Source organism: Anoplopoma fimbria, chromosome 21 (assembly GCF_027596085.1).
Source record: "Anoplopoma fimbria isolate UVic2021 breed Golden Eagle Sablefish chromosome 21, Afim_UVic_2022, whole genome shotgun sequence".
Classification (NCBI taxonomy): domain Eukaryota; kingdom Metazoa; phylum Chordata; class Actinopteri; order Perciformes; family Anoplopomatidae; genus Anoplopoma; species Anoplopoma fimbria.
This window is the reverse complement of record NC_072469.1, coordinates 16789244-16933422: the sequence shown is the minus strand read 5'-3', so window position 1 is coordinate 16933422 and position 144179 is coordinate 16789244. Positions and strand designations below refer to the sequence as shown.

The window sequence follows — 144179 nt, the reverse complement described above, 5'->3', positions numbered from 1 at the left end:
CTCATGCCATTAGATGGATAATTGTGAATGGCAGTCAGTCGTTCTTATTTGTTCTGTAATCTGTATCCTTTCTAGTGAATTAATAGAATATTAATAATTATTATTCATATTTGATCTATTCCTCAGTTGTCTTGAACCAATGACATCCCCACATAAAGTTTCAAAACTAAATCATAATGTTAGTTATCGTTCCTGATTTTGCAGTTGTTTGTAACAGAGTTGTATCTCAGCTGATTGATTCAGTCTTTGGATCTATGTATGCTGATATGGGTCTATTGCTTTTTGTGGTTTTGGTCGTTGGATCCTTTGTTTCCCTTGAGTGCATTGACTACAGGATTTAATGCATTTTGCTGCATTTCATTACAGTCTGATCTCACAGGATGCATACAGGATGTCAAACAAGATTAGTTTTTAGCACAACACGCAGCAAGAATTTCAACATCTGCAATGTTGATGGCCAATTTGAACCGAATGAGAAGTCTGAGTAATCAGTTTCAACAATTAGCTATGAGAATCTGTTCCATTTAAAGTCCTCACAATGAAAATCACATGTTATACGTAACTTAAATTTTTGCAAACAGTGTTTAAACAGTTAAAGTACTGAATGTCTCTAATGTCGCAGAAAGCTGGAAACATTATTCAAGATTTGTCACAGAAACACAACAAAGTTAGGGAGAAAAGGGAAACTGATGAGGCAAATTTGGCTTGATTTATATACTCGCTCCAGTAATGACAACATTACCACACCACCCTCTGTATAACTAATGCTGTCCACATTGGGCTAAAGAAAACAACAGCCACCTAAAGCTACAAAGGACACACACAGAGGGCCAATTTGGGTCTCAGCAGTAGGAGCAGGGCCTTGTGCAACTCTGTCAGATATTTAATATATTTAATGTTTCCAAAGCCGTTCTGGGAGAGGCCATGTGGAATTCATTCATTACTCAGTTTTTATTGTTGCTCTCAAAATAAACCTCATTATCAGAGTGTAGCAGGTTTTCCTCACAAAGGTTGCCATATTTATGTCATATTAGCTCTTAAATGACTGCAAAAATGTAAATAAATCCAAATATACAGTGAAAGGATTTAGGAGCAAATCTGGCACTGGGAACCTTTGATGAATGACTCATGAGACACCAGTGGCAGCAAAATCTGGCAGTGCTTGTGCAGTTGTGATACCTGGCTCCATCTTGAACATAGAGGTTTTCCCTTGCTGTCTTAAAAATGTGAGTTACCTGCTGGTCACAATGGCATTTAAAATAAAAATCTGCCTGTTTTTTTGCATTGAAGTGCCGTTGACCAACAGGAAGCAGTCTTGACCATACTGACCTTTTATGGAAACGGAGAGCCAAAGAGTCCAAAATGAATATTGTTGCTTATGAACTGTGTTGCTCTATTCAACTTTATATATCTCCTCTGTCAGAGTATAAACTGCAATCAAGAAAGAGTATTGGGTTGCAGACAGTTACCAGACAGGAGTCCATGGTGCAAAAATGCCTTTTGAATAAACTGTGTAAACTTACTGTCCGTTAGCTCTGTGAACCTTTTTTTCCCCTCTGGAATAAGACTCTTTAGGAAATTATGTTCAGTCCTACAAAATGAGAAAAATGGCCTGGTAAAAATAAAATGAAAAAAAAAGCCTAAAGAAATGTTGACAGTTAGTGCTAGCTCGTTTCTGTCTGGCCAGCATGTTAACAATTAGTTTGTGGTTAACTTTACCAGCTAGCCCTTATGATACAGGTAGTCACTACATTACAAAGCTTTTAGAAACACTCATTTTGCAAAGAGTCTGTTTTTTAGCAGTCAAGTTTGCAGCATCATTCTCAGTTGGCAAAGTAAACATGGGTAGTGTAATGGTGCTTAATTGCCCCATTTAAGACACAGTACTGTAACATTCAGTTTGCTGTTTTAGTTCACTTTCCCAAAAGCAACAGTGTTAAGGGGAAGACCAGCACTCAGACAGTGAACCAGGGCCAGTGACATGTTGTCCTCTGTCCTCTTTCCACACAGATTCCCATCACCCTTGGAAAACCATCAGATAACAACCACAGTGGTTATTAACCTCTGCCACAAACTGTAGGCCAACATGTTGGCAGCCGCTGTAAAGAGCCGTCGTGTCTTTGATGAGGTTTTAAGGTCCCTGGTTTCCCCGCACAGAGAAAAACACTGAATCTTTGGACAGCTACATCATAGTGCAACAGTCTGCAGTTAATCGTCTTTCAGTGTGTTTGTTATCCTGCGAAATATTACATTTTGTGTACTATACTCCTTCCATGAGCAGTCATTAGTCAAGGATAAAAGAAACACTGCAGACAAAGGGAATTAATTGGAGAAACGTATTATCATTGTAATTGCTATTTTCCCGTTTTTAATTGTTTACCAAGTAGCCACTGGAGACACTGCTTTTTGTAGCATGTTTAGGGGTTGAAACTCAAAATAAGTTCTGCAAGCGTATTACAATTATTCATGCGCTCCTTTTGATACAATGCATGGGTCTGACAGTAAATAAGCTGTTCTGACTCTCTCTGTTTCAGTAAGATAATTAAAAAAACATGTCAGATGGCTGTGTAGTAACAATGTTTTGAGGTCAGTTGTTGACTTTATGCTGAGTCACTTTGGATTATATTCAAAGTTGAAAAGAAACTCTTATTTTCTCTTATATTTTGCTTCCAATATGAGATTTTCAATTTTTTTTCTTTTTACTGTAGCTTCATTGCTGTTTAAATGTCTATTCTTCACCGTACTCTTATAATTAAAAAGAGCAGATTACCTCCCATTACCCTGAGCCAACCCCCAAACCCCAAATCCATTAAGTTTTGCCATCTTTCCACCCAAAAGCAGGAAGGCAGTGAAGCATTTGACTTCTGTCTGGTGGCAGCCGCTGCACCATTTAATGGCAGAATTGGTTTGGTTTGGATGAACAAGGCGGATTGTCTATCCAGCCATATGGTTTTATTTTTCAGCTGAGCCAGTGGCCTGAAGGCTGAACTAGTTTCTCTGTTGTTATTATCATTATTTTCAGCAACAGTAAATCTGCTCTCAGTTCTGAATTTAGAAGTAGGCACAACAGAGCCCAGAAGATGCACTTGACCCTCTCGCCATCTGCTTTTGTCCAAGTTAGTTTTATATTCTGAGGTGTAAATCAGTCAAGTGCTTAAGCACATATATGGGTTAAGAGGCAGCAACGTCTGCATTGGATTTATCCAGAGAGAATCACTAAAAAAGATCAAATTCAATAATAAAGGGTCAGGGTTTTTAGTCTCCATTGATACAAATTTCAAAGCCAGCAATGGGCTTGTACTGAACCCAAAACATTGCTGGTTCAACTAAAAAAACAGACACATAAACATATCCCTGCTGCCTTAGAAACATAAATTAATTCAAATCATAAATCAAAATACAAGGTCAAGGAGAAGTTAAAGGAAAATGACAACTAGAAACTGATAATATAAAAGAGTTCATTCCACCTAAATGCTCTGTGGTATTTTATATTGTTTAACATAGGCTTGGGCAGTATCTATTTTTTCATACCTTCCCGACATTTAACTGGGGTATTCGGCATATGACAATATTTGTGTACCTTAAAGGTCAGCCAGCCTTAAGCCTTAAGTTGTTTGCACTAGTTAAAGTACTATAATGACATAGTCAACTTTGATTCAAAGGTCTATACTGTCACAATAAATTATGAATCTCCCTTCCCTTGCTTCTGAAACTAATAACAACACAGGGATGACAATAAATATCAATAGGCTGACATCTCATTCCGTTTTCCATCACCTATAGGCCTTCAGCAGTACAGAAGTGACATATACAAAAGCAAAGTATCCACATCAATCTCGCACACACACACAGATGCTGCTCAACACTCTCCACCTGCCTCGCCATGTCTGCCAAATTAATCTGAGTGAGGAGATGAGTTTGGGATGAATTCATCTCTACTGGATGAGAGAGCAGCTTCCATATGTTGGGCCTGCTGGGAACCTGAGAGCCGTATCCTTATTTCCCCTGAGGCGGCAGTCGGTGGATCCCAGACAGAGGCATGGCGGCACTAAATGGAGTCGAGATAGGGGAGCGTTATCTGTGGAGTCTGCTTAGAGCACACACACACACGCACGCACGCACGCACGCACGCACACACGCACGCACGCACAGCCAAGCAGAGGTTCATATCCTTAATGTGACCTATTTCTCCTTATGTTACCCAGTGTTATGATAGATTCTTATCTTTTGTCTGTGAGACAGTGGGGCATCTGAGGTGAACTACACATGTTGGAGATGTTGTCTTGGATTTTATTCAACAAAGAAGAAGAAAAAGGTATCACACAATAGCCGAGCAGTCTTATAGAAATGTGAAAAAAAGATTTAATACATTTGACTTTTTCATCATGAAGTGAAATAGCCCAACACAGCAACACCAATCTCTACCACATTTCAACATTACAAGTTTCACAAAGGCATTGCAGAGCGCTGCTTTATTTTGTGCAAGCATTCAGGTTACTGGGTCCACAACTTTTTTACCAGTTAATCACTTGAAAAGAACTCTGAATTTGATCACAATTAGGCAACTTTACCTTTGGTAAAACAAAAACAAATAGAAAAACAATTTCATCGAATTTGCATTAGTTGATTTAACCCAGCAGACATGAGCTGCAGAGTCAGGTGATGGTTTCATGACTTCAATCCACCCCTTTCATTTTATACATTGTAATCTGATGCATTTTTAGAACAAAAAGTGCAGCTTTAAAGCCATAATTTACAGTATTGGTCCTTGAGCGCAGCACTGGCACACTGATAGTAGCACACTCACAGCAGATGAGAGACAAAGAGCAGGAAAAACAGTAAAAGCACTCAGAAATGTTCCAACCCTTTGGGGGTCAAATATCTCAGCTTGGTATCATAGACACTAAAGGATGCCTCGGTATCAGACGCAAAGGGGGAAGTTACAGAAGCGGTATTTGACATGGGAATGACAACAGGTTGCACACCCTGCATGCTGTTATTGACTTGGGGTTACAAACCTGATAGGGACCCAAAGGTTCTTGGCTGTTGCCCTGAAACAGCCTAAACAGTAAAATAAGAAGAAATGAGAAAATACAGGCAGACGTCGTGGACTCTGCAGATACGGACATCGCCACACACGTCTTGTGGGTCGTAGGTGATGATTGAGAGAGGTTTCTTTTGGATGAGTATATACATTGTTTTTTAGGAAAGTGCTGCATATTATACCTTTCACAACAACTTGCCAGCCAATCAAAGGCAATTGACCCTTCGCTAAGCCTCGCCCCCCATTGCGGCTCCATCAAGCTGTCGGAGCTACCATGCAGCCCACTAACGGCACTCTCTGTATGAATATTATCTAATTTCTGGAAAAAAAAAAATGAAAAAGCATTTTCAAAGAGAGGCAGACAGAAGGGTCTAGAATGTGAGTTTGAGGAATATATCCAGGTTGTCAAACTGATTTTGCAGTGAAACAGGTTAACAAGATAATAGATAGAAGCTAACACCTCCAGATCACAGTGTAAAAGTGAAACACCACATCAGGAGACAATGAAATTAAGCGTTATGTGCTAGCATACTCTGCTAATGTTAGCTCCCTGGGTTTTTACATGGAAACATTAAGTTTTACCAGCGTAGGGACAGTTGGTGGCCATAATGTAAAGGATTTTACTCATTGCCCTCCACAGTCAGTCTGTAATTGAATGCTACATAATGTATAGTATGTGCAAAATGAGAATTGAGTATAGAATGAGTATGGTCCCTAAAAGTTGTGGACATGAATCAAGCCATGAGTTGTTTAAGGGAAATACATTCATCATCCACCACCTCCACCACATACGTAATGTGTTGTGTTAGGAAAACCTAATTCTTTAACTTTACAAAAATAAAACATGATAGTATCTAAAAACATGGTGTTCATTTCATGAACTTTCAGGAGATCCGGCTCAAAGGTTCAAATCTGTTGTTCTTAATCTTTTTGCGACCTGACCACTGATGTCATTTGTTATGTTAAGAATCTGAGGAACATTACAAATTGGTTTGTCAGTGTAACGAAACAGACAAGTGTTTTAGCCATTGCAATTTTCAGCCTCAGCAAACGTAAGAAACAAAGCAGCAATACCGGCTCTCATCTATTATATTCAACAACACAGACATGTCTGGTTATTCTCAACTTCTTTTGTTATGCTACAGCTGTAAAACAGCACAGGACCATATGGAAGATATCACACATCCTAAACCAGATCTGAGTTTCTCAGAATTATTTCCAAGCATAATTTCCTTTTGCTCCTCATGCAAGATGTATTACATCCAATAGTGTCTTTGATCAAACAATCCTCTTTTAATTATCTAACTCTGATTTATTCAAATTTCCTGGATCATTTTACAGTTTTGCAGCCTGAAACAAATTCTCATCCTTGAACCTAATCTCAAGGACACACATGTCCATATATGACTTTAACTTAACTATGACATTCATAACTCACACTTGCCAAGTTGTGATGGGGAAAAACAATACATTCAGATATACATCTGAGCACAGACTAAACACAAGCGAACGATTTATCATGTAAATATTATGGCACAGCTGCGAAATCTCATAAAAAAAGCTGATTCCAATGTGAACAACTGGGAAGTTGTGTCATAAGGCCACATAAATCAACCCTAGAAAGTTACCCTGCACAGTGTAACTCCACATGTATATCAGATATAACTAAGATTACTGATACCCGTCTAAAAGACAGGATATTAGCTGTATGAGTTTTGTGCCAAACAAAGCAAAAGCCGAAAAACAAATAAATCAAACTGGATTATTTGTTCTGTCCTCTCTGTTACAGAAATCCAAGTTCTATTTGGGTGCCTTCAATCTGTAGGACGGAAAACGAAAACACAAGCACAGAGACGCAGATATGGACAGACATTGGGTATAGGCGCGGACACGCTCACACAGACACACAGAGGCCGGAGTATGATGAATGATGTTTGGGCTCGGGAGGTTGCACTTCATTAGGGAGCAGGACAAACTTTGTGCCAAGCTCAGATTCTGTTTATCCTTTCTGGTCTCCAACCAGCCAGCGGAGACAGTGGGAAAGAAAGCTCAGTGTCAATAGCTGGGGGGTGGGGGGGGCGGGGCATAACACATCTGTGACTTGACCAGACGCTCTCTTTACCCTTGTCTTTACTGTGTTGCATGTTGTCCACATGGGTCCCTGAAAGTTAGCCGGTCAGCACTGAGATGATGGATTACCTACCAGGACTGGAAGTCAAGCCGGGTCTCATGTTTCCACCCATGTCCTATGTTTATTATTGGGCACTGTGTGGAGTCATCTGTCAGCAGACCTGCTTCAGGCTATGTGTTACAGATACAGTGAGCCTGCCCTGGCAGTGTTTGATTAATCGGCAACATCGGGGATCATGTTGATTATTAACGCATAATGTATTACTATTAGACTGTGTGTGGAGCTGATGTAGCACAAGTTAGCAGGTGGCTAACATAATTATGAGAACTTGCTCACATCATGGAGAATGGAATGGATAGCCAGCTTTTCTCCATCTTTTGTACTATCTACTTTTATGTGACCTTCTTCTGCCGGGATAAACTGCTTTCCCATATTTTTGACAGATTTTGGGCATATTTCAGTGTTGTAATATGTGTTTTGAAAGAACTCAGCTAACAAGCTTGCGAGCTTGTTTGCCCAGAGAGCTTTAATCTCCCTCTTCACCAACTAGCCCTCCAAGTATTCACTATATCACCAAGTTTCTAGAACCAGATATTTCGCAAAGTTAATTAGTTTAATTGAGCCACTATGTGCCGGCATAGAAATTAGTTAATTAGTTAATTAATGACAGATGTGTTGAGAGATCAGCATCCGCCGTCATCCCAGGTCTGGGAAAGCCCTTCTTTGATAATTTACCAGTGGCATCGATGTCTTTACATAATGATATACTCACATTCCTAAGAAAAACATCGGTCTCATAGTGAAGAACTAATGTTTATTAAATCAAATTGGTTTATCTGAGGGTAAAGCTAAGGTAACATTATTATGCCCCAGCGCTGGTCATAGCTGTGACCAGTGACATTAAGTTTAGGAGTCATCCGTCCGCCCTATTCTAGTGAACGAAATGTTTTAGAAACGTATGAGGGAACTTTTTTCAACTTTGGAACACAAATGTCGACTTGGTTTCAAGGATAAAGTTATGACATTTTGGACCTTCATGGATGTTAACTGCAAATTGACTAATTGGCGGGGGCATACAAACCGCAAGGCAGTAATTCTAGTTTTAATCAAACTATTAACATGGAACTAGAACTCTGCGTTCTTGAAGGCCTTTTGTTGCCCAATTAGCAGTAGCAACATGAGGGGATATGACCTCAGTGTTCTACATTTGTGCCTTTCTTTTGGATGGATATATTTCAGTAAAGGAAATAGACCTCTCTGCTTGGTTAGCAACAAAGTACTTTGGCAGCACAATATACCTCTGCTTCCCCTGCAGCAGCCACAAACACAAATCAGGTGTTGAGTGAAACTGATTATTTGAGGCAACGTTGCTGTGGAGCACAGTATCATTCAGAGAACAACAACGGCATGCAAAGTGGAGCAGCTTGTTCCCCTGACAGTGAATTGAAAAGTGAAACATGTGGCCTTTTGTTTGGTTTTCCTCAAACACAGGACGCGGTGGAATAGAAATCTAACAGGGAAATAAAGCTGACATAGTCTCTCTTGTTCTTCGTTGTCAACTGGTACAAAGCATCAACGAGTTAGTAAAAAGCGTGATCATGTGAATGTCAGTAAACACACCACAGGATTTCCAGGTGGTGACGTTTTCAGTAACCTCTCACTAACTTTTGGAGTTGCCAAAGGCTGTGCTGCAAATGTTTTATATGGATGTATATTTGTGCTCATACACCTTTGTGTGCGTGCTGCCTTTGTGTGAAGTGTACTTTCCATTTTAAACGATGACTGCAGACATATTGGCCTTGGAGGCAGAGCAGCGATCACGCTCTAGCACCTTGTCCGGATGTGAGGTCATAGGAAATGTGTGTTATATTTAAAGACCTGTCAGCCGGTTTTCCTGGTGACACCTCCTGCGGCAATAGTGTCACCGCACCTAATGAGTCCTTTGGCCTCCTGGGAGGCTTTCACAGGGTTTAGTCCAAATAGCGGAAATGACTTGGCTCTGGCCCTCCTAGTAGGCAGACTCAGCAAACCTTTCAAAAAGCTGAGGACAGAAAATGTGAATTTTCTCATGTTGGAATAATGGTTTCTGTAATAGTTTCATGACTTTGTCAATGTCATGAAACAAGTTTTTCAGACTCCTGACTAGACCTGCAATATGATTTAACAAGCCTTTCAAAACTTGTTCTCTGCAAATTTCAAGTTTTTGGCCTGAACTCTAGGAACAGTCCTACCAGATAGCACCCCCTTTTATTAAGACAACGCTTAAGCATCCACATAACCCCTTGGTATGTGCAGATTTCTAATAGTGCCTATAGGGTAGGCAATGTTGGTTGGTCAGTTGGTCAGTATGCATATTGGCTCACATTTTACATTTAATGTTTACCCATCCTAAAGCATATCTTTACACTTCAGCTCCATTTCTTTTCTGTTTAACATACATAACTGCAGTGATTGTGTATTGGACTCTGAGCACAGCCAGAACACTGAATGCATCATTTTTAGACACAGACGAAACACTGAAGCTGCTTCTTTGCTAATGTGCTGCTAACTATTGCTCACACTACTACACATGTGTAGAAATGGTGTTAGTCTTGTTTGATAGCAGATTCATGCTGCAAGCACCACCTACAACCTCATCCTCTGATATACTATGGACTGACTAAAAGTAATTTTCCTGATTCAGAAACAGCTCATTATGCATTTTTCTACTCAAGGATCCCTCCTAAAAACATACAATTCAGACGGTTGGCACGTTCAGATACTGAGGTTCTTGCTTTGCTGCTGTCAATTGAAGCTTGATTGGTTCCCAAAGCCCAAATGTGGACCAGGAAAATGTTTGATCATCATTTTGAGGCGTTAAAAGTGAGCGGATTCAATGATCAATGTTACACTGAATGTCCACCCTGCAATCAGTATTTTGGCAACAGAACATACTGATACATTTGCATACTTGTGGCCCAAAGATTAGCTTTCATGAGCCCTGCCTTTCTCTGACTTGTTTCAAAAATATGATTTTTTTTCTCTGGCTTGATGGTCTTTGCTACTGCAGTTTTTCCCTGAACACTGTAGTGTCAGGATGATCGTTGCTGGATAAAGCTGTTTATTCACATAAAGGAGGAAGTATACCTAACAAAAGATGCTATGACAGAAAGATTGTTTTACCAATAAAAAGCAAATAGACGTGGAAAGATTTTTTCTTTTTCCTTTCAACTGCTATTTTTGTGCACTAATGTCATCAGGACAAGCTCTTTCACATTTATGAGTGAAAAAAAGAGATTGTCATTAAGATTAATTCATTTTATTAGACAAGTCACAGAAACCGCAGCGACAGCAGAGACTCATATCTCCAAATGCATAACTTACTTCAGTGACGCCGCTAATGTCGGACTTTCATCCGTCTCAACTGATAGAATATTTCCCCACCTCACTGCGACATAAAAGTAACCACTGGAGCAGTAATTACCTGATGCAATCTGAATTTGCCGATATCTTCATCACGTCCCCACACGGTGGATACCAACGCAGACGCAAGTCTGTTTTTCTTTCAGTCAGATGAGAGGTATGGTGTATAAAGGGGAGCGCTCAGATATGATCGAATGAAAAACAGCACAGGTCATTTGCCGTGATGGACTCAGTCTCTGATCTCCTTTTTAAGAATTAATTTACTCAGACCGAGAGTTCGTTTCAGTTCAGGATGACCAGAACTGTTGTTTTCTTTCTGCTGGGAATATGAGAAAGACCAGATTCTTGAGGAGGGTTGGTCAAGGTCTCGATACATAGTAATATTTAAAGTCTCTGTTATTCTGTGCTCGCACTGGAAATCTAGTAATGTCCTTTGTGACTGATAGTCTGATATGACTGTTTAAATAGGAAAAGCAAATGTAACGTCATTTCATTTTCTCCTTTGTGCTGTCTGTCACATTTGTGACAGAATTTGTGTCTGTAGAGAAACTGACTTAACTTAATGATTAACCCATTCAAATAAACCACAGCAGGAAATGGCAGAAAACCTTTCAGTAAATATTATTTGTGATTGAGCTGGTGTCGACAGAGAAAAACAACTTGAGATCGGTCTAACGTCATCATGCTATCTTCTAAAGGCATACAAAAAGCTGAGTGCAGACATGTAGTTTCTCTGATGGTCTAACCTTCAGAGCATTGATGGATGGTTTCAGTCTGGATAATATACTGTATGGTGAGTGTTGTTGTCAGAAGTGGGATCTGCTAGAATGAAGTCATCCTGTAAACAGAATATTAGAGTTTGGCAGGGAAATTGAATTTGAATATTGCAACATCTGGCTTCCTCCTAACTCAAAGGCAGAATGTGTGTGTGCTACAAAAGAGGGGTGAAGCTTTGGTCCATGGCTTAAAATCTTCTTTTCCTATAATAAAATTCATATAAAGCCCTTTACCCAGAACTTTTAATATGAAATACAGTGTGTAAAACTTTACAGTGTGTAAAACCCATATATTGAGCAGCCTATTTTCAGTTTAATTAAGGATGATTACTGTAAAGATTTACCTCCAAATTTCCGCCGACAAAGAATCATGTCTTGTTTTCACTCATGGAAAGCTGACAGAACAGACTTTCCAAGATTTTAACCCCAAACTGGTAACCCTGACTGATGTGAGAATCGGGCCTAATTTCTGCCGGAGATCAGATGTCATTTGACATTAGGTTAGGCGTTCCTAGGACCAGTATTCCAAGGAACGCTGGCTTTCTGTTCAATCAACACTTGTGAGAGCGGCCAACTTGTTTTAATATAACTTTACCGAGCTCGTAAAATGACAAATTAAAGTGAAGGAGAGAAGAAGAAGCTCAGTAAAGTGCGTATGAGTTAACAAAACATATAAGATTGGTAAAATCTTACTTCTGAGTGTAGATTAGATGAGAGTTTAGATGTTAGCACATATTAAGCAATAATATGCATGTTATTAAAATATATAACATGCATATTAACACAACCTTTATCTCAAGAATTGAAGTTATTGGAATGTGAACATATGAGCTTTAAGATGAGACAAATTAAGATCTACAATAATATCTTCCCACAAGTTTATCCAACTCTGCCAAGGGTCTCTGTAAAAAAAAAAAAAGAACAAAGACTACATCGCAAGAAGAAGACTCATTATCAACAACAGGAGAGTGGACATAAATCAATCCAGTGCTATTACTTGATCTATCTCATGGGCACGTAGTTCGGATCAAAATTATAGGAAACAGATAACCAATCATAGAGTTAGAGACAGACGGACACCCTGACTGATTTGGCTGCGGAAACAAATCAAGGGATCGATGTGCATTATGTTTATGAATACAAACCGCTGCACTCTGGCAGGCCAGTCAGGCGGCTTTGGATTGAAAGCAGAGACTGCATGCTGCGCACTCATTATCTGCCTTATAAGACACATGCTCACGCACAAATAAAGAGGCAGACACGCACGCACACACAAATCAGTAGACTGACAGATGAGTAGACAGTGTGGGCGCACTTGAACACACAATTCAATAAAGTGGGAATTGGAGCAGGAGCGTTTGTATTGGGTTCATTAGATCCTACCTCAGGCCAGAGTTTCTAAAAATAAACAGTTATAAAATAAGGTTTTCAATTAGTCATCAAGACATGTTTTCAAATTCATCTTCTACCTTACTGTTTGCAAATGACTGATTTTTGGATGAGGAACCACACTCTCATTTCAGCCAGAAATAATAAACACATTTTGTCTATTAAAAAAGGCATGAAAAAAAAATATTTTACAATTGTAATAAAATACTCAATCAAACATAAGAGCCACTGTGTGCAGCATCAACTGAAAAGCAAACATAGAGAAACAGAGTAGAAATTAGCACCTAAGAGACAAGGTAGGTTACAAATGTAAGCCAGGTCACCAGTGTTTAGGAGGTAGATTTCACTTTTTGCGAGCCGAGTGAAAAATTAGGATATTAGAAGCAAGCTGATTGTCATTTCGCTCTGCATTTGCCTTTATCTACCCCGATCCCCATTCGTACACACCCTTTCCCACATCCACATCCCTGCATGTAACTTATTCCATTGACAGGCACCATGCACACACACACAAACACCCAAAATAAACCAAGCAATCTATGTTTGGGCTTTCAATGATGCAAGTGCTGATGTCCCAAAATTACAGCCCAGATTACTGAACAGCAGCAAATAGCTGTAATTTATAGGACAGATTCACCCATTCCCCCTAAATCCTATATTAGCTCTTTCTTTCAGTTCTTGGATTTACCAAAAATAGATATTAGGGCCCATTCCCAGTGTATGGGTCATGTAAGGTAGAGCCACATTGGTTCAGCTCTTATGCTGAATATGACGCATGAAGCCATTGATCATTCAACTGGCTCTTGTTAAAAAGCATGTGCAGATGTTCTTCTGGAAAGCTGTAAGTAATTATTACATTGACAGAAAGTTCATAATATATCATCTTTTTTAGACCACTACATCAAATAAGATTTCAAATCTTTTTTGGCAAAATGGATATTACATCATGCTGCTTTCTGGGTGATTATGCAGGTAATTCCCTTTAGATTCTCTAAAGATGAAGACGTTTGTATATGGAGCAGATATTTTGGATCATAATAGAGACTTTTGTCTGAAAAATGATGAAATTGATCAAAAGAGCACGTGGGATATCAGATCAAACTAAAAAAGAATGCCAAAGGGTAATGCCTCTTTCACAACGATAAAAAAACCTTTTTAACTTAAGGTGTCAGAGTGCTAACAGCCTTATAGTTTTATTAATGTCTTGTTAATTCACATCATTTAAAATCAGGCGACAACCAACAGACCTTAAGAGTAAAGCTAATGCAGAAGTGTCTTAAACTCGCATTATTTCTAATAGCTAACAGGAGGCGACTGCCCTGGTAGAAAAGTGAGATTGGATATGGAGTCTATGAAAAAATGGCCCTACTTCTCACTTGATTTATTATATTAGTAAACATTGTGAACATGAGTTTATGGTCTCAATCGTCAAAAAATTGTCAAAGGTCTTTAGAGGGCGTGGCTATCTTGTAATTGAAAGGGGCATACCTTTTAGGTAATGCTACAAGCTAAAATAGTCAACACTGCAACATGGATCAAGCAATAAGCTGTTGCTAACCACACTGCGAAATAAAGATAACATTTTGAATTTTTGACAGTTTGCACTGACTTGTGTGGTTGAAATTATTTTACTGGGACGGGTGAAAAAAATGGCCAAAACAAAACAACAACTAAAACTTTCTATATATATATGCCTACGTATGAGCGTACTCATTTATATGAGCTATTGCTGTAAATTATTTGATGAAGTTATTGCACATTGTCTTAATAAAAAGAAAAATAATTGAAGTCTGATTGTTTTCATCTCATCTCTCATTAGACAATGATAGCAAAGTTAAGTGCAATCTAAATGAATCATGATAGTCAGGACAGCCTTAGTTCCTGACTTGATAGAGGGACAGGGGCTTTATTGCACTGTATGCATGTTTGATTACTTTGGGGGCCTAAAAACGTTTTTCAGACTGCTGGGTAAAGTCCTCGTCCATCGTTCAAAGCTTGCCTGCATGCTTGGCCATTGTCTGTCTTGGCTTCACGTCTTCCATCCTGTCCTGACTGTTTACCTATCTGTCTGTCCGACATCATTACACACAAGCTGTGCAAGCATGACAACGTGCAGTCGTGGGATTCTAAAGGGATTGCGCTGAAGCGGTAAGCATCCGTAATGAATTTCCCTCTCTAAGTCAGGATTTGAGTTATGGCCATGATGGAGCACAGCACACACCGGTGTAATCGTCTTGGGAAGCTGGCAGAATCCAAACACACGTCTTAACATGACACAACACAAACAGAGAGAGGGAGAGTGGAAAGTGAGAAGGCGAGACCCGTGGTGAGAGAGAGAGGGAGAGAGAGAGAGAGAGAGAGAGTAGTCTGGTAGAAAACAAAGAGAAACCACTGGAGCTACTGGCAGGGAATTAGTAAGCTCTGCTGAGTATCAAAGCAAGTCAGCTCCTTAGTCTGCATCGTGATCCAGGTCTCACACGTTCACACATGTTCACAAAGCAGCTGGAAAATGTTTAGCACCTTTGTAAATACCCACTACTTTACTCAAATCTGTAAAGTGATGTTCTCCTGGTATGAGGAAATGACACTGTGATCATTTTCGATATTGTTTTATCCCCAAGCCCTAGAACACACTAGTCTGTCTTTGGACACACTTTCCAAAGTATGAATTTAAGTTTTTTGTGAAGACTGCTCTTGTTGAGGCATGCTGAAATAATTTTGGTAAATCAAGTGGTTCACAACAGAACAGTGGCTTTGTCTGCTAATGTAGCGCCACAATGTGGTAGACATTTGCATTATTTGTCTTGGCATCTGTGGGAAGGATTGTTAGTAAATTTGATGCAGAGATTCACGTCCCACTCCGGATGATTTGTAATACATTTGATGATCCTCTAAAATTCATCTATCACCATTATCAGCTCCAAATTTGAATTTGTCCAATATCTTGGTTTACGACCAAATACCTGCATCAGTTGTGTCTTTATACTTGGCTTGGTGCTAATTGCTAACATGCTAAACTGATGGTGAACATTGTAAACAGTACACCTGCTTAACATTAGCATGTTAGCATTGTGACTGTGGGAATGTTAGCTTGCTGATCTTAGCATATAGAGTGTCATTCACAGAGCCGCTACCGTGGCCATAGACTCTTTTTCTTGCATTTCCATGAATGACATTATTGAGAATATTGTTATGTAAAAGACTGTCACAAGATCAGGCGCAGTACAAATAATACCAAAATCAGTAGTGATGGACATGTCCTGTGTCTGCGTTTAAGAATTGAACCATTTTTTGCTTTTTTTCATTCTTTCTCTACCTACATTACTGACCCTCAAGAGCCTTTCGACTTCATGCCCACACTGAACGTTTCTGTAGAAATCCCTCTCCAAAGACTTCCTCTCAGTCATTATTTATAACGGCCATTCAGATTTCTACAGAAGCCAATCCAAGTGGACCTTTCCTGTTGACTCTACTTCAGCTGGAGACACTTGAGCACCATCATGCTAATGATCAGTCAAAGATGTTAAAGGCTGTGTTGTGTGTAACTCTCTGGCCATTTACTCTTCCTCTTTTCTGTCTCACTCCAGAACAACAGCTTTGTCCCTCTTTCTTTTTGTGACTGATGTTGATCATGAGATCAAGAAAAATGACCCACAGGACCGACAACATGCAAAACTGGTGAATTTGAAAGTGATGATGTATATTGTTTAAACTGAAAAAGTTATTTGCAAACCAGTCTCATTATATGGCGCTGATTGAGGGCCTGTGTTGAAGGGCACTATTAAAACATTTATAGTTTTAAGCAAGCATTACTCAGACAGGAAGAAATGTTTATTTGTGGGTTACTTCTTTCAGCCGTGGATTAATACACATTAGCTACTCTACTAAGTATTTTCAGCAGCAGGAAGATGTATTTGGGATTAAGTTAAAAACTACAGTGCCAGGGTTAATGGTGATAAAGGAACATGTCACCCAAACAACAGTGTGGCTAATAGGAGCTCCATGGCAAGAGGAATATGCTACTTTACTGTATACCAGGCTTTGGCTACACCGATAATACTGTAGTATCAATTCACTGTTGGTGTTTGTCTTTGCATGGGATGAGTGATAAATAAAGCTTGTGATGATGTAATGTTTCTTATCTTTGCAGTTCTTTTAGTGAACGGATAGCAGACGCACCATGTAACCAAAGCATACATGCCCAATAGGGATTTCAGCTGGCATCTACAATAACTTTTCCCCAATCAATTCTGAAAAGGTTCTGCAGAAACAATGCTTAAGACAGCTCCCACCAACAGTTTCAGAGAACACTACTTTTTATTTTCAGAGCGATTCAGCATAATTGGCACTGACATCCACTGATTACCAATTGTTCACTAAACCATATTCAGCTTTAATTAATCTGGCCAACAAATACATTGCAATGTAATTGGTTGCCAGAGAGGTGCATTCATCCTCTGTGACCTGAGAGAAGCCAATGTGATACGCAGTAAATGGTAGCTTTACTTTTTTTGCCATGAGGAAAACAGAGCCCCAACAAAAAAAATGGGCAGTAGCCACATGCTACTATTGTTCTTTGTAATCAGTGCAGTGTTGTAGATAATTAGGAATAAATTAATTGTTAATTGTTCAACATTTCAATTGTATCATTATTTAAATTGCTATATACTGTACAACCAGTTGGTACACCCAACAATCAAACATGACATCCATCAACTTTTGTATGCCCTTTTTGCAGCTATGGCACTGTTTTTCATATAGATGATGACAGATCCCTGCTGCACAGAACGCCTGCACACAAAACTGTATCAAAGCAGACATCCTGCTCCCACTGAGCCCCACATGTACAAACATGTCTCCTTTGACTCCTCATTTAATCCAGTCAGCAGTGTTGTTCTTTATGATGTTGCTGAACACCTGCATGTCACTCTGGATCAACAACTGTCAATAGTTTGTGCTCATATGCTCACTCAAAAACAGTCAAACACCCACCTAAACCCAAAGGACAATAAAATAAGCTCTTGGGCTTTATTTCGTTTAATCCTTTTGACAAATATTGTGCAAAAACTTGACACCTGCTATGGGGGCTATGCATATATTATTCATTTTAGGTCATGTATTGTTTTTTGATATATTATCACTATTTAAATCATCCATGTATGAAAAACAACAGAAACAACATTTTCAGACTTAAGAAAACATGGGAAAAGAATTCTACATCGTTTATCCTTTTTGGGGAAAATCCTTCAAGGCCTTTATCCAATCCAAACACCAGGGTTGCACTAAAATTTTTAGGGCCAATTTGTCCATCAGGACTGGATGTCAAGATTTGTCAAGTGCATCTGGGGCAGTGTGGTTATCATGACTCAGAGCTATACAACTATAAAGAGTTTAACTCAAATGATGGTGTTATGGCAAAGATAACTGGATAGTGTTGGCAATAATGAAGTTAAAACAGTCACCAGAAACACACAGAGAAAGCTCCTCCCTCAGCGTTGTCTTGGCAGTATTGATACATATTTAAAAAAACTTTGCAAAGACAGTGATGATAATATTAGGCAGCATTGGGATATCATTTAAATTCTACTACCGTACTGCAATCTCTCTCAACAATTAATTTATCCTAATAATCTCGCCCCTGAACTATTGTTTGATTGTGTTATGATGTGGGAGTTGTTGATCCAGCATACAGATGCAGAGTGTTGTTTTCTAATCTTTACCCCACTGCCTGTCTCGCTCCATTCTTGTTGGAATGAGGCACATATCATATTAAAGAAATAACTCTATTATATATATCCTATTATGTTTTTCTGTCCATCAAATGTCCCCTCTCTATTTTCAGGTCTTGTAGTGTTGAAGTTAAAATATAAGCTTTAAATATTGACCATCCTCTTATGTCATCAGTACACCCGCACCTTCCACTGTTACATTACATTACCACTCGTTACATTGACTCTCTGCATGAAAACATCTGCCAAGCACCCACAAAATGTAAATGTGAAGAAGTCTAGAGGCAGCAAAGCTCAATTATACAGAGCATCACTGACACAGTCACATTTCAATCCAGGCTAAACAGTTCAGGACAGTGCTCCTCCTAATCCTCTGTTTGTTCTCTCGCTCCTACATTTTCATCCATTTGAATCACTCAGACTTATTATGATATATATTATAATATATTTCCCTGTGACATGCCTCAACACCTCTGTGAGAAAAGAGAGGAGGCTGTCGGAGCAGTGCGACAGTCTTCTGGATCAACTACTTAATTTGGTTATTCAATGCATTTTTTTAGGCATTACTTGTTTATTGCAATTCCAATGACCTACATTTTAATTTCATGCTTAATTTTCAATTAACTGTTTCCTGTTCACTAAGACATACTTCCCACCTATGTTCACATTAAACTCTATGATGTGTCAGTAATTTAGGATGGGACTCATGAAGCTTGTAATTTAAGCTAACAGAAGCATGTTGTGGCATCACAAGTGAAATAAATTTAGTTGCCACACTTTGCACCTGTTTCTGTGATTGCTTTTGGAACTAGTGTCTCTTCAGTTAAATCTTTTTTTCCATCCCTGCCACCCATCTGCTCTGTCCTGGTTCTGTTTTTCCAGTCCACATCCTGTACGAGCTAATGAGCCTGAGACACAGACTCCCATCATCTGTTCCAATCTGCTTCAGCTGTGTGCTGGAAGAGAAAAAATAAAACATCTATACCACTGTAGACCCAAGGAGGATAACATAACTTCCTGGGGATGATATCAAGGTGTGAAGTGTGTTTATGGATCAAAGAAAAAACATTTGGTAGAGCCAGACTACTTCTTTTGGTGTTTGTGGAGCAGTTGATATGTCAGCAGATATATCAGACAATGCTAGGGAGCAGTGGTGGGATGGATCATTCCCAGACTTCCATCAGGAAAATGGTCAGTGACAGATGAAAAGAGCCAAAAGTGCTTGATTACCAAACCAAACTGAAATTGAACCCAAATAGTGTCTGTATTGATGTGTATTGTTTCTTTTTGTGTTTTCTAGAGATAGTAACGTAACAAAATAGCTGCCAGAAGTTTAGATTAGCTTGTACACTGTTTCCATTGACCATTTTTTCAGGCTCTCAGTTGATAACAACATAAAATCAAAAAAGATGGAGTGAAGAAGCTCAAGAAAGAAACATTATGTGTCCTTTGGAGGAGTGCTGTGTGCTGCGGTGGGTGTTAAGAGTTGGAGTGATTCACCCATGCTTGTTTGAGGAGAGAGTATATCCATGCTGATGGCTTTTTTTGAAAACCTTATCTCTTCTTGGCCTGGGGTGTCACAAACAGGAAGTATCAGTCTGGCCTGCAGGTTGGATGTGCATCTGTGTGTGTGTGTGTGTGTGTGTGTGTGTGTGTGTGTGTGTGTGTGTGTGTGTGTGTGTGTGTGTGTGTGTGTGTGTGTGTGTGTGTGTGTGTGTGTGTGTGTGTGTGTGTGGACGAGTTGGAGAGTGTGATGAACTGAGGGAAGTTTCACAGTGAGGGCAGCTTGTGTGAGTGTGACCCAGCAGATTGAGATGAGATCATGGCCCACCCAACACCTGTGTTCATGTGTGTGTGTCTGTGTGTTCTTACAGGGCTGAATAAGCCAGATGCTCCTGTCCACCCTCACAGTAAACTACATTTATTTGCTCAGGAATATTGTAGTGTCCTTACGAGTCTTAGTGGTTCTTGGTATGCATTTGAAAAAAAGGCGAGTTGAGTTTTCACTTTATAAGTTTATTAGCCTTCCTGCGTCTCAGAGAGGATAAGGTACAAAAAGAACGGTGGCCTCAAGGAGTTGGGAGCAAGGAAATGCTCTTTCATTTACTTTTATTACAAATTTAACTTTTAAATAACACCCTGGCATCGTTCGCTTCCACTCAAGATTCAAAAGTGAGATGGAGGAAAAGTTGATTGTCACGGTCGACAGTGTTCCAGTTCACTCGATTATGATTTGAACAGGCTAAAAGAAAAGCAGGAAGCATGGAAACACATCACTCAGGAAGTAAACTACTTCGTTGCGTGCCAGTATCGTGGAGAAAAAAACTGCTAAATGGGAGTTGAGTATTTAAATGACATGCTCAACGCGAAAAACACCTGCAAGCTTAAGCTTAAAGGCAAGAGGCAGCCCGCCAATTTGAATCCACATATTAGAGCGAGGCTTTAATGTACCTGTATTTCAAAAACCTTTCATATAGATTTTTAGAGCATTTATAGATGTTCTCATGTTCCTATGTCTGCTCTGTTCTTTCAGTTATAATTCTCCCAATTTAAAATCTGTATAGCTCACCTACATGGGTCTCAGTGGGCTCATGTTTTAATGTAATATGGAGCCAGGGATTTCTGATGTGCCAAAGATGTTTTTTGATTTAATGTGGATTGGCACATCTTGATAATTTGTTTAACTTAATAAGGTCAGCATCAGCTGCCACATCAATCCAACAGATTGGCGCATGTTAATGCGAATAACATTCTGAAATGATACTTAATGAAGGCTAAATTAAAACTACTACATCTCTACATATGTTGGCGCCTTTTTCACATTATTCTGTATTAATAGAAGAATCCCTGTCTTCTTCTACATCTCACATCTCTTTAGGTAGGAGATGATGAGACTGAGACCCGATTGAGCTGTAATAACAAAAAGAACTCCTCAGAATACTCACCATTAAGGTGATTGTTAAAAAAACCAAAACACACCACTGAAACGGTTCAAAGTGACTCAGCTAACGCTCACTTTCTTCATTTAATTGGATTGAAATATCCATACAGTTTCTATGTGACAACAGCACAGACAGCGTGGTGGGGTAGCATCATGGCTGTTTATTAATCAGCTGAAGTTGAAGGCTTAAACGTGATGAATGCTTTGGGACCCACAAACTGGCGTCTGTGATTGACACCAGGCTAATGGGGTGACGCTAACTCCAATGTTTTAACTGGATTGTGGAGACAGCTGAAATTATGACCGTGAACATGTGCACAAGTTTAAACATTCGTCTGTCGCAGTGTGTTGGCATGTTGTATGTTTAAGTAGATTTCATATTCTCACTGCCCAAAAACAAACCCTTTGGGCTCATTGATTGTCTGGTTACCAAGCAGAGAAGGCTAATAAGGGGCAAATCATCTTCTCTAATAGCCCAGTAATAGGCGGCTATTACGCTGTTTGAGCCCTTCATTGGCAGTAATGAGGCCAGTGGAGCTATAATCGGTCCATAATGCAGTACGAAGCTCTGGCACATATAGCAACAGTGGAAAAAGACTGAGGCGGGAGAGAAGAAAAAGACAGCTGAGAAACCTCAGACGCGGCCTGATGCCAACAACGCAAGCTTTGGGAGGAAATGAATTCATTCCCAGAGGATGTATCACGTAACGTCAGTGTACACACACTGCTGCTCAACCACTGATAGCTCAGTGGGAACGATACCCAACGCTACTTAGCCACACAGTACGCACTGATTGTAAGCTTGACCACCTGCGTTTGGCAAAGCGTCAGAGTCATGCCATAACGCTGAGCCGTCCCACGCAATTAGAAGACATTGTAACAGGACGGCAAGCTTAAGCCAGGACTGAGTCTTCACAGGATTAAGGCAGGAGGTATGGCAAATCGATCAGGACATTCCCTATACAGAGCTTTGAATGGCTCGCCACGTTTTACATTTCATCAATCAGGCTGGGTGGATAAAAACGCCTGAATGTTCAGTAACTTGGATTCTCTGTGTAGAAATACAACAAAACTGACCTCTATGTGTGTGTCTTTGTGTGTGTGCGTGTAGCCCACTGGACTATTATGACTGTCTGGACATGAGACACAATATTCCGATAGTGTGTCCAGTGAATATTCCACGGTGTCTTATTCCAGGACGGTCCGCTCCAGTTTGAAAGTGTGGGAAAGCAAAGCTGCTGTCCGGATCAGGCCAGGCCAGCCAAAGGGCTTGTGAGTTTGTTTGCATGTGTGTGTAAATGTGTGTGTGTGTGTGTGTGTGTGTGTGTGTGTGTGTGTGTGTGTGTGTGTGTGTGTGTGTGTGTGTGTGTGTGTGTGTGTGTGTGTGTCAGTTGCAGCTGCAGCATCACAGTCAGTCAGTCTAACATATCCAGTGATGAGCTCATTGTTGACTTTTAAAGGCTTTGGTCCTACTGACCTCGCAGTATGAAAAGATATCTGATTCCAGTTTCACAAGCTCTCATAAAGCATTGATACCTCATTAAAAAGCCACTCAAACACTCCTCTGCTGTGGGAAAACTAAAAACATGGCACCTGCTTGATTACTAAAGGCTGGTTGAGACAAGACATGTTACCCAGCTGATTCAGGGTGGACAGACATCTTGACACAGTATGTAATAGGATTTTAGAATATTACCCTTTGGCAAGAGTATGAACTATGAATATATATATGAGGGAGACAGCGTGTACGATCGGATTGTTTCACAAGTAGCCAGTTTACAAGCTAATTTATAAAACAATAAAAAGCTGAATCATCGTCAGATAATAGCAGGTGGGTGCAGATTGCATTTCGGTCCATATGTTTCCCCTATTTTGCTCTCCAAACGGACTGTTTACCTGCACTCAACCATGTTATCTACAGATTCTTTGTGTGCATGCAGAATCTGTCTACAGAGATTAGCGGACTATTGGCGGTCACTCCAAGATAAGCCAACTAGTTTTCGCCTGAAATGTGCTGTCAAATCTTAAAACTTTTCTCCTCACTGCTGCTGTCAGTTGTCAATTCAGTACAAACCGATGCAATCCTCCTCCATCCTATTACTCTCTAGTCATCATATCAAGTGTCCAGTTCTTCCTTCTCCACCACCACCAGTGTCAAGACACGGAGAAATATTCCTGAACTAACCACGGCATCAGTACCCCCTTTAAACATAGTACGTCACAATAGGTGGTCTGGCCAAAGATTGGTCACCATTCATCTTATTGTGCACCACGTAATTATGAACTGCTCAATCCAAATGAAGTCTCTCCTGATTTAAATGTTTAAAATCCACATTTTGAAACAAAATATAACATAAATGCCTAAAAACATGGATTTTTTTGTATTATTTAATAGAACTATGGATCAAAAACACTGTAAGAAAGACCGTCACCCCTGAAACTCATGACTGTAAAAAGGTGCCTTATTCTGCAAGTCTCATGTGATCCCAAGCAGGCAACCATTGTGGCTACAATTTTGTGTGCCTGGATTGTTGCATTCTAATGAGAGATAATGATAAAGACAGAGATGGCTTCATTTGGTGTGTGAGCTACTATGAGAATGTATATGTGTGTCTGGGAAGAAACCATGTGCATCCTGCTGTCAGTCACCTGTCGGGCGTAGGCGCTGATAAGACGCAATCAATCCACCTTCCCTTTGTCTGCCTGGTTAGCTTTTATCACTCCACTCTATCCATCCATCTCTCTGCATCTCCCTCTGTTTCATCCTTTCTTTCTTCATTCCTCTGTTTCAGAGAGAGGAATTTCATTTCATTTCTTTACACACTTTTTCCCTTCTGCCTCTTTTACCTTCATTTTTTCCCCATTACTCCCATCTCTAATCTCCTCTTTACAAACTAAAAGCAATGGAGTTGAATCAAGAGACCTGTCAGGTGTGAATATCCATGATGAAGGGAATATGAAATCTGACAAACCCTCTGACTGACACTCCACTGAATGTTTGAGTTTGAGAAACAGCTTTCATGTCTGGTTCATGGTGTCGGCAGCAAACATGCTTTTTGTTTTCAGTGACTAAATTGAAGTTACAAGGCATGATTCAATAAAAAAAGGCTTGAAGCAACTAAAAAAAAAAGGGTTCAGAAATGACCATAATTTCAATGAGCTGGTGAAAAAGTACCACTGATGACCAGTCAAACATTTGTATCCCTTAACAAGTGCCATTGTAACTCGACTAAAACAAGACAACTTAAATTCCATTGAGGCTACAGAGCACACAAGAAGAGTTAGTATTGGGGCTGTATTATATTTCCATAAATTATTCCATCATATGTGAAGTATTCTTCTTAGGACAGAGCGCTAAAAATAAACCAGAAGGTTAGTTATGGTTTATAATAAAATACTATTTATTATCAGTTGGGTCCTTGCGGGGTCGGGTCCTCAATGATGGATTACATATGTATACTACGACACTTCTTATTGGCCATCTCACTTCTGTGCGCTTGTTTATGAGCATGCACCCCTGAAATTTCCGTCCAATGAGCCGACTAACTTCTGTTTTGTCTAATGCTAACTATAAGGGTCTCTTCAAGCCTTTTCAAATTTTATCAAACCAAATTCATCAAATTCTGATAGAGAAACGTCACTTGTAGGGGTTGTGAAGCTCATAACAAGTTATCCCCTGTTTTATAGCTGCAACAATGAGACTGAGATGGGTATGGCGTGCCCTACGACACATTGGCTATTTGTCTAGTGTTTTTGTAGGTAAAGGAGAACAGATTCAGAAGTAACTATTTAATATAAATCTCATGAATTTATAATTTTAGCTGAACATTTTCAAGAACGTTTCAGTGCCTAGCCCTAGTTAGTAACACATTTTTACCCAGATAAATAATAAGATCATTTACTAACAGTTGCACCCAAATACAGCTGCAAAAGTATTTGCAACAAATTTGAAGTTGCCAGGCAACCAATAAAATGTTGTGAACCAATGAGACATTTGGGAGAATTTACAGATTTACAAATAAAATTATAGTCAGGGTGGGACATTTTATAAGCATTTCTGATTGTCCTCTGGTCAGCCCACACTGGATGATTGCCATGTTGGCTGAGCCGAGCCAGTACAAATAAAATTAAGTTTTTATCATTGTAAATGGAAACTATTTCCAATGGTGTGTGTCACTCCCCAAAGACCTCATTCAATTTAAGAGGATGTTTTGATTAGTCCATCATTCAATGGATGATTTATACTTGTGTGTTTTTTAACATCTCATTACCAGGTCCTTTGGGTCGGATTGTAGAGCCCTACCTAACTATTTAGAAACACATAAAGTCCCAAATTTGGCAAGAACTGTCAAGCAACAGCGAGGAGGAAAAACAAGAAGAGTGAGTCATAATGCAGCTACTTTCTGGCTGAATGTCGGGTTTATGACATCGAACGCATCAGTCATTTCAAGTTTGATTTCAGCGCATTCCCATTCAGCTTGTTATTCTTTTCCAGGCAATTAATAATCCAGCCTTCACCAAGATAAAACCAGACATCAAGACATGGCGGACGCTTATATCTCAGAGAAAACAATCATGAGTCTTTCTCTAAAAGGACAAATACACAAAAGCAAAATAAATCACATTTCTGATATTGAACATTTCACTTTAACTTTCATTGTCCAAACTGCATAATGTATTGACATAAAACTCCTCACATATTCAATCCTTATTCTCTGTCTGCAAACCGCTGGCACTTTAATACAATGCAGGGGGACTTTTTTATTCCTTCAGAATGGTTCTTGCGTCAGACTTTTTCCCCCCAAGCATTAATTGCCGACAATGTACAAGTGATTATTAGGTCTAACAAAGGAAAGGCAATTTTGTGAATGTGAGCAAGGGAGAATGGCTCACATCAAAGCAGAGTCTATCATGAGATGACAAATGAAAATCTACTAAGCGTGGTCAGCTCTGCTTTGACAGTGTTTTGATAATGACATATTGATTCATGAATCGAGCCTGGTTTTGAACAATGTCTTCAATGGTCAATCTATTACAAGTATTTTCATTTGTGAGCTTCAGCATGTCTCAGTGGGTCATGTTATTTTCACCAAAGGTGGATACTATTCATCAAAAAGGTAAGGTAGTAAGTAAGGTAATGACATTTTATGCTGGTAAAAACGTCATCATGTCATGTATTCAAAATGATGACCATGTACATTTAACCATGGTGTGAAGATAAATGGAAAAATAGAGTTGATCAGGCACTGCACAATGATCAAAGTTGATGGCTTTAAGTTCAAACTTTGCCCCAAAGTAAGAGCGATTGTCCAATCATAACATAAATTGGAAAGAAGATACAGCAGGTTTGCAAGGTTTTATATTTCTCCATATGTTGGTGGTTCTCATGGGGCTTTTTTTCTTGCTTTGTAGGTATGTAAGCTTAGCATCGAAACAGGTTATGTTAGAATTAAAGAATGAGTCAGACCTTACATTTGTCTTATCATAGAAAATGAAAGAAAATTTGCTCCACTCTGACAAAATCAACGGTCACTGGCTAGAGGCCCCCTTTAATCTCTGTCTGAAATCATGGACCCTTAGTTTAAAGGAATTCAATCTGCACTTTTTTCAAACACTTCTCTCAATATATACCCTTCACACATTTGAGGGCGTGAAATCTGTATAAAAAGTAGTTTGAACCCGGACATACTTTCTCTGACACAAATCTGTTTTCTTTCAATAATTCCATTTTGTCTGTTAAAGCTTTTTCTCTGCCACATGAAAAAACATTCAGTGTTGTGCCCATAAAACCCTCTTTTGACTCGGAACTAAAATCAGCAGCAGCTGAGGCTGCTTCACTCAACAGGCAACAGTTGTAAAACCAGTTTAAAGTGCAATGAAATGAACCGAAACCGCGTTTGAAACTCAGTACTGTGAAACCTAAAGCAAAATGTGCAAACCCACAAAGGCAGCCAGAAGCAGTGTTGGCTCAATGTTGCTTTATTGCAGTTGTTAGTTAGCACTTAGTGGAACTGGATCTTGTTTGACCTTTAGTACCCTACACAGTGGTTCATTCAGAGGTTCTTAAAACATTTTAGTTTAATCAAAATCCTATTTCAAGTGGGCACACTTATGTCATATTGGCAGATGATAACAGCATAAAAGAGCAATAAACACATTTAGAGGGCTGTTTGGCACCAGAGCAATACAATAAGATGCATTGACGTAGGTGTTGAGGGAGACGGAGAAAGTAATTCACCAATAGAATTTTTTTTATTTCAACTCTACATATGAGCAGTTCAATCTGACCAATGGATCATGTGGCCCTCATCAATTATAGGCTAAGTGTGTTACTGATTTAGCTCAGTGGTTTCCAAAGAACCATAGCCCATAATTTAATCAGCAAATGCAATCATAGCTTATAGAACAATGACTCCCCAATGGAGAAATGACCTTCCTAGCTCAATCTTTACCCTCAGAGGCAGCCAGTCCTTTTGTGAACGGAAAACTCTTTAGAAAAGCTTCAGATCCCTCTGCCCATTACGTCTTATAAAGCCCAAGTCTCATCTCACGCCTCACCTGATTTTGGTTTAATCTTATTTCATGGTCATAGTTTTATGATGAAGATACAATTTACAATTTTTATCAGAGAAAAGTTGGTTGTGTCTATTGTTAAAAGAAAATCCGAATTGGCAGATCATCCAAGAATATTTCCATCTGTGCAGCTCTATTGGTTGGTCCTCCACCCGTTAGACCAATCAACCCTGAGAGACCCAACCAGCAGCTTTTGCCCCCGACAACATAGCTCCCAAGATCCTGTTTCTTTATAATATAAGAAATTTTGTTGACTAACCAAATAAGTGATTAATCAAAAAATAATAATCAACTGCTAGATTAATTATGAAACTAATTGTTAGATCAATCCCAAATTAATCTAACATTCTAATAGAGAGACTTTAGGAGATTGATTGAAAAGAGAGAGAGGACTGCAGGAAAGGGGAACGATTGCTTTCCGTGCCTTCATTTGTTGGATGTTGCTGCTTCAGTAGAGACGAGTTGTTTCAGAGGCTAAATGGCTGACAGCTTTTTGCAAGTAGTGGAATTCTCTATGGTGCTTCTCAACTCCTGTCATTCCTCTCCCATTTACCTCCCAAGGGTCCTCTTCGTTCCTTTACTCCTTTCCTCCTTCCCTCCTTTCCTGTCTCCCCTTTTCCACTTCCCTTCCTCTATCTTTCTTTCCTTCTCTGTATTTTTCGTCCATTCCCTTCTTCACCACACGGAGTGGGGGTTTCCAAATATCCTTAATTTGGCCGTCGCTACGTGGAGAACGAGCCCTTCGGCTGAGGAGCAGAGTGAATTATAGATGGATGGACGGAGACTGAATAATTAAAAGAAACGGAGGCAGATGGGACTGCTTTGGGGTAGTCAGACAGCTCCCTTGATATTCATGTTCAATCATCTTATAGAAAATGTGGTTCAGAGTGGTCGGATGGTATATGTGTGTGTGTGTGTTTACCTACATACATATGCATAAGTGTGTGCGCTCAAACATCCACGTCTGATGATTGTCCAGGCGTGAGCGGGCCGACAGACTCTCCCTGTTTGTTTTGCCTCCCGCCTCCCTGCAGCTAACTCTAATAGACACACAGACAGAACGGCCTGCATGCTTGATGTATTCAAATGGCTTCGGTGAATAGTATGAATAATAGATGGTGATTGTATGTGTTTTTTTTCTCAGTGTGATAGAGAGCAGTGGCGGGGAATGGGGCTGTCTAAAGCAATAACATCAAAGCTTTCTTTGACTGTACAGTAGCTGGGAAAACAAAAAGCCAAAGAGTTTAACCGGCTGTCATCCTGCCTGCCTGTCTGTATAACTTACCTACCTGTCTGTTGGCCCACCTGTCTGTCTCTATCTTTCTCTAAGGGAACTTTGAGCAACAGACAAACCCATTATACCGTGGCTACAGTGGTCTTTGAAGTGACATTTAATATATAACAGACTAGAAATAAGGCGTTTAATAGTAGCTAATTGGAATTCCATTTTTAAATAGAATATGAGTAAGAGTATGTAAATCAGGCATCCCAATTTATATATTTTTTCTGACCAATAGCCGACCCTCGTTAACCGCTCATTAACCGTTAACTGTAAGGATTAGTGCCTTGCATGCAGGAGTGCTATGGTTGAATTTCGCATCCCAGCTGCAACAATAACCGATGCAAAAAAAAAGTGTAGGTGCAAAACACGCAACTACCCAGTTCAACCACCACCTGCAGATTAAAGTGAAGGGGGCTAGCAACAACTTCAGCTCAGGCTCACTTAAGGTTGGCTGACCTTTAAGGCCGGCCTGCTATTCTTATTTTAGTGACAAGCCGCTTATATTATATATTTTTTTATATTTCTGTAACTGTTTAACCAATAGCATTAATCAGTCAAATTCTTATTGTTGGTAAAGGGTTAAATTATTCGATATTCAGATCCCTCATCTTGATTTGGATAGGGTTGAATGCATGCAGACACACATACATACAGTATAGTTTAGCTTTACACCACAAAGTGACATTCACCCGTTCATGCAAAATATTTAGATGACATAGTGACTACTCTGCAGGACGAGGGTGTTCACTGTTTGTGTAAACGCCCACAGTGGAGACAATGAAGGCATTTACTGTGATCCAAACAGGAAATGGATGGCACACCACATAGTCTACCAGAAACAGCCTTTTCTCCAGTGCAGTAAAATGCTCCCAGGGATTACAGTGAAAACAACACTTTTCTGAGGTCAGATGTCTATGATCATATTGCAACTGGCATCTTATTGTTTCTTGTTGGGGAAAAAAGTCACCTGGAACTCCCTGCTACTGTGTTTTTGTTTGTGTATGTATATGTGTGCGTATGTGTTTTTCTCCACCAGATAGAGTAGTGATGATGATGGGGTAATTAGGTTGCCGATGTGGCTGTCTGCTCGCAGAGTAGGTCAGAGACATCAATCACAGGAACATCCACAATGCAGGCCTGCTGGGAGACTGTAGACGCTGTGTGTTTATGTTCTGTGAGTCTGAGAGAGAAGGAGGGAGATGCTATTGTGTACGCTTTTTCATTTACTCATACGGTTGCTATATGATTACAGAAACTTTTGTTGTTATTCCACTCTGAAGATGCATTCACAATGTAACAAAGAAGCCACATCACAAATAGAAACATCTTTTGGAGGAAATCAAACTGAAATTTTAGCATTGACTGTTTTGTGCACAAGACAGACTTTTTCTAATCTACTACCTGACAAAACAGCTGTTGCACAAAAGACTGTGTTGGTACATTATTATGCTTCATTTTCACAATGGATTTTTTATTTTTGTTGCCCATAAAGACAATTTGTGCTATTGTTTGCATTCATCCATTTGTTTTCCTTTTGAAAACAGCGAACATCCATTTGGGTATTTTATGCAAACCACCAAAATGAACGCACTTTAGTTGTTTCCAATCAGTCACCATGACACCTGCGTTGCAGTCCTGTTTTTGTACACAAGTTGATGCTCCCACATGTTGACATGGCATTCTGTAGTCAGCCATTGGCATGATTCATGTTGTTTAGCAAGGGACTGATGAGGAATCACAATGCTGTCAACACTGAAGATGGAGATGTCAGAATCCCAAACATCTAACATTTTTGGCTTTTTGACAGGACAAGCAAAGTATATATTATATGAATCACTTCCTGTTTTCTGCCAGCTCCATTCAAGTCCTGCCCAGAGTTTGGAGAGTGATGATGATAATTCTGTTGCACAGAAAGTAACAACAGATGAAGTAGTGTACTTTCTATTTTTCATAATAACCATGATCTTTTCAGAACTTTTATTCACATTACACAGTCTCTAATAAAGAGTGCCAAGAGTTTTGTCTAACCAACAGTTAGAAAACCTGAGTGTATTTACAGTAGGATTGCATTTGCACAAGGAGAATCCAGTGTGAGACTTTGGTAATGCAGTTTTAGTTGAACATTTTAAAAGTCAGATGGTGAGCGCTTACTTCCACCCTGCAGCTTACATTACATTACATTACAGTCATTTAGCAGACGCTTTTATCCAAAGCACTTACAATCAGTAGTATATTACATATCATTCACCCATTCACACACTGATGACAGGCTACCATGCAAGGTGCCACCATCAGACTCTAACTAACATTCATGCAACATCCAGTCCACACCGATGGCAAGCCTTCAGGAGCAACTTGGGGTTAAGTGTCTTGCCGAAGGACACATCGACTGCCGAAGCCGGGTATCGAACCACCGACCTTCTGATTGGAGAACTACCTTGCTCTCCACTACGCCACAGCCGCCCTATGCAGCTTATCCACCTGCCAAGCCGAACATGGCTCGCCAATGATGAATCCTCCATCTACTATTATTATTTCACAGGTTCTGTGTTAGATGAGTTCAAAGAGCTTACATGTTAAATCAATGCTTCAACATATATAGTCACACTGAGGCCAACAGGGAATAAGCAGCCTGTGGTATCTGCAATCGATTTCCATCTTATGACGCTATTGAATTTGTAGGCATAACGCAATGATTAGTTTATGGTTATTGTACCTCATAAGACTGGATGAGCTCAGTGTGTCAGTTATACTAGAGCCAAAGTCAGCAGTTTTATGCTGAGCTGTGCTGTTTGAATCTGTTTTAACAATATTCATGGGACTGCGAAGGGGTTTTCCTTTTTCTTCTGAAGTCTCAGAGGGACCACATGTGTTATTTCTCACCACCAAAATGGAAACAAGAAGTACACCATGGATTTATTTTCTTCTACGCAAAGCAATCCAAACAGTTGGCAATTGTAATGCGCAGTATGTGTAACAAGAAGCATAAGTCTACAGTACCTAGACTATGTATAAGCAAATGGAAACCTGCTTATACAGTAGAGAATATGATTTTGTGTGATATATTCAATATATTTATAGTCATCAAAGAACACCAAATGAATTCGCCCATGCTCTGTGTAAAGACTCTTGACCAGATCTCTGCGAACACCAACTTTGATTCACTGACCATTTTCCCTTGCAGACCTTTCATTGCTGCCATCTTTAGGCGTGATGCCTGACCTGAAGATAAATGAAATGTGCTTCCTCTCTGACAGTTACGGGTATCACAATCCGCATGATTCCATACAGGTGTTGCTGTGGGAAGTGAAGGTTTGGTTTGGTGATGCATTGGCTGTAGGCAAAAAAGCATGCTATTAACATACCTGTCGGGATGAGTAAGACCTCCTAAAATCATCTATTTCACTCACTCTGTAGGCAAGCAAAACATTTACAACAACAGAGAATTGATGTTGTGAAAATGCAATCCAGTGCTAAAATTGGTCCAACACAGCATTTAATCAAACTCACAACTATTTGTAGCCTACAAACTGGATTTAATCTGTTTACCTTAAGATTTTTGTAACAAATTTTGTAAAAAAAAAAATACAAACTGATCTGCTGTTTTTTGGGGTGTGTTAAACCTTCAAACTTTCTGATCTGTATACTCAAACTGGACTTCCTGTATGGTGTTTCATTGTCAGCCAGTCCTTTGCATTAAAGGGCTGTTCACATTAACATTAACTACAATGTTACATTGATGACATCCTTATATGTTAGTTATCTATGTTGCTGCCTGAAATCTGACATATCTATAATAGATTATTTTAATTTCAATATGGTACCCTAATTCACCCAGCTTCATATTTTGCTGCCTTTATGAGTGTCATAAAATATTGTAACAGTGTGCTAACAGCTTTTCCAATCTAACATCAAAGTAGAGAACCGAACCATATACAAATATTTTTTTGTATTGTAGCTCTGGTAAAAGCAGCATCCTTATTATAGATGGTTGCTATAACATGGTTACAAATGCCCCAGAACATTACTGGCACCAATCCATAGAGCATTTGTAATAATGGTGACAAGAGGTCCCTGGAAAGCCCAAAGGATATTAAAAGACAATACCCACCTTAGCCATGGCCATACACCCTGCTGCCATCTGGCAAGAGATACAGCAGTATCAGATGCCATACCACCAGACTACAGAGCAGCCTCTCTCCTCAGGCTGTGAGACTTCTAAATTCATCCTCTCCACTAGAATCAAATGGGATGACCATTTGGAACAAAAGTGGAGTAAAATCCATGATGTCATGATGACTCTATGGAATAGAATCAATGATGCCATGATGACAACATAAAATCAGTTTGAATGTTGGGAATCTATAAATACTTAGACCCAAGTTTGGTTCAGACACAAATTTGCTAGCCGATTTCCTCGATCAGCTACGAGAAAAGAAGGTAGTTGGAGCCATGAAAATATTTTTTGCAGAGGCATATATGTGGCATGAAAGCCAAGCTGGATGAGGCTAAGGCTAAACATGCCAGAGATAAAGACTACCTGAACTCCCAGCTGGATATGATCTGCCCCCACCAGTAGAAGACCTCCAACACCTAGGACCTGCAAATAAAATTGGAGCAGATGATGGCAGAGGAAGAGGCCCCTCAAAATTAAGTGGAGGCAATCAAAACCAGAGCTCAATGCTGTGAAGGTCTCTGGTGCGGTGGTCATATAACAACCTGTAGACTACCATTCATTACCTGAGATTGCAGCTGAAAGACACAGCAGAGTTTAAGGCATGCACAAAACCGTTGGAGAGCTCCCTAATGTTTGAGAGGGTTCAAGCTCAGAAAATGCAGAAAAAACAGAGCAAAATGGAGGAGGATGAGATGACATTGGAAAGGTCCCAGACATTCCATCAAGCCCATCTTGAGAAAGTGGAAACCAGGAAGGTCACAGTTGCAGAAGGCCGGAAAAAGGCACAAGATCTCCCTGGAAGAGACTGAGAAAACGACAGCCTCCTATGTGGCTCAGCTGGATGAGCAAAACTGGTTCTCACAAAGATATAATTACGTAATGCACCTACACACGAACACACACATTTGTTTGTGTATTCTTCTGAGGATTACTCAGTCTCTACCCCTAAACAATACTTTGAAAAGGTATGTTTGAGGGTTACTCAAAAAAGACTTAATTTCACACTTAGAAACCAAAGCGATTTCACTTTTCTAGTGAAATGTGTTGTGAAATGGCTGTTGCTATGACACATGTGATTCTTTCCGACAGAACTAAAATCTGTACGCCAATAGTTAGTCAGTCTTTTCTGAAGAACTCCAGGAGGCTTTGTAAAGTAGCCGGCAATAAAAATGCTGTGTTTCTAGGCACACTGCATCTCTGGGTTCTGTTATTCGCTCGCATGACTTCTCCTACCATTGTTATGCCGATGACACCCAGCTGGTCTTGTCATTTCCTCCCGGTGACACCCAAGTGGAGGCACGCATTGCTGCGTGCTTGGCTGACATCTCGAAGTGGATGGCGACACACCACCTGAAGCTCAACCTGGACAAAACCGAGCTACTGTTCCTCCCGGGGAAGGGTTGCCCGCACCGAGACCTGTCCATCACCATTGATGATGCCGTGGTGACGCCAACTCGGACTGTGAGGAATCTGGGTGTGACCCTGGACGACCAACTGTCGTTCTCAGCAAACATTGCATCGGTCACACGCTCCTGCAGATTCCTCCTCTACAACATCAGGAGGATTCGCCCCTTCCTCACTGAGGAGACGGCCCAGGTGCTCATCCAGGCTCTGGTCATCTCCCGCCTGGACTACTGCAACTCACTACTTGCCTGAGCCCCGGCGTCGGCCATCAGACCTCTGGAGCTTGTCCAGAAAGCTGCAGCACGTCTGGTGTTCAATCGCCCCAAGTTCTCCCACACAACTTCCCTTCTCCGTTCTCTACACTGGCTCCCTGTAAGAGCTCGCATCCAGTTTAAGACTCTGGTGCTAGCCTACAGGGCAGTGAAAGGAACAGCTCCTTCCTATCTCCAGGCCTTGGTCAAACCCTACACCCCCGCCCGACCACTTCGCTCTGCTGCCTCGGGGCGATTGGTTGCCCCGTCACTCAGAGGTCCCTGCGGCCGATCGACCCGGTCACAGCTTTTTTCTGTCCTGGCCCCTCAGTGGTGGAATGAACTCCCCACAGACGTCAGGACAGCAGAGTCGCTGCCCATCTTTCGGCGCAGGCTGAAAACTCACCTCTTCAAGAAGTACTACCCTGAGCCTTCCTCGTAGCACTTATTGAATTCGTATTCGTTTACTGCACTTATCCTATTTGTAGTAGCTTGTAGCACTTATTGTATTCGTATTAGTCTGTTGCAATTATTGTTGTCGTAGTAATTTGCCTCTGCACTGTACTTTTGCTCTGGTTTATGCTTTAAGATGCTTGTTTAAGAAAGGAGATGCACTTATGACTTCTGGTGACTCGTAGTTCTCTTGAATACCTATGTTGAATACACTTCCTGTAAGTCGCTTTGGATAAAAGCGTCTGCTAAATGACTGTAATGTAATGTAATGTAAAGTAGATTTTAAGTCGCACACTTTTGAAATGCTGATATAAAAGATCATGTTTAGGCGGCGAGTAAGCAATATAGCTAGCCAGTATCACAAAGTGCAGCGGAGCGAAAGTAATTATTTAGAAGATATCTGGTTACAAACAGAAGCATATGAATTGTAATAACTTAAGTAATCCTTTGACTTCCATCTAGCGCCACCATCAGGTCAAATTCTGTCAATGTCTAATACTTTAGTTTATGATCAAAAATTCAGCTGATCTTTGCCTTTAGTGCTAAGTAGTAGATGCTAGCATGCTAATACGCTAAACTCAGATGGTGACCATGGTAAACAGTATTTCTGCGCAACATCAACACGTTTGCATGTATTGAGCATGTTATCCTTTAGCTCGGAGCACCGCTGTGCCCAAGCACGGCCTCACAGTGCAGCTATTGTGGCTGTAGAAGCTTAGTCTTGTGTTATTTAAAGTAGCATAATTTTGTCAAACTTTGAAGTTTTTGCTTCTTTTTTTTAAACTTCAAAAGCAATGAAATTAGCATTATTAGTGATTCCTTTTGATTTTTGGATTTCTAAGGCAAAGCAAAGCTAGTGACCTTCTCTAGCCCTATATTTATTTTAGAAAATATTTCAGTGCAAGTATACTCCTCAGCTCAGAGGATGAATAAAACCCTAAAATAGCAAAGCTTTGCATTTCTTAAAACCTCAAGGTTAGGCCATAAGAAGTGCTTGGTCTTCATCCTGCTTTCACAGCACACAAACATCTCTAATTGATTCAGGCTTCAACTGCTATTTTCGTACAACACTTGGTGACACTAATCATACATTTTTTAGTGATAATAATAATTGCCCCTTCTAATCCTTCCATACATTTGTAATTAACTGGTGCGAAAGTTTATCATCGACGGTACAGGGAGGACTTGAATTATTATTTTGGCAAAAAACACTTTCTGCAGTGTCAAGGATTTTTAGCTCCTTGATGCACACATAACACACACACACACACACACACACACACACACACACACACACACACACACACACACACACACACACACACACACACACACACACACACACACACAGCAAGGAGCTGAGCAGTCAGAAAAGGGACAATTGTGTTAGCAGAATGGCAGATTAATTTGGGGGGTGCATGGTGTGCATGTGCTCTGTCAGTTGTGTCTGGGTGAGAGAGAGACACACTGACAGTGTCCTATGCCAGAGGGGGTCAACCATGTGCTGCAGCATCATGGTGCTGAGCGCAGTACTGTAAAGCTTCTGTTGACGCTATACTCCAGAGAGTTTGTCTCTCAGGAAAAACTTGCATCCACTGCTAGAAGAAATTTATTATGTCTTTTGTTTTTGATCATGTGTAAAATATGTACCTTGTGAAATTCACGTCACTATAATTTACTCAAAAAGTTTAATTTCAGTCAAAAGTGACTTAGATGATAGTTGGCTACATTGTCTGTCTTGAGTCATGACAGTCGTGAACTGCGACATGAATAGTGAGGCTATGACCTAGTTTACGGGGCTGTCGTGACTCCAGACTGCTAGCTCCCTCTGGCTATCTTATAGCAAAAGGGTTGCATCTACAAGCAGGGATGCCCCCCTGAAATTTGGTTCTAAACAGGAATCGGCTTCAAATTTCCTGTGCTGAAACTGATTATTCAAATATAATGATCTGACACACCAGTCTATAAGTCTATAAGAACTTTCTAGTAAGTGTTACCTGCTAGTTGTAGATCATTTTCAAAGGTCAGAACGTTTGACAAGTTCACAGAACCTAACAGTGTTTGATCATGTCACACGTCATATTCGGCTCTTACAAGCTACCAGCACTGTCTGCCCCTCTACAAGCCATCTCTGGATTACTATACTAATAGATACCATGAGCAAAGAAAGGTTGAACCACGGGAGTGACCTTAATAGAAATTCTTGGCAGTATTGTTACCATCAGTAGTACAGTACAAAGTCAAACTAGTATACCGGCACATCTCTAGTCAGAGGCACTGTAAAAGACCTAAACCTGAGTGAATAACATCATTATGGCTTTTTGTTTTAAAGAATCAAATGCTCTTCAAAGCTGATTAGAAACATTCTAATAAAAGATAAAAGCAAACGCGAGGAAAGCTCTGAATTGTTGCCTGGTTGTCATAAATTTGGCAGAGCAACCCAAAGTCAGCCACATATGCTTTCATGAGAATGATCAGAAGTGTTGGAGCGCATCTCAGCAGACTCCCAGGATACAAAAACTGTCTCTATAATCTGACTCTCTCTGGAGTTTAGTCTGTTGGTGGCCTTTAACTGTTGGAAAAGATTACAGTCCTCTGTCATCAATCTGTCATCGTTAATAATCACACGGATGCTTATTCCACCTCTACACATCCTGCTACTCCAGCGTCATCAGATCAGCGGCTTTAATGGCCAACACTCTGGGCATCGAGGTGCTGGATCAGATTAGGTTCAGGTCCACAAATGCCCAAACCTCCCTATGTAGCTTTCAGGGTATTGGTATGAGAAAGCAACCTGCTGTTGGTGACCCGACAAGAGACAGAGTTCTAGTAAGGCCTAGTAAAGGAGAAAAGAACCCCACTGACTAGAAACTGGGTAAAGTGGGATAAGGGTTGAAAAGAGAGAAGAGATGAGCTTAATTCTAAGTCAAAGTGCCACTTTCCCTCTGTGATAACAGCAGGGGAAGGTCTCTGCCGGCTTGATCAGTCGGATCTGGAGTTTTTGATTACCTCTGTGATGGCCTCAACTGTCCTTTAGTGTGTGTTTTTTTTTCTTACATCTTTGTATTGCCTTTGCTGTACTTTTCTTCAGAAAGAACTTGAGAGGATCAAAGGTTAGTCTTGAGGAAATGGGCAGGCTGGTTCAGTTTCAATTTCAGCAGCAGTAGGGGATTTCAGAGGAAGCGGCAGCCTAGTCATGTCTTTTGGGGATTGCGGGGCAATGAGATTCCCACTAAAGCCATTTAGAGCTTTATCAGCTCTAGCCAATCACTGTGGCCACTGTGGAGCGCCGAGAACCATCCATCACAGCACAGAGAGCAGGGCCTGGGACGCCTATGTCACTATATAATGCATTGTTAGGAGAGAAGGGGGGGATGTCTCAAGAGGAGGGTGAATGTCCTCCACTGACCCGTCTTTTTTTCAGTCTTATGTAGTCTTTGACTGTAGGCGTGGCTTGTACTGTGCAGCAAAGACAAAGTAAAACTTACCCAGAAACTTCAAAACCTTCCCACACTCTTCAACAGCCATGTTTTTCTAGCAGCACCAGCGAGGCCTGAGCACTGAGAGCCAGAGGGCTCTATGTCCACCACCATCACCCAGTCTGGAGCAAATCCCAGCACTCAGCCACTGGAACAATGGGTATGATTAATGCCCGGACTCCTCTAACTGTTAACAAGTGAGAGAAATAGAGAGCCAGAGGATGAGAACAACCCGAACTGAGAAGGAATAAATGAGCAGCAAATGGGTGTTTAGAATAACTCTTTTCTCATGAGGTTTTCCCCCGGCAACAGCAGCAGAAGCATCAGCTGTCTTTAAGCTGGAAGAGAGACCTGGCTGTGGGATGTGAGGTTTCGTCCCACCTCTGCCAGAAAGAATTGAGCCTCGACAAAAACAAATCCAACACAGAGATTACAGTGATAATATTTCAACTGAAATGAGGCTTTGCAACGGCCAATCTGAGTGCCAGTGAGAGATCGGAGAGAACAGAGGGGTGGACGGGAGCAGAAGATAATCCAATATGAGATAGATCAGGTCTATTATATTGCCTAACAGACAGAATATATATTTTTTTATTATTGGCAATAACATCTGCCCCATACAGTAAAATGAAAGATAAAAAAAACAAGCCCTCTTTATTAAAAGTGTCAATCAGATAGCTGTTTTCGCTTATGAGTTCGTAAAGAAACCACAAAGTTTAATCTTCAGCACCAGGTCCTCTGATACCATAAAATGGGAGATAACCCTCAATAATCTAAATAAAAACAGATCGCTAAACTTTCTGAGAAAAAACATTGGTATTAATACTTTGACCAAGCATGAAATGAAATTGTTGAAGACGCATGGCCAAACAGCTTCTGATCTACACATTTTAATGAATATAAAAATATGGCAGTAAATATGCTCTTATCTTACATCACACAACACAACACACAATAATTGCTTGCTATTATTGTTATTTTGGCATATCACATTCATGTTCAGATTTTCTTATTTCTCATTCGGGGAAATCAGTACACGTTGGCCTGCTGTAGGCGCCCGTGTCCAACTTGGACTTTAAAAGTTGGACGTCACATCAGTCCGCCGCTGAATATTACACAGTGATATATCAAGCTCAAAATTAGATTGTGTTGGGACTGTTTCTGTGGTGGATTTGGATCAAAGAATGGAAATGGTCTGGAAGCATTTTCCAGCAAAGACAAATAGGTGCCCAGAGCATAATACCATGGTGGGGCTCTGCTTGTTTTCTGAATAAAAAAAATATTTAAGAAGTGTTTAATTTTGCCACACTACAGACCACAGAATCAAAAAGATGCAATTTCATTAAGGTGTATGAAGGCTGTATGTAGGCAGTGTTGGAGAAGACATTTGTCTCTCTGATGGATATAATGTTTTTTCCTCTCTGGCTGACTGGTCGTTTCATCTTGATGCTCCACTGGTGTTAACTGCTCATAGAGCTGCAGTATGCATTAAATCTGATATAATGTTAGCTGTTTAGAAAAAAGAGGCAGCTTCAAGCTTCCGGTTTCCTACCAACAGTGTCTTGTGACCATGGCCATTGTCGATAAAAAAACACATTTATATCTGTAACAGTGATTTGTAACTTTTTTGGATGGCACTGACAAATGTCATCATCCTACCGATATGGGTTGGATCAGAAAATGCTTGTGTAGAAAAACCCACGTATATTGTCAATTGGATTTCATGTTTGTTCAATTTGCAAAGGAAACCTGACACACAATGTGCTGTGAATATTAAACCAAGAGGTATTCCATAGTCAAACACCATGACTTCATGTTGTTGACTCGGGGACCAAATCTATCCGTCTGTGACTATTAAAGACACAGAGTTCATTTCCATTCCTGGCCTGTGTGTCTGTCTTTGAGTTAAACACTCAGCTTCCATGAAAAGATGAACCATTGTTTGTACCCAGTAATGTGCCTTTATATGGATAAAGCTGAGTGACACTGCTCAGGATTGATGAAAGGCATCGGCATTCACAGATGATGTTATTTATTGGCCAAAGTTGTCTCTCTTAACTTTTAGAGACACACATAGAACCATTTTTTTCTTTTAAAGGTGGGGACAAGGGATCTTTAGGAAGAAATAGCAGGTTAACAGTTTATGCCAAATAGAAGTGGTATACGTCATCGTAATCCTGGGAACCTGACACACACTGCTGCAGCTCAGCAGTGTGTGTCAAGTTGTTCTAGTCATATATCAGATATTCAAAATGATGCATGAATGAATGAATGAATTAGAATAAATTGTGAAAGAATAAAAAGGCTAAGAACGTTATGATGGCAGTAAATGAAAGCCTATCCCCATGCTCTATTGTGTGTCATAAGTTTGGCTACTATGATTAGAACATTTTCACCAAGGAATACAATTGGGCCTATTTGCTCAACCAGAGTCTCAGCTTTTCAGTCTTTCCTAATTTATGCATTTCCAAAACTCTTTAGGGACTCCTGTATGCAGAAATATTAAATTACAATTTTTTTAGAATAGGCAATAATAACTCAATAGTACTGCATACAAACATCTGCATGAGTTTTGCCCAAAACTTCATGGGATTAGTAAAGAAGTTGTCATGTCTTTAAAGGGGAGACTTGTGAGTACCCAAAGAACCTATTTTCATTAACATATCTTAAGGTGAAAGGTCAAGGGACTCCAAAGTATGGAGCATTATTCAGTACTTTTCGCGTCAAGCTAGCGTGACAGGGTTGGTACTAATCAGGTCGTTGAGTTTAATATTGAACCTTCAGTCGAGCTTCAAAATTGAGGCAGCTACGGCCTCTGAAAGACGTGTCGGCTGGTTTTAAGTAGGTTATAAGAGATTACCTACACTTGTTTCATTATATATTTGCCTTATACTTGATGATATCTGTGTAATGCACATTATGCATTGCATGCTGTAGATTCAGGTGATCACACTGTCACATTTAGTCCTGAAATGTTCTATTCCTCTCTTTTGTAAGGTGACTGAGCTGAGCTGTACTCTGTTATTTTCTATGCCCCGGGGAACTTTCAGTCTCTTGTGTTTCACCACCAGACTGGAGGCTCTCCACAGGCAATTGTAGAGTAAGGAGTTAATGCACTTGTAATGAATGACGCCACTACGTCCTTTGGCCTTCTGCTCAGTCCTGAAATGACTGTCTAGCCCAGAAAACTGATATAAAACGCAGCGTTTCTTGCCTGACAGTAAGCCGAGTAGGATTTCCGTGCACCTGACTAGTCCTGAAAGACGCTCTACCTCGGTTGACCCTCAGAGCGGGATGGGTAGGAAAAGTCATTTAGCATTGCGGCGCTCCACAGGATGACTCACTCCTCCTCTGGCAGAGCTAGATGAGAAGGGAACTTCCCTTTCTTTCTTCCTTCAGCGACTCCGGTCTCTCCACTCCTTTCTCAGTGTCGACGTTTCCACAGCATTATGAGTGCCCGGATGATATTTATGTCCTGCTTCTTTTTCCCCTCCTGGCACATAGTCAGAAATATTTAAATAAATAAAAAAGAAGAGAGATGGGCATAAAATGAGGTAAGAGCCAGAGGGTGAAAATGATGGGGGTGGAAGTAATCGGGGGGGAATATTGTATTTTCAGTACTGTATGGCTGCAGGAGAGTTTTTATCGCTGGACAGTTTTTCGGTGCTACAAAGCTGCTTCCAAGCACCTGTCTGGAGAGTGACAGTCTGCCTCTCAGTGTTGCTCACTCCATCATTGCTGTGGCGGGTAATGTGCTGGCAGAGACTCTACAGCTATCTGTTCCATCTCCGCTGGCACTGCACAGACACACATCTTCATGTACGCATACTCAACTGCATTAAAACCATTTTTCCGCTGCACATAAGTCTAGCAAAGACGGTTGTGCTGTGTGAAAAAGCATAATCTACTTATCAGACTAGATGTATATCACGCTACGAAAACGTGCCGCAGCCCCTTGGTTTGAGTCATCTAGCACACAGCCCACATTAACAGAGCTGAGGCTGAGCAGAGAAAGAGGGAGAGGGGTGGTTAAAGCATTAGCTCATGAGACAAGACATCAGTCCAAGCCAGAGTTCTGGCTTCACTTCTTTGGATGTTTACAGTCTCTATAAAATACTTTAACACACCCCTAGTCCTGTAGGTCTCTGGTTTCTGGGAAAACCCGGGAAGATTAGAGTCTGGAGGCAAAACAGAGAAGTTGGAAAGATGCATGCTTTGTGTAGGGATCTCAATGAAAGGGTCATTTCACCTATATCCGGGACTTATTTGCATAGTACTAAACATACTCACCAAGTTGTTTGCTGATAACTAGCAATGCATGAAAAGCCATTTTCAGTAGGGGGAAGGCTGCTCAGAATACTTGCAATAATGAATCAGTGTTCGTGCACTTTCACATACTCGATACCATACCAAAGAAAGTATAATCACATCTGTTTAACCACTTAAGGCCAATGCAAGGTTGCATTTTGGCATCTGCATCATTATAATGTGCTAGAAAGCAAACTTTAAGTTTTATTGGACCAGAACTGTTTTTATAATTAATTACAGACCCTAGTAATGACCAAGGCTCTTTGCACAGTTACCATGCATCAACCCAGTTACACAGGCACATCAATGAGCTTAGCTTTTAGACCTTGAGTCACTACGCCTGATGCCTCAGGACTTGCCACATATTGATCACAGCCTCTGGTTCAGTGAACAAACACAGACACAAAGCCAGAGCAGGCTATCACATTTCCATATCCACTCTAACATGACGGTGCTTATTGATTGCGCTCATCCCAATGGCTGCTAATAAATACCTTGTTGCTTCAGCTGCTGCGCCTGCTGCCGTTTTTCCCTGAGCTTGCATCTCTCCAATATGGATCCCCCGTTGCTGCTTGAATCCCCCATTTGCTCTAAGTGGGACCACCTGCCATTACTTTCTAATAAAGATTAAATATACAAGATAGAAGATCTTAGATAATGGTGTCGATTTGAAAGGATGGATAATTATAACAGATGCTATTAAGAAGAGCAGAGCCATCGGCTAGGGCAGGGAGAAAATCAGGAAATGAATAGCTGCAGTGACTGTGTGTGTGTGTGTGTGTGTGTGTGTGTGTGTGTGTGTGTGTGTGTGTGTGTGTGTGTGTGTGTGTGTGTGTGTGTGTGTGTGTGTGTGTGTGTGTGTGTGTGTGTGTGTGTGTGTGTGCAGCTTGCCTGTCTTTCGTGGCAGTATTTGCAGTGTACAACACAGAGGCAGCAGGCTGTCTGGAAGGCTTCCATTTGTATAATCACTTTTATTCTTTTTTCACCCACCTGGCAGCTCTTCACTCATTCAGAGTGTTGTGACATTTTGTAGCAGCAGATTCCAGACAGCAGAGTGAGTGACATTAAACTGAGCTGCTCACCTCTCTGGCCTCTCTGTCAGCCCTGGTACTGTTCCTTTTCTGAGGTCAGCAGTGTCGATATGGCTGCTTACTGTAGGCCACCTCAGTCTAATGATCACGGTACTGATTTGTTCATTTACTGCACCAGAGTTCATTCAGTGATAATGTTAATATAATGAAGATGTCTTAATCTGCATACACCGCGGAATGTCCTGGGAATATAGAAACTAGAACGGCACAAAGTCTCTTCTTTTTAGCTGCGTCATTGTACACAATCCTGGAAGACATGGTTTCATTATTAAGGGTTTTTTTTTAATAAGAAAGTTAAAATTCTTGGTGTTAATTTGAGTATAAAAAAAAAATACATTTGCATTTTTAGAAATAAAAAATACAGGTGACTAAATTTGAATCACTCTGTTTCCATTTCTTTCTTACTTTGACAGACTCAGCAGTTTTCTGTGTTTTCTCGCCAATTCTAAGCAGAGCTGGAAGTTCATTCATCACCCTCCGAATGTGAAACAAAATAATCTCAACTCAAGGAGATTTCATCAGAGAGCCAACTCCATTCACAGATGAAGACTGTAATGTGGTTAACAGCTCAGTAACGGCTGGTTAATGTACCTTTGATTCAAGATCATTTTATCACACATCTCCTGAGCTTATCTTTTATCAAAACACCTTCATTATTGTTAAATCTGGGAACTTTCGTGTTGAAGCCAGGAGATAAGCATAGACAGGAAAGTGACGAGATTACGAAAAGTGGTGAAAGGAAACAGATTTTTTTTCTGTATCCACCTTCTGGAACAATGCTGGTAAAGTTGGAAAGAGGAAATGGAACTGGAAAAAGGATACAAGAAATAAAGAACATAAATAGATGAAATCAGAAAGAAAAACATTGTGAAAACAAAGACAAAGCAAGTTCTTTGCTGAAGTCTCATCTTCCTTCGGAAAACAGGCCATGAGTTCCGCTGAGCTCACGCATCAAAAAAGGCTTCTGTTCCTCTGGCCGTTACCCACGAGCACCGGGGCTGGACACCCATCCCATCCTGTCCCAGAGAGACGCATCGTCTCACATGGTAGGGGTGGAAGGGCAGGTGCTGCGTCCCAGCAGGATGACAGGGGGAGGGACAATGTATGCAATTCCTGTCTGGCACACAGTCAGGCTCTCACGGGAACAAGGCACAGGAAGCATGTGTGTGTGTGTGTGTGTGTGTGTGTGTGTGTGTGTGTGTGTGTGTGTGTGTGTGTGTGTGTGTGTGTGTGTGTGTGTGTGTGTGTGTGTGTGTGTGTGTGTGTGTGTGTGTGTGTGTGTGTGTGTGTGTGCGTACATGCTGCCATTGGGACTCTACTCCCCACCTCGCTGAAAGTGAAAATCTGGCGAGGCAGCAGGCATAGGTGGAAAAACTGCAATGCACTTGGAAGTGATATAAGGTCAGCAGTACTGTATATGCACACACAGACATACACACACACACACACACACACACACACACACACACACACACACACACACCTTAAATGCCTTTCAGCAGGTCTGTTGTAAAAGTCAAGCGATCCATTTGAGGCACATTATATGCGAGCAACACGTCTACCTGCAAGAAAAACATTCATTTGGAATCATATATATATATAAATATCTTCTTCTTCTTCTTCTTCTTCTTCTTCTTCTTCTTCTTCTTCTTCTTCTTCTTCTTCTTCTTCCCGTCATGTTAAGATAGAATTGATGAGTCCAGTGGATTCTTAGGTTTATAGTATGTGGAGTGTGCACTGTTCCTGAGTTCAAATCCACCAGCTGGCTGGGGCGTTTCTTTGTAGACTAAGAATATTTTCCCATGTCTGTGGGTTTGGTCCGTGGTCTTCATCCATAGTCCACAGACATGTAGGTCAGGTGAATTGGAGCCTGTAAATGTCCCCTTAGGTGTAAGTGTGAATGTGGATGTCTGTTTCTATATGTTTGTTTTAGTAAAGGTTGGGGCCGGGGGTATTCTGACAATTACTGTTAGAAATGTAGTCAGTAAGTATCACCATTTTTTGGTTATATAACATGATTACTTTCAGTTTCTTTTGGATAATCTCAATACCAAATATGAAAATAACGATGAGGGGAAAAAAATGCTGACATTTTGCCATTTTTCAACATCACAATACAGTGCTTGTTTTGCCTTCCAGCTGTTAAAGTGCGGTCATCATCCAGGGACTCGAATCATTTGGCACATTAGCATATACACATCAGTGTAGAAGCGGTACACTCATTTACTACAAACCGTCTTTTCCCTCTGGGATGCATCTCGGCATGAAGAATAAGATGAACTGTAAAGTGCACAAACCTAACTTGCACTGTGATGTTGTTCCCCTTTCCTGCTTTACATACAAAATAATGGCCATTTTCCACCAAGTGAAAGCATTTTTTCCCTAACGTTAGAAGCTATTGTCTGTGTCATGAAGTGTTCTTATTTGTGTGTATATGTATGGTAGTATATTGTTCCTTATTTTAAAATGTGTTTTAAAATTGTAATCCTGCTTATGATCCCCACGTTTACTGAATCAGTCATCAGATTTTTTTCTATAAGCGTAACAGAACTGTACAAAACAGTATCAGTTACCTTGTTTAAAATTCTATTTTATTCTTTTTGATTATTCCCTAAGCCTGGTTTTAGACCTATTATAGTCTGGAGAACTGTCCAGGTTTTACCCTGTGTGCTGGTATGGACACCAGCCCGAGGGTATCCATGCACCAGGAATAAAGAGTGTAGAAAACGAATGGATTGACGAATGTAGTATGCAACCTGATATTTACCGTCTTCACAGACCTGCAGGTGCACAGATCAAACTTTCGGCCAGACCACAATCTCTGCACTCCCAGGCCAAACAAATGAGCGACAGCGTAGCCAAGACAGTTAGAAATGATCTTCTGTGGTGCTGTGGGCTAAGAGTGGAAGCCAAAGCGTAGGTTCTGGATGGAGGAAGTGTACAGCAGTGGGCGAAAGTGGGTGTAATCGCTACTAAGTGTGGGAGCAAGAGAAGGCTCTGTTAAGGCTTCTGGAGGTGTTATGGGCCTGATTTAAGAAAAACTCTGACAGACTGAGTACAACCCAAAGGTTTTAAAATTCATCCACTGTATGCTTAATTGTAGTTTTGCTAATAACAGCATTTCAACAGAGTACAGACTCTTCATTATTTGCGAGAAATCATAAGAAATTCAATTTAATTTGTTTTACAAGAATGTCCCAAATGTACAGTCATAATAATTTCATCATATGGAAATTACACTATGACATTTACAGCGGGTAAAATAAGTATTGAACACGTCACCATTTTTCTCAGTAAATATATTTCTAAAGGTGCTATTGAGATGAAATGTTCACCAGATGTCGGTAACAACCCAAGTAATCCATACATACAAAGAAAACCAAACAAATAAGTTCAGAAATTAAGTTATGTGTAATAAAATGGAATGACACAGGGAAAAAGGTATTGAACACGCTTACTGAAATGTATTTAATACTTCGTACAAAAGCCTTTGTTGGTAATGACAGCTTCAAGACGCCTCCTGTATGGAGAAACTAGTCGCATGCATTGCTCAGGTGTGATTTTGGCCCATTCTTCCACACAAACAGTCTTCAAATCGTGAAGGTTCCGTGGGCCTCTTCTATGAACTCTGATCTTTAGTTCTTTCCATAGATTTTCTATTGGATTCAAGTCAGGTGATTGGCTGGGCCATTCTAGCAGCTTTATTTTCTTTCTCTGAAACCAATTGAGAGTTTCCTTGGCTGTGTGTTTGGGATCATTGTCTTGCTGAAATGTCCACCCTCGTTTCATCTTCATCATCCTGGTAGATGGCAACAGATTCTTAACAAGAATGTCTCGGTACATTTTTCCATTCATCCTTCCTTCAATTATATGAAGTTTGCCAGTGCCGTATGCTGGAAAACAGCCCCACACCATGATGTTCCCACCTCCAAACACTGTTGGTATGGTGTTTTTGGGGTGATGTGCAGTGCCATTTGACCTCCAAACATGGTGTGTATTATGGCATCCAAAGAGTTCAATTTTGGTCTCATCTGACCAGACTATATTCTCCCAGTATTTCACAGGCTTGTCTAAATGTTGTGCAGCAAACTTTAAACAAGCTTCAACATGTTTTTTCTTCAGCAATGGAGTCTTGCGTGGTGAGCGTGCATACAGGCCACGGCGGTTGAGTGCCTTACTTATTGTTTTCATTGAAACAATTGTACCTGCTAATTCCAGGTCTTTCTGAAGCTCTCCACAAGTGGTCCTTGGCTCTTGGACAACTCTTCTGATAATTATTTTCACTCCTCTGTCAGAAATCTTGCGAGGAGCACCTGGTCGTGGCCGGTATATGGAGAAATTATGTTCTTTCCACTTCCGGATTATGGCCCCAACAGTGCTCACTGGAACATTCAGAAGTTTAGAAATCCTTCTGTAACCAATGCCATCAGTATGTTTTGCAACAATAAGGTTGCGAAGGTCTTGAGAGAGCTCTTCGCTTTAACCCATCATGAGATGTTTCTTGTGTGACACCTTGGTAATGAGACACCTTTTTATAGGCCATCAGTTGGGACTGAACCAGCTGATATTAATTTGCACTGACAAGGGGCAGGATTGCTTTCTAATTACTGATAGATTTCAGCTGGTGTCTTGGCTTTCCATGCCTTTTTGCACCTCCCTTTCTTCATGTGTTCAATACTTTTTCCCTGTGTCATTCCATTTTATTACACATAACCTAATTTCTGAACTTATTTGTTTTGTTTTCTTTGTATGTATGGATTACTTGGGTTGTTACCGATATCTGGTGAAAATTTCATGTCAATAGCACCTTTAGAAATATATTTACTGAGAAAGTGGTGACGTGTTCAATACTTATTTTACCCGCTGTATAAAAAGATTGCATGTTTGGTATAGTTTAACTCCCAGCTCCCATGTCTAGCATTTTAATTTGCATAAAGTTACATTTCTTAAGTTATGTGTTTAAATACATACATTACACATTACACTGTTATGTGTTTAAATATTTTACTGTAAATTAACATTTCAGTTATTGAATGTTATTTATAATACCTCTGCATTTATCACTGTACAATGCACCGTCACAGGGATTTTACCTCATGAAAACGTTTGCATTTGTCGCTCTTAGCAATTAATGTCTTTGGAGACAAAAGGCCTTTAATTCACAGGGTGGGATGTGTTTATGTCTCTTGTTTGTTTCAAAATCAACTTAAAAAAAGAACTCCAGTCAGTGGTTTTCATGAGATTACAGTCACCAACACTAAACAACCAACAGATAACCACCACCTGCTGAAACTACATCTTTAGAAATTCCACAGAAAAGACACTGATTACATTGTTTTACCGAGGTAATCTCTTGAAAGTGCATTATGAATCAACAAAAAGGAGGACTTTAGGATGAGAAAAGGAACTCCCAGATTGCCACTCTTAAAGGGTAATGCCAGTGTTTTTGGTCTCTGTCTCTGCTGGTGTCTGCACGCATTCTAGAAAGCAGGAGAAACCCAATGCGTGTTATGTTTAGCAGATTGATAGTGTGAATTAAACTCTTTTTCAGTACACTGGTTGTACAGTAGTATAAAAAAGAATTGCAATAACAGTCAGAGGAAATAATAGTGCTATGGGGTTCTTTGTTTATGTGCAAGTACACTTGCTGTGCACAGGCCTCAGAAGTACCATGATAAAGCTATCAAAAGCAAAACAGCATTTTATCACTTTAAAAAAAACAGATCTACTTGTGACTGCATTTCAAGCACATACAGTCTCAACAAGGAAATGCTGTCCTACATTCCTAAAGTGTAAAACACGCACACACAGACCTGACGGATTACAGTTGGCATCCGTAGCCTAGATATGAAGATAGTTGGTGCTCTTATCCAGAGGAAGTTGAGCTCAGTGGGGAGGCAGCCGGGGGCCAGAACATAGCCGGGCCTCTGAGAGGAGAGGAAAAGGGAGGACGTTATCACTGTCTCCATCTGTGGAGGGTGGCACAAGACAAGATGAGAGACACACCTTTCATTAACCTTCACTTTCCTCCTCTTGTTCTCGCACGTGCGTGTTTGTGTTTATGCGGTCAGATGGCAGATAAAACGCTGGCAGAGCAGTGTGTGGAAAGTTACTAAACCCTGTCTTAGTAATACAGATGTTTGATATTTGTCTGTACTATATCTACAATAATTGTGTCCTGCTCATCAATTGTTTTATGTTTCAAGCACATAAACAAATTCATTTTTTTTCATTTGTTCCATCTTAAGTGATCCAATTCAAAAACAAAACAAGCAAGAAGAAAAAGAAATTCAATCTCTTGTCTTTATCAAATAGATGTCGCTGCAATCTTTGTGAGGCAGAGACTATATGACATGAATGTAGATTAGCAGGCGCCAACTACCTGGTCTGAAAAGTGAAGCCAATGCAGAAGTGCCTTAAACATGCATTCTTTCTAATAGCCAGCAGGGGGCGACTACGCTAGTTACAAAAAGAAGTCCGATTGTATAGAAATCTATGAAAAATTACCCTACTTCTCACATGATTTATAACCTCTGTAAACATTGTGAACATGAATCTCTAGTTTCGAGTCTTCTTTATTACAGCATGATGTTAATTTGGTAAATTTAGGTCCCATTTAGAGTAAAAAACCATGAAGCAGGGTATGCTTTAGGGTGTGGCTAAAGTTGCTATCAAGGCATTGTCCGGTCTGGGAGTTGTCAGTGTTTTCATCTTACAACTTTAACCCTTTCACAGTGGGTTTTCAGTTAATAAAAGTTTATTAGAAACGTTTTGGTCGCCTAAAAATGTTCAGCGTTTGGTTGTACTTAGCTCCACCTTCTTGTTTCACTTATGGTTGCAAAAAGCCAAGACGGAGATGGAAAAAAAAACAAGGTGGTGAAAAAAACCCAAACTCGAGGCTTCAAAACCACAGTCCAAAAACCAATGGGTGACGTCACATTGACTACGTCCGCTTCTTATATAAAGTTTATTAACCGAAAAAAAAAATTGCAATACTTGCTATATTGCAATACTACACTGCTGCTACATTCAGTGCCGACTCCAATTCAGTAGTACGTTCAGTGTGTTGCTGGTACAGAGTACAGTTTTACATTCAGTTCAGTACAAAAGCAGGACACAATATTTATATTCTATATCCTACAGTTGTTTCCTGCTGTAATGTCCACTTACCCGCACAAATCATTAATGTTTCATCCCATCATATCTGGCTTGGTCAATATAACTAATTCAGAAAGCGTTGACCCGGGCAGTAATATTTTTCAGCAACAGTTGACCTTTGTCAGGCTGGAAGTGTTGTGATGAGGAGACCTGTAGCTTAACGCCGACTCACAGCCCTGTCATGTAGGATTTGATTGGTCCCAGGGGGTGTGTCAGACACTGACATGAAAAAGAGAAAAAAGAAATTGGGTTGTTAACATTCATGAGGAATGATCACGATGTCAAAGGGAGTTCATCAACTTGTCATCTCTCCAGACAGCACCGATCCATTTGACTGGTCGTCTCTCTTCTATTCAGCCCTGTGATGTGTAGATCTATCTCATCCACCCACTCTATATTTTTTCCTATTCTTTCTTTACCACCCCCATCCTTTCATTCTATTCAACCCTTCTTCCCTCCCTCCTTCCGTCCCAACCCCCCTTCCTTCCTTATTCACCTTTTCCTTCCTTACTCCACTCCCTCTCTTCAATTCTCCCCTCACTTTTTTCATTCTTTCACTTGCTCCCTCAATTTTCTTCTCTTTCCTTTGCTCCTCTTACTACCTCCCTATCTCCTTCCCACCCTTCATGCACTAGCACCCTTCCTTTCATTTCTTCCCTTCAAGTTCCTTTCTCTCCTCTTTCCTCTGTCCTTTTCCGCCTCTCTCGCTCCCTTCACACCCTAACACCCTTCCTTTCTTCCTTTTTTCACTTGCTCACTCCCTTTTCCTCTCTTCCCAGCCTTTCCAATTCCTTTTCTTTTCTTCCTTTCCTTCCTTTTCTTCATCCCTCCATTCAAACCAAATTCAAACTGATTTTGTCCGAACCAAAATCAATCCGACCATCATCATCTTCCTTTGGCAACTTTTCTCAGCCGGTTTGTGAGGTGATCTGAATCAGGTCATAGTGCCATATGGTCAATAAGTTAAAATAATAATGCAGACATACTGTAGATATGACACGACACACATCCCAAGGCCTGATGATAAATGTTAAGTGTTAACATATCCCCACTTATCAGCTACCTGTCCATCCAGAACACTCTGCTCAGTAGGCGGCCCGAAGCACCTGTGTGCCGACCAATTCTTCCCAGCCCAAAGCCCCAGTGTTGTGACATGGGAAACACGTGACTGTAAGCTTTAACGGGCAGTCTAAATCACAGGCCTGTCACTTTTTTTCCTTCATTCAGATTAATGTGCGGACCGACTGCCCGGGCATTAAGCCCCACAAGCCCTCTCAATGACACACCTCAGTGCTCCGTGGCTCTTTGCTGCGCACCTGTCGCACAGAAATGCACATTGAAAACCCACACAGAGGCTCGTCATGCTCTCTCTATGAAGCACATTTACTCAAAACACAAACACAAACACACACACACACACACACACACACACACACACACACACACACACACACACACACACACACACACACACACACACACACACACACACACATCTTTACCAAGAAAAAGCCACTAAGCCAGCACTCAATAACCTTGGAAAGAGACACGAGATGGAAAGAGTGAAACAATGGGAATGTCAGGGAATCGGATGTATTTCAACTGTGGAGTTCTCCTATATAAACACAGCTATGTAAGCGGCTGAAGCACACTACAAGATGGAGGATCAATTATTCGAGATTAATATAATTCCATGGTGTCCAAAACATTTTAAGGAAATCAGGTGTGTTTGTATAAGCTTTGGTGAAAAAATGTCCAAGAACACAAACAAAGAAATGCATTCACTGTTAATCTTACACCACGGATCTAAACAACATCTGACATTGAAAACAAAGGTGAAAATGTTAACTTTACATAAAAGTATTGTTTAACAGCTGTTAAGGAAGCATTCAAGTGGAAACTTTCCTGAAATACGTCACCTCCGTTTAACCCCTACATAATACATCGTCATTCCCTTAAAAATCCCTTTTCAAAACCAAGCTTTTGGAGCTGTGACTGTTGGATATTAACAGTCACATCCATTGCCCAAAAAATGCTTCATCCAAAAGAATCAGATGTTAAGTATTAATTTTCAGTTTGACTATGAATTAGTGGCTCTTTTTATTTTCTTGGCACAGGTTCTTTAGTGCCACCAGATGTTGCTGTCTTTAAAAATGCTCATAAGTCACACTGGTGTCTACTCTTGTTCGCTTCCTCAGAGCTCAGAGCAATCCTCAACAGCATCTGGCTAATTCTAATAAAAATAGTTTCATCATCTGAAGGAGAGGAGAGGAGAGATGTGAAGGGATACTCTGCCCCCTTCTGGTAGCAGACAGAAATGCAGTGCTCCACATTCAGGACAGAGACCTCATATGGCACCAACATCTAGCCCTTATCAACTTTGCAGATATTCCCTTTGAGATAAATTTAGTACCATTCCCAAACTACACTAAACACTGCCCATGTGCAAAGTTTTTGATCACCCAAGTCTAACTTACATGTCAAGAAACTATATTAAAGGCAGCACATCATTTCGCCAGTTTTAAATTAAATACCATTTCATGATTGGGATTCTAAAGAACATCATTAACAAATATTATTATTAATATCAATGGCAATATGTAATGTAAGAGAGAAGAACTTGATATTCAGCAGGAACAGTGATGGCCAGCGTGGCTGATAAGATTAACAGTTATACTGTATCAAAGAAAATCAAACGTTCTCTACGGACAAGCAAAAAATACCGCAAAATACCAGAATGCTTGGAAACAAAGTTGGCAAAACACTCCCTGCAAGGATTTCAAGGTTATTTTTGTAATCCTTGTGGACCTGCTTTGAGGTTTACCATTTAATACTTGTCCAGCACAAGCAAAAAGAGCATTATAATGTTGGATTTACAACAATTTAACAACTTAAAAAAGTTAACCTCTGTTCCTTTTAGAAAAAAAAGTCACAATTCCAGATCCAAACTAATAGACAAGCAGTGAAGTCTCGCAACACATCGTGGACTTGGATGAGATGGTTGACTATTCTGCTCTGCATCATCTCTGGGTAAAAAAAGTCTGGTCATTTTGGATGCAGCGAGGGTCTTTGGTGTTTGATACATATTTAATATGAAGAACTTTAATGTGCTTAAAGTCTAGAATGATTAACATTTTTTACATTTACATCTTCATCACTTTAAAGATGTTATAATTATTATTTCCGTATTATCAATGGATACAATAAGTACAGTGGGGGAAATAATTATTTGATCCCTTGCCAATTTTGTAAGTTTGCCCACTGACAAAGAAATGAACGATCTATAATTGTTATGGTAGGTTTATTTTAACATTGAGAGACAGAATATCAACAAAAAAAAATCCAGAAAATCACATTATATAAAAGTTATAAATTGATTTGCATTTGATTGAGTGAAATAAGTATTTGATCCCCTAACAAAACATGACTCAGTACTTGGTGGAGAACCGTTGTTGGCAAGCACAGAGGTCAGACGCTTCTTGTAGTTGGTCACCAGGTTTGTGCACATCTCAGGAGGGATTTTGGTCCACTCCTCTTTGCAGATCTTCTCCAAATCCTGAAGGTTTCGAGGCTGTCGCTTGGCAACTCTAAGCTTCAGCTCCCTCCACAGATTTTCTATGGGATTAAGATCCGGAGACTGGCTAGACCACTCCATGACCTTAATGTGCTTCTTCTTGAGCCACTCCTTTGTTGCCTTGGCCGTATGTTTTGGGTCATTGTCGTGCTGGAAGACCCATCCACGACCCATTTTCAGTGTCCTGGCTGAGGGAAGGAGGTTGTCGCCCAAGATTTCACGGTACATGGCCCCGTCCATCCTCCCCTTGATGTGGTGAAGTCGTCCTGTCCCCTTAGCAGAGAAACACCCCCAAAGCATAATGTTTCCACCTCCATGCTTGATGGTGGGGATGGTGTTCTTGGGGTTATAATCAGCATTTCTCTTCCTCCAAACACGGCGAGTTGAGTTGATGCCAAATAGCTCGATTTTGGTCTCATCTGACCACATTACCTTCTCCCAAGCCTTCTCTGAATCATTCAGGTGTTCATTGGCAGACTTCAGACGGGCCTGTACATGTGCCTTCTTGAGCAGGGGGACCTTGCGGGCGCTGCAGGATTTTAATCCATTACGGCGTAGTGTGTTACCAATGGTTTTCTTGGTGACTGTGGTCCCAGCTGTCTTGAGATCATTAACAAGTTCCTCCCGTGTAGTTCTGGGCTGATCCCTAACCTTTCTCATGATCATCGATACCCCACGAGGCGAGATCTTGCGTGGAGCCCCAGACCGAGGGCGATTGATGGTCATTTTGTGTTTCTTCCATTTCCGAATAATCGCACCAACAGTTGTCTCCTTCTCACCAAGCTGCTTTCCGATGGTCTTGTAGCCCATTCCAGCCTTGTGCAGGTCTACAGTCTTTTCCCTGACGTCCTTCGACAGCTCTTTGGTCTTGCCCATGGTGGAGAAGTTGGAATCTGATTGATTGATTCTGTGGACAGGTGTCTTTTATACAGGTAACGAGTTGAGATTCAGAGTACTTTCTTAAAGTGAGAGGACTAATCTAACCGGTCTGTGGGAGCCAGAATTCTTGCTGGTTGGTAGGGGCTCAAATACTTATTTCACTCAATCAAATGCAAATCAATTTATAACTTTTATATAATGTGATTTTCTGGATTCTTTTTTTTTATATTTTGTCACCCAACTCTCCATTTCCCCAAAGCGTTTTAGTTTCTTTCAGGTCATTCTTGCTATTTTTCTTTCACTCTCACTGCTCCCAAAAAACGGAAAAAGCTTAGGTAAACCAGCCTGTTAAGCAACTGATTTTTGCACCCATCCAAAGACTCTTAGAGCTGAAATTAGACAAGAAGGGGTTGTCATACAGTACCTGAAAGAAACTATATAACCAATATTATGTGAGGTCGCACCACACAACCTATTTAACCATTCAGACAATCTAAAGCTAAATGTTACAGTCAGCCACAGTCAAATGAAATACACTTTTAAGCTTACACAGCCTTTACCTTAACTATGATCAAGTTGTTGAGACCCGTCGACTTCAAATAACACCAGACAAAAAAAAAGTCTTGAATATTTCAAACTCCAGACACTGGGATAAGTGTTCTCTTTCAGTAAACTGAAAAAGTCCCTCAAACAGCCTTTTTTCGACAAAAAAAAAATCACTGCCACTTTACCTCCTACTTCTCTATACTGAAGGGAGACCCCTCACATAGTAATTGAACAGTGCTTGATTTTTATGGCATTGTTGAAGGAGTAATCATTGTGGCATTTGCTTCAAAGATTACTCTATGAATTGGCCTCCGTTGGTTAGACCTTCTTATAATTTCCAGACCCCTGGTTGAGAGCAGCTCTGTATTATGCCAATTAGAGCGGTGAGTCATATGTCACTGGCCACCGGAGAATTCAGCCTCCTCCACTTTGAGCTATAAATTTAGCTCTAGCTGTTACACTGTCAATGTCTATTGTCATTCTGCTGCTGACTGACAGGGGGAACTGATATATTGCCTACATGCAGCTGTCAGAGCAATGTGGTGGAGTGTGTGTTCGTGTGAGAAGGTAAAAGGTCAGGGTTTAATCTGATATTATATTGCAATTGCAGTCATTCATCTCCTTAAATCACCTTTTACATGAGTCATGCACTGAAAATTCTACCACAAAACAAGTTCATTGAATGGTTTTCTTCACCTTTCCCTTAGTGCACAGTGAGGAAAAACAACAAACCAGACGGATGATTTGCTCTTTTTAATATGTGCTGAGCTCTTACACAGCAATGTCAGGGGCTAGGCCCAACCCCCAAGGCTTAATTAGATTAATGGAAGATATATGGAGGATCTAATGACCTATCTCCCTCAATCACTAGACAGAGGAAAGATGGAGAGGCATGACAAAAGTGCATCTCCACTCACCCTCTTCCTCTTCCACTCATCCTCTCTCTTCTCTGCACCAGACAAGTCAATGGTCCTTGAGAACGCTCTGAGATACATTACACGGAGCCCACGGCTGAGTCAAGCCCCGTCTGCATCACTGTGGCATTTCGTTGGTTGTTCCCCCGCTTGACAAGAGGAATGGAACAGCAGAATATGGGGCTGAGTGGGTGGGCGATAGTGGTGTAATTTAATTCTTAATGCCAAGCAAGCGTATGAGATAAGGGCTAAATGAAAACAAGAAAATATGCAAAGATAATGAAAATGACAATGGAGAGATATTTATGGGTGGAAATGGCCCTACGTGCATCATGCTGATTATGAAACCGGCGTAATGTATTCGTGATGTGGAGTCTTTATACTATGAATCACCGTTAGACTGTCTCAGAGTGCTGATATGTACTGGTAGACTGCTACAAAGACGAAACATATAGCAAAACATTTTAGATTTTGAGAGAGCAGTATTTGAATTGGTTGGTCCCCATTTGGTGTGTATCTTGTGCTACTTTGAGCACGTGCTGAAGGTCAAATATGTAAGCGCACAAGCGTCATTTCAAAATGCTGTATGTTTGAGCCACAAAGTATATTAATTGCAAATATAATTTTAATTTGTCACATCAAACTGCACTGTATCATTTTAAACTGAGACCATCAGCTACTCTCTGCAATACTTCTCTGTCATCATTCATGAGGAAATCAATGAGAGCAGGACCATTTCTCTTCCAGTCACTTCTTAAGTTTTCAATCCTGGACTGTAGCGCATACTGCATCAATGCATGTCATCAGCTACTGTATGTTTTGTTCCAGCATGTTCTTAAAAGTAGATTCCTGGTGCAACATCCCAACTGTATTGAAGTAAGTGAAAAACCTTATGATGTTAAATTGTAAATACTTTTACAATTTAACAATGAAGAGGATTCCACATTATCTCCCTGAAGTCACTGGGAAAACCAAGTTTTTTCACTAAAACTTGTTGCGCTAAAGTGTCTTGTGCTTAGATACATTTCTTACTGCCTATAGCCAATTGAAGAATTGGGCTGAAGTGCATTTACCAAGACGTGGGTTGAAGCAGCTCACAACATGAGCAGTAGCATTTCATTTACCTTAAGTGCAACGGTGCATGTGGTCTGTATGTGCACCACATACATGCAGTCTGTATACCCTGCCCTAAGCCCTGCTTTAGTGTTCACCTGTAAGCCTAATGGGATCTTATATGAGATGTTGCTGGTGATGCTTGGGGCTATTCTCTATGCAAGAGTCTTAGTGCTGGTTAAAAGCAGTAATACCATCGAAGCTCACTCGTTTATGAAAGAGGAGGAGAAGAAAAGGTAGACGGAGAGAAAAGAGAGGGTTAATCCAGCAGGGGGATCTTTCAGCTCCTTAGGAATCAGTACCCTTCACAGCAAAGCAGATGCACCTTTAGGATTCAAGACATGTTTGGCAAGTTGAAGGGTCTCCTCAGAGGCCCGCAGGTGCCAGCAGCTTCGGGGACTCCTGACCCGACTCCTGCTCCTGCTCCGCCTCCAGCTCCAGCTCCAGCTCCAGCTCCAGCTCCAGCTCCAGCTCCAGCCAAGGTAAGACTTGTTTGAAAATAAAAAACAGTGTGCTGTATATTCAGTGAGTAAATGGCATTATAAACTGCATATCTAGTGTTTCAAAGGGCATTGGGTTCTTGCGTGATGCCCTGACAAGTGTTCAATAGCTGTCGTACTGTTCAGTATGAGTCAGTGACAGCAGTAGCAGCCAAGACTGAAATCGAGTATGACCACAAAAAATGAAGTATTGTATCAAGCCTGTAATGCAGCAATTTCAATATAGGTTTCCACTAAGATCCAGGCAGTGGCTTCATATCTGCTCCCCCATCCATTCAAATGCTCAGTACTCTTGCCAACAAAGAATCAAATGAAATTGTTCCATTTCATGGACACCATTGAAATCGTTCATTACCCGACGGGCACTTTTGAATTTATTTAATCACAAACACATCTTGTTTTTAAGAGAGTCGAGATCGGGCAAGGGAGTAATTTGTCAAATGCTAAATTCACTTTTCCTTAAAAAGGCGTTCTTAATTAAAATGTCTCTCTAATGACCGTGGTTTGACTAATGAAGGCGAGCATCCGACTATGTGGAAAATGTTGATTTATCTTGTAGGAGGAGAAGCCAGCTGATAAGGAGAATGAGACCAAGAAAGTGGACAAACCGCAGGGTAAGTCATCATTCCTTGGAGAGGCTGAAATTTAGAAAGAGTATTATTTCATGTCTGTTTTTGTTTTGCTTTGTGTCAGACGAGCTTTCCTTCAAATTGAGTTCACTGTCCTTCATCTCTCCACCGAAGCCTGTGGTTAAAACTGTATGGGTGGACCGAATCATACAAAGAGTTCATGAATATGTTTTCACTTTCTGCTAAAATGAACCCATCACTTACTTGCAAGCTCACAAATGTTTACAATTGTTCTCAAATCATTATTTTATCCTTATTGCTGTAATTTTTCAAAACAAAAGTTGGAGAGAATCATTGAGCTCCAAAGTGTCTGCAATCAGCTTTGTGTGCACTTGTAAGGCTGCGATATTGATAAAAAAGAAAATCAGATCTTCAAGACAACAGAGAGGCACAGTCGTTGACTGTTGACAGATTATCAATATGAAAAGTTCAAGTTGTTCAACTTTTCTATCCAAACATCAATGTACCTGCTTTTTGAGCTCTATAACATTGTTAATTGTGTTGCCTTTAGTTTAGACACCTGTCTTGCACCTGCAACTGTAGCATCAAGCTCAGTGGGTCTTTCATAAATCTAGGTCCTGTCAGCCAGGACAGCAGATTAAAGGTGCAACTTAACCCCTAAACAACCCTTAGTTGTATCACATGCAACCCTTTTGGACATTATGAATCTCTTTCATAACTTCTCTTCAGTCTTTCTCCCGTTTTTCTCCCGTTTAGCATGTCTGTATTTAACTAGTGCAGCACAGATGCAGGTGTTTTGCCTGATTGCTTCATATTGAGCTCTGTCATACTAGAAATGTGATTTTTATTATACATTTTTGATTTTCTTGGGATTCGTTATTGCCATGTGAACTTTAAAGCATCATTCAAATTCTTAAGTAACTGCTAGAGGCTTCAACTGACTTAATTTTATAATAATTATGTTATTTGTGTAGCACTTTGCTAAAAACTAAGTTACAGGGAAGCAGAGTAAAACAAAACAAATGAGTAAATAAAATTCAACCTGTAAAATAGAAAATGATAAAATTCAAGGTTTTAAAAATTATCATTACAAAAATCAAGTGATGAAATGTGATTTAGGATTGTTCCCCTTTCCCAGAATCAACTCCGGCCCCAGCTCCAGCACCAACTCCAGCTCTGGCTCCATCTAACCCTGATCAAGCTGGACCTGAGGGGTAGGATCTGCACCCTTGGCAGTTTATTTAGTTTCAAGATGTTTGCAACAATCACAGACAAAACAACACACCTTTATCTTTGTATTTTCTACCTGATCTGACATTTTGATTGCAGGGGAGATGCACTGTCAGTATAACGGAAGCATGGGCAATTAAAGAGAGTAGATGTAGGGTATTTATCTCAAGAGAAAACTCCACTTTAGCTTACCAAACACACGCCTGCCAAGACACCGACACCACAAACAGGTATCAAATTAATTCCCGAATGGACACTAATTAATCAAATGCCCTGGCAAGATCCCAGAGAGAGAAGGAGAGAGAGACAAAGCGCAGAGAACCTAACATGTGATATCTTTATCCCCTGGTGCAACCTGCATATTAAGACAGGGGATGACCTGAAAGTGGATTAAAAGCTTTTCAGCTTTTTAGGTTTAAGAAGCTCATCAGGTCTGCTTCTGGCCAAGCAATAAAAACCATGAAGGCGACACGTTTGGCTGATCCTATCAGTTGTAAACACATTTTACTTTTCCAAATGATGAGAAATGCTGTTAATAATTCATCAGTGGATAATAAAGGAGGGGTGAAAAGACTGAGGAGGAGCTCTATGTGAAGCACAGTTTGAGAATCTTAGTTGGGGGTACTTGAGTCAGACCTTTATTTTGAAAACTACATTTCAATCAGTAAAATCTGTGTGATCTTGGACGTTAAAACAAAACAGATATTTATATTATGATGGACAAAAATTTAAATATGATTGTTTCGATGCATATGTCTAAACTCACACAACGCACAACTGACAATGTGTTTAGGTGTGTTCTTTTTCTATCTATATAAAATAAACGTATTACTTATTTATCCTGCTAACTAACTTCTAAGGTGCACTCAGCTGAAAATTATGCTAATATGACAGTCCTTCAATAAATAATACCTTCATGAAGGTTATAATGTCCGGTTTTTGCATAGTCGTTTTGGAGGCTGGAGAGGTGTTTCTGTTGTTTTGCCTTCCCTCTTTGATATCAGTGCCACAAAAGATTAAACCACAGCTGCAGTTTTGGCAAAAAGCAGATAAGCATCTTAGTATCCTTTGAGTTGAGGTCTAACAGCCTCCAAAATCACTTTCTTTCACTGTGTTTCCCTCACTAATACAACTAATGTGTAGCATTCAACTGTGGAGGACAGTGCTCCACATCAGCATAGTGCAGCCATAATGTAGTACTTCCTACACTATGTCAGTGAAAAGGAAGTGGTGTCATCGCTGTGCCTTTCTGTTTTACTTGTCGTAAACTGTCATAAGAATAGGTTCTTGTCTTTGATTTCATGAAAGTGCTTAAGTTAAACATTTCATTCGCATGACTTGACATAAATACATCTTGCTCCTCCTGTCAGCCAGATGTAATGCTGAGTTATGTCCACTAGGAGGCGACATATGGGCACAGATGTCCCCCTCTCCTGTCTCTACTGCTGAGGCTGAAGTTTCCTGTGTCTTTGTCCGCTGAGCCTCTACACTTAAAATGCCATTCCACAGTATGAATGTCTTTATTTGACATTACAAATTACAATTGCTATGCTAGGCCATGTGTGAAAAGCAGTTCCTGTGGACAGGAAATGACTGTAGTCACTGCAGTTGCTGGTTTTACTGATTTGCTCTGACATGAAGTAGACTAATTAAACCAGCCACAGTATGACTTGACATAAATACACTGCAGTTGCTGGTTTTACTGATTTGCTCTGACATGATGTCCACTGTAGACAGTATTAAACCATGCAATAGTGTGGAAAATGCAGTTTGTGGACAAAATAGCATAGATGCAAGCCCCTGACATGAAGTAGACAGTAATTAAACCAGCCACAGTAGTGTGGATAGTTTGCTGGAATTAAAATGCATAGATGCAAGCCCCTCTCATACTTGTAGGTGTTTTTTTTAGCCAGAGGAAAAAAAGCTGTAAACACAACAGTGACATATAAGCTTATGTTGATATCGACAACTTAACAGCACAAAGTTGGCCGTTTAGACATTCAGCTGGTGCATTAACATTTTCATTTGTTGCAGTTTTTTTTCCTGGTACCTTGGCAAATGTTAGTCCAATCTAACGTCTGTTTTTGGTCGCAACTTAATACTTAGGGAAATATCTGGTTCTGTTCTTTAGCTTCTAAATTCTCCACTATGTTCGCCAGCTTTTCACTCACTGTGTCTGTCTGCTGTTTGGTGGTGAGCTGGGAGTGAACAGTTGGTTTTATGGAGCTTTTATCTACTGAAACAGCGGCCAACTCTGGCCCAAAAATGATACAATACAATACAATATATCTATATTGTCCACCAGGGTGGAAATTTAAAACAAGCATATAGCCATATTCCAGGTCAGTTTCTACTCATTCTACTCACAGTCATGTTTAGAATATTAACACCTGAGGATGAAGAACTTATCAAATACATATTTAGTTCCCAGAAAGCTCAGACTGGCTTTCAGTGTTTGGCAACTAATTTCCATACCATTGACACAATTGCAGAAAGTGTATTCTTAGATACAAAGTCTAGGTGACCGTACCAGGCAGGCAGGTGAAACGTTTAAACACTATTAACAATAGTTCTGTACACTAGTTTTAAAATCAGCTGACTAACACCAAGGCCACTACGTTTCCTGAGAGGATAATGTCGCTGTGAGCATCTCTTCATAATATACTTAAGAACTGTACCGAGGTATTTCAAGTTCATCAAGTGTAACTGGCTCTAATTTCAAATCTTGCTTTTTGCAGTTTATTAATTGTCTTGTCTTGGCCACATTCATTTCTAGCTGGCTAATGCGACACCATGTTTGAAAGGCCCTTGTGTGGGCCCGATAGGCAGCTTCACTGAATGGGTTTTCTGTACAAGACTAACTAAGGCCATTTTAGCAGCATACATAACCAATCTAAAATGTTTCTCATTGATCAAAAATGCATTGGTAAAGAGTGAAAATAACTATGCTAAGAGAGTAGTGAGAGAGAGAGAGCCAAAACAGTGAAGCTGCGCTCCTGAAAACCAAAAACAATGAACTGAAAGACCCTAAAATCTCAATAGATATTGAAAAATATTGAAAATATTGATTACAGTCACTAAGTTACAACTGTTTTACTCTAGAACGTCCCCTCAGACTAGTCTATAAATATTGTGCTATCTCCCTCATTACACAAATAACTGGCCAATTTACCCTCTTCCATTATTATGAGATTAAAAACAAGATTGTGTGTCTAATTTTTTTCTGATGTTATTTTTCATCTTCAGACAGGAGTCGGCCCCTCCTCCACCTGCTCCCATTGTCATCAATAAGTATTCAGACGAGCAGCTCAGATCCATAATCAAACGCATGAGAGAGAGACTGGATCTCTATAAGGAGAAGGTGCATGATCAATATGCTTCATCCCCAGAGATCAGCCCCCCTGTCAGTGAGTACAAACACCCAGTATAGAGCTTCTCAAAGCTTCATATCTTCAAATTATGAATATTTAAATCTGAATTATATGTTTAAGCACACTCAGTCTTAATATTGTCCATTCAGCACCTTTGATGCACAAAGACAAATACACAAAAGTCATAGAGGAGAGGAAGCAGCAGGCAGAGGAGGAGCGCATAAAGAAGGAAGAAGCCGATAAGAAGAAGAAAGAGGAGCAGGAGAAGAAAAAGAAGGAGGCCGATCAGAAGAAGAAAGAGGATGAGGAGAAAAAGAAAACAGAGGAGGCCAATTTGGAGAAAAAGGAGGAGAAGGATTTGAAGACCAAGTTCAAAGAAGCCGCCTGGTCTTCGGTGGACATTGTGCTGAAGCCAATTGAGGCCCTGATGGACCCGGTGCTGGGGTACACCATTGACCCTTTCACAGACCGTCGCTACATCGCCTGGCTGAGCTTGGTGACGCTGGCCTTCAACTACAACACCTGGTTCATTACAGCCCGTCTGTGTTTCCCCTACCACACTGAGAGCGCCATCCCTTTCTGGTTTGTCATGGATTTGCTGGCCGACTTCATCTACCTCACAGACTCCATCATCTTCCAGGCCCGCAAACAGTTTGTCAAAGCAGGAGACATTATAGTAAGTCTGGTAAAACCCCGGCCAATGGAGCTTGATACTGAGAATGCTTTAAGATATGACCAAATGACAATTTGTTCTCTACCTTTCAGAAAGACAGAGTGGTGACAAGGAAGAACTACAGAGATTCGGAGAGATTCGTGGTACGGTAACTTGAATTCTTTGAACTTCGAACATTAGGATGAACTCGTCTTAGTGACCTCACACATCTGTCTCTCCTCAACAGCTGGACATGATATCCCTCTTGCCATTCGACTTGTTGTACTTACAGTTCGGATTCAAATCCATTTTCAGATTCAATCGCCTGCTGAAGGTGAATTTATTCATGTGTTACAAAGATCAATTGATCAAAAATGTTGTTTCCTTCCTGTGGTTGCCTTGGCTGACATTTTCATCCTTTTTCTCAAGGCGGATACATTTTTTGAGTTCAGCGATCGTCTAGAGAGCCTCATGGCTAAGGCATACATCTGGAGGTTAGTCACATGAAATAAATTTAGCAACCATGATATTGTCATTTTTGTTGTTATCATATATGTACATCATTAAAAAAAAGAACTGAAAACTATGTCTTAAAACATTAGGATGTGTAGAAATAATGAATACAGGCAGTGAAATAGACAGACAAGTCTTTTCTTTTCTATTAGAGTGATTCGAACCATCGGATATCTTCTCTTCATGCTCCACCTCAACGCTTGCTTTTACTATGTGGCTTCAGAATACCAGGGCATCGGGAAAACTAAATGGGTCTATTCTGGTCTGGGCAATGCGTAAGTACAGAACCTTTATATGCTTGCTTGTGTTTGAGTGTATGGCATTCTTTTTTGTTTTTTCTCCTCATTGCATGCTTCTAAAACGTGTATCTAAGTATCTGTAATGTGCTCTTTCTGACTTTTATTAAAATAAGAATACCACTACCTTTAATACCACTGCTACTAGTTTACCACATTGTGTCAAATTCAAAATGAAAAGCGATCCTTTTGTCTCAAGAAAACATGTTGACCTTATGTCAACACATTAGTGAAGCGCAGTAAGATTACGCTATTTGCAAACTGCAATGGAGTGAAGACTTCGGTGATGTAATCATTGTAAAAGACACTTCCCAGTTCAAAAGGAAAAACTTTCACAGCATCCTAACCATCAGAGCATTCATTAATTTAACTACAACACTCATTTTAGTTAATGATTTATTAATTTATGATGAGTTAAGAGTAATTCCTCTTTTGCTTTTTAAGACACACAATTGATAAGGCTACCATGCATGAGGAAGTGTGATGACATGGGCATCAAACACAACACAGAGCTCTTAGTCACTGCAATGATTTCTGCACTGAAACAGTTGATTGCTGCACTGAAAACAATGAGTTCCAGTTGTCTTCATCACTGAGACATCCAAAGATGGTCACAAATTGAAAATGTCTCCTATGTTCCATCTCTGCTGCTGCTGCTGTAGTTACCTCAGCTGCTTCTTCTATGCGGAGAAATCACTGCTGATGATCGCTGAGTTGCCATTTCCAGACACCATGTTCGGACAGATCTTTCAGATGACAAACTACCTTTTTGGGGCTTTCTTTATGTCCGTCATTCTTGGCCAGGTAGTTTATTTGTAATATTTGTTCAATCTTTGATTGCCCTATATTTCTTTTTTTCATTAGTATTATTTACATTTTTTAATGATGAGTGTTTGGATTATTTTGCTTTTGATTTGCAATTTTTTTGGTGAAAACTTTGCAGCAAGACATCAAGGGAACAAACTTGGAAAAAAAGGGAGAAATAACAATAATTCCTCCCAAACACATGCGCACACATGCATCTATCTGTTTGTCCCCAAAAATCCACCCCATGACATATAGAGTTGTTTGTGACAGCCCCTCTAACGCCCCCACCCTCTTCACAGGTATCTGCGTTGTTACTACTATGCCGTCCGCAGTCTGATCAACATCGGGGGTCTTAACGAACCCCATACCGTCTTTGAGATTACCTTTCAGATGACTAACTTTTTCACGGGCGTCTTTGTGTTCTCCAGTTTGATTGGACAGGTAACATAGAGACACTCTCTGCACGTAGCATGAGTCAAAGTCCCAGCATGCTCAGTTCCTCTGGAAACCTTATAGAAATTAGCACCTCTAAATTAGCGTGACTTTTCCCACTTGTCTTGTTAATGTAGTGACCGATGAATGAAACCCTTCGTGTTAGAAATGACAATCATCAGTCATCTTACCATACTAGTTCACCATACTCACTAACACCCCATCATCCGTTACTGTATTTCACTGGTTCCCTGTGAAGTCTTGACTGTCAAAAAGCTTGGTAAATGTTGTAATTGTAGCATTTTAACAACAAAAGCTGTCTAATTGACAGTAGAGTTTTCCTCAGTTGATGTTTATGATTATTCTCACCGTCATCTTGCCTCAGATGAGAGACGTCATCGGTGCAGCCACAGCAGGACAGACCTACTTTAGATCCTCCATGGACGGCACCGTGGACTACATGGTGAACAACCACATCCCCTCTTTGGTGCAGAACCGAGTCCGCACCTGGTACACCTACACCTGGGACGCACAGGGCATGCTGGGTCAGTAACACTGGACAAAGTGCTCAGTTCAGTTTTAACCGGATACTAGGAAGCCTTGAAGTATAAGAAACCAGTTAGTACTTCACATATATCACCTTAAAAAAGTGGTTCTACTTCCCTCTGTAGCTCCAGAAGTATAAGATCCCAGAATAAACTCCTTTTTCATCTTGATGCTTTCAGATGAGTCCGAGCTGCTGGATAAGATGCCTCTGGTGATGAGAACCGCCATCGCTGTTGACATCAACCTGACCACCTTTCAGAAGATAGATCTTTTCAAGGTGCCTTTTCAAGACCCCACAAACGCAATAAAACAAGCATACTGCACCCTTAAAAATAATTCAATAAAATATAGTTTTTTCTCTACAGGGGTGTGACCAGCAGATGTTGGTGGACATGTTACTGAGGCTCAAGTCTATTGTCTATTTACCAGGAGACTTTGTAGTGAAGAAAGTGAGTTCGCATTCTTATCAAATAGTGACCTGAAATTTAATATTTGAATCTTTTTCATCCTTGAAAACCCCATAAATAAAACCTTTGTGTAAATATCCACTGTCTATTCTTCAGTATGTTTTTGCATGTTTAAATGACTTTGCCCTCTCTGCAGGGCGACATCGGTAAAGAGATGTACATCATTAAAAGCGGAGCAGTGCAGGTGGTTGGAGGACCTGACAACAGTATTGTGTTCGTTACACTAAAGGCTGGCTGTGTGTTTGGAGAAATCAGGTACTAGAAAGTTCAGCCTTTGTCATTGTCAGAACGAATACATAGGCTGAGGAAAGAACCCTTAAGAGCGTTGTTAATTGTAGTTTTCACACTTTGATAAATATCATCCTTTTTAATGTGCAAAGATGTGCTCCCCATTAGAAGATAATATATTAAAATCCATACACAAAGAACACTTTCAGGGATTTTTTGTCATAAAATGTTTTTCTTTCTCAGTCTGTTGCAATCCTCTAAAGATGGAGGGAACAGGCGGACAGCTAATGTCAAAGCCTACGGCTTCGCTAACCTTTTTGTTCTGGAGAAGAAAGACCTGTTTGACATCCTGGTGCACTACCCAGAGTCTCAGAAAGTGTTGGCCAGGAAGGGAAGGTGAGTCAGGCTGTCTCACACCCTCACTTGGGGGAGCTCCTGCACACTGTCACAAGTCAAGAAGGTGGTGATGCAATTATAATTGTGTAAATGAGAGTAAAACAAAAAATGAACACACATTTTCCAATGCAAAGACTTATTCATTTACCATCTTTATGGGGGGTGGGGGGCCATCAAAAAACAAATTAACAAACTCTGACATGCAGCTGACATATAATAAGTTTATCCATTGTTTTTACTATAAGTAACCTCTTAAAACGTTAAATAATAAAATAATGACTTGCAGAACTTGATGACAGTTATTACCTACATGCGAATACATTTCTCTCATAAATCAGAACACTACTGTTTTTCAGCAGCAAATTGAAACTTTTTATATCTACTTTTCTGATAGAATTCTTTAAACACAGCCATATCTCCATTCTATGAACCAATATATTTGATCAAGCTTTGCAATATCCAATACGTCCGAGGCTGTTTGTTTAGCCAGCTTCTCTGTTTCTGCTCTTGCAGGAAACTCATGAAGGCGAAGGGACCAGCAGCAGCTAAAGCAGAGGTGGAAAAGAAGAAAGGATTGGCGCTGTTCGGACCCAAACCACCCACACCCAAACTGCTGCGTGCTTTCGGTGGAAACTTCAACCAGAACATTATTAACAAAATGAAGGTAACAATGCCTACATTTCTATCTATATGTCGTAATTTAAAAGCTATTGCAGTTATGCTGATTGCTAAACCCATATTTTGTGTTTTTTTCCCCCACAGAGTGCTGCTGGTGGCCAGTGAGGAGTGTAGTGAGCTTATTTTTTATAACTCCTTTTTGGGAGTGAATGTACAGTTTTGTTTTCAACCTCTTACTACTTACTCTTTTGTACTAAGTCTTTATTTCCTGTCATTTGAAGATGTATTGTTTAAAACAGATGCTTCTGTTATTGCCCATATTGTTTGACATGCGTGACATCACCAGATAACACAAGATCAGCAAAACTGCTCCACAAAACCCACCTAACTAAGACAACAAGCAGATTCAAACTCCAAAAATGTACTTATTTATATATAACACATATTTCCAAACTATTTTGATGAGATGTTCAATATTTGAATCTGTCTGTGAACCTCAACTACTGCCTCTAGGGGAAACTGCTTATTTGATATTTATCTACCAATTCCCTTTGTATTGTTTGTCTGCTTTTATTGGCTATATTTTCAGTTTGACAATGTCAAAGTCTAGCAGAGATTATCTTTCATAACAATTGTTAAAAAATAATGCTCATGATATAATATTTGATCTGCGTTAATATCTGCTTAAATAAATAATTCCCGAACTAACTACAGTTTACTGATATTGGCATCTTGTCCTGTTTGTTTGCATGTTACGTGTCTGTCTGTTTGTTAGTACAGGAGGAGTTACTGTCAGGGAGAGAGAGAGAGGTTCTAACTAATCCTGTTAGCCAGACAGGGACATTGTAAGGTTTAATCAACTAAGTGGCCTCTGAGTTTGTGAACTCTGTAGTCAGAGTGGATTGAAATAACCCCAGCAGTCTTATTTTACCCCAGCTACCATGTAGTTTATGTGTTATGCTATGATTAGATATATTAAAACATGTAATCAGTTTTGTGTGAAATGCAAAGGCAATACTAACAGTATTATTTATTTCAATAAACTTAGTAGCCAGTTTGTTATAATGAAAATATATCCTTTCCCAAACTTCTTTGGCTGATATTAATTCCTCTTTTCATTTGATCATTGATTATTAAGAAGCCACACGTATTAATTATTATGATTCATATTTGCCAACAAATGATGAAGTAACTAGGTCTTAAATTAGACCTCTTAATCGGTCCATGGACTGGATTTAACACTGCGATAGGACAGTTGTCTTTCCTGGAAGTGATTGGCATCTGTGATGGCTGATCTGGTCTTTACTTCAGGAGAAACGGGGAGTGCCCACAGGGAATTAATGGGTCCAAGAAATTCAATTGCGTCATTCTGTTGTTTGGATTTGAGACGAGGATTGCAGGGCGTCCAGGGACTCTCGTAAGAATCTGAAAAACACATTAAAAGCGTCTTCAGGAGGAGAAGGGGACTGGTTAGCCTGTTTGCTTTAGTCCACACCAATACCCGCCATGTTCAGCAGGTTTAAAAAGTTGATGGGGGCTCCTGAGCCTCCCCCTGCCCAAGCTGAGACCGCACCTCCTACCCCACCTCCTCCAGCTAAGGTAAGGCCTCTTTCTTATATCTTACATACAGTATAAAACACCTGGACCAGTACAGTGTTTTAAAAGCATTTCTTAACCTTCATGTTAGTATAATCTGCATATTTTCATATTCATTTTAGGGTTAGGGTAATTAGGGTATTAGCATGTGTGCGCCATTTAAACCAAACATTGCATTAGTCAGGTTCTGTGCTCGCTACCAGCTCGTATCTCTGGTTACACAGGAGTTGTATTAAAGGTAAACCATGGCAGGTGATTCAGATCACTTAAAGCCTCTGAAGCAGCTTGGCACTGATGAAGGCAGGGATGGTGCAGCTTCAGCAGGGAGGATTGGTCTGCATGGGTGGATTTACAATTGCTCATTCACTGCAGAATTGTTTATTTACAGGACGAAAAGCCCCCTGAAAAGAAGGATGAAAAAGAGCAGCCAAAGAAAGAGGAGGAAAAGAAAGAAGAAGGGAGGACAGAGGAGGTAAAAAAAGAAGAGGAGAAGAAGGAAGAAGAGCCAAAACCAGGTAAGAAGTCTCATGTTTTCAACCGATATGGCTGCAAGCGATCATTGGCAGAGTTATGTTATCTGGCAGAGGACAGAGCGATGAACTCAACCATGTTAGGACCAGGGCCTCTCAGCAATATTTAGTAGCACTTCTTTTACATAAAATATTGTCTATATAGCATCTGTTATGCTGCTTTCCAGCTGATTAATTGACTTCAGGAAAAAAGCTATGTACTATTCACATCACTATAACTACCTTTGCCAAGTACAATGAATGTACAAGGACTTAGACATCTAGTAGGGACACAAGTTCATGAAGTACACCTTGTACACACATTTAAGAAAGTTATGCAGTACACTCTACTCTAAGTTGCTTTGAATTATTTCTCATGGATTTTCCTCATTTGTGAATGTAAAGTGACGAGTCTCACTTCAGGCAGACATTTGATTAAAGTTCCAGTGGTTTTAAATAAGAATAATAATGTCATGCTCTTGGGTCTTTGTTGAGTCTGTTTCCTGATTTGTTTTGAACAGTCTTCTCCTCTTGTGTCTTATATTGTATTACTTCCTGTTTTTGTGAGTTTTCCCACCTTTTATTTGTCTGCCTTGCCATGATCAGTTTCACCTGACCTGCACTCACCTCAGCTCCTGCTCACCTGTTCTAACTTCGTTAGTGGATTTATGCCACATCAGTTCCTTTGTTCTTTGCCGGTTAATCATCTTTGCTGGAGTTTTGTTAGCTGTTTATCTGTTTTCTGCCTGCCTATATGCTGTTACCTGCCTGCATTTGGACTCACTGACTGTAAACTTTTTTTGTAATAAATCATTGAACTGCACCAGACTGTCAGTCCTAACCTGCTGCCTGCTCTCCCTAACTGTGACAAAATATCCTCCTGAAGACTGCATAATGTGCTTTAAAGCTCTTTTTGTACAGCTCCCTAGTGCATTTTTATTAGAAATAATAAAAAATGATGCTTAACTGCACTTTTTTCTACTTGGAATTTTACATTTTAATCTGAATGTAGACTCCATTTCGTAGAGAACATATCTTGTGCAGATTCTGGAGCCAAGGTTTTCTTCACATATTTATTTTTGAGTGATTTATTTTTCAACAACAATGTAGTTAAGGGTCTGTCACAGTAATTTAAAAGTATTAAAGGGAAAATTCCCCACCTCTGTGAGACTTATTAACAAACTTCCTTCAAACCGGACAGTAAATCAAATTCATCAAACTCTTCTTGGTTAGTCTTTCCGCTTTTCCAAAAACATTTTTTATTGACATTGTTCCCCAAAGCTGGAGTAGCGCTCTGTAGTTCTTCCTCATTTCCAACTATCTCAAATTATGTCACTGGATGCAGGGAGAACAACAGATTTTGCAGCTGTGCCCCAGAGACACAGAAAACATCAGAAGACTCATCAACTGTAGATGTTTTTGTCATACAATATCCTTAATTCAGATTGATAGAGGTAAGGTTGGAAGTTAAGGAATTTGATTTGATTTAAAAGTGCTGCTGTATTTTTTTTCTTCCAGCTCCTGCCCCAGCTGCTGCTGCTCCTGCTGCTGCTCCTGCTGCTGCTCCAGCTGCTGCTCCTGCTGCTGCTCCTGCTGCTGCTCCTGCTGCTGCTCCAGCTGCCGCTGCTCCAGCTGCTGCTGCTGCTCCTGCTGCTGTCAATCCAGATGGGGCTGAAGGGTAATAATTCATCCTATACTGTGTTTATCTCACATAGTTTGAGTCAGGATAGGTTCCAGTCCCTTGGGCACCTGCACAGGTTAGGCGGGTATGGGGGGCTGATGGACATGACAGTACTACTGACATTTCAAGCTTTCAAAAGTGACCTTATTGAATTCAGATTTTTATTGTTTGGGTAAAATACAAATCTTTGGAAATCCCTTCTTTTTAGTCACATTCCCAAAAACTAAAAATAATATCAAAATCATGAATGGTTCTGTTGTCTTTAATGCGCTACCCTACTCATTTATATTCATGTATCTGTGTAGCTCTATAATGACAATGATTACGAGCCTATGATCTTAAATTCTTAAGTGTGGTACTTTGTGTGGTAAGAACTGGTGCACAAGACACTAATACAGTGGAAATGTTGGTGCAGATGTTACTTGTTAAGTTGATTTGAACTATGATATTTTTATTAGTTTTGTTGTGTTGTCTGTGTTGTGAGATTATAGAGAAGACAAACATTTAAAAACAATAAGTAATGATGTTTTTCCTCTCTTTTTTTATAATTTGCTTATTATAGTACAAAGGTGAGACTTTAACAGTGATTAGTAGCTATACACGTGGAACTTGACTAGACTGAAAATACCTTGATCCTGGAGCTTAAGCTCTGTCCATTTCAGGAGTATACCAGCTAGTTCAACATAGCCCAGTAAGCAATTACAGCTGTCTGTGAATCTTTTTTTTTTTTACATTGTAGCATTCAGTATTTACATAATTTCAAAAACTTAAGACATAACTGCTGATAATATCTGCAATTTAAATCTAAACTTGTTAAATTTAATTTCCAAATATACATTAAATATTTTAACCAATGCAGATGAACAGTATACTCTGAGTGTCTGCAAGGTCTGCATAGCTGCACCTCCATTTTTTCAGCTTTCCTCACAATAAGTACTGCAGACATACAGTATGTGAGCTGAAGTAACAGCAGCCATGATCACAGTGTGACTCTCAGCCTGTGACTCCAAAAGTAGCAAAGGCGATTAGGAGCTTAGTGGCATTTGTGACTGAGAACGATCAGTTATAGCATTCACAACGCAAGTGGGAATTCATTTCAAATAATTCATTTTTCTCTTTGCAGATGATTTAATGTATTTATGTTTCTTTATTAGCAAATTAACAATAGCTGAAATAGAGATATTTGAGAGAAAAAAAACATATTTTTCTCTGAGGTTCAGCTAAAAGTGGAAACAGAATTCCAACCTGTTTGTTATATATAGATTATTATGATACAGAGCCAATATAGGGTTGTGTGTCTCTCTGCCTTTTTTCTTCTACCTCAGAAGATGAAGAGTGACAATAATAACATGAATTACACCCCCACATTTGCAAAATTGTCTCATTTAATTGAGGATACTCTTGTCATAAAATCATAACAAAATGATCTCCAATTCAGCCCCCTCACTTCTCTTTGATGTAGCTGCACCTTTTCTCTGATAATCCGTTATTCACTTTTCTTTTTCCTTTGCTCCCTGTTTTCAGTGAAGAAGCCCCTCCTCCTCCTCCTCCACCTGTTGTCTACTTCCGTGACACAGATGATACGCTCAGAAATGTAATCAAGATGTTAAGAGAGCGGACAAAGATCCTCAAAGATAAAGCCATAGACCCTTATGCCACTTCCCCAGAAATCACCCCACCTGTCAGTAAGTACGGACATGTACAAAGCAACATGCAATCAGAAAACAAGCACACAAACATGACCAAAGTGGCGTAGTGGAGAGCAAGGTAGTTCTCCAATCAGCACACAAACATGACCAAAGCGCCATTTAACTCTCCATCACTCTCTTTGTCTAGCACCTATTCTGAGGAAGGAGGACTACATCAGATTGAAGGAAGAGGAGCGAATAGCAAAAGAAGAAGCGGATAAAAAGAAGGCAGAAGAGGCAGCAAAAAAGGCAGAGGAGAAGAAGAAAAAGGACGAGGAGAAAAAGCTGGAGGCAGAAAAGAAAGCGGAGGAGGAGAGGCTGGCGGAGGAGGCTAAGAAGAAAGCAAAGATCCTCCCAGACATCAGCTGCTCCTTCTTCGACATCCTCTTCCATCCAGTTGAGAGCCAGTTGGATACCAAACTGGGACAGACTTTAGATCCTTTAGGTATGTATGGTGCTCACAGGGAACAGGACAGCTGGGATTAAATGAACACAACATAAAAACACAAAAATGTCTGTCTGTTTCTCTCCAGATCATCGGTATATTGCCTGGCTGTCCCTGGTAGCCTTGGCGTTCAACTACAACGTTTGGTTTTGCACTGCGCGGATGGTCTTCCCTTACCATAATGAAACCAACAACCCCTTCTGGATATCTTTCGACATTCTTAGTGATGTAGTGAATGTCATTGACATCATTGTTTGGCAGCCTCGACTACAGTTTGTCAAAGCCGGCGATGTTATTGTAAGTCACAAAACATAATGAAGCAACTGTGTGTAATTCGTATCTGTGATAATTTGCAAACATATCTAAACCCACCCAAACTGTAAAATGGTGTGTGATTTCTTTTTTTGTTTGTTTTCTGCAGAAAGACGGACGTATGGCTAAAGCGCACTATCGGAAATCATATCGATTTAAGGTAAGATTGTAACGATATGTCCAGTGGCCGAAACTAACTATTTACATTTACAAGTACTGCAATTATTTACAGTTTTGAGGAAAGTATTTCTATTTTACACCTCATTATATTCCTACTTTACTACATCTTGTAGGGTAATTTTATCTCCACTTCAGTTATCCGACAGCCCTAGTTACTGGTTAATATGATAACTTTATGAAATATAACACAATAACCTCTTACACCTTGGTATAGGTCTAGTTTTTTATGATACCAGCATCTTCATGGTAGCTTTAAAACTGAGCCTGCTGCACCCTCCGAAAAAAAGTGTGTCGGTCGGATTGTAAACAGGTCAAAAATGAAACCAGTGGTGGCCAGTGGTTTTTAAAATTGTGACCGCTTACAACAAAACAGTGTTTGTTCATGTGTCAAATGTCAATGATTTGGTAGCAGTTCCAGCAAGATACTTTTCTCCCCTATCTTCTCACATGGTTTAATTTCAATAACTGCTCATAGCTCAAAGAAGTGAAATTAATAGTTATTTTTTCAAAAAAGCATAATGACAAATTGGTGTAGCAGCAGATTTCAGTTTTGTCTATTTAGTATAATCTGATGACCCCTCAGATTTATCTTGTGACCCTTTGGAGGGGCCCCACCCCTAGGTTGGGATCCACTGGACTAAACTATCCAACTGTATATAAAGTGATTTAAAATTAGCTTCACCTCAACCCACTGAAAGGGTTAAATGCTATCATAGTGCATCAGCATTAATTAACAATAAAACAATATATCAGTCAATTACTTTTACTGTAATATTTTAAGTACATTTAGCAGATCGTTATACTAAAGCTAAATTTAAAATGAAGGAGCTGTACTGGTAATGGAGCATTCTCACAATGGTATACCACTTATTTTACTTAAGTAAATGATCTTAATTAATTCCTCCGACACTGTGTATGTCCCGCAAAGTTAATCTTTTACGTGAATTATGGGGATCAAATCATGGAATTTAACAAACCTGAAACAAATCCAATACATTTTTTTATGCCTCTCTTTTTAGATTGATCTCATCAGTATCATCCCCTTTGACCTCCTCAGCCTGCACTTTGAATTCTCCTCCATATACAGAGTCAACCGCTTTATCAGGGTAGGAAGCCGACTTGGTTTTTTTTTTTTTTTTCTGATGATGTAAATGAAGAAAAACAGTTATTCAGACCCCTTTAAATTTTTCACTCTTTTGTTTCATTGCAGCCATTTGCTAAAATCGAAAAAGAAAAGTAAATAAAATAATTTTAGTGTGAAAAGACATATATGCTGTTCAGTCCCTAACTTGTTTGCTTTCTTGTGTGTTCTAGCTTGAGTCCTTCTTTGAGTTTAGCGATCGACTTGAGAGTATCATGGCCAAGGCCTACATCTGGAGGTAAATGCTCCCGGAACAACAGCAGGAGCAAATCAATACTATTGTTTATCCAATTGTTAGTAAACTGATGTTCAACTTATATCATTAGATGAACTGTACGGTTAAGTTGGCTGTAAGCAAAAAAAGATGCTTGTTGACAGTTTGAGTTTCTTAACCATTTACTTTTCAATTGCTTGTCATGTGCACATGCTGTTAGCTGTTCAGTTTATAGTTTTTCCACTACTATATCTTGATAATGCTTGCAACAAAAACGACCATTACGCCACACACAGTTAAGTTCAGTTCCTTCTAATCCTTAAAATATCGTTGTCTTTCTATTGCAGAGTGATGCGCACCACAGGTTACCTGCTCTTCGCTCTCCATGTCAACAGCTGTGCATACTATGTTGCCTCGGAGCACCAGGGCTTTAAGACGACCACATGGGTGTATGATGGAGAGGGCATGGCGTATGTACTTTTTACTTTGTCTCGTTTGTGACGTTTGTGATTATAGATGTTGTTGCCAGAGCTCTCTGTGGTGCTAAATACTATTTTTAGACATAACTTTAGCATTCATATGCTAATTATACCAGTTTTACACAAATGTCTAAATGAATAAAAATGTCAAAGGGATGACATTTTGGACAGGCATTGATGAAAAGGGCAACTTGACTGGTTGGCAGAGGCAAAAAACCTCAAGGCAGTAATAGTTTATGACATTCTAAATCCTAACATTTTTTAAAGGCATACTACACTAGACCATTACATGACATTTTATGACATGTTATACTATGACTTTTTTAACATTATATGGTATACTATACATGATATTATATTGCATACTATATAATTCAATTTTAGTGAGAAAACTCAATGGAGCCCTGGTGCAGACCAAAACACTAAATCGAGACTATTTGAAAAGTCTCTGGTGCGGTTAGTGTGAAAAGCAAACGAACTAACCACAGGATTTTATGAAAGCAGATATGTAATTTAAGTGTGTTTTCAAGTGTGTTTTCAATGCTTTTTCATCGTGAAATCTGTTCAAGAATTGATCTTGTTGATCTGTAACGTTTTTTATGTCAAATCAAAAATGTTGCTGCATCTTAATCGTCAAGACTGTCGTTATCGTGACTAAGAGTCATGCCAGGGCCCGCCCAGAAAATGTTGGAGAACTAGGGAGGGCCGGAGAACTGCAGGGTCTGTGCCCACGGCCGAGTGCCCTCAAAAATTAAACGATGAAATAGCATACCTTTTAGGAATACAAGAACAAAAGCTCTCTTCCTGGGCTTGTCTAGCTCGTAGCGCTGGTAAACATCCTAACTAGGCTAACGTTAGTGTTTAGCAACGGCCTGGAAGGGTATAGCCAAATCCGATGCAGAGTAAGGACGCCAAGCGAGTCAGTTTTGACTTTTCGACATACAATACCATGACCTTTTTTTGACATACTATACCAAGACTTTTTTCAACATACTATACTATGACTTATTTATGACTTATTTTGACATACTATACTATGACTTTTTAATTCATTTTTTCGACATGCTGTACTTTGACTTTTTTTGTCATACTATGACTTTTTCATTATTTCTTTCGACATACTATACTATGACTTTTTCATGGCTTTTTGACATAGTAGAATCACTTTTTCATCACTTTTTCGAAATACAATACCATGACATTTTACAATGACTTTTTTTCATTACCTATTTCGACATACTATACAATGACTTTTTATGACATACTATACTTTTCGAACTATTTCGACATGCCTTTTTTTAAACCTTTTTTTCGGCGTTCTATACAATTACTTTTTTGGACATACTATACTATGACTTTTTAAAAACATACTACACTGACTTTTCTGCATTTTATACAAGGATTTTTTCCTTTTTCTACATATTCTACTTTGAGTTATTTTTTACTTTTTCTCAATATCATATACATCACCTTTTACGCTGCTTTTTTTGTGTAACTACATGGCCAAGTGTAAAACCTGGCATGGGACTCCCCTCTTCCCAGCTCTCAAGAACCACAAGCAAACAGAAATATGCAACCCTTTAAAAGTTTATTTAAAATATACAACTTCAGGGTGGGCGAACATCAAAACAATAAACAAATACAATACAGGAAAACTTACCTTACCTAATCAAATAATGAAACAAAGGACAAGTTGCTAACCTAACTTCTGCCAGAAAAATAGAAGAGGGTTAACCAAAATTTTACCAAACCTGGGCTGTTCAATTAACATAACCTAATCATTTCACGTAGAACATGTTGGCTGGCCTTCTCGCTTGAGAGAGGAGAGCTGTCAAAAGCTGAGGGAAGCAGGCCTTGTGAACCTGAAGCTTGGAGCTTCGAACAAATCCGCTCCCCCGAAATCCCTACACACCCACACAACAGCAATCATCCACTCAGCCCGCCAGCCAAGCTCACCTGCAGCCCATCAAACACATGCTCCATAGCTGAGAGAGAGATCCACAACATACAACAGAAAATGAAATCAATTTATAATGTAATAAACTCACATTGTTTTCACTTTTACAATTTACGATATACAATAATATGACTTTTTTGCCAAATTTTGAGACTTGCTATACGATGGCATTTTTTCCCCTTTTTTCGACATACTTAACTATGACTTTTAATTATTTCAACTTTCTATACTATGACTACTTTTCGACATACTATATTATAATTTTTTTTAAAGAATTCGACATATTATTTTATTTAAAAAAAGAAAATTCGACATACAATACATGGCTTTCTTCACTTTTCTGGACACACAACACTATGAATTTTTCGACATTCGTTACTATTTATTTTTTCTCACTTTTCAAAATACAAACCATAACTTTTTTTCGACAAACCATTTCATGGCTTTTTAAAAGAAATTCGGCATACTATACTTTGAATTAAAAAAAAAAAAAATCCACAGAGTATTCTGTCTTTTTTCCGTGTTTTTCAAGATACATCACTAACTTTTTTTGACATACTATACTATGACTTTTAAAGAAAATTTGAAATACTAAACTTCACTTTTACAATTTACGAGATACAATAATATTTTTTGATACTATACTATGACTTTTTTATGACTTTATCGACATACAATATATACCATGAACTTTTTTCGACATACAGTATTATACTATGATTTTTACTTCATTTTTCTACATACTATGACCTTTTTCAACATTCTGTACCATGAGTGTTTTTTAACTTTTGACTTTTATCTCATGACAAACTAAACTATTGCTTTTTCATGACTTATTTGACATACTATACTATACTTATTTTGACAAATTATATTTTCATTTTCAATAATTTCTTGGGACACACTATACAATGACTTTTTAAATACTTTATCAACATACAATACTATGACTTTTGCTTGTAGCTTTTTTGGACAAACTATAGCACATTACTTTTTTGTTGTTTAGCCTAGTATTGCCTTTTATGACTTATTACATAATAAAAAATGCCTTTTTTGCTCACTAAACTGTGAATATTTTATGACTTCTGCGAGAAAATATACTATGGCTTTTTTAGTACTTTTAATTACTTACTGTACTATGAATATTTCATAGAATTTTTTTACTTTTTGGCATACTATACTAAGTTTTGTTGATATAATATGGCTTTTTTTTTTTACTCTTCATTACATACCATTACCATGACCTATTTTTATTATTTTAGACACAGGATACTATGACTTTTTGAGATTTCTCATGACCTAATATACGTCATGGCTTTATCATGACTTTCATACTATACTATGACTTTATTATTTTTTATGTCATACCATGACTTTTTTGACATAATGTACTATGTTTTTTATGTCAATATTGATTTCTAATGACATACTATACTACCCTTTTATCCTGTCTTTTTACCATATACTTTGCTATGACCTTTTGTGATTATTTTTATTCTCGACTGATTTTTACAGCATCCTATAATGTGCATTTTTGGGCTTTTTTAAAAAGATATACTATCAAGTTTTCTATTACATATTGTATCACTTTTGGACATAATATACCATGACTTTTTATAACTTTTTCTTCTTACTATACTATGATTTAATTGTTATACGTACTATACTATAAAAATGTTTTTGCACAAACTCAAAGATGAACTCTAAGATTTGGCTAGTCAAGGTCCCTTTTACCCCACCTCCGTCCTTCTCCTGAACGCCACTATCACAGGAACCTCTTGAGGAAATTGTTGGCACAAATGTCCACTTGGACTCAAGGATGAACTTATTGAAATTTGGTTTTCAAAGTCATTGTCACATCACATAATATGTTTTTCCCATATGCTAATTCAGACAATTTCACACAAATGTTAAATAAAATAACATCATGAAGTGATGACATTTTGGACAGACCTAGGTGTAACTTTAGTGTTTGGCAGAAGCATACAATGGCAAGGCAAAAATTCTTGTTATCGAGATGAAATTAAGATGTACTCTGTCCTTCCACAGGTACCTGCGTTGTTACTACTTTGCAGTCCGCAGTCTAATCAACATCGGCGGTCTTCCAGAGCCTGTAACCATCTTTGAGATATCTTTTCAGATGGCCAACTTTTTCATTGGCGTCTTTGTGTTCTCTAGTCTGATTGGACAGGTACGTTGGAGGAGGGTTTTTAAAAATAAATTAAATTCCAAACTATTCATATTGCACGTCCCACCAAAAGCTTATCTTCACAATGTATATTGTAACTGAACAGGCTCCCTATCCATCTGTGTTTCATTCTCCCAGATGAGGGACGTCATAGGAGCGGCAACAGCAGGTGAGACATATTTTCGGGCATCTATGGACGGATGTGTTGACTACATGAATACCTACAATATTCCCAGAAGTGTCCAGAACAGAATCCGGACCTGGTACAACTACACCTGGGCAGCTCAGGGAATGCTCGGTGAGTCTTAGAAATCTTTGTCAGAAATGTATGAAAAAAAACCTTCTGAGACACTTTAGCACTCACGTAAGCCAGAATAATATCAAAATGACAAGGCAATTTTTCAGAGATGTCAAGAACTTTTGACATCTTACTGTATGTTGAGGTATCGATGTCCTCTCCAGACGAGTCTGAGCTGCTAGACAAGATGCCTCTGGTGATGAGAACTGCCATCGCTGTGGACATCAACCTGACAACCTTCCAGAAGATCGCATTGTTTCAGGTGAGTCAGCAGTCACCATGTCCTCCTTGATTGGAGATAAAATTAAAATGAGTTTTGGAAAATGTGATAAACATGTGGACCAATACACTTCCATCTGAGCACAGCACTGAAAACCTGATATTGACCGTTCCAGGGGTGTGACCAGCAGATGTTGGTGGACATGTTGCTGAGGCTCAAGTCAATTGTCTATCTACCTGGAGACTTTGTAGTGAAAAAGTGAGTATAAGTGTTTGTGTGTAAATGATAAACCCTGGTGATCATCATAAAGGAAATAACCAAAAACATTTTCATGGTTTCATCATCTGAGTGTAATGCTGACCTCTGCGTTCATGTACTGCATTTCCTCTGCAGGGCGACATCGGTAAAGAGATGTACATCATCAAAAGTGGAGCAGTGCAGGTGGTTGGAGGACCTGACAACAGTATTGTGTTCGTAACACTGAAGTCTGGCTGCGTGTTTGGAGAAATCAGGTTTGTCTGCGTTTAGTGATCTGTGACAACTAGAACATACAAAAACAAGATAAAAGAAATTCAACAAGACACATATTAATCCTTAATTTTCATCATGTTCTCATCAAGTAAGTGTCTTGATGACAATGATTGGCATGATAATAAGTATTGTACAAGGACAATATATTTGCTTCAGTTAAATCTGATGCTGGTATTTCTTACCTTAAACATATATAAACTGTATTATGGCACAGTACACAAAGATGGCTGTAGCTTTGCCGTTCTATTGTACAGTCAATATTACAGTCAGTCCCTGCATTTCCCAAGAGACAAATGTTATTTAAAATGGACACAGTGGACATATGGTAATCTTTTTTTTTTTTTTTTTTTTTGCATGTGTCCCTATCACAGTTTACTACAGTCTGCCAAGGATGGAGGAAACAGGCGCACAGCTAACGTGAAAGCACACGGCTTTGCTAACCTTTTTGTCCTTGAGAAGAAAGACTTGTTTGATATCCTCATCCACTACCCAGAGTCTCAAAAAGTGTTGGCCAGGAAGGGAAGGTAAGTTATTTACAGTCATATTTGGTATGCAAAAGATTGATTGTGGCTATGGCTCTATTTTAACAAGTAGATTATCTGCACCAACTTCTAAACACCTAGTTCAAATCCTTGTGATACTACAGAAAATCCAAATGTGCTAAAAAAAAAAATCTGTAATGCAGCTCATTAAGGACTGTGTCTGTGTGTGATTGTGAAGGAAACTTACCAAAGCCAAAGCCCCTGCAGGAGCTAAACCCAATGAGGAGAAGCCGAAAGGTTTGACATTGTTTGGACAAAAACCACCGACACCGAAACTGCTGAAAGTCCTTGCCAATTTCCGCAAAGGAGCCAAGGTAATGTCTTTAGAGTGATGCAGCATTCTTCATACAGAGATAACTGGGATAGTGTGGGTTGGTTGTTGACAAGTAGCCTTGTACTGCTATAGGAAAGGGTAACTGGTACCAAACTCACAGGAGACACACTGCAGGTTTTACCCAAGACACAATGACATAACACATTCTTGTTTGTCTTTGTCCACAGACAAAGCAGACATGAGTGGGATGTGTGATGGAGCTGAAGTCCACCACTTTAAATCTGGAACATTTTTGTATACAACTCTTTTCTACTGGAAAGCTGACAAGAAGACAAAAATGAGGCATCTTTAATTTTAATCTAATAATATTCACCTTTTAAATGTTTGTAGTCTCCTTAGTAGTTACATTTAACCGGATCAGTGTCAGTATCCAAATCTGATGTTTAACATGTTGTCTAAAGTTTATTTTTTGTATAAAACAAAGTAATGATTTTTATGGTAAAAGTAACACCTACTGTTAACTTCCATCAAAAGTAATTTGAAGGAAGACAACAGTCCTGGCTTACACTGTGTAGCTAACAGATGATCTGTGAAAAGCATATGAAAGAAATGACTGCCCTGCTCTTCACAGTACTACAACCTAGTAAAGTAAAACCTGAGGCATTGCCGGGTTCAAATGTGGTGCTGGGGCTGTGCAAACATTAAAAGGCACAAGAGCAGTATGTTGAATGTTGAGGGTTTGATATATACTTAGCCTGTGACAGAAAAATGTTGAATGCTTTTGTGTTTAAGATGCATTTTTCCACTGTTAAAACAGGTTGCAACCAGCAGAGCTCAGTTTAACAAGCCCTCTAAACATTTTAACAGTTTCTAGAAATCTCTGAAGCCAAAGACATAGTAACAAACAGGAGACAGGAAATAATACTTTTAAAGATCAGTGTTATTTAAATAATTATAACACCAGAGCAGCCTGAAGCTTTTGACAGACATTTTAAGTCCACTTCACAGAATAAAATGCACATAAAGCTATAAAAACATAATTAAAAAAGCAGTGTGTAACATGACACATAACAAATAATACATTTGAAAAAAAAAAATCCAAACCTATGTAGAATAAGCTGAAAACAGAAGACATAATGGGTGTACACTGTCGTAGCTTCCTGCTCTCATGCACAAAACTGCAATTGGACATTTTCTCTCAATATGCAGATAGCTATGAAATAACATGACTGTATGCGACCTTTTGTCTGGTTATGAACAGTTTTTAAGTCATCTCCCTCATGCTGCCCTGTAATACTGTATATTTACAGAGCGGTTTTAGCTTCTTGCAACTGTTTGAGTCTCTCTTCAACGTCAGATAGTTGGGTCATGTAGTCTGCAGGATACTTGGCCAGTATTGTCCAGTACATTGCACTGGGAGTCTCCCCAACAGATGTAATGTGCAGAAACGGTCCTTTAACTCTGGAGCTTCCAGAGGATTATCTGTCTGTCCTCTCCGCCTGTGATCACTGTGGAGCACAGCTCACTCATCCACATGGCTGTGACAGCACCTGTGCAAAGACATCATTTTCATAATGAACATATAATCCTAATAACTTTAATACCCTACTTTATCATATTGCAATGATCTGATGATTAAAACAGGTGTTTACTTTAAGCATTAGTAGCTAGAGAAACAGTGCACTTGAAAAGCTGCTATATTGTTGCCCAATATAACAAACAAAATGTTCATATAGACGTTTAACCTCGTACGCCGTTGAATGTGTGATGATGAGATGTACCTGAATGCGCAGGGATCCTTTGGGTGACTGTATTGCTGAGCAGGTCCCACAGCAGGAGGTCCCCAGACTGTCCCCCACAAAGGACAGAGTTCCCGTCCCAGCAGAAACACCTGGACCAACAGATGTTAAATCCTTTTGACTTGCAGCATCAGCCAGCACCGTGAATAATATTTATTTTCAATGGGGCAGAGACACAAGCCAAGTCAAAGGTTCTTGACTTGCAACGAATACAAATTCTACGACTTGTTCAGCAGAAAGCCCATTGAACACAACTGAATTTAGAAAACTAAAATAGCCGTGTCGCGGTTGTAGGCCTCGGCCAAACAGTCTAATTGCAGGTTACTATGTGACATTTGGGTGAAATTGTCACAATTAACTTATAGATTCTGGAGGGTTTGTGGCTGAAAATGGGTTTTGTGAGATAATAGTAAGCTTTGACTACCAAATTTGAACCAGTTCATCCTTGAGTTCAAGTGGACCTTGGTGCAAAATTTGAGGAAATTTCCTCCTGTTATAGTTTAAGGAATGTAGAAACTATTTCACCTAAATACCCATTTCAAATAAGATTTATAATATTAATTCTCCAGTATATATATGACTGTCTGGCTTTCTAAGGCGCTTCAACTCCTGTGACCTCTTGGTTTGTGCCATCTGCCTTTCCTGTTGTGCAGATGGTGTGATCTTACCTCTGCTCCTCCACAGCTTTCACAGACGAGATCACCATCCCTGTCTGGACGTCAGTAACATTCATACAGGAGTCGGCACCGACACTGAGGATGTGTCGGCTATCTGAGGATGTAAAAATCAGAGTTGTTACTTTTAGTCATGGTTTCTACGTGACTCTGTTCACTGTCAATATTTGGTTGGCTTAAATTGGGATGTATCAGAGCCAATCTTTGCTCTTTCAAAAAAGATATATGTATGTTTTCTTTGACAAAACGCTGATCTTTTACATGCACTTTTAGAACAACAGATTGTTGAAAATGAATAAAAAAAGAATAAAAAAGAAAAAAGTGTCCAACGAATATACAGTTCTGTATCCCCGTCATATATCCAGGTTTTTATATGGCTTAAAAACATAAAACTATGTATTAATGATTGACAGGATCATCCAGCCAGAAAGTGCCTACTATTGTAATGTTGGTACTCATAACAGAGTCGCCCTCTCTTTTGCAGTGAAGATAACTATGACTCACATAGAAACACAAATAAAACAGCTGTTGGCCACTTTAAAAGATCATTTGCAGGTGCAAAACAGCAAGGTGATTAAAGAGCAAGTCAGTACCAATTGCTGTGCTCTATACTGACCCTTCAAAACAAAAGTCATACTGCACAACCTGAAAGGCAGTCTCTAAGACTTAGAGGTGAGAGGGGTTTGGTTTGTTAGATCCTATTACTTTTTTTGAGGGCAGATGGTGTACTGTTTATTACACATATAACCTAACAGTTTCACAAAAGGTTGGATTCTATGAACGCTTAACCTAACTTTAAACTCTGTACCTCTAACACCAACTGAAAGTGTCATACGGGCTCTATTTTACATACCAGGACTAAAGGCCGTGTGGTGGATGGTTCCAGTGTGGCAGTGGATTTGCTGCAGTGTTCCGTAGCTGCTGGTGTCCCAGATGGTGATGGCCCCATCTTTACAGCCAGAAACCAGTAGAGTCCCTGCCGGATTCAGACCAATGGTGTTCACCTTTACAAGGGTGTAAGAGAGGTGGTATTACATAGGGAAAACATCTTTGTATGTTTTGAGTGCTGCTGCTACTTCTCAGTGTTTAGACACAAATCACACCACATTCAAGCTCCTCTGAATGAAGTCAATTAAAAATGTAAATCTGCAAATGATTTAAATACAGAGTTAGTCCTCACTCACCCCAGCATCATGCTCCAACTCAGCCAGTAACTGAAACTGGGATCTCTTGTGACTGGATGAGCTCTCAGAAGCGCACTCCCAGACCTGTGAAATTAACAGCATCATTAACTCTTCCCTCTCAATTAAACACGCACCTAACACATAAAAGAAATAAAAAGTAATACATGCACCACATCTGTCTGCAACAATGATGCCATGTTGTTAGCTGACTGATTATTAGCATCTTTCATAGACACTCAACTTGTCCTAATCAAAAAAATCCTGATAAATTCATGGCTGGATAACAATAGAATAGCATCACCTCATTAAAGGACTCTAGTTTGTACCTTAATGGTGGAATCCCAGGACGCAGTGTACAGCTGGTCATCAAACCAACACATTTCACTGACCGCATCATCATGACCCATCAGTGTGTCCTGCCGCCTGCCGAATGGGACCGAGTAGAAATAACTAAGGGAAGAGAAACATGTGGGTCAATGTGAAGTCATGTAGATCATTATGAAAATCATATACACGTATGAACTATACATACACGTTGTTGTCCCAGGAAGAGCACACCACAGTTTTTCCATCTGCGAGCATCAAACATGATGATAATGCCTGTAAAATAGACAAGTAGTTTACTGTTTAGAAAGAGTTCGACATGACTAGAGAGAAGGTGATGTGGAAAGTAAATACAGCTGCATACCATGTTAGAGAAGGACATGCTTCTCTGGAAGTCCTTCAACTCTTTGGAAAACATTTTAAGTGTTGAATCTGGAATTAATAGTAATACAGATGATTATCACAGAGTGCACTTTTCCCACCAATGAGAAAACAACACTACTTGATCGCCCTTTCTGATTGTAACTTTTTAACGTTACTGCTTCTGATGGGAAAACTAATTGCAAGTGTTGTGCTATTCCTTTAATTCCTGTGTGAAATTCTTACTGCAATGACATCACTTTGCACCATTCTGGTAATAGAAGAAGCCCGGGGGGCCACTAGAGGCAGAAGTGTCCGTAGTGTTGAGCACATATAAAATCTCATCACACAACATCAACATTAAAACAAACAGGGTTATTGTTATGGGGGGAAATTTGTAATCATCATGAATCAGAATATCCCAGTAACACTGAGCTGCAGTTCCTAACCAGAGTCAGTGCCTGTCTTTTGATCCTTTTTGTGCCTCTACAATAAACAATATTTGTCTCTTATTTGAGAAGTAAAGATATTCTCCAAACCTTGAGATGTGGAGAAAATAGCTGCTCCATCACGGGTCACGCCGATACCCGTCACAGCCCTGCACATTCAACACAAAGCCTCAGTCAAAAATATCTCTAAGAAAAATATGGAGGTGAGGATATACTAAGGTTAATCTAGCAGTCACAAAAACACAATTAGCAAAGACAAGACTGACTAAAACACAGTTGCAAGTTAAATGGTTCATAACTGCAATGTTAAGAAACGTGAGATAACACTTTTTTTCTACACATTCATTTTTTTTATCTTAACTGGAGGAAGTAGTTTTACATCAGCCACCCAACCACAGCTGTTCCCCTCTACCAATGTCCTCACAATATTTCTTAATAAGTTACTATTTTCTTTACTGCAGCTGCCTCCTTCTCGCCCTGCTTGCACTTCCTCATATTTGAACAAGAGCTTTCACTTCAGTTATATCTGGACTCGCGATGGAATTATATTTGTACTTTGTCATTACTGTAGCCAACTGGGTGCCTCCAGGCTTACTCTTTATGGATCTTGTGGCTGGAGATGGGTTTCAGATTTCCTATGTTTGCCCAGGCTAACTTCCTGCTCTCCTCTGTAAGGTCTTCGAAGGACGAGTCCTCACTCTGAGAGGCTGCAAAAAAGCACAGGGAGAACTGCAGTTAGGACAAATATGGAGTAAAAAAAATATTTGTACGCGTTAGATAGTGGTGCAAATGTACTATGTATCACTGGAAATTAAATAAATCAGCAGGTATGGGCAGATTATTAAATAATTTCTTCTTGGTAAAGAAATGATCAGATTTAGTTGACAAATAATCAGTTTGGACATACTTTAATACATGTCATGAATGGACACATTTTTGTTTATAAATGAAGACCCTCTGATATATCTTTCGAATTTCAAGAAGAAGAGGATCACATTACACTAACAGGGATGATTCACTGAAATACAAATGCTTCCCAAACTGCACAAAGCAAGTGCTGCATTGACAGAAAACCCAGACCACTGCTCTTCTCCACTTAGAGGTATGAATCATCATCGGCACCATTGGTCAGCATAACTGTGCAGTTTACCAATATTATAACATGCCCTTAGATTTGAAAGCGCGGTTTCAGATGTTGCATTAAATCTTGTGTGTTTTTCTGCAATTCTACCTGGAGACAGTTCACCGGATGGTGAGTTGGTGCTTGAGCTGCGAGTTATGTTTTGAAACCTTGGTGTGATCCTCTGAGGGTGAGGGGTGGTGAACAGCTGTGTTGGCGTCTGCCCGAACTCCAGGATCTGTGTCAGCATGGCGATTCTCTGGTCAGGGTCCTCAATGCTTTTCAGAGAATTGGAAAGTTAGTTCCATGATGTTATGTTAATTATCTTAAATAATCATTTGTGAGAGATTTTAATTAATACCCATCGCAGTCGATGCCTCCTTCATAGGTCAGAGGGTGAAACACTGAAAGATAAAGAGTTAAATATGAGTCCTTGTCCAGCATTGGTGGGTTTGATGTTGGTGAACGGCTGCTGTATTTTACCATTATGGGCTGCAAGTGCTTCACTGCCTCTCTGTTTAAAGCCAAACACCAGGTCAATCCACTCATGTAGGTGCTCCGACACATACTGACTCTCCAGTGCTGCCCTGTGCTTCTGGAGAAAATCACTGGTATCTGGAGTCATGACAAACAGGACACAGTAAATATGAAGCAGCTCACAGACTGAAAGTTAAAGTAATATTGTTAAAAAACAAGACTTAGAGGGTCAAGAGTATCATGTTGTCAGGTGGATGTTGGATGATCAGATGGGAAGACGTTACCTGAGGCCCATGGTGGGAGAACTACATCCCCCACTAAGCTTCCGTTCTGCCTTCTGCCCAAACCAAGTCTCAGTTGGTTTTCCAGGAAGCCACAGTCATCCCCATAAAACTCTGGAATCAACTGCATAATAGGAAAGGCATACGGACAAGGACGATGGGTCATGAAACCCAATCTTCAACAGAAACCATATCAACACTTTCTTTCTGCATTGAGATTCACAAACAACCTTCCACCTTCCTCGTCTGACTTTAAATCTTTAAAATCTTTAAATCTGCATCTTGCAAACTCTTCACTTCTAGTGTCTCACTGATATAATAAACAGAACGGTCATATTTTACCTCTTTGAAGTCAGTTGCCCCCTCTAAGCAGTTTTTCCACGTATCACCTATGCTGTAAAAAATAATTGCAGGCCATTAAATACCAAAATCTCAAATACTACATAAAATGAATAATTCATTTATGCAATAATGTGATATAATTTAAAAATGAAATATAAAGATGTATGTTCTGTCATCTGTTTTTTTCCCATAACATATCTTAATGATCTTAATCATATTTTTGGGTGTTAAGTTAAATTGTCAGTCCCTCGAGTAAAATCCGGTCGCACTGCTGATTTGTGGCCAATGACACGATTTCATAAGTATTAAATTTGAAGTAGAAAAAATGTACCTATTAAACATGCGATCTGCATGGTCATAGCGTCCATTCTGGAGACACAGCATGTGCTCAGGAGCTGCAGGTGAAAAGACAGTAAGCATTGATAAATTATAAGTTTCATTTTTTTTTTAAGGCACTCTAAAGGGATTAAAAAGAAACCAAGAAAAAGACTGTTTGATTTATAATTCTTATTTAAGTTGTTCTTGTTTTGGTCTCCATGGTCTGTCTTCAGGCTAAAACTATGTCTGAGGTTTATAATGATATTGCAAGAAGAAGAAGAAGAATACTTAGGCAAATTTTAAATGTGCAAAGAAGAATTTCAGTTTTACATCCCAGTGTTAATTAATGAACCCTATAACCTCTACCAGTCTACAACAAAGAGCGACAGTATTCTTAAAGGACAGACAAAAACAGACACAGTGGTTGAGCAGAGGTTATAGACATAAACATGCATAAACACACTGAATGTATGCTGTGTGTACTGTGCTTCCATACATGCTGTAGCTTTAATCATGACGTGTGTCACATACCGACTCTGACCAGGTAGAAGAGGACGTAGCCTGGAGATGAGTAGTGACTGCCGAACATGAAGCGAGGTTCAGGCATGCCTCTGTAGCGAGCCTGTAACCATGACAACTCTATGTTTACTGCTACTCACAGTACAAAACAATATGTAGCAAATCACTTAGTTACAGATATATCCACAGTAAAAAGCTGACTAGAGTTAGATTTTTCTTTTGCCAGAAATTAAGTTCCGTAGTCAATAGGTTACATAAATAAATAAAAAACAAATCCGGCAGAGTCTCACCAGCAGTTGGTCCAGTCGCTCTTTGTTTAGGGCTCCCACAGGTTTGCTCAGGTCCCTGAATGTGGCAGCGTTTGTCAAATCTGGGAAGTAGAAAGTGAAGCAATAATGCTACTGGTGCATCTTTAATATGGCTGATTAAAGCCATATCAGTTTGGAGAACAATTGGATGGAAAGTACAGTAATTGCATCACAGAAGCTAGATGGGTACAGATCATGATCACCTTTGGCTTCTGCAGTAACATGTTATGTAAATGAATCTATGTGTATTTCTTTTCTGATGGCTCACCCAACTGGACGCTGGTGTAATCAGCGATGACCCAGGGGAAGACGGGATACTGGGAGAGGTCGTTGCAGCTGCGGTCAGCCAGGTTGTTGAGGTGAAGAAGGTACTCGTAGTTGCTCAGATGGCCACGCTGCCACTGCAGCATGTAACTCTCTGCTGTGTGTTCAGTCACATGGTTCTCTGAGCAAGGAGAAGGAAACCAAAAGGGTTAAGTTAGTCATGTATTATGTGGCTTCGCCAATATTGGTATCAAAAGGCAAATGGCATTATTTTGGATCAATGCTGATAGCTGAGACATATTTAGGCCATCAAGGGATCGTAAAACGTCCTATTAAAGCCTGGTTACAGCACTGTATATTTTTATTTTTTAATATATATTTTCTCACCCAGGAAAGTAGCGATGTAATAGTAGATTTCATCTCTCTCAGCAGTCTTGTAAAACTTCAGGTAGATGTCTGAGCAGAAGTCATTCTCAGTACAGAACACCTCAAGACCCTGGGTGAGGAGAGACATGCACACAAACATTTGAAATGATTTGAGCTTTATTGACCACATTATTATTGATTTACTTTCTCTGGCTAGTTGCACTCACCAGAGGTCTGAGTCCATGCCGTCTCTTGTAGATTCTCCTGATTCTGTGGAGTTTGATTTGAATCACCTGTTCCTGAAATGACAAGTCATATAAACATGATATTATTACCTCAGATCAATAGCACAACTGTGCATGTCCACTCAGATGTGGCGGCTCACCGGATATCCATTGAGAGGCTGGAAGTAGAGGCTTTCATCTGTTATGCAGACGTGGCCAGGATTGGACACCAGAGGCATGACCATCTCCACTGCACACTCCATGTGAGGCTTCTCAGCAACGCTCTGAAAGCTTTAAATTCCATTGGCTTATTCAGCTGCATATTAATAGTCTCACAATAGCTGTGTTAAATCATTCTATTTTCAGCAGAACAGACAGTGAAATGTGAATCAAAGTGCTAAAGTCAACATACCAGTTTTTGTCAAAAGAGGACCTAGCCAGTCGTGATTGTAAATTGGCTGCAATCTGGAAATATACAAGAACTGTATGTTTGATCACGGATGATTATATGATAGTTACCAACAATTAACAATAAGCCTGCATGGCAGGAAGTTAAAGTGAAAGAAGCAGAACGGATCATTCATGCTGATTTTCCATCATCTTTCAGGCTTCAGGGGCCCACTGTGTTCTTGAATATTAAGTATTGATTGACTCACCATTGCAGTCTGGTCTCCAAGCTTTTGGAGACAGGACGCCCTGTTGAGCTGCAAAATTCACCAGAGTCAAAATGAGCACAGCAACACTAACACACACACCACAGCAGCACATGCCCAATTTCATGTATTTCCCAAGTCTAACATCCATCAAAATGATCTGCCCAATTCCCATGAGCAGCTACGTACCTGGAGTAATGTTTGAACGACATCTTCTGTTTTACTCCAACCTTCCAACTGAAAGGTCACCTTCTTTGCCCCCTGCAAAAGTGATGAGATAAGTTTAAGTGTTTCATTTGATTAAATTACCTTATCTGCATTCGCTGAACTTCTTCTGCACTTGTTTTTTTGGTCAGACCCAACCTTGTAGTCAAATATGATGCCTTGAAAACACTGCAGCAAAGTCTCCAAATGGCTCAAATCCACATTATATTTGAGGCTGTGACGACTCAAGGGTCTGAAGTGTAACTGATTGTATTTCACACAATATTTAAACTCAACGGGACCTTTACAGTCCACATGTTTTCATACAGAGAAAATAAAAAAACAACGTGATAAGTACACAGATTTTCATACTACAAATAAACAAACACATAAAAAGCACATGCAGTGAAGTCCATGCAAACAGGTTTTGTCATATAAACATCAGAGGAGTACCCTTGTTGAGATTTAGTTGACTCACCCTTTCATTTCTGTAGGGCGCTATGACATTACTCTCTTTGATGTAAATAACCTGAAATAAAAGTGAAAATGAAACTTGTGGTATAACTTTGAAAAGCTGTCATGACAAATAATGAGCTGCTGGAACAAGTAAAGATAAGAACTGTGGACAATCAAATACAAATTAAACAACAAACTATTACCACAATGAGGACCGATGCATCTTTGAAGATCAATATGTAAAACAAAAAAAAGGTATCTACATCTTAATGATGACTCACCTGTACACATGAAATAGAGATGGTAGATGGCCTCGGTCTATGAAGGAAACACAAACAAGTTTAAATACGAAAAAGTCACTGTAGTTTATTATTTAAAAATATATATATATTTTACTTTTTACATTACTTTTTAAAAGGGAACGTGACATACAAAATAATAACTAAACTAGCTGGGTGTGTCATCCAGAAACCTGTACATATGTTTAAAATGATAAGATACATTTGGCTCAATTACTTGGAGAAGTACCAACTGCAACCGTCAAATCTGACTCATTCTGCCGTTACATTTGTAGGCCATTTGGAAGTTACCAGACCAGTTCGACAAACTGAATAAACATCAGCATGTGAACTGAGCTCGAGATGAAAACATGCTCACTCATTGAAGGGGTTGTTTTCTCTCTCCACAAACTCAATCTTCTTACAGTCTCGAAGAGGAATCTGCAGAAACAGAGATAAATATTAGTGTACTATGATTCAGAATGGCCTGGTTACTAAATCTAGTGTAGAACAGACACACAATGCACAATATAACATCCATGCATAACACGCAATATAGAATGTAGTGTTGACACTGCTGGCTATAATATATACAGAGCTTGAATTAAAGTATGTTCACCTTCTTTCTTTTAGCTCCTATATCTAGATTTGAAGATAATCATACTATTATTTGAAGACGTTTTCTAATTTAGAAGAAGATTTCCAATTTATGGCAACATTTTATCAGGTAGCAAAAGTAAAAAAAACAACAACATATAAAACATAAAAACCTCATTAAAACAAACCTTTAAAATTGGCTCAGCAAGATCCTCTGGATCAAAAATGACAGATCTGGAACAGACCTTGAACGAGCCTCTGACTTTTCTGGAAAGAAAATCGTTAACATTAGCTTGTTAGCACTATTGGCTTCAAGCCCCTCTAGTTCAATATAACCACATTGATATAGAATACCACCAACATAGCCTGATACATGAATTAATATAGTACGTAAGAAGGAAAGGTATATGATAAAAAGTGGGGGGAAATGCTAATTATATCTTGCTTGTTTAAAAAAAGTTTTTGGAACTACCCTTAACCTTTTACAAAGTGCAATAAATGTCGAGAAATTGTGTTTTGTATGGCTCTCATCTTGTTTCGTGCTGTAAAGCAACCTAGCAGATTTCTAAACTTATCTAGCATGGTAGCAAAAAGTGTCAAATACAGTGTGCTGACTGGTAGAAAGTGGCAGAATTATACTAATGACACAAAGTAAATAGGAAAATGAATTAAATTATCAATGTAAAGTTCATATTTGTCAGTGGGAAAACACAGCTTTTCACATGAATCTGTCCATTCTCTTTTATGTACACACATTTGATATGACAATAAAACAAAATTGGCTGAATAAACTTGCTCTGAGAGGCTTGTGACTTTTACTTAGTTTACTCAAGCCTTCGTAACAGGATGAGACGATGTTTGAACAGCTGATACAAGTTTTAAAGGCTTTGACTAAATACAAGAACCTGCAAGTACAACAAAAGTTCTCTAAGCATATCCAGGGGGTTACAATTGATTTGGTTTTACACAGTTTTGAGTTTTGGCTGAGGTCACAACATGGTGATCAGGATTACAACATGGTGGGTTGAAACAAAAAAAAACTGCTGACCCAAGCTGACAATTCACAGATAAACCACATTCATAGATACATGTGTCACATACCTCTCCTTTTTTGAACTGGTTGTCACATGGTATGCAGTGTGCTGTTCAAAATAATATTCCTCTAAATCCAGCAACAGAAGAGAAAATCTAGAAGAAAACAACAACAGAGGAGAGTGAGATACCATGAAACGATGAAATGAGAGCTGCAGTGTGTTGAACATTGTGTTGACAACAGGGTCAACCTACCACTAAAATAAAAAAATGCAGGTTTAGAATCTGCTATCACTCCTAAATTGATTGACAAGTCTTTTTTATATATATATATATATATATATAGGGACGAACACTAGACACATTTAAAAGGGAACTTCACTGTTTGTACACATCAAAGTCTGTTTTCAGGTCTTGTGGAGTGATACAGCACGTGAATAAAAAAGTTGTGTCTAGCGTTTTATGGCTCCAGGAGGAACTGCCTGAAATCTCATTAATTGACTCATAAGTTGTCACTCAAGCGATGTCACTTGCTCAAGTAGCTTTGTGGATCGTTATCTCTGGTCTTGCTGCATTAATTAAGATTTTCTTTAACGGTAATAAATCATGATTTCAATGATGTTATATGATTGCAATGCTGAATCTGCGGAGTGCTGTTAATATTTGAGATGTGGTCAGTTATTTGGTATTAACAGCTTTAAAACATTTTGAACCCATATTTTCAATAATGATCATTTAAAAAAAACATTAGCCTCTTGCCATCAAATCCAAAACCTGTACAATACTGTAAATGTATGAAGAATTTCAGGATCACTTACCCAGTACTGGCCAGTACTACTGCTTTTTCCAGTGTGAAATATCGCTACTTATTATTAATAGTGCTTTAAAACCATATTACTGCTCAACAGTAACGTGGTTTTAAGTGTGTGACACGCTCACTTCCTTTATTTACATAACTGTATACACCTCTGGAACCAGCTTGAACTTTCAAGAATAACATCATAAGAACATTGTAAACTATTGTAACTGTATGTTAACTGTTTGATAAATACAGAGAATATATCACTAACTAACCAGAATAGGTAATGAAAGATATTTTTGAGCCCAGTTAAATGTTCCCCCTTTCAGCAGAAGTAATGTGTGAAAACAAGTAGATCATTCTGCACAGGTGAAAAGCTTTGGGAAGCTTGTGATTGTGTTTTCAAAATATGTACAATGACGTGGCAAATGCAAAGTGTGTGGGCATGCACATGAGTCTGAATGATCACAATTATGAGAATAAAACGAGGTTTGAAAAGTACTTGGGAGGGAAAAAAAAAAAAAAGTTTCTCTGCAAAGTCATAGTTGTTGCACAGTGCTGCTCCTGTCAGATCAGAAGTTAAAGATGTTCATACCAGGATTTAAAAATAGTTTTTATGAGTTCAAATGGAGGAGACATTGGGCATTCCTGTACTTCATTGGGTTATTAATGGCGCACAGCTACATACTAAAATCCTGCTCATTGTGGCTTCAATAACAGGAGTGCATCTCACAGCTGACAGTGAAGCTCTCATTAGCTGATGGCCCAGTCTGACGTGACACTGTAATGTGATTCATCCACACAAGCGAGGACAAACAGCGGAGATCGGCCTAAACTCACAAGAATGAGCGCCCTCATCTGAAGTAATGCTTTGTTAACAGCAGGAGAAACGGCACAAACCTCTCTTTGGTTCGTTCTGTCGTCCTTAAAAAAGCCATGACTGCACACCATCCTCGTAGGAGCTGAACGCCGACCAGCCAGTCTGCTCACATCTCTGTAAACACGGAAACGTGCTGCCCACCACGTGACTGACCCTGAGACGGATGATCCATTAACAGAGGAGAGAAAAGAGGGTTCACTCTGACCCTATTTCTGGATACCAGAACTACGTAACAAAATTTTGCCCAGGCTTTGGTACCTTTATTTTATCAACAAAAACATGACATCATAGTTTGTTTTTTTTCATTTTAATTATGATTATCTTTCAATAGTTAAACATATTTTTAAAAAAATAAGAAAGGCCTAATGCTTTTGATTATCATAATCATACATCACAATTGATTCAATATTTTGGAAGGTTAACAGTGTATTGACTGACTGTAATTACTAAATCTAAATACCCAGATATATTTTATCTATAGGACATAATACAGGTTTTTAAGCCAATATGCCTGTTTTTCCCACTTAATGCATTCATTTATTTATTAATTAATTTAATAGGTTTTAAGTGATTCTTTTTTTTAGAGAGAGAGATTTATTTACACAATATTTGTGCACAATTATTCCAAAGAGAAAAGCTAGTCCTTAAAGGGGCACTCGAGTGATTTTGTGTTGCACCTCTGTAAAGTTAGGTGACAGATATAAGAAGAATGGTCAAAATCTAGACAGCCTGGCATTTGTTTTTACTTCTAATAGGATAAACTTCCTGAGTTTCTCTTTCTGACTTAGGGCTGCAACTAATGAGTATTACTGTTATTGCTTCATCTGACAAAGTTTTTCTTTTTGATTGATCGTTTCTTGTACAATGTTTATGATCATTTCTTAGCGTCCATGTCTTAAAATAAATAGTTCTGTCCAGCCAACAGTCCAAAACCAACAATAAATTAAAGGCTACAAATACATAATATCCATCAAAATAATTTAACTTCTACTTTGTTTTTGTTTTTTTACTTGTATCTGTTTTTCTGCGGTTTGCTATTTAGTTTATTTCCATTTTAAAATGTAATTTTAGTACTTTTGGTATGTTAGCGTATAAGAATGTACCTTATAATTAAAGTTTGAAAATTGCTCAAACTTAATTGGAAAACATGTAATCGCTACTATGACTCCATACAGATCCTGGGGTAGGCTCAATGTAATATTCGATATTAGTGGACTTGCTTTGTTTTATTTCGTATACAATCAAACCTTTTTAATTGCAGAGAAAAAGACGTCTTCATGAAGCAGCGTGACGCACATTTGGGCCAGTGAACGATCTCCCCAAACTTAGACGATCTTTGTCTCCCAACGTCTTGACGTGTCATCACAGTGAGGGAAGTTTCCGATCTTGAAATGTGTCTAGTTTAGAGAACATGTAATTAAGTCTTATTAGTTGTTATGAATCATGTCTCTGCTGCTGTGTGTCGGAAGTCAACATGCAGTGCAGAAGACACATCACTGGCCTCGCTTTTAGTTTCGTATTCGTTGTATCATATTTCACGAATAAGGTGAGTGTGAGACGATGTGGGTTTGCGTGAACCCCAAGTTAAAGTGCACAATTTAGTATTTTTTATTTACTTTTATCCAGCGATTTAATTTACAACTGGCACACTAGATATGTTGTATTTCGAAGCATACAACTGAAGCAATCGATGGACAGGCTTCCTCTCAGTTCTTGTGCATTTACCCGTGTAGACAACGCGACTAATCTCTGTGAAAAATGCAGGAAAATGCAATGTTCCCCTCATCATCAGCAATAACCATTAAGAGATCATCATTTAAAACTCTGATGGGACTAATCAAGCATGAACGGGACCCTTCAAACCAACTGCTAACTACTACGAACTATTCACAAGTTGTAAAAAATGACATAACATCTTCAGAGTTGTGTTGTACCTGAAGTGACTTTGAGCATTGATACTTATGGACACACTGAATTAGCAGAATTTAAAAAAAAAAAGTAGTTCCTACTAAGTTATAAAAGTCACCACAATAGTTTACTATGATAAACACATGACCTGAATTATATATATATATAAAATTCAGGTCATGTGTTTATCATATTTCTTTCTTCTTTTTTCAGTTTGTCCTGTCAGTGTTAAAATTCACCTATCCAACCTTATTTCAAGGGTGAGTATCTGATGGCTGTGTCTGTGCAGGAACATAAAAAGTTCAACTCATAATGTAAATTAACACGGACCTTTAAGACCACACGGAATGGTCTTAAAGGTCAAATGTTGACATTCAAGACCATCCCATGTGTTGAGAAACATACATGTACAGTTCATACAGCTTAAAAATGTATAGTTTTAAAAAAAATGCATAAAGTTTCTCACGTAAAACAACAATTTTTCATTTAAAATTCTTAATTGAAAAAAAACATTTATTTACACACACAAATCTGCATCTCGATTAAAATGACCTGCATATTTCCAGATGGCAGACATTTATCGGGGCTGTCCTGCTTCTACTCTCTGGGAAGTTTGGATTGGTGGAAATGAGCCGCATCACCAGGTACTTTTTATATACTATTGTAGTATTAATGCCAAAGTGTTTTCAGTGGCTGCCAATAAGTACTTGGATTGTTAAGAGCTTTGTTTGATATCTTGTGTTACAGGTCAGCAGCTCTTTCCTGGCTTCCAGGCTCCCTCCTCTTTGTGGGAAACATATACGCTGGTTCCAGGGCCTTATCGCATATAGTACGTCATATTACCCATAAACCTTTGATTCAGAATGTTTTCAAATACACTCATTCTAAAGAATCTAGTAGGTTGTTGCCATTTACAGTTTGGATAGATCTAAGACCTTGTTTTTCTTTTTCTGTAGGACATTCCTTTTTTCTTCACTCTTCAGAATACCTCACATGTTGTTAGTTATATAATCTTGAAGGTTGTCAACAGAGAGGTAAGTGCTTGCACCACCTACTGTTTGTGAAATAGAATTATGTATAACATTTAAACTTTGATCTCTTTTTATTGACAGAAGACACAATGGCTGAAATTAATCAGGTTTGTGCTTTCCCATTTTTCTTTCACTCAAGCAGTAGTACTGTACATTTTTATCAAGATGGAATACAGCTGTAAGCATTTGCTGCAATGTTTCATTTGGCAAGCACACAGAGGTTGCCGGAGTAATAATAATGGTGGTGATGTTGATAAAGGTGGCGTTTTTCTAGCAAGATTATACAAAAAAAATACACAACTCTAAGATAAAATATTCCCTTTCACGTGACTGCATTATTAAATGTGCCTCTTCTCGTAGCTTATGCCTCATTCTGCTCTCAGCCATCAACCTCCCCCTTCATGACCCTCAGGTAATAATTTATCATTATTAAAAGGGGTATTTCAAAATACAAAACCATCATTTTATACTAACACTTTGTACTTACTGCAAGTACAACAATCAAAAATCTACTAATTTGAACATGTTTGCTTACTCCTCAGTTTGATTACAATGGTTACCTTTGGGCTGTTGGTCATCTGCTCTGTGTTGGTAGGTCCAAGAATATACAGATGCTACATCGTTAACCGCAATAGCTCAGGAGTTACATCATGAGAATAATAGAAGCTCCATGTTTGAGCCTTGAGGGTCGCCATAGACAATTGAAAGAATGGTAATAATCAGTAGACTGACCGTTTAATGACATCATGTAATCTTTCAGGTGCATACAGGGTGTTTCAAGGTCACTACAAATCTAGTAATTTGAGGTAAGTATTAGCAAAATGGCTCACTGTTGAAAATATCAGTAAACATAAACACTTTGCTTGAATCTTTTTTCTGCATATATTCCTCATCTAAAACAAAGTGACGTTTTTTAGCTTAAAGTTGTTAAACCACTCTGCTGAACGAACCAAATGAGGAAATAATGCACTTGTTCACCCAAATTCACACACTTAAACTTAAAAAAAAACAGTTCACTGAGGCCACTCTTGTGATGTTTTCACTGTAGTGATCTTGAACAACAGTGCATCAACTACTTGTTCAGGTAAGAATAATACATACTTCTAAATAACTGGATTGGGTGCATTATAAGCACAAGTTAAAGATGGAATGTTTTACAATGTCATAAATGATTCGACAATAATTATTATTTCTTACTTAATAGATGTGGACCTATATTCGTGTCATTCTTCTTTCATTTAAGACATTAACTACCTTTCGGAGAGGTTTACAAAACTGTCATCTCAAAACAATTTTATGAAACATGCAGGTCTGTTCATGTTTATTGCCTTCACTGGAGCATGATGAGTCAGAGTTAGCAGGAGCAACTAAAAGGTTGGAGGCAATTAATTTAATTTAATTTAATTTGCAGAAAAGCAGGAAAGCTTGCTTGCTGACAATATTCAGTGGAAACTTAATTTTAATGAAGTGATTGTAAAAGGTGAAGTTATTTGCTTGTGCGTCCAGAAAAGCTGTAGTGATACTTCAGGACTTTTTTTTTAACATTGAGATCAAACATTACATTTTAATTACAGATTTAGTGATTGTCCAAACAGGAAGTGTATTTAGGTATTCAAGAGAACTACTAGTCACCAGAAGTCATAAGTGCATCTCCTTTCTTAAACAAGCATCTTAAAGATATAAGCCAGAGCAAAAGTATTTTACTACAAAACAATAATTGCAACAAAATCATATAGTAAGTGCTCAAACTTCAGGATAAGTGCAGTAAAACAAATACAAATTCAACATAAAAGCTCAGCTTCAGGTATCCTCTTACTAATTTCGCTTCTTCTGCCTTTACATAACAGTGTACTGCTGCTGGCCGTTGCAGCTCACCCAACAGGTATGACTGACCCTGAGCATAATTCCTATGCTGATTAAAGTTGCAACAACCCAACGTAGATTTTACTACCTACATTTGAACCTCGTAAACAGTTCTTTGTCCCTCTACAGGTGACCTCATGGGTGCCTTGGAGTTCCCCTCCCTTCAATCATACACATTCCACTGTGGCTGCTGTGCCAGGTGAGACCTTTCAGTCTATGGACACTTCATACCTTTTTTTTTTTTTTTTTTTTTAAAACCCACAGTATAATGATTACAGCTACCTTAATAGTTAATCACTATGAACACTGGCTGGGCCAAATTATCTTCTAGGTTAATGGAAGAAGCAGCAGTAAAGAATACATTAAATGTGTCAAAATAGAACAGCTTTGGGTAGCAGTTGACATTTCAGCATGTAGCATTGTAGGATATCAGAGAAATTCACATGAAAAGCTAGCTATTTATAATATGTGGAGGCCCACATAAAGAGTTAAGTAAATCTGTGTTAGAAAGTCGTAGTAATAGGTTTCAGTATCAACAATTATCCTTTAAAAGTTTGAATTTCTATCTTAGATATTCCTCAGGCAGGGAAGCCTTGACACTCATTTTCATATGATGTGTATTTCTAATTAGAGAACAAATATTTGATTGTCTGTTTTCAGCGAGATAACTCACCTCAGTCTCATTTCGCAGTGCACTGCTGGGTTTTATGTTGCTGCTGGCAACAAACAAACTGAAAAGTGGATTGTCCATGGAGCACTTTGGGGTCTGGATCTTCTTGTCTAAGGTGATTATATATCATATTGTCTTTTTTTCCAATTTAAGGTTTAACAATATTTGAAATAAGTTTAAATAAATTGAATTATTGGCATGGTGCACTTGACAGAAACGTATATCCAACACAGCATCATAATTCACACAATCAAAAGACTTGTTGTTATTAATGTAATGATTGTTTGTAAATTGTAAATTGCTTTGACAGACTGCTCATCCAGAAGTAGAGATTATTTCACTATTTCCTTCCAGATTATTGCCATGTCCCTGTCCCCGTTTATTTTCTACATGGACGTTAATCCTTCATCTCTTATTTGGTAAGTGCATCACCTGCCTTTACTAGATACTGAAGATCAGTTATTATCAAACCATTAATGATTTCTTCTATTTCTTTTTCCTCTGTTTGGTTGCAGTGTGGTTATCAGTCACGTTGGAGAGGCCCTGCTGGTGTACTCTCAGAGAGATTCTCAGTTGTGATGAGATAATAGCAGCTATCTGGATTTACCCATAACTTGCACTCCAAAGAGATTTTTCTACCTAGAAAATTGTATTTATTTTTGACATTCTTTTTTGTAATTTCTCTTCAATGCGCTGACAATCGGACCAAATAAAATTATATTTGTGAACATATCGTGCTTTCTTTGTGCTATAATTTAGAAAAAACAGTGACATTTGTCATCCTTTTAAATCACACTGAATGAAGAGTTGCAGCAGTTGAAGTTAAGCAAAGTGGATTTTTTTGTTGATGGAATGACTCGGCTCATTTACTCTATGGACATATATTCATTTTTATTTATCCAAGCACACTCACCATCTAGAAAATCTTATCTGAACACAAACAATCTATATATACACAAAGAACATCGACATTAAAGACTTAAAACTGAAAAAAGATGACTATTGGGGTCAACCTTCTAAATAAGGTCACTGTTTAAAACAGAGATTCATTGTTCACCTAGTGCAATTTTAACACAGTGACAAGCCTGCTCTTTATAAACTGGAACTCTGTTCTCTGTAAATGGGCCAATTCAAACAGTTCTTCTATAGAGAAAAACATACTTTTGTTAGCTCTCCTGCTGGTTTTGCTTTTGGGAGAATAGAGCATTGAATGGTTGTCTTCTCCGAGTACGTGCCTGAGGACTCTTCTCTTCGTTGATATAACCTACGAGGAAATTATATTTCAGTATCTCTATGTATTTCTCATGAATTTGACATAAGTATGGGATGCTGTTAACACTGGAGATGCACACATCTCCAACCCAGTTAAATTAACGTATTAACTAAAAGATAAACATTGGTTAATTACCTCTTTCGATGCATGTTTGAGTTGATGGAAATCCAACTTCCCAGAAGTTTTCAGGAGTAGAAGGAGGAATATATAGAAATCGGTGCCTCGAGCAAGCAGATAACTTTTTCTGCTTTGCCTCTTCTGGGAGATGGGCGTAATACTGTTTGAAAATTAAAACAGGATCAGTGATGAAACATGTCAGTGTTTCTCAGCTTTATGATCAAAATACTTACAATTTCACATTCCTTGCAGGTAGTGCCCTTCAGTTTTCTTCTCTCGTCTTTCTTGCGAACAACAACCATGTGTGCAAATGTTGGACCTCTGATCCAAATAGAGACAGAGAAAGAAGAAAATTGACTGTCTGTGAGACTGGACAGATCCTTTCTGCATAAAAGATCCCTATAGATGACAACATTGATCCTCAAAAAAGCAATCAAAAGCTACTGACTGTAAGGCTGATAGGGAGTTTCTTACCGTGCTTTGTGCCCATAACTTTCACTCATAGTGTTTTCATGAGGATCTTGTTGATCTTGAGATGAAAACGAGGACATGAGCACAAGTTAAATTCTAGAACTGACATCCAATGCCAAACATAGAAATACTTCTCAAAATACATGATGACAAAACACATTTTAGCTAAATCTAAAAGCCTACCATCGTCCTCTTCTCCTTCTTCATCATCAACAGCATCACCACCACATGGCTGGCTCTGGCCTAAGTGTGAATTGTACTCCCCGTAAGCTGTTGTGTCAAACATCATATCCAAACTGTTGTTTGCCTTCTCTCCTAGTCCTAGAAAAGCAGACAGATATGACATGTTATTCACTGCATATAAGACCTTTCAGCTTGTGTATAACCTCACTGTCAAACAACATTTTTCAGAGTGTAAAAGTTGTAGTTTAATAATCACCAGACACACTGTCCCTTCTGTCCTGGGCTTTTTCTCCCCGACACTGGAGAAGGCTGTGACTGACCCAAGTTCGGTCAGAGTCCATTAATTCTCCATGACACTCTTCCTCTTCCTCTTCTTCCTTTGGCTAAAATATAAACAGTGATATGGATAAACAGTCTGGTGTAAGAGACACCATCCATCCAATTTATCCATATGAACACGGCCAAAGATTTACAATTGAACGTTTTTCTGGACTTTTCGTGTTCACAAGTAGTCTTAAAAATCATGACATATTTAGATCTCCGAAAATTGTAGCAAACAGAAACACTCTCCAACTGGCTGGATAAATGGAACAAGTCATAAAATGAATAACTCAAGGTAATATAAGGTGACTAATTGACATACAAATGGTAATTTTGTGGATGAAGTATTTCTTTAAGTCATAAACACAGGAGAGAAAACAATTTAGATCAGACTTACAAAATGGTCACCAGATTTCTTTTCACCATTGCCTCTCAGGGCAAACAGAAAAATAAAGAGCTTTTAAAAGTAATAATGCAGTTCAGTTCAGTTTAGCACGATATAGCCCTTAGACTGTATATGTAGCTTAAACAAGGCACAGGAACCCAGCAACTGTTGTATCTCAGGTCATGTGACATTACCTTGTCTCCTCTCCACTCACTGTCGTACATGGACAGGGCGAGTGCAGGGTCAATGCTCCACATGGGCTCCACTTTGATCCTCCTCTCAGCTGGGAAAGCAGAGTTATAATGCTCACATTCAATTCAACCGATTATAAAGAAATACTTGAAATTGTCCCACATTCAGCCTACAAACAGAAACAATTAAATGATGAATGAAACAACACACTTTACCAGCAACAGGACAGAAAACTCACCATCCTTTACTTTATGTTGGTCATGTGAGGCATTCTGGTCCTGCAGACGGTTTCCTTTCTTCCCAACAATGTCCTTATTTGCTTTTCCTTTAACACTTGGCGTCTTGAAAGTAGGACTTTTACAGGATACAATTTGCATTTGGTTGGGAGACCCATTTTGTTCTGACTGATCCTGTTAAGTGTTAAAAGAATCACATGACAATTTAAAACCATATGGAGGAATTATTCAATCCTAATTACCATGCTTTTATATTATATGCACTTCTATAGATATAAGAAGTTTCTTTAAAAAAGATAGATCAAAGCATGTTTATATGGTCTGAAAAATACCCATCTGACAGCTGCTTACCCCAACACACATTATCATACAAGCCTTTTGGACACCTCTCTTACCTTGCTGTCCAACAGACATCTCTTCATGCTTTGATTGCTTAAAGGTGTGGAGCTTCGTTTGATCAGTTCGGGTTGTTTGTGTTTGCCTTCCTTCTGTTTGTCCACCCTTTCCTGGGTTACTTGTTTGTCCTCCTCTTGCACCTCTGGCTTACTTTCCTCCTTCTTCCGTTTTGCTTTGTTATTGGAGCCATCCTCTGAAAACCTTTTGACACTTTGGAGAAGTGATGGCGACTTTTCTGTGGTCGAGTCTGGACTGTGGAACGGCGTGGATAAAGGGGATGGGGGTAGCAGCGTGCATTGTTTTGTGCATCAGTGTATTTTTTTAATGAGACAAAGGTTCCAAAGTCTGACATGATAACTCATGATACTTTCACAATAGTCAGCAAATTAAAAATGTCCCAACTTTTTTCTTACTTACATTAAACGAAAGCCATGCTTCCAGGGAGGTTTTGAGCTGCTCTGCTGGACTGCAGGTGCCTCAGTTTTCTGAGAAAAGATCAAAAAGGAACTTACAGACACAATCTTATGAGCCTACCTACTATGTACACTAGGATATTAAGATTTTACCATTTGTACTACAAAGGAGAAGCTGATGCTGATGGGGACGATATTAGTTTTTCTGTTATTTGTTTACGAACAAAAACACTTGACCAATTTTAATTTTGATTTGATGATGACACAAGAAGTAGTGTTAAAGGATCACCAGTTTCTTCCGCAGTTTTCGTTGTAAAGATAACAAGGAAAACACAATGCCTATGCTAAGATATAATTATTCAGATCACACACCAGTACGAAGCCTACCTACCATGTGGGGCTTGTCAATAAGTTCAAGGCCACAGGTTTCTGCTATCGCTTCTTCCAGATATAGATTTACATCTTCTGAAATGAGACAGAGACCCAACAACACCTTTAAGCATTTCACAGAAAAATGTAAATCTTCATAAAACTTCTATTACCTGAAATCGTATCATGTCTACCATCCCTGCCAATCTATGATGTTTCATATCACACGGATAACTATGTGAGAATTAGTTTTTTGGTTTCCTGAGTTTTCATTAATAAGTCTTCCAAGTAGGTAGGATATAACAGTTTAGGGTGAATCTATAACAACGCATCTTTCTGTGCAGCCCCACCGTGTGAATTACGCTGATATGATGGGTGTGCTTGTAAAAATAAATACTGCCCAGTGCTCATCTAGGAGTTCAAGTAACAGACAAGTTTTAAAATAAAATAAATATTATTTCTAGTTCCTGTTCTCTTAGAAACCAGAAGTAGATTTCCTGTTTTCATATTTCTTATTTATGAAATAATGATGATATAAAAGGAGTACAGTGCATGAAGTCATACTTGAGATTTGGGATGCGTCCAATTCACATGTGTTGGGTACAAGCACTTGTGCTCTTCCAGGATTCTTTGTAGCGTCAACAGGCTCCTTATCCAGTACTTTACAAACAGAACCACACACGTTAGAAGACTTGGTGCATTCAGACATGTGGATCAGAAAACAGAAATGAGCATATAAAGTCTGAAAGTTTCTTTAAAGAAAACTGACCACTGAAGAGGGAATTGTTAGACTTCGGTAGAGGCATCTCTGCATAACGAACGTGCCTCATTTTGTTGATATCTTTTCGTTTCTTCAGTTTGTTTGCCACAGGCAGCGAGCTTGGCAGGATTGGTGAGTCTGGGATGATGCCTTCTTCTTGGTCTGGGGATGAATCCTGCTGGGAAACTAATCTGATAAAAAAACGGGAAAAAAAACACCTGTAATATTTAACTTGGAACTGAAACTTTACTGTGAATGCGTATTCCTTTGGAGAACACAACAGCTTAAAAACTCACTGAACTAGAGCTATAAGCCTGTCCTCCCATAGAGATAAATGGAGGACACTTGAAGCCTGACTCGCAATCAAAGCAGAAGCATTTATGTTTTGGCTCCGTGACCCACAATATTTAAAGTTACAGAAAAAAAGCTGATAAAATATTGAAAATTGCATGCATTTCATTTATTTGAACATTTTTACTTTGTCAAAGAGAACATGTTGATAAAACATAACTGTAACATACTAAATAGCTTACCGAGATATCTTTATATTTTGCAGTTCAGCATGTAGTTTTCTGTTTTCATCCTCGAGGCTCTCTCTTTCATTCTCTAGGAAAAAGCACCACACACACAGACACACACACGTGTTTCACACATGCTGCATCACCATTTAAAACATTATGCTCTTCAGCATGCCAGTAGTCATATATTTTGGTAAACTAGTATAGTCACTATAAACCCATGTTATACATTAGAAAGTGCCATGGATTCTCATGAAAAAAAACTTGTCTATATGCAATCAAAACTGAGCAAACAGCTCTATGGGGCTGTATTTAGGCACTTGAATGCTAACATTTGCTTATCAGCACAAAAAAACAGCTGAGGCTGATGGGAATGCTATTACTTTTGCAGGTATTTAGTAATAAAAACAGCTACTGGACCAATTACATTTTTGACTTGATTATGAATATTTATGAATGTGTGTCCAAAAGTTTGTGCCAATCCTAGCTAGCATGGCTAAAAACATTAGCCTGAGAAAACTTAATCAGCTGTTGAAAATACCCCACCTGAAGACACACAACATTTAATTGAAATGACATTTTAAAGGAAGCCCAAGTCAGCAAAAGGTGCAGTGCAAAATCATGTTAAGGTGTGTAGAACTTTAAGAAAAAGAACTACCTTGCCATGACCTTTGTCCTGGAAATATGTTTGAAAGTTATTAAGATTTCTAGTGCCTAGTAAAATTCTTGCCTGACCAAAATGCAGCTTCAACAATTCAGTCCCAGAATCCCTATTGGGATATTTTGAAGTATTTCACTTTAGCAACTGGGATATTGTCCTTAGCAAAGAGGTACAATTAATGTGTCTGTATCTGGTCCTGAAATTGACTTTTTCTTTCTTAATCCATTATTCTCAAAGTGCTTCAAACATTGGGACAAAGTGTCTAAGCAGAACATGTGTGTTCTTTATTTGTTTACAACAGGAAAGGTGTTAAGCTTCAGTTTATCACTTCTCAATCTGAAAAATGGAATAATATGAAGACTTAGTAAACTCACTCAGTTTGGCGATGACACGCAAATTCTGATCCTGGTTATTTTTTAGTTTCTCCTCTAAGATGGCACATCGATCACACTCTCCTGTACAGAGCCTGGAAACAGTGAAACAAATTGCTGGTCTTTGTTACATATTTTTTTTAAACAAACTTAACCTGTTGGGAATTCCGTTACCTTTCCTCCAGGCGACTGACGGCATCTTGCAGGGTTTTGTTTTGCTCCTTTAGCTGCTGGGTGCGAAGGTGAAACACCTCAAGACTCTGAGCATCTCTGAAGAAAAACAAATGCAATGACAGGTAGATTATATTCAACATTCAAAAGGAGCTTCTAAAGCCAGGATAAGACATACTAATGTTATTATCATCATCATCATTTTAATATTTTAAAATGAATGACTCAATATACTCACAAATAGCGCTCCTTTTTCAACTTGCTGACTTTTTCCTCCAGTTCTAAAAACAGCAAGAAATGCAATGTTGAAGAGGGTGAAACACAATGCAAGACCCAAATACATTTCATCTTAGTGTCTGACTTATATGTATAACCTACATAACACACTGAAGAAATTCCCTTTTATCTGCAAACGTGACATCAGGGGTCAGTTACCTTTCAGTGCATTGTGATGGTTCTCTCTGAGCTGCCTCCATACATCGTCAAAGAGGTCAGTTGGGCTGTGTGTTTCGCTGCTCTGTCCTGAGCTGCTCATCCTACACCCACAGCCAGCCCTCCTGCCAGGGCCTGCACTACAGCCTGCTGCAAACTGTCAACATTACATGTGGAAAAAAACAACATATTTGAGACATTTTTCTGTATTGATCAGTGATGTAATGGACGTTAATGTTAGTTTCTCAATGTCAAATACTAACTAGAACACTATGCTACAAGCTCAGCCTTATCTCAGTCCTGTTAGTACTAGCTCTCTATTACACATGTTTATATTGTACACTAACACTTTTTTAGCCAATAGTCTTCATAACGTTAACGTTGCCTACAACACTAGCACTCGTTAGATAACGTTAAAATACACGACAATTACGGCTGCCGCCTTTCAAAATGATAGACACTTACACCAATGAGTCAGAAAAACAAGGTAGGGGTTTAAAAGACTAGTACTGTTGAGCTAACATGTTCCTTTAGGTTCGTACAGTACGAGTATTCCCATACTGTCTGCGACTCCAAAACAAAATTCAATTTCGCGCGCCGAAATGCATGCTGGGAAGTTTTCTTTCCCCTTCTTCTTCTTCTTCTTCTTCTTCTTCGGCTCTTCTGGAATCTTCAGCGCCCCCTCCTGTTCAAGCCGTGTACCGTTCATTAGAGCATCGAAAGCATTTAGTCGTTCTAGGTGCACAGGATTACATCACCGACATTTCTGTCAGAACAGAATGTATTAGTTGTCTATCTGAAGTTGTTTACGTTTTACAGCATGATTACATATCAGCTGTCTGGACAACAGTACACAGTCTGGAGAAAGTGGTTGTGTAATTACTCAAGTGAGAACACATTTTCCTCAATGCCCAATCTTTCATGATAGTTAAATAGTGTTAAGAGCTTGACTATCTGCCAGGTGGGCGTTCAGGGCCAAGAAGTACACAGTGACACAATAAGGAAAAAACAATTATTCTTATATTTGTTTATTTTTGGTCTTTCTTTAGAATACAAAACAAGAACCAAAATCACAAAAATAACATTTACAAAACAGATTATTTAACTGAGGTGACTGAGGCAACATAGAAAAGCATGTCTGATACAGTGATATTGGTGGGTTAGCCTGGAACCTTGAGGTAAAACAGCGAGCAATGTAAAAGGTCAGATATCTTTACGGTTTCGAATTAGTGCCTTCCTTCAGTAGTGCTATTCACAAATGGAGTTTAACAATATCATGTTTTCCTAACATGTCCACAGTTAACGTGATTTAATGATGTAGTGCTTAAACCTACCTAAAAGCAAATTGATTATTGTGAGATGTAGGTCGAATATTTCTAGGTGTGTCACACTATATGGCACCATTTTGAATGGTTTCTATTTTATTCTCATTTATACACACACACACACACACACACACACACACACAATCACAACACGGTTCCTACTCATCCACTCTCTGCACTCTTAAATTGGTTCAAATGGTTTCTGAAAACGTCCTCTATTTGTTCCCCACCAATACTGCTTCCAGCTAAAATAAGTGAATAGTTAAAACATTGATATCACTCAAAAAAAAGCAGGAACCCAAAGCTGCGTCACACTTTTGGAAAAGTTGGTACTCTATTCCCAAAAGGTTTGACAGCGCGGGGAAAATAAAACACTCAGGTGTTGGAATGGCCATCAGTCAGAGGCACAAACTCAAAGTCCCATCTTTCTTAAAATACAAAAATGGTAAGAAGAAATGCATACACTGCATCACCGAGAGAAATAATAAAATCCTAGCTCCACTTACCAAAATACAAAGCAGTGAAAATAGTACAGTTTGGTCTGCACATGTTTGTGCAGGTATGTTTTTGCATGAATAAACGTTTCTTATCTTTTCTTCTTTCACATGTAAGACATGGTCACTGGTGATTCAGCATTGCAGATTATTACTTTCTTTTTTTTTTTTTGTTCCTTTGGACATGTGCCTTTTGTTGATTTTGCATCTGTCACAGCAGGTAGATTGCGCTAGCATTACTTCATATATCTATATATACACATGCATTCAACATCATATGTATCCCCCAAATTAAAAGAAAGAACAAAAAAACTATTCCAAACTCCCTTTTCACCACTTAATAGTTTAAGCTATAAAAACCTGCATGACAATCCACAAAAAAAGTTGCATGGAGGCATTGCTGTTTGATGTGAGATATGCAGCAGGTTGTAGAGGTGCTGGCGCTGGGGTGTGACATGAAATTCAGCCTTATTCCATTGAGAGGGGTCATGGGGATGGGCCTATTCTTCACCCCCCTCCTATCCAAATGGGCCTCTTTCTATGTAGTTAGGTTTTAGATTCACATTATGCTGGAAGAAGAGTAACTGGTTGCAGACACTGGCAGGGCAGGTCCTCACCAATAGCAAAAAACACTGGAGTAGAGTGTGAATGCATATCTACCATCTTCTGACCTGCAGGGAAAACAACATGTAGAAATATAAATGTAACATCTACGTGTGTTGTAAGTGAAGGTTTCAAACAGTAGAAGATAGAGCAAGAGGGATGAGGTGTTTACATAAAACTAATGTTAAATGCATCTAACAATCTTGAACCCATATAAGACTAATATACACCCAGCAAATACCAAAACAGCATACTCACTCTTCCCTCTCTTCACCACTGTGGGGGCACATAGCTGTAGCTGGGTGTGCCAGGAGGCCGATATGTGGGCATCGTGACTTGGTGGGGGTTAACTGATGCTGGTGATTGAGTCGTCAGCAAAGTTCCTAAGAAGCGAATTGACCACAAAGTGAACACCAGTGCACAAGTATGATGCAGTATGACATAATATACCCTTTTCACAACAAAGGCATGCATAATATTATATGTTTATTTTGTTATATTCAACAAAAGCCGGTATAGCTTCAAATCGATGCATCTCTGCAAAATATATAACCTGGTTAAATGATAAAAACAGGAACGGATGCTCACCAGCTGACATGGCCATGGTGGTGCCGGCTACCATCCCCATGGCGACACTGTTGTGCCGTTGGGGTTGCATGTGCGGGGCATACATGGCTGCAGGCATCCCATTTGGCTGGACCACTGTAGTGTGATGGATAACGTGAGGCGGTGCAGCATACAGCGGCTGTGTGTAATAAGTGCCCTGCTGTTGTGAAGGTATTAGTGCCTGGATCCAGGAATGCAAAAAACACACCATGTTACAGTTCAAAACATTTGAAATAAACAGGATTTTGTTATATTGAAGTGAAACCTGACAGAAGAGAATTTAAACAAAGAAAGTAGTTATGGCCTTGAAGTTTGACATTTGGACCTTTTGTTATTGTGCCATCCTCAGGCCAACCTGGATAATACTTTAATAACACAACCAAGAGCCAAAATCTGTTATCTTTCAACAACACAAATGCACTGACCTGTGCATAGGGGTTCTGTTGGGGGTAGGTGCTCCTGACCGGGTAAACGGCAGTAGGGTAGGGGTTGGGTGAGGAGGAGTATGGTGGGACAGTCCCAGTGTTGGGAGAGCAAGACATTTTGAAAGGAGTGCCTGGAGCGTAGCCTGGGAGGGAGGAAGAAACTCAAAGTGAGTACTGCTGACTATTGAGTGTAAAGTCACTTTCAGTCAGTGGGTGTGGATGAATAAAAATGCATAATGCACATTGATGAATACAAGCTGCATTTTAAGAAAGGTCTGCAGACTGGAACTCTGACCTCCTTACAACCTGAAGAGAAATCCTTGCTACAGCAGTGACTTTTGAAATATCCACTAGATGTTGTTGTGCACAGTGTAAACACATAGTCTAAAATCATTCTTACCACTGGGGAAGGCTGCGTTCGCTCCTGCATAGATATTGTGAGTGTATGCCGGAGCAGCTGCATAGCCAACAGGAAATCCAGCTACCATGACCAAAACAACAAACACCAAAAAAATCAATTATTTTCTATTTTCTTAAATTCAGGATATTTTATTGCAGTAACGATATTTGCTTAAAGCATTATACATTAACTCGTGAATTTACCTGGGTAGCCCATACCCTTAGTATTGGTAAAGGGGACCCCTGTTGCTGCAGGGCTGTAAACTGGATTCATAATGGACACCTACTCACAGATGCTGCAATGAAAAAAAGAGAAAAAAGAGAATGTCAATTTCAGATCATTTAATCAACAAACAAAACTGATGCTAAGATCTTCTGGGTAAATGTAGCACAGATTCATGAGTCAGCTGACTCAGCAGTAAAAACAGAGCAAAGCATGATGAAATGAAAACATTCCCATGATGCTACCAATAGATAATAGTGCCAAACGATTTTCTTAAGTCTGGACATTTCAGTGACTAGAACGGTTAAAGGAAACCAAAATGTTGTATTGGGAATATGATATCATCTTGTGGGGGGGGAACAGTGAGGACTGCCGGTGGCTTACATGAAATGACCTTGCTAGGTCATAGTCACAACAGTTTTCTTCATCATTTAAGCGCTGTCCACACAAACTGATAACTGAAATACCATAATTAAAGGTTTTACACAATGTGCATAATTTAACATGGTGGGGCGCTAACTTTAAAATCTTAGTTTTCATTTTTTCTCCATGTCTTAACTAAGTAGGAACACTTACTACACCTGACTGTTTCTGTGTTCTTCCACTTCACTTCAGTAATTCATCTGTTATTTTTCACTACACAGTTGATAGAAAAGCTGAAATATACTCCTTAGAACACACATGCATTTTGAAACATTTCATAAAAAGCAAACGTTTTTGCAATCAGTTAACAGATTTGCGTTGCAGGAGTTTTACAACATACTAAATTCCATTACAAAAGAGAAATCCTCGACTTCTGCTACACATGATGCTCATTAACTGAAAAAAAAAAAAAAAAAACAACTGCCCCCTATCGGTGGTCCGCAAAACATTACATCACTTTACAAGTCTGCTGATTCAAGGGCAATCTGAACAGTGAGGGAAACGCATCACTGAAATACTCGATTTGACATTGAGGTAAACCGAAAACAATGACACCACTATTTATAATAAGTAGATTGTTATCATCATCACCTTATGTAGAGACAACAAAAAACCCAAATCTATTCTACAGTATGACTTTGTATGCAAACCACATGGCAAAATATAACCTCACTGTCTTAAACAAATCCTCATGATCATCATTTATAATTGACAACACTTCACAAACTATGATGCATATTTTAGCCCTGATATTCTAATTCTCTTCTTTCACCAAAACATACAGTCGACATGAACGAAGAGTGTGACGCAATACAATGCGTTGTTCATTTTCAATTTTAATTTTTAATTTTTACAAAGCGCTGCTTGGTGGTTTGCATATTATTATCTCGTTTCCATCGGGCATCGGTGAGAAAGAGGTGTAAAAAAAAAAAAAAAAAGAGGTGCATTTTCAGGTGACGTTGAACATGTTGCCTGCAAAAAATAAAGATGGCAACCTTTAAGTAGAGGAATTTCGAAAGGTGAACGTCGCGGGGCTTTGTTATCCTGGACTAGCTTAGCTCAACAACCTCTTAAGCTGCACATCCCGCCGACAGCTGAGCTAGTTCACCGTTGCAGGCTGGTTTGAGATGTACAGACTGACCTACTAAATCACCTGTCCGACCGAGCAAAGCCACCGGACTGTCCCCGGGACAGCAGCCAGATGGGGACAGCTTGTCAACAGGCCGCAGAGGAGACGGACAGCCAGACAGCTGTGTTCTGCAGCGACGCATGTCCCAACCCTACAGACACCCACGACACCACGGGGGTCTTCTTATCCACACGACACAACTACTCACACTTACTGTTGACTGTTCTGATCGGCAGCTAGTCCCCTCCTGTGGTCTTCTGGTTTAAGATGTATTTAAGCTAGCTGGTGTTTTGCTCCCAGATGCTTTACTGAACTCTTTTGAGCACCCGCGTCACTTCCGTGTGCTGTCACGTGGCAAAAATAAAATATTACACCGCTTTATTAGACTGTAACCAATTTTATTCCGCTGATGTGTATTTTTTTGTGTCTTTACACAGTAAAAAACTTTCTCTGGAAACTGTCCTCTATAAAAGCATGGTCTCTAAAACCATTATTAATTTGACCTAACGATGTAGCAGGTCGGATATTTTTTTATTTTTTTTATTTTTTATTAATTAGCGTTGCATTCTCATTTAGTACAGTGCCTTTGTGATCTTTATTTTTTTGCCACACAGTTGCTACAATGTGATATAGGAAAAATGTAACGTCCAATATATTATCACTGCAACATTTCTGGCAATTCTCCCTGAGCTCATTACTATGTCTACCCTACGGTCCTTGCAGGTCAAAGAAAACATTTGATTTTGGCAAGGGCTTTTCTTTATCTGACAATTTATCCGAACTGGATTTAGCCGAATTTGCTTCATAGATCTTGTAAAAAACACTGTTTCGTATTAGATAACATTTTTCTTTTACAGGACAACCATATGTATATTTGCTCTTCAAGGACCTTGACGCATCGCTTCCATTCAGCCATTGAACTGGGAAGAGTAGGGTCCATACTGTTGTGGTTTTACTGCGACCTGTGCGTGTGATTTAACAGCTAAAATGTTGCCATTTAACGTATATTAGGGGTCCTTCTACGGTGTAAGGTGAAACTATTCGATCGACTGGAGTCGTCGGTGAAGATCAGGGGCATAATGTCTGGAGCGGCCGGTGGGGGAGGAGGCTCCTCCTGTCAGGGCGCAGCAGCGGCAGCCAGTTGCAGCTCCGCCGGCTCTCCCTACTCTGCTGCAGCCGGAGGAGGCGCAGGGGTGGCCGGGAGGTTGCCAGCTCGGGTCCTGGAGCATGTTTTCTCGTATTTGGAGATGTCCGACCTGATGTGTTGCTCACTGGTCTGCTGGCATTGGAACAATATCCTGGCGGATGAAAACAGCGAGGTGTGGCGCAGCCTCTGCAGCCGGTCTCTGAGCGATGAAGCTATGCGTTCTGACATCCTGTGCAACCTGCCCACCTACAAGGGGAAAGTAGGTCTTAATGGCGAGCCCCATTACAATGTCTGCCTGTGTAGTGCTACCTGTGCTCTGCAAACACCTTACCGTAACGTGACTACGGATGTGGTGAAGTGCAAACTGTCCTTAGGATAAATCAATAATAAATATAAATGTATGCCATAAGGCCCTAGTGATTCATGCTCAAACATATACAAAGTAACAGTACTACATTTGTATGCTTAAATGGGGCTTGGGCTAAGGATGTGTCTAAATCATGTGTTTTGTTGTCATTAGTTCCCATTAGGTCATGGTTCTCAAGGCCTAATGGAGGTTACTGTTATTGTTTATTATTGGATAATTCTGTGCAAAATGGGCCAGGAAATAATAGGCCCACTGTAAGTGAAACCTAAGAGCTTTCTCTGAGTGGGACAGTCTGTTTAAAAATTGTGTCATGAAATAATTCTTAATTTCCCATGAGACCCGGAACTTCTTCAAGGAACTTTGAGCGCATGATCCAGTTGCTACTTTGGAAAATGTGTCTTTCAATGGAAAATATTGATTAAATAGCAAATTCTAATAGCAACCATAACTATTTAAGTGAAGAAGACCTTTTACAGAACCTTTGAGCTCTTAAGCCCTGAGTGGTGCAATACATTCTGTCCTGCATGGTATAAAAGTCCATAACCATCCCTCACCTTGTTTTGTTAGCATCTATAGGATATGTTTCCAAAAATATGTTATATTTATTTATCATAACATTTTACACCATAACACATAATTGCACAATATGATTGATCGAACCTAAATGTCCTTTCACTCTACCTTTTGTTCCTGTCCCATCGTCCTCTACAGCTCAAGGCCTTTCAGCATGCTCTGAGCTCCCACGACTGCTCCCGCAATGTTTACGTGAAGAAGAACGGCTTCACCCTGCACCGCAACCCCATTGCCCAGAGCACGGATGGTGCCCGTGGCAAGATTGGCTTTTCGGAAGGGAGGCACGCCTGGGAGATCTGGTGGGAAGGCCCTCTTGGCACCGTGGCAGTGATAGGCCTCGCCACCAAGCGGGCATCCATGCAGTGCCAGGGCTACGTGGCCCTGCTCGGCAGCGATGACCAGAGCTGGGGCTGGAACCTGGTCGACAACAACCTGCTTCACAACGGGGAGGTCAATGGAAATTTCCCCCAATGTAACAATGCACCAAAATATCAGGTAGGAGCTGGAGCCACATCTGGTATTTGTACCCTCATCAGATTTGAGATAATCAAAGAATAACATGTGGAATAATTGCCAAATTAGTAACAATGTTGGTGATATGTCTGTTGTTGTCTTTTAAAATGTATTATTTGTCATTTTTGTAATCCAGCAATGTGTAATTGTGTTTGTCCACAGATCGGGGAGAGAATACGAGTGATTCTAGACATGGATGACAAGACGTTAGCTTTCGAGAGGGGTTTTGAGTTTCTTGGTATAGCATTTCGTGGACTGCCCAAAGCTTGCCTGTTCCCTGCTGTCTCTGCAGTATACGGCAACACTGAAGTCACCATGGTGTACCTGGGAAAACCTCTAGACGGCTAGACGCAAAGTTACCCGTGCCACCATTAAAACCAACAGGCCACCGGCGAGAGCAGGACATTTTTCTGTCAACAGACTGTTTGTTGCACTGTTTCAAAAGGTTTTGGAGACACAAGGGGCGTGTTCCTTCCAAGCAGAATAACTATTCACATAAACAAAGAACTGTTGCCATTTCTACGACAGCTCGACATAAGGAGTCAACTACAGGGGAGAAGGAATGTGTGGAAACTGTCACAAACATGTTTCTGTATCGATGTGGAAGTGTCCACTTTTACAGTTTTAACTGCTTGAATGTTTTTTTACAGGATAGTGAAACATTATTTAAGTTCATGCCATTCAGGCTAACAGTGCTAAACATTTACGTGAGAATTTTAAATGAGGCCAAAATAATTCTAAACTGTGGCAAATACTTTAAGACATTGTTTTTAACAAGTGAAACAGTAGTTGTCTCTGTTGTATGAGTTAACGGAAACAGCTCATGGTGGATAAACACAGTTTATCAGATTATATTAGTTATATGCCAAATCAATGTGACCTGATGTTATATTTCGCTAGAGGCAAACATAGAGGACATGCGGACCAACTGTCGTGCATGTGCTTGGATACTGGCGTAAAGGCTGTACCACCTGACCTTTGATATACCTACCCAGTAAAGGTGGAAACTTTAGCTGTATCATGTTAATGTGCGTCCTTTTTAATGTGCTACTGTAGTATTACACACTATTTATTTCTTGGTTTTTATCCATGGTACTATAGATGCTGTATGGTAATAAAGCCTGAAAATAAAGTCTACATGGTGCCACTCTTTTAATAAAGATGGTTTGATGTTATATGTCTCCTCATGCGCGGCTGTCCAATTACACTACATGTTTCCAGCCCATGTTATGTTAACGAGCCCGGTTCATTTTATATTTTTTGAAGCCATAAACACAAGTCTGCAAGTTGACTGCATATTGTTGACATCCTGTGAAAAGAAAGACATGGATCTCTAAAATTTGTCATTTCAAATTTATAACATAAACTAAAGTATGAACTGATCCTAAAACTGAAAACAAGGCTGTTTTGGAGTTCCACTACATTGTTTTCACAGGACAGCGATATGAAATGCAAGTATGGTAACTGCATTCGAGTGTAAAAGTCACATTGTGTATACAAGATTAACCATGAATCATACAGACGGGTTGTTGTATGAATGAACTGCACAGTAATAAAGGCAGTTCATAGCATACACCACGCAGAGTGACCATGTACAGTATGAGAAGCATATCAAGTCAAGGCTGTCCATTCAGCTCTTACTGTAAGTGTTGCTGCATGTATTCACAATGTATGGGTCAGCGGTATCCTGAAAAAGAATCTGTGCTCGGCAGTAATCTTTTTCCCTCAATCAATAGAAGTGAAGATATGGAAACATATTTTTGTAATGGCCTGAAATATCAACTATTATCATCTGTGACCATAATATGAGAGCAGCCCAGAGCAGCGTCCCTCAGCTAGCTAGTGGGGCATCTCACATGTACTAACATGCACTAAAAGCACTCGCGGCCAGCCTGGCTATGCCAACAAAGCAAGGAGGTCTAATAACAGCATACACAGAGGGAGAGTGACTTCACTTTTTACTCAAGTAGACATTACTCCACTATATCTTAACATAGAAAATACTTGTTTGCTGCTATATAATTACTCTGAATGTTAAACACAGTCCTTTGAACAACATTATTAACAATGATTTACCCACAGTATACTCAGATAAATTACACTTTTTACTTTTGCTGTTGTAAACACAGAATGTCTTGTATGTCTGCCCTGGGGAAAATACACAGGGCAGACATACAAACAGCAGTAATAGAGAAATCACAACTGTTTGTATTGAAATATGCTGAACCAGATCATTATGACACATACATGTGATTAACAGATATAAACAACATGCACCACCCACAGAAGCTCAACCTTCATCAACAGGAAATAAAAGGAAAATACATCACCGCACTGGACACACTGTTCTGCTTCGGTACTGCTATTCTCAGAGGATAACCACTTCAATAAATTATTGATTTAACATGCTGTGCCAATGCTAAGAGCCTTGCTCCATTGATATTTCTGCCTATTTGTCCCTTTCTCCCTGAATTTCCCAGAGTCTGTGTATCTCCTAATACAGAGCAGTATATTTAGTCTCCAGCCATTCTGTCCTGTTCTGACCCTAATCGTCTGTTTGCCAGACTGTCAGTCTCTCAACCCTTGATCGTTTTTAACTGCCTGTCTATCAGTCAGTCAGTCACTATACCTGTTGGTCTGCTTTCCTCCTGACTGTGTTTTCTAACTGCAGTATCTATCTACCAGCATTTAAGCACAACAGCTAATTACAGACACCATAGCTGGCTATCTCTAAAGATCCTCTTCTGTTGTTCTGTATATTATCCCATGGGTTTACACCTGCAATACTAGTTTCAAATATGCAATATATCCTGTCTCCACAAGGAGGCAGTAATCCCCTCTTGTATGATATGCAAATAACCTTACACCACAGAAAATCCTGGTCATGTGCAATATGGAATCTCAAGTGAGTTCTGCACCCTACTTTTCATTATAAATCAAAATTTGGATTGCATTTAGTTTTCATTGACCTGCAGAAGTGGGGCAAGTTTTGTGGTTAAACAACCTCTTAAGATATTACAAAATAAATGATGCACACTAGAAAGATAAGGATGTAGACAGGAATTACATTCATATCTCTTCTAAAATCTACTGTTTACTGGTGGTTGATCATATTTGGTGATGTAACTCCTCATTGCTGTGGTGTTTTTTTACTACAGTGTTGCCCACATCCCCACTCACCCATGAGACTTAACACCCCAACTGCCACATCACCTCCTTAGCTCAGTAACCATGAATAATATGTCCTTGAACAGACAAATAACAGGGAATTCCTACTTGTGCTGCACATGTTTTCAAGTCCTGTGCGAGAGCTGCTTTCCATCTGCCGGCTTAGAATGTCACAATAAAATAATAGTACATGCTGCGCTGGAAGTAGACATGCTGATTTATAGAGCTATTTAACCCATGTGAAGTTACATCCAATGCAACCTGAGCCAGCAGCCATGTTTCTGCAGTAGCACAGAACGGACACACTGGCTCTATATAAGGCCATTCACGTTTTCATGTTTTTGCGTTGGCCACCATAGTTCTCCTACACACTTGGTACACGGAAGAAGTTTCAGTTGGTTGCAATCTGCATCCTCACTGCTAGATGCCGCCAAATCCCACACACGGCACCTTTAATGTTTCCCATCTTTGGGCATACTCACTCATTTGACATTAAGGTAGAGCACTCCTGTATCAGTCTCTACCCATGTCAACCTGTCCTGGCCAGAAACTGAAAATTGCCCTGAATAGTAATTCATAGGCTCATAATTATCAAATCTTTAATCAGAAATAAAAAAGAGCTCCTCTACTTCAACCGGACGAACACATCAGGCAAGCATTCATAAAGGTTTACTCACCAAGAATAATTGGCGTATTTGTGATGCCAAATGGTTGAAGAGATGATTAATAAGAGTGATATTAAAATGGATAAATAGACGTCTGCTGTGGTCACTCACCAAAGTATGAGCTTCATTAAGACAAATGCTTGCAGAGAGAGCATGAGCATCTATGTCTCAGTCGTCCCTGCAGAGTGGAGGGAGGAATAGTAGTTATAGGGTGAAGATAACAGCAAGGTCACAGATGTAGCAATAGAAGGTGCATCAGAATTGAAACTTTTTTCTCATAATGTGCATTCTTGTGTGTATGCACAAGAACAAAACGGGGACCCACTAAAAAAAACATGATCTGTAGCACTACTAGAGGTAGAAAAATAAAATAAAATAAATTCACAGGGAACCTTTAAAGGTGCTAGATTAAAAATTCAGAGCATTAACATAGCAGCAAAACACTATTTGCTTTGTAAAGATAAAGTGGAGTAATGTCTACAGCAGCAGAGTATGAAGTCAGTCCCCCTCTGTGTGTGTGTGTGTGTGTGTGTGTGTGTGTGTGTGTGTGTGTGTGTGTGTGTGTGTGTGTGTGTGTGTGTGTGTGTGTGTGTGTGTGTGTGTGTTGTTATTGGTTTCCAGTGGGCCAAAAGTGAACTTTATGTTTACACTCTTTTAATTAGAAGTTCCAGAATAAGATTAGCTGTATGTCAGCACACATAACAGAGGTAGTAGAAGCAAGACATTCAAAATCAGGTCAGTTGTTTTTTACATTTTCTAACCCTTTGATAGGCTTTGTCTTATACGTTTTACCCATATAGCGTTAAGAGCGTCACACAACCGAGACAATCCACCTCAACATGGAGTCATGGATCAGTAAATCCTGTTGCCACTCAAACTTACAATAGAGTCAGAACTGAGAGCTTGAGATGTCCTGTATGAAAACAGGAAGAAATTACTAACAAATCAACTCAACAAGGATGGCACCATCACTTCCTGATTCCTATTCCTTATTCTCTCAACCATGGGTAACTACTAAGGAGAAACAAGTTAAGAAGCAAAGCTACAAAGTTAAGAGTACTAATAGAGCTGGTACATTTTAAATCAGGACATCAAGAAAGAGAGATAACAACACATGCAGTGTTTAGGGAACTTGGTTACTGAAAGTAGCCATGTTGGAAACACATTAGTATTGAAAGTAGAACATAAGATGACAATATTCACTAAGAGTTTGCTGCAGTGAAATGGTTTGTGCTGAAAAGTGGGCTTTGCATCAATGTTATGTTATGTGGTGGCACAGAAGCATTGTGACCATTCAATATTGAGTGTGTCTTCATCTGTGTGTTTTGCAATGGCTGTTGCAGTGGCAGGTCGAATACCAGGCAGGAAGGGTGTGTTTGTCGAGTGGTTTCCTCTCTAGTAGGTTTTCTGATCAGAAGAAGCAGAGGGTGTGAAGGGTGTGTTCTTATAAGGTTTTTGTGGTTGCAGTTGCGCTACCAATCATAGTTGCCTGCACACCATCATTACTTTCGTGGTGCTTTTGTGACAGGGGGTGACAAAAGAAAAAAAAATGTTGAGCCTGCACTCGCCTTCCTGTGGCCCCCAGGCTTGAGAACCTCTTTCTGATTGCAGCTTGTCCATGTGACTCTGGTTTCCGTTGCTTGCCTGCTTCCGCGAATAGTAGAAAGAGGCATCAGCGCTTCAGTCAGAGTAAAGGAAGGCAGCTGAACCTCACACACAGGAACACTCTCTGCAACAGCGAGTCAACCAGCGATATGGTCAGGGGATCAACCGTCAGTGGCTTGGGATATCCACACCTAACCACCAGCGTAAGTAAATGCACTGTGCATTAGTTTAGTACTGCAGTATGCAGTATGCTAAAATAAGCAAACGGCATGCTTTGTCTAAGATAAGAATGTTGAATTTAAACAGTTTTTGTCTTTTGAACAAGATATCTTATTGATCACCTTCTTTCGTGCATACTTTAAAACCTGCTAGTACTGTAAAGGATGTTATAAAGTCTTGTAAGAACAAATGTCAACATAAAAATATATTTTTCAATTTGTTTATCACTGTTGCATATTAAGTTATTATTAATGTTACTAAATTTCTTGGTATTGAATTTAAGTAATGTTGCTGAGGTATTAATTGCCCACAAATTATTTTGAAAAAATGAATGTCGCAACGTCATCTCAGTTTAATAGTTAAACTCAATACATGTTTAATTAAAATATCAAACATTTTACGATTATTTGTACAAATGAGACCGTGTGCTGTCATTTCGTGCAATCCTTATGCGATATGATGGTGGATCTATCACAAACTGGCTGTATCAAAAAAGGTAACACTCAGAAAAAGAGAGTAGTATTCTACAAAACTGTTTGTTGACAACAATGTAGTCAACTACTGTCAGATAAGCTATTCATTTGAACAGTTAAAAGAAGAACAACAGCAAAAGTGATATGAACAGTGATAAAATGTTATATAGAAATTAAAAAAGTTTTTATACAAAAGTAAAAACTAAACAACAACATCTACTTCATAAATCCACCAAAATACAAAAATTAAAATTCCTACAAGCCAAAAGGGAAAATAAGGCCTCCATATCCAGCATACGTCATGCAGTGGTTTGATTTGAAATAAGGGAAATTCTACCAAAAGGCCCAGCTGCTGTATTCAGTAAGAAAAAAAAAGGATTTGCGCATTTACATCATATTAATGAACTCCAACTTTTTTAATTGTATAGGGTCAACCAGACACAACAGAAATGAAACGCAGATTACATGTTGCGGACATGAATAATGTGAGGATCTAAGTCAGCCGCCATGGAAGAAATAAAAACTGAACGCACCATTCACACATGTTTGTTAAGCCTAACACTTAAGGTTATGATACAACAGGTGAAATAATTTGCTCACGGCTACAGAAATGTTTAAGCTATGACTCCATAAAAACTTTGAGTGAAAATCCTCCCTCAGAGTATGAATGTTTTTGGCCTGAGTAAGTCCTTGTATCTGCCAGTCCACTACTTTGACCTAAAACACTTTAATGTCAAGCTGCCGTCTCGCTCTCCAAGTTTGAAAAGTCAATTTCGAATGATTGATTTCCCTAATTTTGCATGTATGGAGACATGCTGACATGGTGCTCATTCCAAAATGTCATGATACCATGCTCATCATCACATGCAGATCTGGAACTGAGGAAGAGCAAGTCTACTGATATATACATGGACTGAGCAAGTTAAACCATCTATCGTCAGCACATGTCTGTGTTAATAAATCTGCATCCTCCCTCTCTCCTTCTATCACCTTGTCAACAGTGAGGATGTTAAAATGCCAGTCCACGGCCTCACTCCCATCCTGCTCTGCTTGTTACCAGTATGGAGTATCCTGACGCCGGTCTCAAGTCATCCGCAATACAGCCAGTGTCAGCTGGTAAGATGTCTCTATTTAACTCAGCTCTACATAATAAAAGGTCCTCTGTTGAGGATGAGACCGCAAGGGTTAACAGGATTACCTGTATTGATAAAGGTTAAATTAAGAATTTCCTTCAGGATTAATACAGTTCTATCTTATCTTAAATTTAAAAAAAGCACAACTCAAAACGTACTGAGGTCTCAGGAACATAGTTGGAGCAAGAATAATTGCCCAATGGTAGACAAACTCAGATGTACTCTGTTGATAAAAGATAAGCATTTTGTTGTTTATGTCATCATTACAACACTCCTCTCTGATGATGCATTCAGTGCGTATCAGATGCTCTGTAAACACGATAACTAGACTAAAAATGGTCAAGTGAACATCCTGCAGGAAATTACATATTGTGGGGGTATTTTGAGTGCTCTAAAATGTTCCATTTTGTCTCATAAGAAAGGAAAATTGAGTAATTAAATCTATAAGTAATCCATCCAAAATAGTTGTCCACTGTATTAAATGTAAGAAATAAGAGGCCATTTTCACTCTAAAACTATCAACTTTCTAAAAAGCCATACTGTTACCTATCATTAACAATGTAAACAATTTACAAGAGTTGATTTCATGGACTATTGTAGTAAAAGCACCCACCATTAATGACTTCTTCCTTTTCTAAATAATATGAACTCTGCATTTGTGAAAGTGCATACATTTTTTATTGTCTTCCTAATGAATTGAATAGCTAGCTAAAAATAATTCAAAACCTGACAACCTCCATATTTTTTATTATTCTGATTTATACTGAGTTATTAAGCAGTAATTAGTAATTTATAGTCATTAAACACTGATGAAGACAGTTGTTACAACTTACAAAACCTTTATAAAGTATACCATAGTGGAAAGTGTTACACAATTATGAAGAAAAAGGCCTGAAATCTCTGCTGTGAATGTTTATGGTTGATTTAAAATTGTAAAATGTAATCAATTAAAGAAAATAAAAAGTATATATATTTTTTTACTGCTAATGCTAACATATGGCATACTGAAATGTTACATTACATTACATTACAGTCATTTAGCAGACGCTTTTATCCAAAGCGACTTACAGGAAGTGTATTCAACATAGGTATTCAAGAGAAATGTTCACAGTAACAACGGTAACATGTTGATGCACGTAATATTAACCAGGTTCACAATCTAAGTTAACCTAGAGCTAATTAGCACTAACAACAAAGCACTACTTAAGCCGATGGGAATGCCATAAATTTTGCAGGTATTTAGTCAAAGTCAAAAGTCAAAAGTCAAAAGTCCAAAGTCAATATTTTTAATTCAAAAGTCAAGTAAAGTATTGGGCACCAAAGGCATTTGAATTCATCCTCCAGGGACCTTGAATGTGTTTAGCAAATTTTATCTCAATCCATTCAAGAGTTGTTGTTTTTTATTTATTTCACTCTGTACAAAAGTGGTGGACCAACTGACTGACAGACCGATATCCATATGTTGCTAAAACCTAAGAAAATAAAGCTAATGTTAAAATTCTGACGTTATATGAGAGAATATGAGAGGTTAAACAATACTTCCATAAAGGAAGCTGTTTGATATAAACCCACAAAAAGAGTAATTTCAGCGTTGTGATTGTTCCAGAACCTTGCATTATTTCTAAAAAGCATAAACATTTGTCTCCAAAAAAACAAACCCACAAACTTAAAGTTTTGTGCTCTCCTTCTCTCTGTAGATACAAAGAACGGCTGTCTGCAACAATGGCAAGCTTTCCTCTGTGCCTGCAGGACTGCCTGACAACTTGGAGGAGCTTCAGCTCAACTACAATCACATTCAAACACTACAGGACAACTCTCTCCTCCGATACCCCTCACTAATCACCCTGAGCTTAGCTTGTAATAGTTTGGAAAAAATCGAATCAAACGCTTTTCAACACTCAAAATTGTTAGAAAGCCTCAATTTAGCAAATAACAATCTTCATATTGGCTATCAAGAAACCAGCCATGCATTAAAGACTCTACCCAGGCTTAGAGCCCTGGATCTCTCTGAGAATGGGCTTGAGGACGAAATGGTGGCCACTCTTCTCCAAAATCTGACATCCTTGGAGTACCTCAATCTTTCTGGGAACTTATTAAAGAGACTGGATGAGACCTCATTTAGTGATCTTCACCAACTCAGAGAACTCGACCTACAGAGAAACATCATGTACGAGATTGATGGCGCCTTCGACAGCAATCCAAAGCTCCAGCGGCTCAACTTGGCCTTCAACTATCTGCTTTGCCTGACAGACTTTCATATGACCCAGCTGGTGGTCCTCAATGCCAGCCACAACTTCATTGAGTGGTTCCTCACCAGACAAGACCTTAACGAGACTTTCCAGCTAGAGACTCTTGATCTATCAGAAAACAAAATTCTCTTCTTTCCTTTATTGCCCAGCCACAGCCACTTGAGGAATCTTTATTTATCCCACAACAGAGTTAGCTTTTACGAACACTTGGCAGACAACAGCTCATTCCCGAACTCGACCACAACTGTTGAGTTCTACAATATGAAGAAGTATACGGGCAACGTGACGGCTAAGCTGTGGGACGAGGACCTTCACGGTGACATCTCCTCTCTAGAGATTTTGGATCTAAGAGGAAACCAGGTGGAGTATTTTCCTATAGGATTCGTGCAGAAAATGTCTGCCTTGTCTAGACTTCAAATGCACACGAACTGTCTGGAAAGCTTAAATCTAACGTCGGAACTGTTCTCTGGCAGCTTGTACGAGTTGGACCTTAGCAACAACAGGCTAAACCAGATTGTTGCAGATGGAGGTACGCTGAAGGCTCTTGGCAATCTGACGTACCTTAACCTTAGTTTGAACAATCTTGAGTTGTTACCCTCGGGACTATTTTCCTCATTGCCAAGCCTAAGGTCAGTGGATCTCAGTTACAACAAAGTCAACATTTGCCGTCCTGAGGAAGCTGAGACCAGTTCAGACACTAGCTCAGCTTGCGCAGATTGGAAAGACATTGCATCCCTAACGCAGCTTTACCTTAAGGGATGCAACCTTAAACAAATTCCATCATCTGCATTCGCTGGGTTGTCTCTAACGCACTTGGAACTGTCCGACAACCCTGGACTCATTGTCCAAGATTCAATACAAAGTCTCAGCAGAACTTTACAGCATCTAGGTTTAGGAAATACTCACATACAAGACTTAGACTTCTCCCATTTCCAAAGTCTTAAGTCTTTAAACATTTCACAGAACTCTCTCGCCTATCTTCCCCCTTCACTTCTCAATCTTGACCTGGGATTGCTGGATTTGAGGGACAACAGACTGTCCACTATTCCCTCTGGTCAGGCAAACACATTAGCCCCCAAACTGCACACTGTATTTCTCACAGGAAATCCATTCAACTGCTGCCAGACTGAATGGTTCAGGACATTTGAAACAACAAAGACGATCAATATGGTCGGACGATCAGACATTAAATGTGAAGATCTCATCCAAATGACACACAGAGTGGAGCACTTCCAGTCTTTTAGTTGTTTGGAGGAAGGTGGGGAATCTATAATCTGGTATATTCTGCTTTTTTTACCCATCTGTCTTTCTTTCCTGGGCATCTTGATTGTTGTTCTCCTCACCTTCAAGCCAAAAACGTTACAAAACTCAATCAAAAAGAATTGTTTGAAGCCTACATCTTACTGATACTTTATAAAATTTCAACAAAAATGTATTTTGTATGGTATATTATTGAAAAATGTAACTGAATGTATGTTGTAAAATTGTCCATAATGATAAAGGAACAATTCTATTATATGTATTAAAGCAGCGGGGATTCCACTTTTTCACAAATACTGTGCTGTTGTAATAAAACCAGACCCCCTGCCCGATACCCCGATGTAAAAATGTGGCTGCGTTCTTGTGTGTATGCATATGTGAACATATGCAGAAGTAGTGTGATGCAAGTTGTTGCTATAAGCAGCAGAGGAAACATGAAATTTCCTGTTTTGCTAAGATGTGCAGGAACTGCCCAGTTCAGTATCTCAAAGAGGAGGGGTTTGAAGTTTCCTTCCCATCCGGTAGACACAGATGCAACATAGGCATGACATCCCAGTGTATATCATAATAAACCTTACAAACAATAATTTCCCTACATTTGTTTTTATGTGTGTTGTTGCACAGGAGTGTGAAGGCTGGTAGATCAGTGTGTCGCTGTGCACAGTGCCGGAGGCCTAACCAGAAAGTAACCAGAATACCACTGTGGTGATGCTCAGGGTCATAGTGGTTGGAACATAAAAAACAAAAACCAAAGTAAAACTGTGTCAAAGCCAAGAAACACCATCATTTTTACAGATATTTTAAGACATGTTCTTTGATGTTCATCTGCAGAGCAGGAAAGATTAATTCTGAGCATGCACATGGGTTCATCTCAGGGCAGCAGTTGACTACAGGTGAATGAACAGGCTCGTGATTTGAAGGATTCTGTTTGAATATTTTTAACCAAAATTAAGTTATTAATAAGTAGTGCGAACAATGACTAATACTGCACTTCTGGATTTAAACTGATTGGCAACTTGAAACCAGTACTGAAGCAAAAGTACTAGCAAATATCTCGCTGGGCGGTACAAATTTAGGTTTTAAGTTTCTATAAGGAAATTAACAGCAGGGGATATAAAATAAAGAAGTATGTATAACTTCTTTATTTTATATCTCTATTTTATAACTCCAACTATTTATGGAGGTAAATAGTTGGCCTGGAGCAATGAAATGCTCCTACTGTTCTGACAAAAACGGCTCAACAGTCTGATCCCATTGGGAAAGAACTGACATCATGAAATCCTCATTTGCGGAAGGTACTTTGCCAACTGTCACAGATGTTGACCAAGGGGAATTTCATTTGATTAATCAGCTATAAAATTGTCGGAAGTTAGAAGACAACTATACAAAATAGGTTAGAGGACATTAACGCAACATGGAAGCCAAACTATGATAACTTTGTATCTAACTCAACATGGTGCATAAATGCAATACATGTGATTGCACAAGTCGTATTCATTGGTGGCTGCGGAGACAAGTGACCACATACATGTGAACTATATCATCCCCACTCATCTTTTGTTAATGTGGTGATAGCACAGAAACATTTGCAAAGCACACATAAATGCAGATGATTTGTCTTTGCAAAACAACTAACTGTGGATATGGGGTCCGTCCTTAAAGTGAACAACCAAATATATACCGCAGTGCTCTAAAGCAATGTGGCTGAGTGAAACAGTGGTCACAGTTTCTCACAGATAAATGCAAAAGCAAATAGAGAAGTGAAATTTGAGCTTGAGTGGTGAAAAAAGATTATTTCAAGTAGCATTATGACAGCAGGTGAGTACTGTGGTACATCTGAGCAAGATCTATGCTGCCCTCGCTTGGTTCCCCCATGTTCGAAAAGAGCAAAAGTGCCTTCTTTGATGCCCCTTTAGTGGATAAAATGAATAACAAAATCACGCTAAAATCACAAGAGAATTAATCTTGTCAGGATTCAAGTAATGCGTTAGCGTCCAGCCAGTCAGTGAACGGACCGATCAGCGTCCTGTGAGGAGCTACTGTCAGCTACAGGCATGGTTTCAGTGAGTATAACACAACAACACGGAGAGGCGACTGTTCTGTGTATATATATATATATATATATATATATATATATATATATATATATATATATATATATATATATATATATATATATATATATATATATATATATATATAGATATATATATACACAGTACCAGTCAAAGTTTGGACACACCTTCTCATTCAACTACTTTGAAGAATCTAAAATATAAAACATATTCTGGTTTGTTGAGCATTTGTTTGTTTACCACATAATTCCATATGTGTTCCTTCATAGTTTGAATGTCTTCAATATTAATCTACAATGTAGAAAAGAAAATTAAAATAAAGAAAGAAAAAACATTGAATGAGAAGGTGTGTCCAAACCTTTGACTGGTACTGTATATATGCACCAATTGCAGCTGAGACTGATTTGAATATCAGAATATCATTAGTATTGCTTGTATTTGGGCGAAAATCACCAACGGCCCCCCCAAAAAACTGGCATTGCCATCCATAGAGCCTAGTCGCTGGCATGTCTAAAAAAAGAACACACATCCTGTTCAGGAGAGACAATTTGTCTCTGACAATGATAATATGGTGGCTACCTGTTACCCAACTACCATGTGACCCAGCATCCTCAGCAAACACATCAGATATGCAGCAGTTTATCTTCTCGCTTCACTTTTTCGCCCAGTTTGCACTCAAACAAGTTGTTGACGCCTGAGTATGAAAGCCTTGTTCAGAGATGTGCAGATAAATCACAAAAGCATCCCCTTAGCATCAAGTGAACCTTAAGGAGGCCTAAAATGGCAGATGTCAACAAGTATTTTCTGTGCAACATATGAAAGAAAATAAGGACTGATGAAAGAGGAAGTGTTTTTTATTTTGGATCACTCATCTGATCTGTGAACTCGTTTCACGCTTACATTATCTAAGCGGGTCGGGTTATTTTAAGAGAGATAAAGAAAAGGTTTTAGAACGCAGAATAATGTACAACTGAAAAGTTATGCCCAAAACTGAGGTTTTATGAGGACCAATGTTAGCCTCAAATATTAGATTTTTTGGTCTAAACTCTTTATTTTAGTTTGCTCAACATTGGTGTACATATACATAAGTATCATTTCTCCATTGGGCTTTCAGGCTTTACCTTTAAATATCACTCTCATAAAAACTATTTTGGAAAATAGTACAACAGGCTCCTATAGGTCAAAGGCTAGTGGTTAATGTCTCTGACGCAGATGGCCGTGTGCTGGAAAAACAAATGATTGTCCAACGTAATCTGATGTACAGGCAGCTTCTTAGTCAACAGGCAGTTTGCAAAACCTCACTTCCTCTTAACCCTTCCTGCCCTTATGACAGCAGGGACGGGGCGCTTTGCACTGGACTTATTGTTTAGCCAGGAAGTGCTTCATTACAGTTTTTAACTGTGTGACTGCCTCAAGACTGACAAAAGGGACTTGTGACAGATTTTAGTGTGAAAAAAAATAAGATTCCCACTGTAGCTTTTCTAGGCTCATTTTATGAAGCTGTAGTCAGAGGGACCCCCTCAGTAAGTCATTGTAAAGAGTATACCCAGTACAGGGTGCCTTGGATATCATAACCTTTGAAATCTTCTGCAAATAAAGAGATTCTCTCAAACTGGGTCAGAGTTTTGAGTTATTTTCTGGGGATTTGTATGTTTCTGGTCCACAGCTGCTAGCACTGCAGCATGAAGCTCCACTGGGAGTTGTGGAAGTCACTGGGGAACGGGTCCGGAGAGAACCCAGGACAACAACAGGGTAGAGGGAATCTACTCTTCTGCTCACCAAATTCTGTATGAATGTAGCAACATTGAGCATATATTTCTAGAATTACTTTTAAATATTCAATGTTTTTGGCTGAAAAAAGGATTCGTCCAAAAGCAGGATAAATCAACAGAAGAATAAGCTTCCATTCAGAGGTGTCATATGTATCATATTAAATAGACTTTTGATCATGGTGGGAATTATTTCTATTTATAAACTCATTTGACCTCTTTCACAGGAATTGTCTCACACCACTATTGTAGAAACACTTTGTCGGTGTTAAAATCAAAAAGTGTATCTTTTAGACTGAACATTTTCTTTTAAATCTACAGTAGATTGATGACGGTTTGACATTCATGTTCTTTCCTGAGAACTAATAAGGAGAAAATGGTTTTGTAAATTGACCTGTAGTAATAAATGTGATTTATTTTTATTGTAAATGTTTGATTTCATTTTCCTTGTACACATTTATGTTAATGTTTGGTCTTTTATGTTTAAAAAAACCCCCCATTTTTCTTTAATGTAATTTAGCACTATCACGACTACTGGGTCGGAAAGGGAGGCTTTCAAAAGGTGTTCATGCATAACTTGACATTAACTTTCTCTTTCTCTCTCAATCTCACATGATTCTGCCAAATGACATTTCTTCAAATGACCGTACAAATGACAGTACAATCAGTTGCTTGCTCTGCCCTCTAGTGGTTCCACCAGGAATCAAGAAAAATCATCAAAGCCACATTTAGCTCCCTCACTACTTAAAGAGTGCACTATAATAAATAAAATGAAATCTCAAAAACAGACCAGTGATATTTTCTTATTTTAACGCATCATATTGTATATTTATTTTACAATTGTATGCTATATAATCAGTTACACACAAAAACAAAAAGCAGCCATGGAATAATATAATTTCATCTCCCAGATTGTAACAAGGCTTTTTTTTTTTCAATATGGAGTTGAAATACACGTTTAAGGGAAACTAGTAATGTCAAAAAAAGGTTAATGGTTTCACTTTGAGGCTTTTTCTTCAAAATAAAACACCAAGTCGACCAACGGCAGATATGATAAACATGTCGCATATTGTGTATTTATGACCAATATACAACTCAATAATTTAGTCAGAGCTCATAGCTGTCTTCTGGTAAATTAACTTCCAATAGGAACGTGGAAATGTTGGTTTCCAATTGTCAATAACTTAAATAGAAGTATTGTGGTTCAATACTAAGAGAGGAGACTAAATAGACCGTCTCAATACTGCTGGTTTAGCTGCAAACAAGGCAAATGGTTTTAGAGAAGCCGATTCACTGTGATAGGCACTTAACAATATCTGGCATGGGAGTTGTAACTGCTTGGTTATCAGCAGGTATCAAAGCATCTTATTCAATCAATCAAATGTACTGGAACAATGGGTTAAACTCGCTGTCCAGTATGGCTCCATGTAATTAAAGCTGACGCACAATACTTACGATAATGTTAAAAAAACAATTCATACTTTGGATTATCAATTATAAAACAAGACTTAATTATCAGCATCACTCTCCACTTCAAACGGAAGTGCATTTTTGTATTTAAAAAAAAGTGTCTGCTATATTGCTAGTTGAAAAAAATCTTGCAGCAAGGGAAGGGAAATAATACCCTCACATTAAAAGCATTAAGGTCACCATCTGAGATATATATTGTAAACAAAAAGTTTTTTTTTTTTTTTTTTTTTTTAAGTTACAGTTTGGGAGATGTTCTGGTACGTATTGCAGATTGCATGGCATCAAGCGTAAAAAGGCATGGAAGCATGTTTTAGAAATGTACTACAGTTGCATACAAACACATCAGGGGTTCGTTTCCTTTCTGTTCTCTCAAATGTATTCCAATCCAGCTCCTGTCTGCTAAAACTGAGACTCCTTTTCATAGAAATACAACTCGTTCTAAAATGACCGAATGGAAGGGAAAGTGAGTCCGGTCCCTGAAACACAATATAAATATGAGATCACAGCTGGTTACAGGGGGCTGGGGTGGGGTTGGGGGGGGGGGGGGGGGGGTCTCAGTTAAGCAACTCCAGGTAAGTGATCGGCACTTTGCCCTTCTGGTTGCCACGCTCGCCCATCAGCCAGTCTGAATCCATGCCTGCGACGCTGCTGACTGTGATCACCTGCAAAGACAGGGATACATTCTCAGTTTCTAGTTTCTAAAAAGTTACACTGGAACCTTTGTTATCAATGCCAATGCAACGTTCACTTGTCAAGGCAAATTACTGACAGCAAAGGCTCAAGTCAGTCCATCATGTCATCAAGTTTACAGACGGTGTTTTGCTGCTTGTCAGAAGACACCAAACCTATGAAAAGCTTCGTTAAACATCCTGTTAATATCAAAGTTAGTTCCGCAAAGGCAGACTGGAAAAATGTGCGTGAATGTGAGTATTAGAAAGAATGAGGTAATGCTTGTTTATTGTTAGTCAACCGCTGGCTCGTAATGGACAATTCAGTGCTTTCCAGGAAAGGGAGTGGCTGCTGAATAGGAACTGCAGTTTGAGTTCAGACTCGGCTTCCCAAATATTGTTAGTTTAAGAAAAAAGGTTGATTCTCAAAATATAAGTGAAAGTGAAAAATAAGCTACGATAAAACACAAAAGATGGAAACAACTAACAGAATTTGATGAATATGGAAACATGTGAATTGTTGACAGTTTCTCTCCACACTGATGAGATAGAATGGAGCAATGATTATTTGAGGCTCACCTCATCAGCCAGCAGAGAGAGCTCGCTGCTGCTGGCAGCGTCGTAGTCGTAAAGCACCCGGGCTTTGCGGCTGCCGTTGGAGCTGCGCAGTTCGTTGAACCCGCCCGACGCCGTCGAGCTGCTGCGGCCCGCGGACACACTTGGCAGGGAGGCCGACACCGCGATGGTGGGCACCGAGACGCTGGCCCCGCCCGACACCGACGATTGGTTGTTGTTGGAGAACGAGGAGGGGAAACTGGTGGGAGGAAGGGGAGGTGATAAACATTGGAAACTGCACGGCCGCTGCCCCACCCTGAAGCAGAGCTGGGTCATTAAGTATTTTATTTGCCAGTCCAGTTTTTGGACAGACCTCTCTGTGACCTCTTCCCTGATTAAGTATTAGTCATTTTCAACAGAAAAGAAATACATTCACATAACCCTACTTGCACAGCTTTTAATTTTATCTAAAGAAGGATGAGAGGAACATTCAACATCAATACTATCGTTTACAGGAAGGGTTTCTGAAATGAATTTAACTTGCTTAGCCATTCAGAAAGACACAAAAAAAGAACAGAGCAAAGATGCATTAACATATTAATACTATTCATTTTGAAATGAGCAATGTAGGTTCTGTTTGGAAAGTACTGGGATGAGTAATGCTCCTTGTTTCTCAGAAAAGCTGTCTTCTTTGTGAGATTACTAGTTGTGTTAACTGCCCCCTAATGTAGAGTTGTATGGAGCTGTTCAGGACAAAATGAATAAAAGGTCACAGTGGTATTTCACCTGCCCAGCTGCTTTTGGAGATCCACCATGTACTGGTAACACTGGGCGTAGTATGTGGTCTGGGCCTCCACAAAGTCATTCAAGCAGCGTAGGTGGTGTGCCTGGTAATGCACAAAGAGAGATGAAAACTGAAGAGAAGAATACTCCAACTTTCACTGGGTTATATCAAACTTTCTACGTGTTTAACTCATGGTTTACAAAAGGAGAGTTCAATAGATTTATAAGCCTAACTATTTGTATCTTTAGCTTAGAACAACCTTTTTTCATCTTTACCTACTTCATACACCAAAAATCAGTATTCATGGCAAGTTTATGCTACCAAAAACCAGCAGTACTACAATAACATCCCTAAATGCTATATGTTTAATGATGAGTGATGATTAAAGCAGCCGCCTGAGAGATATAAGGCCTTGAAACCTGTGATAATGTGGGTGTGCTGGGCTCAGCAGGGTTACATACGTGGGTGCTGCTGACGCCTTCTAGCAGCAGACGGGTGATCTCTGCCTGGCGGTCAAACTCACTCTGGGTCATCCTCAACTCCTGCTCTGCCTGAGAATCAAGAACCAAAAACTAGATTCTTATAGAGCAACATCACCATTCCACCGGGTTGAAGAAATGATGATGATCCAAGGGAGCAAAATCAAGATCACTTTCTTTTCATATATGGCTGTAATGCGTCACAGACTGAAAAACAAAAATATGGCTTAAAAGTAAGAGTGAATGAACATGCATCAGACTAACAAATTGGTTTGCTGATATTCTTGTTTGTGTCCTGTGGTATAAAACTTGCCGTTTACTAGAAATAAACATCAAATACACCACCAAAAATGATTTGGCATGGAAATAATCAAATTCATTTAAGCTGAATATCAACATATACCACCAGTTAGTCCATAAAAATGAATAAAAAATAAAAACGACCGGTCAACCACAAGAGAAATTAAAGCCATAGTCTGTATATATGCATATGACATGATATGGTTTCAGTAGGTCACGACCAGAGAAGACAGAGGCCCATCAAGGAAAGGGACAATCAAACAACTAAACATAATGTTTCTGTCTTGAGGGAAATGTTTCCCTTTCCTCATATTGAGCCAAAGGATTCGATGTGAGTCTTGTGAAACAATGGTTTGTTGGGACTCACTAAATAGTCCAATAAACATATGGTCTGGAGACGAGACTGACAGAAACAATGGCCTTACTGTCCTGAACGCTCTACAGCTTACACCAGAGCCACAGAGAGAACGTCTTTAGTGTTTGGTTCTTGTAGAACTTCGCTACAAGGATTCAAGGTTCTCGATGAGGTACGACGTGATGTGTCATGGAGGAGATAGCGAAAGCTGTGGGCAGCAGCTGTTCACACTGCTGCCAGGGGGTTTGGTGTGTGTGTGTGTGTGTGTGTGTGTGTGTGTGTGTGTGTGTGTGTGTGTGTGTGTGTGTGTGTGTGTGTGTGTGTGTGTGTGTGTGTGTGTGTGTGTGTTCATTACAAAGATGGCTCCAACATTCCACTCACCTCTGTCACTTCCTCTGCTCACATCTGCTGCTTTGCGTTTTGAAAACAGTGACACAGTAGTTAGAGCTACAGCTGCTGCACGGCCGCGGCCAACACAACACATCCTCACACTTTCTATGTGTTTGTGTGTGTGAGGGCGACATAGTGGCATGCTTTAACAAAACACACTCTGTAAACGGTAAGAGGACTGCGACAAAGCAGCACAAAAATATTTCTCATCCCCCACCTTTCACACAACCAAACCACCTCGGTGTACCACACATTAAAGACTAATGGTGAACCAGTGTCACTGTTAACCAGCTCTTACTTTTGAGAGGACACACCTTTGTTTATATGGATTCAACAAACTGTAAGACCCCTCGACAACCCTGCTATTTGGAAAAGCGAAATGCTTTAATAAGCATGTTGAAGAGCCAGAGGGATTACTTGGGTCTGAATACACCAAGAGAATCACAGGAATAGATGGAAGCTCGGCTCACTGGGTCTCATCTAGATAGTTTCTTTAAGCAGTTGTGGAAAATTGTGCTCAATTGGCGTTCCACTCTCGACAAACGAGGGGAAATACTAGAGATATCATCTTCAGACATTGGTATCTGGAAGACCGTCATGACAGACAATGTGCAACTTTGAACAAAGTCAGACTGTGAAGACCCTTCAAGTGCCAGTTAGAATCAAATGAAGATTTCGTTTTGCAACTAGACATGTAGATTCAAAGTTGACTCAAACTCTAATTTGTTTACTAGAAAACATCATGCATCATCTTTGTAGTGTTATACATCATTACATGCATAAAAATATATCACACTACAAAAGGCAGAAATCAGTGAATACATAACAATAAGGCTTTGTGGGAGCAACATATTAGCAAAGTTCAGGGTACAAAACGTTGAAGTAGCTGCTTGCTTTCTGCATGTGTTCTGCTTCCACATGACAATAAAAACCTGTGCAATACATTACACTGTGCAATAATAGTTAAAATAGTTTTTTTCTGTCTGTAAATATAATATTTCAGTTATTGTTGTTTTTCTACTGTTTCTTATTGGTTATTTATAATACTTGTTTTTTTTTTTTTTTTAATCTTGTCTTTCTTCTACTATGTCTCTTGTGTGCACTTTACTCTTTGCTGCTGTAAGCCTGCAAATTTCCCCGCTGCGGGACTAATAAAGGATTATCTTATCTTATCTTATCTTATCTTATCTTATCTTTCTGCAAGCCGGGGTGTCTGTATTGTAGCTCAATTTCTAATGAGAATCTACTAGTTTAAGTTTCATTCATTCATGCTTTGTATAACATTAACTTTACTATGTCTACTACAGCATCTTTGGCACCAACATTTCTTTAAAAAGGTGAATCTCATTTCAGGTTGCTCCTACAAGTTGTGAACATTAATCAATTAGGCTGCAACTAAAGACAGTTTCTGCCTTCTCGACCTACAGATTTCAACTGAATTTTTTTCAGTTCGAGTAAAAATGTTAATAAAGGTTCACTAAGAGGTTGGAATGCCATCTGATTACCATTAGTGAATTCAATACTGGATTCAGATTGAATCTACGGCAAAAAGCCCAAACCTAACTTTAAGAGCCCAGAAAGTCTTTTTAGACTCTATGCTGTTTGAAGTGATTTTTTTTGTTTTTCCATTTAAGAACTCTAGTGCCCGTAAACAAATGTGAGCGGCAAAGAAAAAGAGAAGCCCAGATGTCAGGAGAAAAGGGGAGACCATAGCAAAAAAACAAAAAAGGGGAAGTCTAAAGTTCCCATAATTTCTCATGTGACTCTGTAAGTCACAAGAGATAAAATGATCAGCTTCATGTTGTGTAACTTGGTGTGCCAGTCATGACTTGTGTGACTTCAGACAGAGGGGCTGTAGGAATACACCCAGACTGCTTTTCTTCCTCTGAAAGGAAATTGGCTAATGATTTTAGAAAAAGCAGAATTCACTAACACCGTTCATTAATCAGGATTAAAATAACCGAAAGGCATCCAGATGCATTAATGATGATGATGATGATGATGATGATGATGTGCGGGTGTGCACTTACCGCAGCTCTAGCATCAGTCATCCTGGCTTTCTTTAGCCTGGTTTTGGCTGCATCCAAATCCAAGCGCTTGACCTGAAGTAGCTTCCTCTCTTTCTGGACACAAAACACAATTAAACCCTAAAAAAATTGAATTCCTAGGCCTGTGCACCTTGTATGGTTGCCTTTTTTTTGGCAGATGACATTAGTGGTGTGCATCTGCTGTCGTCACTCACTTTATGATAAAGGGGGAATGAACATTCATGTTGGGATTCTTATAAGAACCACAAGTTTAATGTGCATGGTGTTTGGAGGTATTGATTAAAGGTCTGATGGGGTAAGTAACATCAGCATCAAACAGGTACACTGGGTCAAATACTGAAGAAAAAGCATCTGAATGTCCATCTCTTTAAGTAGGCCATCGTCACTCACTAAAGGTTGCTGTTCTAGAGCAGCTTTACGATGGTGTGAGCGACAGGAAGTGGTATTTTTGTGTTAACTCACACTTAACTGCAGCTTCATGGGGCTGATGATCGAATGTTTAAAGAGAAAACAAACTGTGGTACCCCACAGCCCTAGCATCACATTGCCGAGTACTACTAACACTAAAATCTTGTGAATCAACTGTTGACATAAATCCTATCATAGTACTATTTAGGCCAATTTCTATATTTTCTTCACTTCACAAAACAACTTCAATCTTTCCACAATTTAGAATTCAATATCATTTAGACCAACTTCTGAATAGAATAGAAGATACTGGACAGATTTCAATATGATTTCTGATTATCGACGCTGCAAAATACAAAGGGACTGTGATAAAGACTTTAGTCCTCTACAGTCTACGGTCCCTAGTGTTGAGAGTCTGGTCTAGATTGAAGTTCAAAGTTCAGTAAAAAGCGAAAATGATTCAAGACCTGTAGCCAGCAGTCCAACTCACCAGGATGGTTTTGAAGTCTCCCTCCAAAAAGTTTCTGAAAGGTGTCAGGAAGTTGATGGCAGCACTTTGGATCAACTCCCGTTCTGCCCCACCAATCTGCTTCTCCGTCTCACCACATTTTATCAGAGCATTTCCTGTAATGGTCAGCAGCACACAAACACAGATTCACTCCCAATATAACTGTACAATGTGGAACCACAGTCCAAACTAAAGCCTTAACACTTCTGTTTTTAGAAGACATATAGAGGCCTGTGGATATGGACAAAAGCGCTGTTGTTTCAAAGGTAGCAAGGGCTACTTTACGTCTGCCGTGACTGAGGAATGACATTAACCACTAGGGGCAGGGGATGATGCAGATTTTGAAGATCATAACAGAAGAGTGGTGTCCAAATGTTCTCCACAAACTGTCAAAAAGACTTGACTCTACACTTGACAGAATACTCTAATCCAAAACATTTTTTACAAGCTTTCCCAAAATTAAACCTTAATTAATAAAGCTAAGCAGCTTTCAGCTAGGGCTGGCCAATATAATGATCATCATATTGATATGGCATGTGTTGTCTTCACCTGGTTTAAAGACTGCATTACAGTAAAGTGATGTACTTTACTGAATTTACCATATTGCTCCAGCTGTTCTATTATTTACATTACTGATGATCATTTATCAAAAATGTTATTGTGTAAATATGTTATGAAAGAACCAGTTGTCAACCCTACAATATCGATATTGAAGTATTTGGTCAAAAATATTTTGAAATTTGATTTTCTCTATTTTGCCAAGCCCTATTTTCAATTATTTTATGCACAATTAATTGAGAAATATTGTGGGGACAAGGATTGTGTTTGTCAACCAATAAAATCAACTTAAAAAATAAATAAAGATGCTACTGGCCACAGCCAAAGTATAACAGATGGGTTAAATATTCCTTTAAGTCCCAGTATGTCAGGCAGTTCAGTTTTATCTCTTACCATAGGCAGTGCCGGGACCAAATTCACCTCCCGACTCGATCATGGACTGGCCCAGCAGATCATGGTTGTTCATTCGCGTAGGAGCTTTTTTCTCCAGTTTCTCGTACACAAATTCTTCTAGCCGGACATCTGCAGATTGCAAGAAAACTTAATTACAAAGTCACAAGACTACAGTGAGGGAGCCAACTGTAGGCAGTTGAATTGAGGACAGAGGGCTCTGCATTGGTAAACTAAACTAGAGGCTCTCATAATGACAACCATGACAGAAAAATGTTAGCACATCACATGGATGAACACTGACGGTCACAGTCAGCATATCTGTGGTATGTCGTTTGGAAGTTCATAGGGAAAAAATCCAGTTTAAAATATCCAGCCTTTACACAAGACTGTAATCACCAGCTGGTCTGTCTGTTTTTGTGCTACAGCATCATGGTGTGAACGGAGGAGGACGCACAGCTGAGCTTACAGACTTCACAGACACCCTACCCACCTATGTATGTCAAACACCATCTCAGAAGGTTTAAGCACATTTTTTAATGTTACCCTTCTTACTTGGAAACGTGGAAATCAGAGAATCAGGCATTTTCTGATTCAATGATCTACTCTTGATTGCAGCTGCTATCATTTGTCAACACATACAGTACCAGTCAAAAGTTTGGACACACCTTCTCATTCAACTACTCTGAAGAATCTAAAATATAAAACATATTCTGGTTTGATGAGCATTTGTTTGTTTACCACATAATTTCCATGTGTGGTCCTTCATAGTTTGGATGTCTTCAATATTAATCTACAATGTAGAAAAAAATAAAAATAAAAATAAAGAAAAACCATTGGATGAGAAGGTGTGTCCAAACTTTTGACTGGTACTGTATAAACAAGATATCAACTTCCAGAACTGATATTATTCTGATAATATTACAGAAACAGTTGGTTTCCAGATGTTGTGTTTGAAGGTAAAGTATCTGTGGGTGGATCACCAGTATGATGAATATACCTGAACATTTAGAGTGCAATTAAGTTGACAGATCTATAAATGGGGTTTGGTGACTTTCTCCCCGTAGAGAGAGGATGACAGCTGCCCTAAACTGTGCTGGAAAAAGGGTCCAGTATGTCAGTATTTCGTTTATCAGTCCAGAGTCAACAGTGGTCTTACTTGGGTTGGGCTGTAGTAAGACTTCTGTCTGTTTCATAATCCTTTCTGTCCATTGCTTGGTGTTCTCAGCTCTGACCAAGAGGTTCTCCAAATGAGCATCCAACTCTGTCTTTTCAGCCTGGCCAAGTTTCTCTTCTGTAAACTGAAAAAAGAAAATATCCGGTTATAGTGTCCACATAACCTTTAGCCTGGGGATGTCATGCTATGCATGCTTGATGGAAAGTGCCAACATGCGTTAGAAAGAAGGACGCAGTAACCAAAGCCATGTTATCTGGTGAGCTGACGTGACTGGTGATGGCTCTGTCTAATGGTTTCTGCGGCCTGCTTTGATGGTTGTGTTGGACCACGGGAGAGTGTTAGCTATAATAGACACTGGGCTGTCGAGGGTACTACTTAAAAAACACCCATGTGACTTCAGCCAACTTTTAGGGATATGGCATTTTCTCTTAGATGGCAGCAGGCTAGTTAGCAACACAATAACAACGCGCAGCAGCATTAAGCTAGCTAGCTGTTTAGCATGGGAGCTAACGCTGCCTGACTGGTTAAACTGGCAGCTAACGTTGGTTAGCAACAACTGCCACAAACTAGACGGTCAAACTTACTTGTACCGCACGGCTTAGGAAAGTACCGGCGTCTGCAGCTAACCGCTTTACGTTAAAATCCATGACACCGCGGGGGATAAGCTCTTAACACGACAGCTAGCTCGTCTCCGTCAAACGGCCATCCCTCTGCGCTGAGGCAACTTCTTTTTGTCGGAGTTCCACCCAGCTGTTGGTCCTGACAAAGATCTTGTACGGACAAGATACTTCACATCTCCATCCGCATCTGACAGCTGAGGGGAAATCTCGCGCATGCGCATAGCGTCGCACGACACAACGGGGAAGTTGACGGCAGAAAATGAACTGAAACAACTCACGATTTAGTTAGTAAAACGTGTCGCTGTTGATTTTTGGTTGACTGCTCCGCAAACGGATAGTGTTTCACTAACTTTCTAATCTGCATAATCATTTCACGTTACATGGAAGTGTTGCTGCTGCCGGATTTTGTCCAGTCGATGAAAACACTACCCAGAATCTTTGACAATGGTTTATGAGGTCGAC

The 144179-nt window shown here is 39.4% G+C and overlaps 8 protein-coding genes and 1 pseudogene across 9 annotated transcripts; 5 read left to right on the top strand and 4 right to left on the bottom strand.

Moving 5' to 3' along the window:
- Positions 1-58955: 58955 nt before the first annotated feature.
- On the top strand, positions 58956-69425 carry LOC129111118 (cyclic nucleotide-gated cation channel beta-3-like). The gene is made up of 17 exons (XM_054623409.1): positions 58956-59096; positions 59674-59728; positions 60843-60918; positions 64181-64341; positions 64455-64981; positions 65071-65121; positions 65205-65291; positions 65387-65451; positions 65623-65745; positions 66873-67014; positions 67391-67550; positions 67731-67828; positions 67917-68000; positions 68155-68273; positions 68490-68642; positions 69156-69306; positions 69405-69425. The coding sequence occupies exons 1-17, from the start codon at positions 58956-58958 to the stop codon at positions 69423-69425; spliced, it is 2214 nt and encodes a 737-aa protein (XP_054479384.1).
- A 1341-nt stretch (positions 69426-70766) lies between these two features.
- On the top strand, positions 70767-83757 carry LOC129111117 (cyclic nucleotide-gated cation channel beta-3-like; annotated as a pseudogene).
- Positions 83758-83903: 146 nt separating this feature from the next.
- Positions 83904-97587, bottom strand: nsmaf (neutral sphingomyelinase (N-SMase) activation associated factor). Its single transcript, XM_054622518.1, has 31 exons — positions 97444-97587; positions 95814-95900; positions 94901-94979; positions 94495-94556; positions 94119-94155; positions 93860-93910; positions 93367-93438; positions 93181-93228; positions 92937-92989; positions 92686-92815; positions 92528-92599; positions 92322-92430; positions 91939-92115; positions 91653-91732; positions 91375-91465; positions 90857-90920; positions 90526-90577; positions 90187-90307; positions 89909-90040; positions 89787-89829; positions 89537-89703; positions 88901-89012; positions 88396-88454; positions 87861-87928; positions 87705-87772; positions 87499-87622; positions 87173-87256; positions 86842-86992; positions 85983-86085; positions 85297-85406; positions 83904-85065 (listed from the first exon to the last, which is right to left on the bottom strand). The coding sequence occupies exons 1-31, from the start codon at positions 97479-97481 to the stop codon at positions 84971-84973; spliced, it is 2739 nt and encodes a 912-aa protein (XP_054478493.1). The 5' UTR covers positions 97482-97587; the 3' UTR covers positions 83904-84970.
- A 1194-nt stretch (positions 97588-98781) lies between these two features.
- Positions 98782-103615, top strand: LOC129110892 (transmembrane protein 241). The gene is made up of 15 exons (XM_054623154.1): positions 98782-98969; positions 99545-99591; positions 99898-99975; positions 100079-100160; positions 100288-100365; positions 100444-100469; positions 100723-100774; positions 100905-100953; positions 101123-101168; positions 101411-101446; positions 102210-102244; positions 102355-102424; positions 102917-103010; positions 103250-103314; positions 103411-103615. Exons 1-15 carry the CDS (start codon positions 98898-98900, stop codon positions 103472-103474), a joined length of 894 nt encoding a protein of 297 aa, XP_054479129.1. The 5' UTR covers positions 98782-98897; the 3' UTR covers positions 103475-103615.
- Positions 103616-103779: 164 nt separating this feature from the next.
- On the bottom strand, positions 103780-110760 carry rbbp8 (retinoblastoma binding protein 8). The gene is made up of 19 exons (XM_054623212.1): positions 110630-110760; positions 110168-110321; positions 109971-110013; positions 109736-109831; positions 109565-109656; positions 108545-108617; positions 108021-108202; positions 107816-107911; positions 107274-107347; positions 106887-106954; positions 106469-106721; positions 106076-106247; positions 105840-105928; positions 105196-105322; positions 104940-105077; positions 104760-104814; positions 104519-104606; positions 104304-104445; positions 103780-104159 (listed from the first exon to the last, which is right to left on the bottom strand). Exons 2-19 carry the CDS (start codon positions 110265-110267, stop codon positions 104062-104064), a joined length of 1986 nt encoding a protein of 661 aa, XP_054479187.1. The 5' UTR covers positions 110268-110321; positions 110630-110760; the 3' UTR covers positions 103780-104061.
- Positions 110761-112124: 1364 nt separating this feature from the next.
- fam168b (family with sequence similarity 168 member B) lies at positions 112125-116141 on the bottom strand. Of its 2 annotated transcripts, none has more exons than XM_054622953.1 (7): positions 116000-116141; positions 114221-114312; positions 114018-114098; positions 113618-113760; positions 113175-113373; positions 112845-112969; positions 112125-112654 (listed from the first exon to the last, which is right to left on the bottom strand). In XM_054622953.1, exons 2-6 carry the CDS (start codon positions 114288-114290, stop codon positions 112857-112859), a joined length of 606 nt encoding a protein of 201 aa, XP_054478928.1. In that variant the 5' UTR covers positions 114291-114312; positions 116000-116141; the 3' UTR covers positions 112125-112654; positions 112845-112856. The 2 variants fall into 2 exon arrangements, with proteins under 2 accessions (XP_054478928.1, XP_054478927.1); XM_054622952.1 differs by having other exon boundaries at positions 116006-116141.
- A 221-nt stretch (positions 116142-116362) lies between these two features.
- On the top strand, positions 116363-119572 carry fbxo45 (F-box protein 45). The gene is made up of 3 exons (XM_054623156.1): positions 116363-117197; positions 118017-118373; positions 118554-119572. Exons 1-3 carry the CDS (start codon positions 116871-116873, stop codon positions 118737-118739), a joined length of 870 nt encoding a protein of 289 aa, XP_054479131.1. The 5' UTR covers positions 116363-116870; the 3' UTR covers positions 118740-119572.
- Positions 119573-123819: 4247 nt separating this feature from the next.
- Positions 123820-129750, top strand: nrros (negative regulator of reactive oxygen species). Its single transcript, XM_054623052.1, has 3 exons — positions 123820-124032; positions 125523-125637; positions 127352-129750. Exons 2-3 carry the CDS (start codon positions 125536-125538, stop codon positions 129308-129310), a joined length of 2061 nt encoding a protein of 686 aa, XP_054479027.1. The 5' UTR covers positions 123820-124032; positions 125523-125535; the 3' UTR covers positions 129311-129750.
- A 4066-nt stretch (positions 129751-133816) lies between these two features.
- Positions 133817-143926, bottom strand: sh3glb1a (SH3-domain GRB2-like endophilin B1a). The gene is made up of 9 exons (XM_054623036.1): positions 143682-143926; positions 143080-143221; positions 141924-142052; positions 140955-141088; positions 140039-140131; positions 136946-137035; positions 136487-136587; positions 135725-135959; positions 133817-135139 (listed from the first exon to the last, which is right to left on the bottom strand). The coding sequence occupies exons 1-9, from the start codon at positions 143742-143744 to the stop codon at positions 135032-135034; spliced, it is 1095 nt and encodes a 364-aa protein (XP_054479011.1). The 5' UTR covers positions 143745-143926; the 3' UTR covers positions 133817-135031.
- Positions 143927-144179: the final 253 nt, after the last annotated feature.

Coding starts and splice junctions, on each gene's coding strand:
- LOC129111118 (XM_054623409.1), top strand. CDS start 58,956: ATGTTTGGCAAGTTGAAGGGTCTCCTCAGAGGCCCGCAGGTGCCAGCA. Junction 65,122..65,204: donor GAGATTCGGAGAGATTCGTG/GTACGGTAACTT, acceptor TCTCCTCAACAG/CTGGACATGATATCCCTCTT. Junction 65,292..65,386: donor GATTCAATCGCCTGCTGAAG/GTGAATTTATTC, acceptor CTTTTTCTCAAG/GCGGATACATTTTTTGAGTT.
- nsmaf (XM_054622518.1), bottom strand. CDS start 97,481: ATGGCTTTTTTAAGGACGACAGAACGAACCAAAGAGAG. Junction 91,466..91,652: donor AGCGACTGGACCAACTGCTG/GTGAGACTCTGC, acceptor TCATGGTTACAG/GCTCGCTACAGAGGCATGCC. Junction 88,455..88,900: donor AGCCACAAGATCCATAAAGA/GTAAGCCTGGAG, acceptor TTGAATGTGCAG/GGCTGTGACGGGTATCGGCG.
- LOC129110892 (XM_054623154.1), top strand. CDS start 98,898: ATGCAGTGCAGAAGACACATCACTGGCCTCGCTTTTAGTTTCGTATTC. Junction 100,775..100,904: donor TCCCCCTTCATGACCCTCAG/GTAATAATTTAT, acceptor CTTACTCCTCAG/TTTGATTACAATGGTTACCT. Junction 100,954..101,122: donor TGGTCATCTGCTCTGTGTTG/GTAGGTCCAAGA, acceptor GTAATCTTTCAG/GTGCATACAGGGTGTTTCAA.
- rbbp8 (XM_054623212.1), bottom strand. CDS start 110,267: ATGAGCAGCTCAGGACAGAGCAGCGAAACACACAGCCCAACTGACCTC. Junction 106,248..106,468: donor GATGTCTGTTGGACAGCAAG/GTAAGAGAGGTG, acceptor AACACTTAACAG/GATCAGTCAGAACAAAATGG. Junction 105,323..105,839: donor GTGAGTGGAGAGGAGACAAG/GTAATGTCACAT, acceptor TTTATATTTTAG/CCAAAGGAAGAAGAGGAAGA.
- fam168b (XM_054622953.1), bottom strand. CDS start 114,290: ATGAATCCAGTTTACAGCCCTGCAGCAACAGGGGTCCCCTTTACCAAT. Junction 114,099..114,220: donor TAAGGGTATGGGCTACCCAG/GTAAATTCACGA, acceptor TGGTCATGGTAG/CTGGATTTCCTGTTGGCTAT. Junction 113,761..114,017: donor GAACGCAGCCTTCCCCAGTG/GTAAGAATGATT, acceptor CCTCCCTCCCAG/GCTACGCTCCAGGCACTCCT.
- fbxo45 (XM_054623156.1), top strand. CDS start 116,871: ATGTCTGGAGCGGCCGGTGGGGGAGGAGGCTCCTCCTGTCAGGGCGCA. Junction 117,198..118,016: donor TGCCCACCTACAAGGGGAAA/GTAGGTCTTAAT, acceptor CGTCCTCTACAG/CTCAAGGCCTTTCAGCATGC. Junction 118,374..118,553: donor ACAATGCACCAAAATATCAG/GTAGGAGCTGGA, acceptor GTTTGTCCACAG/ATCGGGGAGAGAATACGAGT.
- nrros (XM_054623052.1), top strand. CDS start 125,536: ATGCCAGTCCACGGCCTCACTCCCATCCTGCTCTGCTTGTTACCAGTA. Junction 125,638..127,351: donor AATACAGCCAGTGTCAGCTG/GTAAGATGTCTC, acceptor TTCTCTCTGTAG/ATACAAAGAACGGCTGTCTG.
- sh3glb1a (XM_054623036.1), bottom strand. CDS start 143,744: ATGGATTTTAACGTAAAGCGGTTAGCTGCAGACGCCGGTACTTTCCTA. Junction 143,222..143,681: donor TCCTAAGCCGTGCGGTACAA/GTAAGTTTGACC, acceptor TTCTTTTTTCAG/TTTACAGAAGAGAAACTTGG. Junction 142,053..143,079: donor CTTACTACAGCCCAACCCAA/GTAAGACCACTG, acceptor TGCAATCTGCAG/ATGTCCGGCTAGAAGAATTT.